This window comes from Osmia lignaria, unplaced genomic scaffold (assembly GCF_051020975.1).
Source record: "Osmia lignaria lignaria isolate PbOS001 unplaced genomic scaffold, iyOsmLign1 scaffold0002, whole genome shotgun sequence".
Lineage (NCBI taxonomy): Eukaryota > Metazoa > Arthropoda > Insecta > Hymenoptera > Megachilidae > Osmia > Osmia lignaria.
The window spans coordinates 19767743-19911921 of NW_027478159.1; positions in this window are offsets into that span (position 1 = coordinate 19767743).

Sequence of the window (144179 nt, forward strand, 5' to 3'; positions counted from 1 at the left end):
TTCTGCACAGCTAAGCTGGAAGTGGCATTTGCAGCTCGCAATAGTGCAGAGTTATCCCAAAGAAAGGGGCCACGGTGTTTCTGTATCTCTATTATGTTGGTGCGGCTTCGGAACTTTTAAATATCTTGATATATCTCGAGAACTACGCCTCTGATCGAAAAATATCATAGAACATAAAAAGTTGGAAACTTAATTCTCTACAAAAAAGGTCTCTTAACATTTTGCCATAACTCGCTTCGTTTCCGAGATATTTGCAGATTTATCTCAAGGGAAGGGGCCTGACGGACATACTTCGAGATATTTCTTCTTTTTGTTGTTCTTCTTCTGCACAGCTAAGCTGGAAGTGGCATTTGCAGCGCGCAATAGTGCAGAGTTATCTCAAAGAAAGGGGCCACGGTGTTTCTGTATCTCTATTATGTTGGTGCGGCTTCGGAACTTTTAAATATCTTGATATATCTCGAGAACTACGCATCTGATCAAAAAATATCATACTACATAAAAAGTAGGAAACTTAATTCTCTACAAGAAAGGTCTCTAAACATTTTGCCATAGCTCGCTTCGTTTCCGAGATATTTGCAGATTTATCTCAAGGGAAGGGGCGTGACGGACATATTTCGAGATATTTCTTCTTCTTGTTGTTCTTCTTCTGCACAGCTAAGCTGGAAGTGGCATTTGCAGCTCGCAATAGTGCAGAGTTATCTCAAAGAGAGGGGCCGCGGTGTTTCTGTATCTCTATTATGTTGGTGCGGCTTCGGAACTTTTAAATATCTTGATATATTTCGAGAACTACGCATCTGATCAAAAAATATCATAGAAGATAAAAAGTAGGAAACTTAATTCTCTACAAAAAAGGTCTCTTAACATTTTGCCATAGCTCGCTTCGTTTCCGAGATATTTGCAGATATATCTCAAGGGCAGGGGCCTGACGGACATATTTCGAGATATTTCTTCTTCTTGTTGTTCTTCTTCTGCACAGCTAAGCTGGAGGTGGCATTTACAGCTCGCAATAGTGCAGAGTTATCTCAAAGAAAGGGGCCACGGTGTTTCTGTATCTCTATTATGTTGGTGCGGCTTCGGAACTTTTAAATATCTTGATATATCTCGAGAACTACGCCTCTGATCGAAAAATATCATAGAACATAAATTGTAGGAAACATAATTCTCTACAAAAAAGGTCTCTTAACATTTTGCCATAGCTCGCTTCGTTTCCGAGATATTTGCAGATATATCTCAAGGGAAGGGGCCTGACGGACATATTTCGAGATATTTCTTCTTCTTGTTGTTCTTCTTCTGCACAGCTAAGCTGGAAGTGGCATTTACAGCTCGCAATAGTGCAGAGTTATCTCAAAGAAAGGGGCCACGGTGTTTCTGTATCTCTATTATGTTGGTGCGGCTTCGGAACTTTTAAATATCTTGATATATCTCGAGAACTACGCATCTGATCAGAAAATATCATAGAACATAAAAAGTAGGAAACCTAATTTTCTACAAAAAAGGTCTCTTAACATTTTGCCATAGCTCGCTTCGTTTCCGAGATATTTGCAGATTTATCTCAAAGGAACTGGCCTGACGGACATATTTCGAGATATTTCTTCTTCTTGTTGTTCTTCTTCTGCACAGCTAAGCTGGAAGTGGCATTTGCGGCTCGCACTAGTGCAGAGTTATCTCAAAGAAAGGGCCCACGGTGTTTCTGTATCTCTATTATGTTGGTGCGGCTTTGGAACTTTTAAATATCTCGATATATCTCGAAAACTACGCTTCTGATCAAAAAATATCATAGAACATAAATTGTAGGAAACATAATTCTCTACAAAAAAGGTCTCTTAACATTTTGCCATAGCTCGCTTCGTTTCCGAGCTATTTGCAGATATATCTCAAGGGAAGGGGCCTGACGGACATATTTCGAGATATTTCTTCTTCTTGTTGTTCTTCTTCTGCACAGCTAAGCTGGAAGTGGCATTTGCGGCTCGCACTAGTGCAGAGTTATCTCAAAGAAAGGGGCCACGGTGTTTCTGTATCTCTATTATGTTGGTGCGGCTTCGGAACTTTTAAATATCTTGATATATCTCGAGAACTACGCATCTGATCAAAAAATATCATAGAACATAAAAAGTAGGAAACTTAATTCTCTACAAAAAAGGTCTCTTAACATTTTGCCATAGCTCGCTTCGTTTCCGAGATATTTGCAGATTTATCTCAAGGGAAGGGGCCTAACGGACATATTTCGAGATATTTCTTCTTCTTGTTGTTCTTCTTCTGCACAGCTAAACTGGAAGTGGCATTTCCAGCTCGCAATAGTGCAGAGTTATCTCAAAGAGAGGGGCCACGGTGTTTCTGTATCTCTATTATGTTGGTGCGGCTTCGGAACTTTTAAATATCTTGATATATCTCGAGAACTACGCATCTGATCAAAAAATATCATAGAACATAAAAAGTAGGAAACTTAATTCTCTACAAAAAAGGTCTCTTAACATTTTGCCATAGCTCGCTTCGTTCCCGAGATATTTGCAGATTTATCTCAAGGGAAGGGGCCTGACGGACATATTTCGAGATATTTCTTCTTCTTGTTGTACTTCTTCTGCACAGCTAAGCTGGAAGGGGCATTTGCGGCTCGCACTAGTGCAGAGTTATCTCAAAGAAAGGGGCCACGGTGTTTCTGTATCCCTATTATGTTGGTGCGGCTTCGGAACTTTTAAATATCTCGATATATCTCGAAAACTACGCTTCTGATCAAAAAATATCATAGAACATAAATTGTAGGAAACATAATTCTCTACAAAAAACGTCTCTTAACATTTTGCCATAGCTCGCTTCGTTTCCGAGATATTTGCAGATTTATCTCAAGGGAAGTGGCCTGACGGACATATTTCGAGATATTTCTTCTTCTTGTTGTTCTTCTTCTGCACAGCTAAGCTGGAAGTGGCATTTGCAGCTCGCAATAGTGCAGAGTTATCCCAAAGAAAGGGGCCACGGTGTTTCTGTATCTCTATTATGTTGGTGCGGCTTCGGAACTTTTAAATATCTTGATATATCTCGAGAACTACGCCTCTGATCGAAAAATATCATAGAACATAAAAAGTAGGAAACTTAATTCTCTACAAAAAAGGTCTCTTAACATTTTGCCATAACTCGCTTCGTTTCCGAGATATTTGCAGATTTATCTCAAGGGAAGGGGCCTGACGGACATACTTCGAGATATTTCTTCTTTTTGTTGTTCTTCTTCTGCACAGCTAAGCTGGAAGTGGCATTTGCAGCGCGCAATAGTGCAGAGTTATCTCAAAGAAAGGGGCCACGGTGTTTCTGTATCTCTATTATGTTGGTGCGGCTTCGGAACTTTTAAATATCTTGATATATCTCGAGAACTACGCATCTGATCAAAAAATATCATACTACATAAAAAGTAGGAAACTTAATTCTCTACAAGAAAGGTCTCTAAACATTTTGCCATAGCTCGCTTCGTTTCCGAGATATTTGCAGATTTATCTCAAGGGAAGGGGCGTGACGGACATATTTCGAGATATTTCTTCTTCTTGTTGTTCTTCTTCTGCACAGCTAAGCTGGAAGTGGCATTTGCAGCTCGCAATAGTGCAGAGTTATCTCAAAGAGAGGGGCCGCGGTGTTTCTGTATCTCTATTATGTTGGTGCGGCTTCGGAACTTTTAAATATCTTGATATATTTCGAGAACTACGCATCTGATCAAAAAATATCATAGAAGATAAAAAGTAGGAAACTTAATTCTCTACAAAAAAGGTCTCTTAACATTTTGCCATAGCTCGCTTCGTTTCCGAGATATTTGCAGATATATCTCAAGGGCAGGGGCCTGACGGACATATTTCGAGAAATTTCTTCTTCTTGTTGTTCTTCTTCTGCACAGCTAAGCTGGAGGTGGCATTTACAGCTCGCAATAGTGCAGAGTTATCTCAAAGAAAGGGGCCACGGTGTTTCTGTATCTCTATTATGTTGGTGCGGCTTCGGAACTTTTAAATATCTTGATATATCTCGAGAACTACGCCTCTGATCGAAAAATATCATAGAACATAAATTGTAGGAAACATAATTCTCTACAAAAAAGGTCTCTTAACATTTTGCCATAGCTCGCTTCGTTTCCGAGATATTTGCAGATATATCTCAAGGGAAGGGGCCTGACGGACATATTTCGAGATATTTCTTCTTCTTGTTGTTCTTCTTCTGCACAGCTAAGCTGGAAGTGGCATTTACAGCTCGCAATAGTGCAGAGTTATCTCAAAGAAAGGGGCCACGGTGTTTCTGTATCTCTATTATGTTGGTGCGGCTTCGGAACTTTTAAATATCTTGATATATCTCGAGAACTACGCATCTGATCAGAAAATATCATAGAACATAAAAAGTAGGAAACCTAATTTTCTACAAAAAAGGTCTCTTAACATTTTGCCATAGCTCGCTTCGTTTCCGAGATATTTGCAGATTTATCTCAAGGGAAGGCGCCTGACGGACATATTTCGAGATATTTCTTCTTCTTGTTGTTCTTCTTCTGCACAGCTAAGCTGGAAGTGGCATTTGCGGCTCGCACTAGTGCAGAGTTATCTCAAAGAAAGGGGCCACGGTGTTTCTGTATCGCTATTATGTTGGTGCGGCTTCGGAACTTTTAATTATCTCGATATATCTCGAAAACTACGCTTCTGATCAAAAAATATCATAGAACATAAATTGTAGGAAACATAATTGTCTACAAAAAACGTCTCTTAACATTTTGCCATAGCTCGCTTCGTTTCCGAGACATTTGCAGATTCAGCTCAAAGGAACTGGCCTGACGGACATATTTCGAGATATTTCTTCTTCTTGTTGTTCTTCTTCTGCACAGCTAAGCTGGAAGTGGCATTTGCGGCTCGCACTAGTGCAGAGTTATCTCAAAGAAAGGGGCCACGGTGTTTCTGTATCTCTATTATGTTGGTGCGGCTTTGGAACTTTTAAATATCTCGATATATCTCGAAAACTACGCTTCTGATCAAAAAATATCATAGAACATAAATTGTAGGAAACATAACTCTCTACAAAAAAGGTCTCTTAACATTTTGCCATAGCTCGCTTCGTTTCCGAGATATTTGCAGATATATCTCAAGGGAAGGGGCCTGACGGACATATTTCGAGATATTTCTTCTTCTTGTTGTTCTTCTTCTGCACAGCTAAGCTGGAAGTGGCATTTGCGGCTCGCACTAGTGCAGAGTTATCTCAAAGAAAGGGGCCACGGTGTTTCTGTATCTCTATTATGTTGGTGCGGCTTCGGAACTTTTAAATATCTTGATATATCTCGAGAACTACGCATCTGATCAAAAAATATCATAGAACATAAAAAGTAGGAAACTTAATTCTCTACAAAAAAGGTCTCTTAACATTTTGCCATAGCTCGCTTCGTTTCCGAGATATTTGCAGATTTATCTCAAGGGAAGGGGCCTAACGGACATATTTCGAGATATTTCTTCTTCTTGTTGTTCTTCTTCTGCACAGCTAAACTGGAAGTGGCATTTCCAGCTCGCAATAGTGCAGAGTTATCTCAAAGAGAGGGGCCACGGTGTTTCTGTATCTCTATTATGTTGGTGCGGCTTCGGAACTTTTAAATATCTTGATATATCTCGAGAACTACGCATCTGATCAAAAAATATCATAGAACATAAAAAGTAGGAAACTTAATTCTCTACAAAAAAGGTCTCTTAACATTTTGCCATAGCTCGCTTCGTTCCCGAGATATTTGCAGATTTATCTCAAGGGAAGGGGCCTGACGGACATATTTCGAGATATTTCTTCTTCTTGTTGTACTTCTTCTGCACAGCTAAGCTGGAAGGGGCATTTGCGGCTCGCACTAGTGCAGAGTTATCTCAAAGAAAGGGGCCACGGTGTTTCTGTATCCCTATTATGTTGGTGCGGCTTCGGAACTTTTAAATATCTCGATATATCTCGAAAACTACGCTTCTGATCAAAAAATATCATAGAACATAAATTGTAGGAAACATAATTCTCTACAAAAAACGTCTCTTAACATTTTGCCATAGCTCGCTTCGTTTCCGAGATATTTGCAGATTCAGCTCAAAGGAACTGGCCTGACGGACATATTTCGAGATATTTCTTCTTCTTGTTGTTCTTCCTCTGCACAGCTAAGCTGGAAGTGGCATTTGCAGCTCGCAATAGTGCAGACTTATCTCAAAGAAAGGGGCCACGGGGTTTCTGTATCTCTATTATGTTGGTGCGGCTTCGGAACTTTTAAATATCTCGATATATCTCGAAAACTACGCTTCTGATCAAAAAATATCATAGAACATAAATTGTAGGAAACATAATTCTCTACAAAAAAGGTCTCTTAACATTTTGCCATAGCTCGCTTCGTTTCCGAGATATTTGCAGATTTATCTCAAGGGAAGGGGCCTAACGGACATATTTCGAGATATTTCTTCTTCTTGTTGTTCTTCTTCTGCACAGCTAAACTGGAAGTGGCATTTCCAGCTCGCAATAGTACAGAGTTATCTCAAAGAAAGGGGCCACGGTGTTTCTGTATCTCTATTATGTTGGTGCGGCTTCGGAACTTTTAAATATCTTGATATATCTCGAGAACTACGCATCTGATCAAAAAATATCATAGAACATAAAAAGTAGGAAACTTAATTCTCTACAAAAAAGGTCTCTTAACATTTTGCCATAGCTCGCTTCGTTTCCGAGATATTTGCAGATTCATCTCAAGGGAAGGGGCCTAACGGACATATTTCGAGATATTTCTTCTTGTTGTTGTTCTTCTTCTGCACAGCTAAACTGGAAGTGGCATTTGCAGCTCGCAATAGTGCAGAGTTATCTCAAAGAAAGGGGCCACGGTGTTTCTGTATCTCTACTATGTTGGTGCTGCTTCGGAACTTTTAAATATCTCGATATATCTCGAAAACTACGCTTCTGATCAAAAAATATCATAGAACATAAATTGTAGGAAACATAATTCTCTACAAAAAACGTCTCTTAACATTTTGCCATAGCTCGCTTCGTTTCCGAGATATTTGCAGATTCATCTCAAGGGAAGGGGCCTAACGGACATATTTCGAGATATTTCTTCTTCTTGTTGTTCTTCTTCTGCACAGCTAAACTGGACGTGGCATTTCCAGCTCGCAATAGTGCAGAGTTATCTCAAAGAGAGGGGCCACGGTGTTTCTGTATCGCTATTATGTTGGTGCGGCTTCGGAACTTTTAAATATCTTGATATATCTCGAGAGCTACGCGTCTGATCAAAAAATATCATAGAACATAAAAAGTAGGAAACATAATTCTCTACAAAAAAGGTCTCTTAACATTTTGCCATAGCCCGCTTCGTTTCCGAGATATTTGCAGATTTATCTCAACTGAAGTGGCCTGACGGACATATTTCGAGATATTTGTTCTTCTTGTTGTTCTTCTTCTGCACAGCTAAGCTGGAAGTGGCATTTGCGGCTCGCACTAGTGCAGAGTTATCTCAAACAAAGGGGCCACGGTGTTTCTGTATCTCTATTATGTTGGTGCGGCTTCGGAACTTTTAAATATCTTGATATATTTCGAGAACTACGCATCTGATCAAAAAATATCATAGAACATAAATTGTAGGAAACATAATTCTCTACAAAAAACGTCTCTCAACATTTTGCCATAGCTCGCTTCGTTTCCGAGATATTTGCAGATTCAGCTCAAAGGAACTGGCCTGACGGACATATTTCGAGATATTTCTTCTTCTTGTTGTTCTTCTTCTGCACAGCTAAGCTGGAAGTGGCATTTGCGGCTCGCACTAGTGCAGAGTTATCTCAAAGAAAGGGGCCACGGTGTTTCTGTATCTCTATTATGTTGGTGCGGCTTCGGAACTTTTAAATATCTTGATATATCTCGAGAACTACGCATCTGATCAAAAAATATCATAGAACATAAAAAGTAGGAAACTTAATTCTCTACAAAAAAGGTCTCTTAACATTTTGCCATAGCTCGCTTCGTTTCCGGGATATTTGCAGATTTATCTCAAGGGAAGGGGCCTAACGGACATATTTCGAGATATTTCTTCTTCTTGTTGTTCTTCTTCTGCACAGCTAAACTGGAAGTGGCATTTCCAGCTCGCAATAGTGCAGAGTTATCTCAAAGAGAGGGGCCACGGTGTTTCTGTATCTCTATTATGTTGGTGCGGCTTCGGAACTTTTAAATATCTTGATATATCTCGAGAACTACGCATCTGATCAAAAAATATCATAGAACATAAAAAGTAGGAAACTTAATTCTCTACAAAAAAGGTCTCTTAACATTTTGCCATAGCTCGCTTCGTTTCCGAGATATTTGCAGATTTATCTCAAGGGAAGGGGCCTGACGGACATATTTCGAGATATTTCTTCTTCTTGTTGTACTTCTTCTGCACAGCTAAGCTGGAAGGGGCATTTGCGGCTCGCACTAGTGCAGAGTTATCTCAAAGAAAGGGGCCACGGTGTTTCTGTATCCCTATTATGTTGGTGCGGCTTCGGAACTTTTAAATATCTCGATATATCTCGAAAACTACGCTTCTGATCAAAAAATATCATAGAACATAAATTGTAGGAAACATAATTCTCTACAAAAAACGTCTCTTAACATTTTGCCATAGCTCGCTTCGTTTCCGAGATATTTGCAGATTCAGCTCAAAGGAACTGGCCTGACGGACATATTTCGAGATATTTCTTCTTCTTGTTGTTCTTCCTCTGCACAGCTAAGCTGGAAGTGGCATTTGCAGCTCGCAATAGTGCAGACTTATCTCAAAGAAAGGGGCCACGGGGTTTCTGTATCTCTATTATGTTGGTGCGGCTTCGGAACTTTTAAATATCTCGATATATCTCGAAAACTACGCTTCTGATCAAAAAATATCATAGAACATAAATTGTAGGAAACATAATTCTCTACAAAAAAGGTCTCTTAACATTTTGCCATAGCTCGCTTCGTTTCCGAGATATTTGCAGATTTATCTCAAGGGAAGGGGCCTAACGGACATATTTCGAGATATTTCTTCTTCTTGTTGTTCTTCTTCTGCACAGCTAAACTGGAAGTGGCATTTCCAGCTCGCAATAGTACAGAGTTATCTCAAAGAAAGGGGCCACGGTGTTTCTGTATCTCTATTATGTTGGTGCGGCTTCGGAACTTTTAAATATCTTGATATATCTCGAGAACTACGCATCTGATCAAAAAATATCATAGAACATAAAAAGTAGGAAACTTAATTCTCTACAAAAAAGGTCTCTTAACATTTTGCCATAGCTCTCTTCGTTTCCGAGATATTTGCAGATTTATCTCAAGGGAAGGGGCCTGACGGACACATTTCGAGATATTTCTTCTTCTTGTTGTTCTTCTTCTGCACAGCTAAGCTGGAAGTGGCATTTGCAGCTCGCAATAGTGCAGAGTTATCTCAAAGAAAGGGGCCACGGTGTTTCTGTATCTCTACTATGTTGGTGCTGCTTCGGAACTTTTAAATATCTCGATATATCTCGAAAACTACGCTTCTGATCAAAAAATATCATAGAACATAAATTGTAGGAAACATAATTCTCTACAAAAAACGTCTCTTAACATTTTGCCATAGCTCGCTTCGTTTCCGAGATATTTGCAGATTCATCTCAAGGGAAGGGGCCTAACGGACATATTTCGAGATATTTCTTCTTCTTGTTGTTCTTCTTCTGCACAGCTAAACTGGACGTGGCATTTCCAGCTCGCAATAGTGCAGAGTTATCTCAAAGAGAGGGGCCACGGTGTTTCTGTATCGCTATTATGTTGGTGCGGCTTCGGAACTTTTAAATATCTTGATATATCTCGAGAACTACGCATCTGATCAAAAAATATCATAAAACATAAAAAGTAGGAAACTTAATTCTCTACAAAAAAGGACTCTTAACATTTTGCCATAGCTCGCTTCGTTTCCGAGATATTTGCACATCTATCTCAAGGGAAGGGGCCTGACGGACATATTTCGAGATATTTCTTGTTCTTGTTGTTCTTCTTCTGCACAGCTAAGCTGGAAGTGGCATTTGCGGCTCGCACTAGTGCAGAGTTATCTCAAAGAAAGGGGCCACGGTGTTTCTGTATCTCTATTATGTTGGTGCGGCTTCGGAACTTTTAAATATCTCGATATATCTCGAAAACTACGCTTCTGATCAAAAAATATCATAGAACATAAATTGTAGGAAACATAATTCTCTACAAAAAAGGTCTCTTAACATTTTGCCATAGCTCGCTTCGTTTCCGAGATATTTGCAGATTTATCTCAAGGGAAGGGGCCTGACGGACATATTTCGAGATATTTCTTCTTCTTGTTGTTCTTCTTCTGCACAGCTAAGCTGGAAGTGGCATTTGCGGCTCGCACTAGTGCAGAGTTATCTCAAAGAAAGGGGCCACGGTGTTTCTGTATCTCTATTATGTTGGTGCGGCTTTGGAACTTTTAAATATCTCGATATATCTCGAAAACTACGCGTCTGATCAAAAAATATCATAGAACATAAATTGTAGGACACATAATTCTCTACAAAAAAGGTCTCTCAACATTTTGCCATAGCTCGCTTCGTTTCCGAGATATTTGCAGATATATCTCAAGGGAAGGGGCCTGACGGACATATTTCGAGATATTTCTTCTTCTTGTTGTTCTTCTTCTGCACAGCTAAACTGGAAGTGGCATTTCCAGCTCGCAATAGTGCAGAGTTATCTCAAAGAGAGGGGCCACGGTGTTTCTGTATCTCTATTATGTTGGTGCGGCTTCGGAACTTTTAAATATCTTGATATATCTCGAGAGCTACGCGTCTGATCAAAAAATATCATAGAACATAAAAAGTAGGAAACATAATTCTCTACAAAAAAGGTCTCTTAACATTTTGCCATAGCACGCTTCGTTTCCGAGATATTTGCAGATTTATCTCAAGGGAAGTGGCCTGACGGACATATTTCGAGATATTTCTTCTTCTTGTTGTTCTTCTGCTGCACAGCTAAGCTGGAAGTGGCATTTGCGGCTCGCACTAGTGCAGAGTTATCTCAAAGAAAGGGGCCACGGTGTTTCTGTATCTCTATTATGTTGGTGCGGCTTCGGAACTTTTAAATATCTTGATATATCTCGAGAACTACGCATCTGATCAGAAAATGTCATAGAAGATAAAAAGTAGGAAACTTAATTCTCTACAAAAAAGGTCTCTTAACATTTTGCAATAGCTCGCTTCGTTTCCGAGATATTTGCAGATTCAGCTCAAAGGAACTGGCTTGACGGATATATTTCGAGATATTTCTTCTTCTTGTTGTTCTTCCTCTGCACAGCTAAGCTGGAAGTGGCATTTGCAGCTCGCAATAGTGCAGAGTTATCTCAAAGAAAGGGGCCACCGTGTCTCTGTATCTCTATTATGTTGGTGCGGCTTCGGAACTTTTAAATATCTCGATATATCTCGAAAACTACGCTTCTGATCAAAAAATATCATAGAACATAAATTGTAGGAAACATAATTCTCTACAAAAAAGGTCTCTTAACATTTTGCCATAGCTCGCTTCGTTTCCGAGATATTTGCAGATTTATCTCAAGGGAAGGGGCCTAACGGACATATTTCGAGATATTTCTTCTTCTTGTTGTTCTTCTTCTGCACAGCTAAACTGGAAGTGGCATTTCCAGCTCGCAATAGTGCAGAGTTATCTCAAAGAGAGGGGCCACGGTGTTTCTGTATCTCTATTATGTTGGTGCGGCTTCGGAACTTTTAAATATCTTGATATATCTCGAGAACTACGCATCTGATCAAAAAATATCATAGAACATAAAAAGTAGGAAACTCAATTTTCTACAAAAAAGGTCTCTTAACATTTTGCAATAGCTCGCTTCGTTTCCGAGATATTTGCAGATTTATCTCAAGGGAAGTGGCCTGACGGACATATTTCGAGATATTTGTTCTTCTTGTTGTTCTTCTTCTGCACAGCTAAGCTGGAAGTGGCATTTGCGGCTCGCACTAGTGCAGAGTTATCTCAAACAAAGGGGCCACGGTGTTTCTGTATCTCTATTATGTTGGTGCGGCTTCGGAACTTTTAAATATCTTGATATATCTCGAGAACTACGCATCTGATCAAAAATTATCATAGCACATAAAAAGTAGGAAACTTAATTCTCTACAAAAAAGGTCTCTTAACATTTTACCATAGCTCGCTTCGTTTCCGAGATATTTGCAGATTTATCTCAAGGGAAGGGGCCTGACGGACATATTTCGAGATATTTCTTCTTCTTGTTGTTCTTCTTCTGCACAGCTAAGCTGGAAGTGGCATTTGCGGCTCGCACTAGTGCAGAGTTATCTCAAAGAAAGATGCCACGGTGTTTCTGTATCTCTATTATGTTGGTGCGGCTTCGGAACTTTTAAATATCTCGATATATCTCGAAAACTACGCTTCTGATCAAAAAATATCATAGAACATAAAAAGTAGGAAACATAATTCTCTACAAAAAAGGTCTCTTAACATTTTGCCATAGCCCGCTTCGTTTCCGAGATATTTGCAGATTTATCTCAAGGGAAGTGGCCTGACGGACATATTTCGAGATATTTGTTCTTCTTGTTGTTCTTCTTCTGCACAGCTAAGCTGGAAGTGGCATTTGCGGCTCGCACTAGTGCAGAGTTATCTCAAAGAAAGATGCCACGGTGTTTCTGTATCTCTATTATGTTGGTGCGGCTTCGGAACTTTTAAATATCTCGATATATCTCGAAAACTACGCTTCTGATCAAAAGATATCATAGAACATAAATTGTAGGAAACATAATTCTCTACAAAAAAGGTCTCTTAACATTTTGCCATAGCTCGCTTCGTTTCCGAGATATTTGCAGATTTATCTCAAGGGAAGGGGCCTGACGGACATATTTCGAGATATTTCTTCTTCTTGTTGTTCTTCTTCTGCACAGCTAAACTGGAAGTGGCATTTCCAGCTCGCACTAGTGCAGAGTTATCTCAAAGAGAGGGGCCACGGTGTTTCTGTATCTCTATTATGTTGGTGCGGCTTCGGAACTTTTAAATATCTTGATATATCTCGAGAACTACGCATCTGATCAAAAAATATCATAAAACATAAAAAGTAGGAAACTTAATTCTCTACAAAAAAGGTCTCTTAACATTTTGCCATAGCTCGCTTCGTTTCCGAGATATTTGCACATCTATCTCAAGGGAAGGGGCCTGACGGACATATTTCGAGATATTTCTTCTTCTTGTTGTTCTTCTTCTGCACAGCTAAGCTGGAAGTGGCATTTGCGGCTCGCACTAGTGCAGAGTTATCTCAAAGAAAGGGGCCACGGTGTTTCTGTATCTCTATTATGTTGGTGCGGCTTCGGAACTTTTAAATATCTCGATATATCTCGAAAACTACGCCTCTGATCAAAAAATATCATAGAACATAAATTGTAGGAAACATAATTCTCTACAAAAAAGGTCTCTTAACATTTTGCCATAGCTCGCTTCGTTTCCGAGATATTTGCAGATTTATCTCAAGGAAAGGGGCCTGACGGACATATTTCGAGATATTTCTTCTTCTTGTTGTTCTTCTTCTGCACAGCTAAGCTGGAAGTGGCATTTGCGGCTCGCACTAGTGCAGAGTTATCTCAAAGAAAGGGGCCACGGTGTTTCTGTATCTCTATTATGTTGGTGCGGCTTTGGAACTTTTAAATATCTCGATATATCTCGAAAACTACGCGTCTGATCAAAAAATATCATAGAACATAAATTGTAGGACACATAATTCTCTACAAAAAAGGTCTCTTAACATTTTGCCATAGCTCGCTTCGTTTCCGAGATATTTGCAGATATATCTCAAGGGAAGGGGCCTGACGGACATATTTCGAGATATTTCTTCTTCTTGTTGTTCTTCTTTTGCACAGCTAAACTGGAAGTGGCATTTCCAGCTCGCAATAGTGCAGAGTTATCTCAAAGAGAGGGGCCACGGTGTTTCTGTATCTCTATTATGTTGGTGCTGCTTCGGAACTTTTAAATATCTCGATATATCTCGAAAACTACGCTTCTGATCAAAAAATATCATAGAACATAAATTGTAGGAAACATAATTCTCTACAAAAAACGTCTCTTAACATTTTGCCATAGCTCGCTTCGTTTCCGAGATATTTGCAGATTTATCTCAAGGGAAGGGGCCTAACGGACATATTTCGAGATATTTCTTCTTCTTGTTGTTCTTCTTCTGCACAGCTAAACTGGAAGTGGCATTTCCAGCTCGCAATAGTACAGAGTTATCTCAAAGAAAGGGGCCACGGTGTTTCTGTATCTCTATTATGTTGGTGCGGCTTCGGAACTTTTAAATATCTTGATATATCTCGAGAACTACGCATCTGATCAAAAAATATCATAGAACATAAAAAGTAGGAAACTTAATTCTCTACAAAAAAGGTCTCTTAACATTTTGCCATAGCTCTCTTCGTTTCCGAGATATTTGCAGATTTATCTCAAGGGAAGGGGCCTGACGGACACATTTCGAGATATTTCTTCTTCTTGTTGTTCTTCTTCTGCACAGCTAAGCTGGAAGTGGCATTTGCAGCTCGCAATAGTGCAGAGTCATCTCAAAGAAAGGGGCCACGGTGTTTCTGTATCTCTATTATGTTGGTGCGGCTTCGGAACTTTTAAATATCTTGATATATCTCGAGAACTACGCATCTGATCAAAAAATATCATACAACATAAAACGTAGGAAACTTAATTCTCTACAAAAAAGGTCTCTTAACATTTTGCCATAGCTCGCTTCGTTTCCGAGATATTTGCAGATTTATCTCAAGGGAAGGGGCCTAACGGACATATTTCGAGATATTTCTTCTTCTTGTTGTTCTTCTTCTGCACAGCTAAACTGGAAGTGGCATTTCCAGTTCGCAATAGTGCAGAGTTATCTCAAAGAAAGGGGCCACGGTGTTTCTGTATCTCTATTATGTTGGTGCGGCTTCTTAACTTTTAAATATCTTGATATATCTCGAGAACTACGCATCTGATCAAAAAATATCATAGAACATAAAAAGTAGGAAACTCAATTCTCTACAAAAAAGGTCTCTTAAGATTTTGCAATAGCTCGCTTCGTTTCCGAGATATTTGCAGATTTATCTCAAGGGAAGGGGCCTGACGGACATATTTCGAGATATTTCTTCTTCTTGTTGTTCTTCTTCTGCACAGCTAAACTGGAAGTGGCATTTCCAGCTCGCAATAGTGCAGAGTTATCTCAAAGAGAGGGGCCACGGTGTTTCTGTATCTCTATTATGTTGGTGCTGCTTCGGAACTTTTAAATATCTCGATATATCTCGAAAACTACGCTTCTGATCAAAAAATATCATAGAACATAAATTGTAGGAAACATAATTCTCTACAAAAAACGTCTCTTAACATTTTGCCATAGCTCGCTTCGTTTCCGAGATATTTGCAGATTTATCTCAAGGGAAGGGGCCTAACGGACATATTTCGAGATATTTCTTCTTCTTGTTGTTCTTCTTCTGCACAGCTAAACTGGAAGTGGCATTTCCAGCTCGCAATAGTACAGAGTTATCTCAAAGAAACGGGCCACGGTGTTTCTGTATCTCTATTATGTTGGTGCGGCTTCGGAACTTTTAAATATCTTGATATATCTCCAGAACTACGCATCTGATCAAAAAATATCATAGAACATGAAAAGTAGGAAACTTAATTCTCTACAAAAAAGGTCTCTTAACATTTTGCCATAGCTCTCTTCGTTTCCGAGATATTTGCAGATTTATCTCAAGGGAAGGGGACTGACGGACACATTTCGAGATATTTCTTCTTCTTGTTGTTCTTCTTCTGCACAGCTAAACTGGAAGTGGCATTTCCAGCTCGCAATAGTACAGAGTTATCTCAAAGAAAGGGGCCACGGTGTTTCTGTATCTCTATTATGTTGGTGCGGCTTCGGAACTTTTAAATATCTTGATATATCTCGAGAACTACGCATCTGATCAAAAAATATCATAGAACATAAAAAGTAGGAAACTTAATTCTCTACAAATAAGGTCTCTTAACATTTTGCCATAGCTCGCTTCGTTTCCGAGATATTTGCAGATTTATCTCAAGGGAAGGGGCCTGACGGACATATTTCGAGATATTTCTTCTTCTTGTTGTTCTTCTTCTGCACAGCTAAGCTGGAAGTGGCATTTGCAGCTCGCAATAGTGCAGAGTTATCTCAAAGAAAGGGGCCACGGTGTTTCTGTATCTCTATTATGTTGGTGCGGCTTCGGAACTTTTAAATATCTTGATATATCTCGAGAACTACGCATCTGATCAAATAATATCATAGAACATAAAAAGTAGGAAACTTAATTCTCCACAAATAAGGTCTCTTAACATTTTGCCATAGCTCGCTTCGTTTCCGAGATATTTGCAGATTTATCTCAAGGGAAGGGGCCTGACGGACATATTTCGAGATATTTCTTCTTCTTGTTGGTCTTCTTCTGCACAGCTAAGCTGGAAGCGACATTTGCGGCTCGCACTAGTGCAGAGTTATCTCAAAGAAAGGGGCCACGGTGTTTCTGTATCTCTATTATGTTGGTGCAGCTTCGGATCTTTTAAATATCTCGATATATCTCGAAAACTACGCTTCTGATCAAAAAATATCATAGAACATAAATTGTAGGAAACATAATTCTCTACAAAAAAGGTCTCTTAACATTTTGCCATAGCTCGTTTCGTTTCCGAGATATTTGCAGATATATCTCAAGGGAAGGGGCCTGACGGACATATTTCGAGATATTTCCTCTTCTTGTTGTTCTTCTTCTGCACAGCTAAACTGGAAGTGGCATTTCCAGCTCGCAATAGCGCAGAGTTATCTCAAAGAAAGGGGCCACGGTGTTTCTGTATCTCTATTATGTTGGTGCGGCTTCGGAACTTTTAAATATCTTGATATATCTCGAGAACTACGCATCTGATCAAAAAATATCATAGAACATAAAAAGTAGGAAACTTAATTCTCTACAAATAAGGTCTCTTAACATTTTGCCATAGCTCGCTTCGTTTCCGAGATATTTGCAGATTTATCTCATGGGAAGGGGCCTGACGGACATATTTCGAGATATTTCTTCTTCTTGTTGTTCTTCTTCTGCACAGCTAAGCTGGAAGTGGCATTTGCAGCTCGCAATAGTGCAGAGTTATCTCAAAGAAAGGGGCCACGGTGTTTCTGTATCTCTATTATGTTGGTGCGGCTTCGGAACTTTTAAATATCTTGATATATCTCGAGAACTACGCATCTGATCAAATAATATCATAGAACATAAAAAGTAGGAAACTTAATTCTCCACAAATAAGGTCTCTTAACATTTTGCCATAGCTCGCTTCGTTTCCGAGATATTTGCAGATTTATCTCAAGGGAAGGGGCCTGACGGACATATTTCGAGATATTTCTTCTTCTTGTTGGTCTTCTTCTGCACAGCTAAGTTGGAAGTGGCATTTGCAGCTCGCAATAGTGCAGAGTTATCTCGAAGAAAGGGGCCACGGTGTTTCTGTATCTCTATTATGTTGGTGCGGCTTCGGATCTTTTAAATATCTCGATATATCTCGAAAACTACGCTTCTGATCAAAAAATATCATAGAACGTAAATTGTGGGAAACATAATTCTCTACAAAAAAGGTCTCTTAACATTTTGCCATAGCTCGCTTCGTTTCCGAGATATTTGCAGATTTATCTCAAGGGAAGGGGTCTGACGGACATATTTCGAGATATTTCTGCTTCTTGTTGTTCTTCTTCTGCACAGCTAAGCTGGAAGTGGCATTTGCAGCTCGCAATAGTGCAGAGTTATCTCAAAGAAAGGGGCCACGGTTTTTCTGTATCTCTATTATGTTGGTGCGGCTTCGGAACTTTTAAATATCTTGATATATCTCGAGAGCTACGCATCCGATCAAAAAATATCATAGAACATAAAAAGTAGGAAACGTAATTCTCTACAAAAAAGGTCTCTTAACATTTTGCCATAGCTCGCTTCGTTTCCGAGATATTTGCAGATATATCTCAAGGGAAGGGGCCTGACGGACATATTTCGAGATATTTCTTCTTCTTGTTGTTCTTCTTTTGCACAGCTAAACTGGAAGTGGCATTTCCAGCTCGCAATAGTGCAGAGTTATCTCAAAGAGAGGGGCCACGGTGTTTCTGTATCTCTATTATGTTGGTGCTGCTTCGGAACTTTTAAATATCTCGATATATCTCGAAAACTACGCTTCTGATCAAAAAATATCATAGAACATAAATTGTAGGAAACATAATTCTCTACAAAAAACGTCTCTTAACATTTTGCCATAGCTCGCTTCGTTTCCGAGATATTTGCAGATTTATCTCAAGGGAAGGGGCCTAACGGACATATTTCGAGATATTTCTTCTTCTTGTTGTTCTTCTTCTGCACAGCTAAACTGGAAGTGGCATTTCCAGCTCGCAATAGTACAGAGTTATCTCAAAGAAAGGGGCCACGGTGTTTCTGTATCTCTATTATGTTGGTGCGGCTTCGGAACTTTTAAATATCTTGATATATCTCGAGAACTACGCATCTGATCAAAAAATATCATAGAACATAAAAAGTAGGAAACTTAATTCTCTACAAAAAAGGTCTCTTAACATTTTGCCATAGCTCTCTTCGTTTCCGAGATATTTGCAGATTTATCTCAAGGGAAGGGGCCTGACGGACACATTTCGAGATATTTCTTCTTCTTGTTGTTCTTCTTCTGCACAGCTAAGCTGGAAGTGGCATTTGCAGCTCGCAATAGTGCAGAGTTATCTCAAAGAAAGGGGCCACGGTGTTTCTGTATCTCTATTATGTTGGTGCGGCTTCGGAACTTTTAAATATCTTGATATATCTCGAGAACTACGCATCTGATCAAAAAATATCATACAACATAAAACGTAGGAAACTTAATTCTCTACAAAAAAGGTCTCTTAACATTTTGCCATAGCTCGCTTCGTTTCCGAGATATTTGCAGATTTATCTCAAGGGAAGGGGCCTAACGGACATATTTCGAGATATTTCTTCTTCTTGTTGTTCTTCTTCTGCACAGCTAAACTGGAAGTGGCATTTCCAGTTCGCAATAGTGCAGAGTTATCTCAAAGAAAGGGGCCACGGTGTTTCTGTATCTCTATTATGTTGGTGCGGCTTCTTAACTTTTAAATATCTTGATATATCTCGAGAACTACGCATCTGATCAAAAAATATCATAGAACATAAAAAGTAGGAAACTCAATTCTCTACAAAAAAGGTCTCTTAAGATTTTGCAATAGCTCGCTTCGTTTCCGAGATATTTGCAGATTTATCTCAAGGGAAGGGGCCTGACGGACATATTTCGAGATATTTCTTCTTCTTGTTGTTCTTCTTCTGCACAGCTAAACTGGAAGTGGCATTTCCAGCTCGCAATAGTGCAGAGTTATCTCAAAGAGAGGGGCCACGGTGTTTCTGTATCTCTATTATGTTGGTGCTGCTTCGGAACTTTTAAATATCTCGATATATCTCGAAAACTACGCTTCTGATCAAAAAATATCATAGAACATAAATTGTAGGAAACATAATTCTCTACAAAAAACGTCTCTTAACATTTTGCCATAGCTCGCTTCGTTTCCGAGATATTTGCAGATTTATCTCAAGGGAAGGGGCCTAACGGACATATTTCGAGATATTTCTTCTTCTTGTTGTTCTTCTTCTGCACAGCTAAACTGGAAGTGGCATTTCCAGCTCGCAATAGTACAGAGTTATCTCAAAGAAAGGGGCCACGGTGTTTCTGTATCTCTATTATGTTGGTGCGGCTTCGGAACTTTTAAATATCTTGATATATCTCGAGAACTACGCATCTGATCAAAAAATATCATAGAACATAAAAAGTAGGAAACTTAATTCTCTACAAAAAAGGTCTCTTAACATTTTGCCATAGCTCTCTTCGTTTCCGAGATATTTGCAGATTTATCTCAAGGGAAGGGGCCTGACGGACACATTTCGAGATATTTCTTCTTCTTGTTGTTCTTCTTCTGCACAGCTAAGCTGGAAGTGGCATTTGCAGCTCGCAATAGTGCAGAGTTATCTCAAAGAAAGGGGCCACGGTGTTTCTGTATCTCTATTATGTTGGTGCGGCTTCGGAACTTTTAAATATCTTGATATATCTCGAGAACTACGCATCTGATCAAAAAATATCATACAACATAAAACGTAGGAAACTTAATTCTCTACAAAAAAGGTCTCTTAACATTTTGCCATAGCTCGCTTCGTTTCCGAGATATTTGCAGATTTATCTCAAGGGAAGGGGCCTAACGGACATATTTCGAGATATTTCTTCTTCTTGTTGTTCTTCTTCTGCACAGCTAAACTGGAAGTGGCATTTCCAGTTCGCAATAGTGCAGAGTTATCTCAAAGAAAGGGGCCACGGTGTTTCTGTATCTCTATTATGTTGGTGCGGCTTCTTAACTTTTAAATATCTTGATATATCTCGAGAACTACGCATCTGATCAAAAAATATCATAGAACATAAAAAGTAGGAAACTCAATTCTCTACAAAAAAGGTCTCTTAAGATTTTGCAATAGCTCGCTTCGTTTCCGAGATATTTGCAGATTTATCTCAAGGGAAGGGGCCTGACGGACATATTTCGAGATATTTCTTCTTCTTGTTGTTCTTCTTCTGCACAGCTAAACTGGAAGTGGCATTTCCAGCTCGCAATAGTGCAGAGTTATCTCAAAGAGAGGGGCCACGGTGTTTCTGTATCTCTATTATGTTGGTGCTGCTTCGGAACTTTTAAATATCTCGATATATCTCGAAAACTACGCTTCTGATCAAAAAATATCATAGAACATAAATTGTAGGAAACATAATTCTCTACAAAAAACGTCTCTTAACATTTTGCCATAGCTCGCTTCGTTTCCGAGATATTTGCAGATTTATCTCAAGGGAAGGGGCCTAACGGACATATTTCGAGATATTTCTTCTTCTTGTTGTTCTTCTTCTGCACAGCTAAACTGGAAGTGGCATTTCCAGCTCGCAATAGTACAGAGTTATCTCAAAGAAACGGGCCACGGTGTTTCTGTATCTCTATTATGTTGGTGCGGCTTCGGAACTTTTAAATATCTTGATATATCTCCAGAACTACGCATCTGATCAAAAAATATCATAGAACATGAAAAGTAGGAAACTTAATTCTCTACAAAAAAGGTCTCTTAACATTTTGCCATAGCTCTCTTCGTTTCCGAGATATTTGCAGATTTATCTCAAGGGAAGGGGCCTGACGGACACATTTCGAGATATTTCTTCTTCTTGTTGTTCTTCTTCTGCACAGCTAAACTGGAAGTGGCATTTCCAGCTCGCAATAGTACAGAGTTATCTCAAAGAAAGGGGCCACGGTGTTTCTGTATCTCTATTATGTTGGTGCGGCTTCGGAACTTTTAAATATCTTGATATATCTCGAGAACTACGCATCTGATCAAAAAATATCATAGAACATAAAAAGTAGGAAACTTAATTCTCTACAAATAAGGTCTCTTAACATTTTGCCATAGCTCGCTTCGTTTCCGAGATATTTGCAGATTTATCTCAAGGGAAGGGGCCTGACGGACATATTTCGAGATATTTCTTCTTCTTGTTGTTCTTCTTCTGCACAGCTAAGCTGGAAGTGGCATTTGCAGCTCGCAATAGTGCAGAGTTATCTCAAAGAAAGGGGCCACGGTGTTTCTGTATCTCTATTATGTTGGTGCGGCTTCGGAACTTTTAAATATCTTGATATATCTCGAGAACTACGCATCTGATCAAATAATATCATAGAACATAAAAAGTAGGAAACTTAATTCTCCACAAATAAGGTCTCTTAACATTTTGCCATAGCTCGCTTCGTTTCCGAGATATTTGCAGATTTATCTCAAGGGAAGGGGCCTGACGGACATATTTCGAGATATTTCTTCTTCTTGTTGGTCTTCTTCTGCACAGCTAAGCTGGAAGCGGCATTTGCGGCTCGCACTAGTGCAGAGTTATCTCAAAGAAAGGGGCCACGGTGTTTCTGTATCTCTATTATGTTGGTGCAGCTTCGGATCTTTTAAATATCTCGATATATCTCGAAAACTACGCTTCTGATCAAAAAATATCATAGAACATAAATTGTAGGAAACATAATTCTCTACAAAAAAGGTCTCTTAACATTTTGCCATAGCTCGTTTCGTTTCCGAGATATTTGCAGATATATCTCAAGGGAAGGGGCCTGACGGACATATTTCGAGATATTTCCTCTTCTTGTTGTTCTTCTTCTGCACAGCTAAACTGGAAGTGGCATTTCCAGCTCGCAATAGCGCAGAGTTATCTCAAAGAAAGGGGCCACGGTGTTTCTGTATCTCTATTATGTTGGTGCGGCTTCGGAACTTTTAAATATCTTGATATATCTCGAGAACTACGCATCTGATCAAAAAATATCATAGAACATAAAAAGTAGGAAACTTAATTCTCTACAAATAAGGTCTCTTAACATTTTGCCATAGCTCGCTTCGTTTCCGAGATATTTGCAGATTTATCTCATGGGAAGGGGCCTGACGGACATATTTCGAGATATTTCTTCTTCTTGTTGTTCTTCTTCTGCACAGCTAAGCTGGAAGTGGCATTTGCAGCTCGCAATAGTGCAGAGTTATCTCAAAGAAAGGGGCCACGGTGTTTCTGTATCTCTATTATGTTGGTGCGGCTTCGGAACTTTTAAATATCTTGATATATCTCGAGAACTACGCATCTGATCAAATAATATCATAGAACATAAAAAGTAGGAAACTTAATTCTCCACAAATAAGGTCTCTTAACATTTTGCCATAGCTCGCTTCGTTTCCGAGATATTTGCAGATTTATCTCAAGGGAAGGGGCCTGACGGACATATTTCGAGATATTTCTTCTTCTTGTTGGTCTTCTTCTGCACAGCTAAGTTGGAAGTGGCATTTGCAGCTCGCAATAGTGCAGAGTTATCTCGAAGAAAGGGGCCACGGTGTTTCTGTATCTCTATTATGTTGGTGCGGCTTCGGATCTTTTAAATATCTCGATATATCTCGAAAACTACGCTTCTGATCAAAAAATATCATAGAACGTAAATTGTGGGAAACATAATTCTCTACAAAAAAGGTCTCTTAACATTTTGCCATAGCTCGCTTCGTTTCCGAGATATTTGCAGATTTATCTCAAGGGAACGGGTCTGACGGACATATTTCGAGATATTTCTGCTTCTTGTTGTTCTTCTTCTGCACAGCTAAGCTGGAAGTGGCATTTGCAGCTCGCAATAGTGCAGAGTTATCTCAAAGAAAGGGGCCACGGTTTTTCTGTATCTCTATTATGTTGGTGCGGCTTCGGAACTTTTAAATATCTTGATATATCTCGAGAGCTACGCATCCGATCAAAAAATATCATAGAACATAAAAAGTAGGAAACGTAATTCTCTACAAAAAAGGTCTCTTAACATTTTGCCATAGCTCGCTTCGTTTCCGAGATATTTGCAGATTTATCTCGAGGGAAGGGGCCTGACGGACATATTTCGAGATATTTCTTCTTCTTGTTGTTCTTCTTCTGCACAGCTAAGCTGGACGTGGCATTTACAGCTCGCAATAGTGCAGAGTTATCTCAAAGAAAGGGGCCACGGTGTTTCTGTATCTCTATTATGTTGGTGCGGCTTCGGAACTTTTAAATATCTTGATATATCTCGAGAACTACGCATCTGATCAAAAAATATCATAGAACATAAAAAGTAGGAAACTTAATTCTCTACAAATAAGGTCTCTTAACATTTTGCCATAGCTCGCTTCGTTTCCGAGATATTTGCAGATTTATCTCAAGGGAAGGGGCCTGACGGACATTTTTCGAGATATTTCTTCTTCTTGATGTTCTTCTTCTGCACAGCTAAGCTGGAAGTGGCATTTGCAGCTCGCAATAGTGCAGAGTTATCTCGAAGAAAGGGGCCACGGTGTTTCTGTATCTCTATTATGTTGGTGCGGCTTCGGAACTTTAAAATATCTTTATATATCTCGAGAACTACGCATCTGATTAAAAAATATCATAGAACGTAAAAAGTAGGAAACTTAATTCTCTACAAATAAAGTCGCTTAACATTTTGCCATAGCTCGCTTCGTTTCCGAGATATTTGCAGATTTATCTCAAGGGAAGGGGCCTGACGGACATATTTCGAGATATTTCTTCTTCTTGTTGTTCTTCTTCTGCACAGCTAAGCTGGAAGTGGCATTTGCAGCTCGCAATAGTGCAGAGTTATCTCAAAGAAAGGGGCCACGGTGTTTCTGTATCTCTATTATGTTGGTGCGGCTTCGGAACTTTTAAATATCTTGATATATCTCGAGAACTACGCATCTGATCAAAAAATATCATAGAACATAAAAAGTAGGAAACTTAATTCTCTACAAAAAAGGTGTTTCAACATTTTGCCATAGCTCGCTTCGTTTCCAAGATACTTGCAGATTTATCTCAAGGGAAGGGGCCTGACGGACATATTTCGAGATATTTCTTCTTCTTGTTGTTCTTCTTCTGCACAGCTAAGCTGGAAGTGGCATTTGCAGCTCGCAATAGTGCAGAGTTATCTCAAAGAAAGGTGCCACGGTGTTTCTGTATCTCTATTATGTTGGTGCGGCTTCGGAACTTTTAAATATCTTGATATATCTCGAGAACTACGCATCTGATCAAAAAATATCATAGAACATAAAAAGTAGGAAACTTAATTCTCTACAAAAAAGGTCTCTCAACATTTTGCCATAGCTCGCTTCGTTTCCAAGATACTTGCAGATTTATCTGGAGGGAAGGGGCCTGACGGACGTATTTCGAGATATTTCTTCTTCTTGTTGTTCTTCTTCTGCACGGCTAAGCTGGAAGTGGCATTTGCAGCTCGCAATAGTGCAGAGTTATCTCAAAGAAAGGGGCCACGGTGTTTCTGTATCTCTATTATGTTGGTGCGGCTTCGGAACTTTTAAATATCTTGATATATCTCGAGAACTACGCATCCGATCAAAAAATATCATAGAACATAAAAAGTAGGAAACTTAATTCTCAACAAAAAAGGTCTCTTAACATTTTGCCATAGCTCGCTTCGTTTCCGAGATATTTGCAGATTTATCTCAAGGGAAGGGGCCTGACGGACATATTTCGAGATATTTCTTGTTCTTGTTGTTCTTCTTCTGCACAGCTAAGCTGGAAGTGGCATTTGCGGCTCGCACTAGTGCAGAGTTATCTCAAAGAAAGGGGCCACGGTGTTTCTGTATCTCTATTATGTTGGTGCGGCTTCGGAACTTTTAAATATCTCGATATATCTCGAAAACTACGCTTCTGATCAAAAAATATCATAGAACATAAATTGTAGGAAACATAATTCTCTACAAAAAAGGTCTCTTAACATTTTGCCATAGCTCGCTTCGTTTCCGAGATATTTGCAGATTTATCTCAAGGGAAGGGGCCTGACGGACATATTTCGAGATATTTCTTCTTCTTGTTGTTCTTCTTCTGCACAGCTAAGCTGGAAGTGGCATTTGCGGCTCGCACTAGTGCAGAGTTATCTCAAAGAAAGGGGCCACGGTGTTTCTGTATCTCTATTATGTTGGTGCGGCTTTGGAACTTTTAAATATCTCGATATATCTCGAAAACTACGCGTCTGATCAAAAAATATCATAGAACATAAATTGTAGGACACATAATTCTCTACAAAAAAGGTCTCTCAACATTTTGCCATAGCTCGCTTCGTTTCCGAGATATTTGCAGATATATCTCAAGGGAAGGGGCCTGACGGACATATTTCGAGATATTTCTTCTTCTTGTTGTTCTTCTTCTGCACAGCTAAACTGGAAGTGGCATTTCCAGCTCGCAATAGTGCAGAGTTATCTCAAAGAGAGGGGCCACGGTGTTTCTGTATCTCTATTATGTTGGTGCGGCTTCGGAACTTTTAAATATCTTGATATATCTCGAGAGCTACGCGTCTGATCAAAAAATATCATAGAACATAAAAAGTAGGAAACATAATTCTCTACAAAAAAGGTCTCTTAACATTTTGCCATAGCACGCTTCGTTTCCGAGATATTTGCAGATTTATCTCAAGGGAAGTGGCCTGACGGACATATTTCGAGATATTTCTTCTTCTTGTTGTTCTTCTGCTGCACAGCTAAGCTGGAAGTGGCATTTGCGGCTCGCACTAGTGCAGAGTTATCTCAAAGAAAGGGGCCACGGTGTTTCTGTATCTCTATTATGTTGGTGCGGCTTCGGAATTTTTAAATATCTTGATATATCTCGAGAACTACGCATCTGATCAGAAAATGTCATAGAAGATAAAAAGTAGGAAACTTAATTCTCTACAAAAAAGGTCTCTTAACATTTTGCCATAGCTCGCTTCGTTTCCGAGATATTTGCAGATTTATCTCAAGGGAAGGGGCCTAACGGACATATTTCGAGATATTTCTTCTTCTTGTTGTTCTTCTTCTGCACAGCTAAACTGGAAGTGGCATTTCCAGCTCGCAATAGTGCAGAGTTATCTCAAAGAGAGGGGCCACGGTGTTTCTGTATCTCTATTATGTTGGTGCGGCTTCGGAACTTTTAAATATCTTGATATATCTCGAGAACTACGCATCTGATCAAAAAATATCATAGAACATAAAAAGTAGGAAACTCAATTTTCTACAAAAAAGGTCTCTTAACATTTTGCAATAGCTCGCTTCGTTTCCGAGATATTTGCAGATTTATCTCAAGGGAAGTGGCCTGACGGACATATTTCGAGATATTTGTTCTTCTTGTTGTTCTTCTTCTGCACAGCTAAGCTGGAAGTGGCATTTGCGGCTCGCACTAGTGCAGAGTTATCTCAAACAAAGGGGCCACGGTGTTTCTGTATCTCTATTATGTTGGTGCGGCTTCGGAACTTTTAAATATCTTGATATATCTCGAGAACTACGCATCTGATCAAAAATTATCATAGCACATAAAAAGTAGGAAACTTAATTCTCTACAAAAAAGGTCTCTTAACATTTTACCATAGCTCGCTTCGTTTCCGAGATATTTGCAGATTTATCTCAAGGGAAGGGGCCTGACGGACATATTTCGAGATATTTCTTCTTCTTGTTGTTCTTCTTCTGCACAGCTAAGCTGGAAGTGGCATTTGCGGCTCGCACTAGTGCAGAGTTATCTCAAAGAAAGATGCCACGGTGTTTCTGTATCTCTATTATGTTGGTGCGGCTTCGGAACTTTTAAATATCTCGATATATCTCGAAAACTACGCGTCTGATCAAAAAATATCATAGAACATAAAAAGTAGGAAACATAATTCTCTACAAAAAAGGTCTCTTAACATTTTGCCATAGCCCGCTTCGTTTCCGAGATATTTGCAGATTTATCTCAAGGGAAGTGGCCTGACGGACATATTTCGAGATATTTGTTCTTCTTGTTGTTCTTCTTCTGCACAGCTAAGCTGGAAGTGGCATTTGCGGCTCGCACTAGTGCAGAGTTATCTCAAAGAAAGATGCCACGGTGTTTCTGTATCTCTATTATGTTGGTGCGGCTTCGGAACTTTTAAATATCTCGATATATCTCGAAAACTACGCTTCTGATCAAAAGATATCATAGAACATAAATTGTAGGAAACATAATTCTCTACAAAAAAGGTCTCTTAACATTTTGCCATAGCTCGCTTCGTTTCCGAGATATTTGCAGATTTATCTCAAGGGAAGGGGCCTGACGGACATATTTCGAGATATTTCTTCTTCTTGTTGTTCTTCTTCTGCACAGCTAAACTGGAAGTGGCATTTCCAGCTCGCACTAGTGCAGAGTTATCTCAAAGAGAGGGGCCACGGTGTTTCTGTATCTCTATTATGTTGGTGCGGCTTCGGAACTTTTAAATATCTTGATATATCTCGAGAACTACGCATCTGATCAAAAAATATCATAAAACATAAAAAGTAGGAAACTTAATTCTCTACAAAAAAGGTCTCTTAACATTTTGCCATAGCTCGCTTCGTTTCCGAGATATTTGCACATCTATCTCAAGGGAAGGGGCCTGACGGACATATTTCGAGATATTTCTTCTTCTTGTTGTTCTTCTTCTGCACAGCTAAGCTGGAAGTGGCATTTGCGGCTCGCACTAGTGCAGAGTTATCTCAAAGAAAGGGGCCACGGTGTTTCTGTATCTCTATTATGTTGGTGCGGCTTCGGAACTTTTAAATATCTCGATATATCTCGAAAACTACGCTTCTGATCAAAAAATATCATAGAACATAAATTGTAGGAAACATAATTCTCTACAAAAAAGGTCTCTTAACATTTTGCCATAGCTCGCTTCGTTTCCGAGATATTTGCAGATTTATCTCAAGGAAAGGGGCCTGACGGACATATTTCGAGATATTTCTTCTTCTTGTTGTTCTTCTTCTGCACAGCTAAGCTGGAAGTGGCATTTGCGGCTCGCACTAGTGCAGAGTTATCTCAAAGAAAGGGGCCACGGTGTTTCTGTATCTCTATTATGTTGGTGCGGCTTTGGAACTTTTAAATATCTCGATATATCTCGAAAACTACGCGTCTGATCAAAAAATATCATAGAACATAAATTGTAGGACACATAATTCTCTACAAAAAAGGTCTCTTAACATTTTGCCATAGCTCGCTTCGTTTCCGAGATATTTGCAGATATATCTCAAGGGAAGGGGCCTGACGGACATATTTCGAGATATTTCTTGTTCTTGTTGTTCTTCTTTTGCACAGCTAAACTGGAAGTGGCATTTCCAGCTCGCAATAGTGCAGAGTTATCTCAAAGAGAGGGGCCACGGTGTTTCTGTATCTCTATTATGTTGGTGCTGCTTCGGAACTTTTAAATATCTCGATATATCTCGAAAACTACGCTTCTGATCAAAAAATATCATAGAACATAAATTGTAGGAAACATAATTCTCTACAAAAAACGTCTCTTAACATTTTGCCATAGCTCGCTTCGTTTCCGAGATATTTGCAGATTTATCTCAAGGGAAGGGGCCTAACGGACATATTTCGAGATATTTCTTCTTCTTGTTGTTCTTCTTCTGCACAGCTAAACTGGAAGTGGCATTTCCAGCTCGCAACAGTACAGAGTTATCTCAAAGAAAGGGGCCACGGTGTTTCTGTATCTCTATTATGTTGGTGCGGCTTCGGAACTTTTAAATATCTTGATATATCTCGAGAACTACGCATCTGATCAAAAAATATCATAGAACATAAAAAGTAGGAAACTTAATTCTCTACAAAAAAGGTCTCTTAACATTTTGCCATAGCTCTCTTCGTTTCCGAGATATTTGCAGATTTATCTCAAGGGAAGGGGCCTGACGGACACATTTCGAGATATTTCTTCTTCTTGTTGTTCTTCTTCTGCACAGCTAAGCTGGAAGTGGCATTTGCAGCTCGCAATAGTGCAGAGTTATCTCAAAGAAAGGGGCCACGGTGTTTCTGTATCTCTATTATGTTGGTGCGGCTTCGGAACTTTTAAATATCTTGATATATCTCGAGAACTACGCATCTGATCAAAAAATATCATACAACATAAAACGTAGGAAACTTAATTCTCTACAAAAAAGGTCTCTTAACATTTTGCCATAGCTCGCTTCGTTTCCGAGATATTTGCAGATTTATCTCAAGGGAAGGGGCCTAACGGACATATTTCGAGATATTTCTTCTTCTTGTTGTTCTTCTTCTGCACAGCTAAACTGGAAGTGGCATTTCCAGTTCGCAATAGTGCAGAGTTATCTCAAAGAAAGGGGCCACGGTGTTTCTGTATCTCTATTATGTTGGTGCGGCTTCTTAACTTTTAAATATCTTGATATATCTCGAGAACTACGCATCTGATCAAAAAATATCATAGAACATAAAAAGTAGGAAACTCAATTCTCTACAAAAAAGGTCTCTTAACATTTTGCAATAGCTCGCTTCGTTTCCGAGATATTTGCAGATTTATCTCAAGGGAAGGGGCCTGACGGACATATTTCGAGATATTTCTTCTTCTTGTTGTTCTTCTTCTGCACAGCTAAACTGGAAGTGGCATTTCCAGCTCGCAATAGTGCAGAGTTATCTCAAAGAGAGGGGCCACGGTGTTTCTGTATCTCTATTATGTTGGTGCTGCTTCGGAACTTTTAAATATCTCGATATATCTCGAAAACTACGCTTCTGATCAAAAAATATCATAGACCATAAATTGTAGGAAACATAATTCTCTACAAAAAACGTCTCTTAACATTTTGCCATAGCTCGCTTCGTTTCCGAGATATTTGCAGATTTATCTCAAGGGAAGGGGCCTAACGGACATATTTCGAGATATTTCTTCTTCTTGTTGTTCTTCTTCTGCACAGCTAAACTGGAAGTGGCATTTCCAGCTCGCAATAGTACAGAGTTATCTCAAAGAAACGGGCCACGGTGTTTCTGTATCTCTATTATGTTGGTGCGGCTTCGGAACTTTTAAATATCTTGATATATCTCCAGAACTACGCATCTGATCAAAAAATATCATAGAACATGAAAAGTAGGAAACTTAATTCTCTACAAAAAAGGTCTCTTAACATTTTGCCATAGCTCTCTTCGTTTCCGAGATATTTGCAGATTTATCTCAAGGGAAGGGGCCTGACGGACACATTTCGAGATATTTCTTCTTCTTGTTGTTCTTCTTCTGCACAGCTAAACTGGAAGTGGCATTTCCAGCTCGCAATAGTACAGAGTTATCTCAAAGAAAGGGGCCACGGTGTTTCTGTATCTCTATTATGTTGGTGCGGCTTCGGAACTTTTAAATATCTTGATATATCTCGAGAACTACGCATCTGATCAAAAAATATCATAGAACATAAAAAGTAGGAAACTTAATTCTCTACAAATAAGGTCTCTTAACATTTTGCCATAGCTCGCTTCGTTTCCGAGATATTTGCAGATTTATCTCAAGGGAAGGGGCCTGACGGACATATTTCGAGATATTTCTTCTTCTTGTTGTTCTTCTTCTGCACAGCTAAGCTGGAAGTGGCATTTGCAGCTCGCAATAGTGCAGAGTTATCTCAAAGAAAGGGGCCACGGTGTTTCTGTATCTCTATTATGTTGGTGCGGCTTCGGAACTTTTAAATATCTTGATATATCTCGAGAACTACGCATCTGATCAAATAATATCATAGAACATAAAAAGTAGGAAACTTAATTCTCCACAAATAAGGTCTCTTAACATTTTGCCATAGCTCGCTTCGTTTCCGAGATATTTGCAGATTTATCTCAAGGGAAGGGGCCTGACGGACATATTTCGAGATATTTCTTCTTCTTGTTGGTCTTCTTCTGCACAGCTAAGCTGGAAGCGGCATTTGCGGCTCGCACTAGTGCAGAGTTATCTCAAAGAAAGGGGCCACGGTGTTTCTGTATCTCTATTATGTTGGTGCAGCTTCGGATCTTTTAAATATCTCGATATATCTCGAAAACTACGCTTCTGATCAAAAAATATCATAGAACATAAATTGTAGGAAACATAATTCTCTACAAAAAAGGTCTCTTAACATTTTGCCATAGCTCGTTTCGTTTCCGAGATATTTGCAGATATATCTCAAGGGAAGGGGCCTGACGGACATATTTCGAGATATTTCCTCTTCTTGTTGTTCTTCTTCTGCACAGCTAAACTGGAAGTGGCATTTCCAGCTCGCAATAGCGCAGAGTTATCTCAAAGAAAGGGGCCACGGTGTTTCTGTATCTCTATTATGTTGGTGCGGCTTCGGAACTTTTAAATATCTTGATATATCTCGAGAACTACGCATCTGATCAAAAAATATCATAGAACATAAAAAGTAGGAAACTTAATTCTCTACAAATAAGGTCTCTTAACATTTTGCCATAGCTCGCTTCGTTTCCGAGATATTTGCAGATTTATCTCATGGGAAGGGGCCTGACGGACATATTTCGAGATATTTCTTCTTCTTGTTGTTCTTCTTCTGCACAGCTAAGCTGGAAGTGGCATTTGCAGCTCGCAATAGTGCAGAGTTATCTCAAAGAAAGGGGCCACGGTGTTTCTGTATCTCTATTATGTTGGTGCGGCTTCGGAACTTTTAAATATCTTGATATATCTCGAGAACTACGCATCTGATCAAATAATATCATAGAACATAAAAAGTAGGAAACTTAATTCTCCACAAATAAGGTCTCTTAACATTTTGCCATAGCTCGCTTCGTTTCCGAGATATTTGCAGATTTATCTCAAGGGAAGGGGCCTGACGGACATATTTCGAGATATTTCTTCTTCTTGTTGGTCTTCTTCTGCACAGCTAAGTTGGAAGTGGCATTTGCAGCTCGCAATAGTGCAGAGTTATCTCGAAGAAAGGGGCCACGGTGTTTCTGTATCTCTATTATGTTGGTGCGGCTTCGGATCTTTTAAATATCTCGATATATCTCGAAAACTACGCTTCTGATCAAAAAATATCATAGAACGTAAATTGTGGGAAACATAATTCTCTACAAAAAAGGTCTCTTAACATTTTGCCATAGCTCGCTTCGTTTCCGAGATATTTGCAGATTTATCTCAAGGGAAGGGGTCTGACGGACATATTTCGAGATATTTCTGCTTCTTGTTGTTCTTCTTCTGCACAGCTAAGCTGGAAGTGGCATTTGCAGCTCGCAATAGTGCAGAGTTATCTCAAAGAAAGGGGCCACGGTTTTTCTGTATCTCTATTATGTTGGTGCGGCTTCGGAACTTTTAAATATCTTGATATATCTCGAGAGCTACGCATCCGATCAAAAAATATCATAGAACATAAAAAGTAGGAAACGTAATTCTCTACAAAAAAGGTCTCTTAACATTTTGCCATAGCTCGCTTCGTTTCCGAGATATTTGCAGATTTATCTCGAGGGAAGGGGCCTGACGGACATATTTCGAGATATTTCTTCTTCTTGTTGTTCTTCTTCTGCACAGCTAAGCTGGACGTGGCATTTACAGCTCGCAATAGTGCAGAGTTATCTCAAAGAAAGGGGCCACGGTGTTTCTGTATCTCTATTATGTTGGTGCGGCTTCGGAACTTTTAAATATCTTGATATATCTCGAGAACTACGCATCTGATCAAAAAATATCATAGAACATAAAAAGTAGGAAACTTAATTCTCTACAAAAAAGGTGTTTCAACATTTTGCCATAGCTCGCTTCGTTTCCAAGATACTTGCAGATTTATCTCAAGGGAAGGGGCCTGACGGACATATTTCGAGATATTTCTTCTTCTTGTTGTTCTTCTTCTGCACAGCTAAGCTGGAAGTGGCATTTGCAGCTCGCAATAGTGCAGAGTTATCTCAAAGAAAGGTGCCACGGTGTTTCTGTATCTCTATTATGTTGGTGCGGCTTCGGAACTTTTAAATATCTTGATATATCTCGAGAACTACGCATCTGATCAAAAAATATCATAGAACATAAAAAGTAGGAAACTTAATTCTCTACAAAAAAGGTCTCTCAACATTTTGCCATAGCTCGCTTCGTTTCCAAGATACTTGCAGATTTATCTGGAGGGAAGGGGCCTGACGGACGTATTTCGAGATATTTCTTCTTCTTGTTGTTCTTCTTCTGCACGGCTAAGCTGGAAGTGGCATTTGCAGCTCGCAATAGTGCAGAGTTATCTCAAAGAAAGGGGCCACGGTGTTTCTGTATCTCTATTATGTTGGTGCGGCTTCGGAACTTTTAAATATCTTGATATATCTCGAGAACTACGCATCCGATCAAAAAATATCATAGAACATAAAAAGTAGGAAACTTAATTCTCAACAAAAAAGGTCTCTTAACATTTTGCCATAGCTCGCTTCGTTTCCGAGATATTTGCAGATTTATCTCAAGGGAAGGGGCCTGACGGACATATTTCGAGATATTTCTTCTTCTTGTTGTTCTTCTTCTGCACAGCTAAGCTGGAAGTGGCATTTGCGGCTCGCACTAGTGCAGAGTTATCTCAAAGAAAGGGGCCACGGTGTTTCTGTATCTCTATTATATTGGTGCGGCTTCGGAACTTTTAAATATCTTGATATATCTCGAGAACTACGCATCTGATCAAAAAATATCATAGAACATAAATAGTAGGAAACTTAATTCTCTACAAAAAAGGTCTCTCAGCATTTTGCCATAGCTCTCTTCGTTTCCGAGATATTTGCAGATTTATCTCAAGGGAAGGGGCCTGACGGACATATTTCGAGATATTTCTTATTCTTGTTGTTCTTCTTCTGCACAGCTAAGCTGGAAGTGGCATTTGCAGCTCGCAATAGTGCAGAATTATCTCAAAGAAAGGGGCCACGGTGTTTCTGTATCTCTATTATGTTGGTGCGGCTTCGGAACTTTTAAATATCTTGATATATCTCGAGAACTACGCATCTGATCAAAAAATATCATAGAACATAAAAAGTAGGAAACTTAATTCTCTACAAAAACGGTCTCTTAACATTTTGCCATAGCTCGCTTCGTTTCCGAGATATTTGCAGATATATCTCAAGGGAAGGGGCCTGACGGACATATTTCGAGATATTTCTTCTTCTTGTTGTTCTTCTTCTGCACAGCTAAGCTGGAAGTGGCATTTGCGGCTCGCACTAGTGCAGAGTTATCTCAAAGAAAGGGGCCACGGTGTTTCTGTATCTCTATTATGTTGGTGCGGCTTCGGAACTTTTAAATATCTTGATATATCTCGAGAACTACGCATCTGATCAAAAAATATCATAGAACATAAATAGTAGGAAACTTAATTCTCTACAAAAAAGGTCTCTCAACATTTTGCCATAGCTCTCTTCGTTTCCGAGATATTTGCAGATTTATCTCAAGGGAAGGGGCCTGACGGACATATTTCGAGATATTTCTTATTCTTGTTGTTCTTCTTCTGCACAGCTAAGCTGGAAGTGGCATTTGCAGCTCGCAATAGTGCAGAGTTATCTCAAAGAAAGGGGCCACGGTGTTTCTGTATCTCTATTATGTTGGTGCGGCTTCGGAACTTTTAAACATCTTGATATATCTCGAAAACTACGCTTCTGATCAAAAAATATCATAGAACGTAAATTGTAGGAAACATTATTCTCTACAAAAAAGGTCTCTTAACATTTTGCCATAGCTCGCTTCGTTTCCGAGATATTTGCAGATTTATCTCAAGGGAAGGGGCCTGACGGACATATTTCGAGATATTTCTTCTTCATGTTGTTCTTCTTCTGCACAGGTAAGCTGGAAGTGGCATTTGCAGCGCGCAATAGTGCAGAGTTATCTCAAAGAAAGGGGCCACGGTGTTTCTGTATCTATGTTATGTTGGTGCGGCTTCGGAACTTTTAAATATCTTGATATATCTCGAGAACTACGCATCTGATCAAAAAATATCATACTACATAAAAAGTAGGAAACTTAATTCTCTACAAGAAAGGTCTCTTAACATTTTGCCATAGCTCGCTTCGTTTCCGAGATATTTGCAGATTTATCTCAAGGGAAGGGGCCTGACGGACATATTTCGAGATATTTCTTCTTCTTGTTGTTCTTCTTCTGCACAGCTAAGCTGGAAGTGGCATTTGCGGCTCGCACTAGTACACAGTTATCTCAAGGAAAGGGGCCACGGTGTTTCTGTATCTCTATTATGTTGGTGCGGCTTCGGAACTTTTAAATATCTTGATATATCTCGAGAACTACGCTTCTGATCAAAAAATATCATAGAACATAAAAAGTAGGAAACTTAATTCTCTACAAAAAAGGTCTCTTAACATTTTGCCATAGCTCGCTTCGTTTCCGAGATATTTGCAGATTTATCTCAAGGGAAGGGGCATGACGGACATATTTCGAGATATTTCTTCTTCTTGTTGTTCTTCTTCTGCACAGCTAAGCTGGAAGTGGCATTTGCGGCTCGCACTAGTGCAGAGTTATCTCAAAGAAAGGGGCCACGGTGTTTCTGTATCTCTATTATGTTGGTGCGGCTTCAGAACTTTTAAATATCTCGATATATCTCGAAAACTACGCTTCTGATCAAAAAATATCATAGAACATAAATTGTAGGAAACATAATTCTCTACAAAAAAGGTCTCTTAACATTTTGCCATAGCTCGCTTCGTTTCCGAGATATTTGCAGATATATCTCAAGGGAAGGGGCCTGACGGACATATTTCGAGATATTTCTTATTCTTGTTGTTCATCTTCTGCACAGCTAAGCTGGAAGTGGCATTTGCAGCTCGCAATAGTGCAGAGTTATCTCAAAGAAAGGGGCCACGGTGTTTCTGTATCTCTATTATGTTGGTGCGGCTTCGGAACTTTTAAATATCTTGATATATCTCGAGAACTACGCATCTGATCAAAAAATATCATAGAACATAAAAAGTAGGAAACTTAATTGTCTACAAAAACGGTCTCTTAACATTTTGCCATAGCTCGCTTCGTTTCCGAGATATTTGCAGATTTATCTCAAGGGAAGGGGCCTGACGGACATATTTCGAGATATTTCTTCTTCTTGTTGTTCTTCTTCTGCACAGCTAAGCTGGAAGTGGCATTTGCGGCTCGCACTAGTGCAGAGTTATCTCAAAGAAAGGGGCCATGGTGTTTCTGTATCTCTATTATATTGGTGCGGCTTCGGAACTTTTAAATATCTTGATATATCTCGAGAACTACGCATCTGATCAAAAAATATCATAGAACATAAATAGTAGGAAACTCAATTCTCTACAAAAAAGGTCTCTCAGCATTTTGCCATAGCTCTCTTCGTTTCCGAGATATTTGCAGATTTATCTCAAGGGAAGGGGCCTGACGGACATATTTCGAGATATTTCTTATTCTTGTTGTTCTTCTTCTGCACCGCTAAGCTGGAAGTGGCATTTGCAGCTCGCAATAGTGCAGAATTATCTCAAAGAAAGGGGCCACGGTGTTTCTGTATCTCTATTATGTTGGTGCGGCATCGGAACTTTTAAATATCTTGATATATCTCGAGAACTACGCATCTGATCAAAAAATATCATAGAACATAAAAAGTAGGAAACTTAATTCTCTACAAAAACGGTCTCTTAACATTTTGCCATAGCTCGCTTCGTTTCCGAGATATTTGCAGATTTATCTCAAGGGAAGGGGCCTGACGGACATATTTCGAGATATTTCTTCTTCTTGTTGTTCTTCTTCTGCACAGCTAAGCTGGAAGTGGCATTTGCGGCTCGCACTAGTGCAGAGTTATCTCAAAGAAAGGGGCCACGGTGTTTCTGTATCTCTATTATATTGGTGCGGCTTCGGAACTTTTAAATATCTTGATATATCTCGAGAACTACGCATCTGATCAAAAAATATCATAGAACATAAATAGTAGGAAACTTAATTCTCTACAAAACAGGTCTCTCAACATTTTGCCATAGCTCTCTTCGTTTCCGAGATATTTGCAGATTTATCTCAAGCGAAGGGGCCTGACGGACATATTTCGAGATATTTCTTATTCTTGTTGTTCTTCTTCTGCACAGCTAAGCTGGAAGTGGCATTTGCAGCTCGCAATAGTGCAGAATTATCTCAAAGAAAGGGGCCACGGTGTTTCTGTATCTCTATTATGTTGGGGCGGCTTCGGAACTTTTAAATATCTCGATATATCTCGAAAACTACCCTTCTGATCAAAAAATATCATAGAACATAAATTGTAGGAAACATAATTCTCTACAAAAAACGTCTCTTAACATTTTGCCATAGCTCGCTTCGTTTCCGAGATATTTGCAGATATATCCCAAGGGAAGGGGCCTGACGGACATATTTCGAGATATTTCTTATTCTTGTTGTTCTTCTTCTGCACAGCTAAGCTGGAAGTGGCATTTGCAGCTCGCAATAGTGCAGAATTATCTCAAAGAAAGGGGCCACGGTGTTTCTGTATCTCTATTATGTTGGTGCGGCTTCGGAACTTTTAAATACCTTGATATATCTCGAGAACTACGCATCTGATCAAAAAATATCATAGAACATAAAAAGTAGGAAACTTAATTCTCTACAAAAACGGTCTCTTAACATTTTGCCATAGCTCGCTTCGTTTCCGAGATATTTGCAGATTTATCTCAAGGCAAGGGGCCTGACGGACATATTTCGAGATATTTCTTCTTCTTGTTGTTCTTCTTCTGCACAGCTAAGCTGGAAGTGGCATTTGCGGCTCGCACTAGTGCAGAGTTATCTCAAAGAAAGGGGCCACGGTGTTTCTGTATCTCTATTATGTTGGTGCGGCTTCGGAACTTTTAAATATCTTGATATATCTCGAGAACTACGCATCTGATCATAAAATATCATAGAACATAAAAAGTAGGAAACTTAATTGTCTACAAAAACGGTCTCTTAACATTTCGCCATAGCTCGCTTCGTTTCCGAGATATTTGCAGATTTATCTCAAGGGAAGGGGCCTGACGGACATATTTCGAGATATTTCTTCTTCTTGTTGTTCTTCTTCTGCACAGCTAAGCTGGAAGTGGCATTTGCGGCTCGCACTAGTGCACAGTTATCTCAAAGAAAGGGGCCACGGTGTTTCTGTATCTCTATTATGTTGGTGCGGCTTCGGAACTTTTAAATATCTCGATATATCTCGAAAACTACGCTTCTGATCAAAAAATATCATAGAACATAAATTGTAGGAAACATAATTCTCTACAAATAAGGTCTCTTAACATTTTGCCATATCTCGCTTCGTTTCCGAGATATTTGCAGATTTATCTCAAGGGAAGGGGCCTGACGGACATATTTCGAGATATTTCTTCTTCTTGTTGTTCTTCTTCTGCACAGCTAAGCTGGAAGTGGCATTTGCGGCTCGCACTAGTGCAGAGTTATCTCAAAGAAAGGGGCCACGGTGTTTCTGTATCTCTATTATGTTCGTGCGGCTTCGGAACTTTTAAATATCTTGATATATCTCGAGAACTACGCATCTGATCAAAAAATATCATAGAACATAAATAGTAGGAAACTTAATTCTCTACAAAAAAGGTCTCTCAACATTTTGCCATAGCTCTCTTCGTTTCCGAGATATTTGCAGATTTATCTCAAGGGAAGGGGCCTGACGGACATATTTCGAGATATTTCTTCTTCTTGTTGTTCTTCTTCTGCACAGCTAAGCTGGAAGTGGCATTTGCGGCTCGCAATAGTGCAGAGTTATCTCAAAGAAAGGGGCCACGGTGTTTCTGTATCTCTATTATGTTGGTGCGGCTTCGGAACTTTTAAATATCTCGATATATCTCGAAAACTACGCTTCTGATCAAAAAATATCATAGAACATAAATTGTGGGAAACATAATTCTCTACAAATAAGGTCTCTTAACATTTTGCCATAGCTCGCTTCGTTTCCGAGATATTTGCAGATATATCTCAAGGGAAGGGGCCTGACGGACATATTTCGAGATATTTCTTCTTCTTGTTGTTCTTCATCTGCACAGCTAAGCTGAAAGTGGCATTTACAGCTCGCAATAGTGCAAAGTTATCTCAAAGAAAGGGGCCACGGTGTTTCTGTATCTCTATTATGTTGGTGCGGCTTCGGAACTTTTAAATATCTCGATATATCTCGAAAACTACGCTTCTGATCAAAAAATATCATAGAACATAAATTGTAGGAAACTTAATTCTCTACAAAAAAGGTCTCTTAACATTTTGCCATAGCTCGCTTCGTTTCCGAGATATTTGCAGGTTTATCTCAAGGGAAGGGGCCTAACGGACATATTTCGAGATATTTCTTCTTCTTGTTGTCCTTCTTCTGCACAGCTAAGCTGGAAGTGGCATTTGCTCCTCGCACTAGTACACAGTTATCTCAAAGAAAGGGGCCACGGTGTTTCTGTATCTCTATTATGTTGGTGCGGCTTCGGAACTTTTAAATATCTCGATATATCTCGAAAACTACGCTTCTGATCAAAAAATATCATAGAACATAGATTGTAGGAAACATAATTCTCTACAAAAAACGTCTCTTAACATTTTGCCATAGCTCGCTTCGTTTCCGAGATATTTGCAGATATATCCCAAGGGAAGGGGCCTGACGGACATATTTCGAGATATTTCTTCTTCTTGTTGTTCTTCTTCTGCACAGCTAAGCTGGAAGTGGCATTTGTAGGTCGCAATAGTGCAGAGTTATCTCAAAGAAAGGGGCCACGGTGTTTCTGTATCTCTATTATGTTGGTGCGCCTTCGGAACTTTTAAATATCTCGATATATCTCGAAAACTACGCTTCTGATCAAAAAATATCATAGAACGTAAATTGTAGGAAACATTATTCTCTACAAAAAAGGTCTCTTAACATTTTGCCATAGCTCGCTTCGTTTCCGAGATATTTGCAGATTTATCTCAAGGGAAGGGGCCTGACGGACATATTTCGAGATATTTCTTCTTCATGTTGTTCTTCTTCTGCACAGCTAAGCTGGAAGTGGCATTTGCAGCGCGCAATAGTGCAGAGTTATCTCAAAGAAAGGGGCCACGGTGTTTCTGTATCTCTGTTATGTTGGTGCGGCTTCGGAACTTTTAAATATCTTGATATATCTCGAGAACTACGCATCTTATCAAAAAATATCATACTACATAAAAAGTAGGAAACTTAATTCTCTACAAGAAAGGTCTCTCAACATTTTGCCATAGCTCGCTTCGTTTCCGAGATATTTGCAGATTTATCTCAAGGGAAGGGGCCTGACGGACATATTTCGAGATATTTCTTCTTCTTGTTGTTCTTCTTCTGCACAGCTAAGCTGGAAGTGGCATTTGCGGCTCGCACTAGTGCAGAGTTATCTCAAAGAAAGGGGCCACGGTGTTTCTGTATCTCTATTATGTTGGTGCGGCTTCGGAACTTTTAAATATCTTGATATATCTCGAGAACTACGCATCTGATCAAAAAATATCATAGAACATAAAAAGTAGGAAACTTAATTCTCTACAAAAAAGGTCTCTTAACATTTTGCCATAGCTCGCTTCGTTTCCGAGATATTTGCAGATTTATCTCAAGGGAAGGGGCCTGACGGACATATTTCGAGATATTTCTTCTTCTTGTTGTTCTTCTTCTGCACAGCTAAGCTGGAAGTGGCATTTGCGGCTCGCACTAGTGCAGCGTTATCTCAAAGAAAGGGGCCACGGTGTTTCTGTATCTCTATTATGTTGGTGCGGCTTCGGAACTTTTAAATATCTCGATATATCTCGAAAACTACGCTTCTGATCAAAAAATATCATAGAACATAAATTGTAGGAAACATAATTCTCTACAAAAAAGGTCTCTTAACATTTTGCCATAGCTCGCTTCGTTTCCGAGATATTTGCAGATATATCTCAAGGGAAGGGGCCTGACGGACATATTTCGAGATATTTCTTCTTCTTGTTGTTCTTCTTCTGCACAGCTAAGCTGAAAGTGGCATTTACAGCTCGCAATAGTGCAAAGTTATCTCAAAGAAAGGGGCCACGGTGTTTCTGTATCTCTATTATGTTGGTGCGGCTTCGGAACTTTTAAATATCTCGATATATCTCGAAAACTACGCTTCTGATCAAAAAATATCATAGAACATAAATTGTAGGAAACTTAATTCTCTACAAAAAAGGTCTCTTAACATTTTGCCATAGCTCTCTTCGTTTCCGAGATATTTGCAGATTTATCTCAAGGGAAGGGGCCTGACGGACATATTTCGAGATATTTCTTCTTCTTGTTGTTCTTCTTCTGCACAGCTAAGCTGGAAGTGGCATTTGCAGCTCGCAATAGTGCAGAGTTATCTCAAAGAAAGGGGCCACGGTGTTTCTGTATCTCTATTATGCTGGTGCGGCTTCGGAACTTTTAAATATCTCGATATATCTCGAAAACTACGCTTCTGATCAAAAAATATCATAGAACATAAATTGTAGGAAACATAATTCTCTACAAATAAGGTCTCTTAACATTTTGCCATATCTCGCTTCGTTTCCGAGATATTTGCAGATTTATCTCAAGGGAAGGGGCCTGACGGACATATTTCGAGATATTTCTTCTTCTTGTTGTTCTTCTTCTGCACAGCTAAGCTGGAAGTGGCATTTGCGGCTCGCACTAGTGCAGAGTTATCTCAAAGAAAGGGGCCACGGTGTTTCTGTATCTCTATTATGTTCGTGCGGCTTCGGAACTTTTAAATATCTTGATATATCTCGAGAACTACGCATCTGATCAAAAAATATCATAGAACATAAATAGTAGGAAACTTAATTCTCTACAAAAAAGGTCTCTCAACATTTTGCCATAGCTCTCTTCGTTTCCGAGATATTTGCAGATTTATCTCAAGGGAAGGGGCCTGACGGACATATTTCGAGATATTTCTTATTCTTGTTGTTCTTCTTCTGCACAGCTAAGCTGGAAGTGGCATTTGCAGGTCGCAATAGTGCAGAGTTATCTCAAAGAAAGGGGCCACGGTGTTTCTGTATCTCTATTATGTTGGTGCGGCTTCGGAACTTTTAAATATCTTGATATATCTCGAGAACTACGCATCTGATCAAAAAATATCATAGAACATAAAAAGTAGGAAACTTAATTCTCTACAAAAAAGGTCTCTTAATATTTTGCCATAGCTCGCTTCGTTTCCGAGATATTTGCAGGTTTATCTCAAGGGAAGGGGCCTAACGGACATATTTCGAGATATTTCTTCTTCTTGTTGTTCTTCTTCTGCACAGCTAAGCTGGAAGTGGCATTTGCGGCTCGCACTAGTACACAGTTATCTCAAAGAAAGGGGCCACGGTGTTTCTGTATCTCTATTATGTTGGTGCGGCTTCGGAACTTTTAAATATCTCGATATATCTCGAAAACTACGCTTCTGATCAAAAAATATCATAGAACATAAATTGTAGGAAACACAATTCTCTACAAAAAACGTCTCTTAACATTTTGCCATAGCTCGCTTCGTTTCCGATATATTTGCAGATATATCCCAAGGGAAGGGGCCTGACGGACATATTTCGAGATATTTCTTCTTCTTGTTGTTCTTCTTCTGCACAGCTAAGCTGGAAGTGGCATTTGCAGCTCCCAATAGTGCAGAGTTATCTCAAAGAAAGGGGCCACGGTGTTTCTGTATCTCTATTATGTTGGTGCGGCTTCGGAACTTTTAAATATCTTGATATATCTCGAGAACTACGCATCTGATCAAAAAATATCATAGAACATAAAAAGTAGGAAACTTAATTCTCTACAAAAAAGGTCTCTTAACATTTTGCCATAGCTCGCTTCGTTTCCGAGATATTTGCAGGTTTATCTCAAGGGAAGGGGCCTAACGGACATATTTCGAGATATTTCTTCTTCTTGTTGTTCTTCTTCTGCACAGCTAAGCTGGAAGTGGCATTTGTAGGTCGCAATAGTGCAGAGTTATCTCAAAGAAAGGGGCCACGGTGTTTCTGTATCTCTATTATGTTGGTGCGCCTTCGGAACTTTTAAATATCTCGATATATCTCGAAAACTACGCTTCTGATCAAAAAATATCATAGAACGTAAATTGTAGGAAACATTATTCTCTACAAAAAAGGTCTCTTAATATTTTGCCATAGCTCTCTTCGTTTCCGAGATATTTGCAGGTTTATCTCAAGGGAAGGGGCCTAACGGACATATTTCGAGATATTTCTTCTTCTTGTTGTTCTTCTTCTGCACAGCTAAGCTGGAAGTGGCATTTGCGGCTCGCACTAGTACACAGTTATCTCAAAGAAAGGGGCCACGGTGTTTCTGTATCTCTATTATGTTGGTGCGGCTTCGGAACTTTTAAATATCTCGATATATCTCGAAAACTACGCTTCTGATCAAAAAATATCATAGAACATAAATTGTAGGAAACTTAATTCTCTACAAAAAAGGTCTCTTAACATTTTGCCATAGCTCTCTTCGTTTCCGAGATATTTGCAGATTTATCTCAAGGGAAGGGGCCTGACGGACATATTTCGAGATATTTCTTCTTCTTGTTGTTCTTCTTCTGCACAGCTAAGCTGGAAGTGGCATTTGCAGCTCGCAATAGTGCAGAGTTATCTCAAAGAAAGGGGCCACGGTGTTTCTGTATCTCTATTATGTTGGTGCGGCTTCGGAACTTTTAAATATCTTGATACATCTCGAGAACTACGCATCTGATCAAAAAATATCATAGAACATAAAAAGTAGGAAACTTAATTCTCTACAAACAAGGTCTCTTAACATTTTGCCATAGCTCGCTTCGTTTCCGAGATATTTGCAGGTTTATCTCAAGGGAAGGGGCCTAACGGACATATTTCGAGATATTTCTTCTTCTTGTTGTTCTTCTTCTGCACAGCTAAGCTGGAAGTGGCATTTGCTGCTCGCACTAGTACACAGTTATCTCAAAGAAAGGGGCCACGGTGTTTCTGTATCTCTATTATGTTGGTGCGGCTTCGGAACTTTTAAATATCTCGATATATCTCGAAAACTACGCTTCTGATCAAAAAATATCATAGAACATAAATTGTAGGAAACATAATTCTCTACAAAAAACGTCTCTTAACATTTTGCCATAGCTCGCTTCGTTTCCGAGATATTTGCAGATATATCCCAAGGGAAGGGGCCTGACGGACATATTTCGAGATATTTCTTCTTCTTGTTGTTCTTCTTCTGCACAGCTAAGCTGGAAGTGGCATTTGTAGGTCGCAATAGTGCAGAGTTATCTCAAAGAAAGGGGCCACGGTGTTTCTGTATCTCTATTATGTTGGTGCGCCTTCGGAACTTTTAAATATCTCGATATATCTCGAAAACTACGCATCTGATCAAAAAATATCATAGAACGTAAATTGTAGGAAACATTATTCTCTACAAAAAAGGTCTCTTAACATTTTGCCATAGCTCGCTTCGTTTCCGAGATATTTGCAGATTTATCTCAAGGGAAGGGGCCTGACGGACATATTTCGAGATATTTCTTCTTCATGTTGTTCTTCTTCTGCACAGCTAAGCTGGAAGTGGCATTTGCAGCGCGCAATAGTGCAGAGTTATCTCAAAGAAAGGGGCCACGGTGTTTCTGTATCTCTGTTATGTTGGTGCGGCTTCGGAACTTTTAAATATCTTGATATATCTCGAGAACTACGCATCTTATCAAAAAATATCATACTACATAAAAAGTAGGAAACTTAATTCTCTACAAGAAAGGTCTCTCAACATTTTGCCATAGCTCGCTTCGTTTCCGAGATATTTGCAGATTTATCTCAAGGGAAGGAGCCTGACGGACATATTTCGAGATATTTCTTCTTCTTGTTGTTCTTCTTCTGCACAGCTAAGCTGGAAGTGGCATTTGCGGCTCGCACTAGTGCAGAGTTATCTCAAAGAAAGGGGCCACGGTGTTTCTGTATCTCTATTATGTTGGTGCGGCTTCGGAACTTTTAAATATCTTGATATATCTCGAGAACTACGCATCTGATCAAAAAATATCATAGAACATAAATAGTAGGAAACTTAATTCTCTACAAAAAAGGTCTCTCAACATTTTGCCATAGCTCTCTTCGTTTCCGAGATATTTGCAGATTTATCTCAAGGGAAGCGGCCTGACGGACATATTTCGAGATATTTCTTATTCTTGTTGTTCTTCTTCTGCACAGCTAAGCTGGAAGTGGCATTTGCAGGTCGCAATAGTGCAGAGTTATCTCAAAGAAAGGGGCCGCGGTGTTTCTGTATCTCTATTATGTTGGTGCGGCTTCGGAACTCTTAACTATCTTGATATATCTCGAGAACTACGCATCTGATCAAAAAATATCATAGAACATAAAAAGTAGGAAACATAATTGTCTACAAAAACGGTCTCTTAACATTTTGCCATAGCTCGCTTCGTTTCCGAGATATTTGCAGATATATCTCAAGGGAAGGGGCCTGACGGACATATTTCGAGATATTTCTTCTTCTTGTTGTTCTTCATCTGCACAGCTAAGCTGAAAGTGGCATTTACAGCTCGCAATAGTGCAAAGTTATCTCAAAGAAAGGGGCCACGGTGTTTCTGTATCTCTATTATGTTGGTGCGGCTTCGGAACTTTTAAATATCTCGATATATCTCGAAAACTACGCTTCTGATCAAAAAATATCATAGAAGATAAATTGTAGGAAACTTAATTCTCTACAAAAAAGGTCTCTTAACATTTTGCCATAGCTCTCTTCGTTTCCGAGATATTTGCAGATTTATCTCAAGGGAAGGGGCCTGACGGACAAATTTCGAGATATTTCTTCTTCTTGTTGTTCTTCTTCTGCACAGCTAAGCTGGAAGTGGCATTTGCAGCTCCCAATAGTGCAGAGTTATCTCAAAGAAAGGGGCCACGGTGTTTCTGTATCTCTATTATGTTGGTGCGGCTTCGGAACTTTTAAATATCTTGATATATCTCGAGAACTACGCATCTGATCAAAAAATATCATAGAACATAAAAAGTAGGAAACTTAATTCTCTACAAAAAAGGTCTCTTAATATTTTGCCATAGCTCGCTTCGTTTCCGAGATATTTGCAGGTTTATCTCAAGGGAAGGGGCCTAACGGACATATTTCGAGATATTTCTTCTTCTTGTTGTTCTTCTTCTGCACAGCTAAGCTGGAAGTGGCATTTGCGGCTCGCACTAGTACACAGTTATCTCAAAGAAAGGGGCCACGGTGTTTCTGTATCTCTATTATGTTGGTGCGGCTTCGGAACTTTTAAATATCTCGATATATCTCGAAAACTACGCTTCTGATCAAAAAATATCATAGAACATAAATTGTAGGAAACATAATTCTCTACAAAAAACGTCTCTTAACATTTTGCCATAGCTCGCTTCGTTTCCGATATATTTGCAGATATATCCCAAGGGAAGGGGCCTGACGGACATATTTCGAGATATTTCTTCTTCTTGTTGTTCTTCTTCTGCACAGCTAAGCTGGAAGTGGCATTTGCAGCTCCCAATAGTGCAGAGTTATCTCAAAGAAAGGGGCCACGGTGTTTCTGTATCTCTATTATGTTGGTGCGGCTTCGGAACTTTTAAATATCTTGATATATCTCGAGAACTACGCATCTGATCAAAAAATATCATAGAACATAAAAAGTAGGAAACTTAATTCTCTACAAAAAAGGTCTCTTAACATTTTGCCATAGCTCGCTTCGTTTCCGAGATATTTGCAGGTTTATCTCAAGGGAAGGGGCCTAACGGACATATTTCGAGATATTTCTTCTTCTTGTTGTTCTTCTTCTGCACAGCTAAGCTGGAAGTGGCATTTGCTGCTCGTACTAGTACACAGTTATCTCAAAGAAAGGGGCCACGGTGTTTCTGTATCTCTATTATGTTGGTGCGGCTTCGGAACTTTTAAATATCTCGATATATCTCGAAAACTACGCTTCTGATCAAAAAATATCATAGAACATAAATTGTAGGAAACATAATTCTCTACAAAAAACGTCTCTTAACATTTTGCCATAGCTCGCTTCGTTTCCGAGATATTTGCAGATATATCCCAAGGGAAGGGGCCTGACGGACATATTTCGAGATATTTCTTCTTCTTGTTGTTCTTCTTCTGCACAGCTAAGCTGGAAGTGGCATTTGTAGGTCGCAATAGTGCAGAGTTATCTCAAAGAAAGGGGCCACGGTGTTTCTGTATCTCTATTATGTTGGTGCGCCTTCGGAACTTTTAAATATCTCGATATATCTCGAAAACTACGCTTCTGATCAAAAAATATCATAGAACGTAAATTGTAGGAAACATTATTCTCTACAAAAAAGGTCTCTTAACATTTTGCCATAGCTCGCTTCGTTTCCGAGATATTTGCAGATTTATCTCAAGGGAAGGGGCCTGACGGACATATTTCGAGATATTTCTTCTTCATGTTGTTCTTCCTCTGCACAGCTAAGCTGGAAGTGGCATTTGCAGCGCGCAATAGTGCAGAGTTATCTCAAAGAAAGGGGCCACGGTGTTTCTGTATCTCTGTTATGTTGGTGCGGCTTCGGAACTTTTAAATATCTTGATATATCTCGAGAACTACGCATCTTATCAAAAAATATCATACTACATAAAAAGTAGGAAACTTAATTCTCTACAAAAAAGGTCTCTTAATATTTTGCCATAGCTCGCTTCGTTTCCGAGATATTTGCAGGTTTATCTCAAGGGAAGGGGCCTAACGGACATATTTCGAGATATTTCTTCTTCTTGTTGTTCTTCTTCTGCACAGCTAAGCTGGAAGTGGCATTTGCGGCTCGCACTAGTACACAGTTATCTCAAAGAAAGGGGCCACGGTGTTTCTGTATCTCTATTATGTTGGTGCGGCTTCGGAACTTTTAAATATCTCGATATATCTCGAAAACTACGCTTCTGATCAAAAAATATCATAGAACATAAATTGTAGGAAACTTAATTCTCTACAAAAAAGGTCTCTTAACATTTTGCCATAGCTCTCTTCGTTTCCGAGATATTTGCAGATTTATCTCAAGGGAAGGGGCCTGACGGACATATTTCGAGATATTTCTTCTTCTTGTTGTTCTTCTTCTGCACAGCTAAGCTGGAAGTGGCATTTGCAGCTCGCAATAGTGCAGAGTTATCTCAAAGAAAGGGGCCACGGTGTTTCTGTATCTCTATTATGTTGGTGCGGCTTCGGAACTTTTAAATATCTTGATACATCTCGAGAACTACGCATCTGATCAAAAAATATCATAGAACATAAAAAGTAGGAAACTTAATTCTCTACAAACAAGGTCTCTTAACATTTTGCCATAGCTCGCTTCGTTTCCGAGATATTTGCAGGTTTATCTCAAGGGAAGGGGCCTAACGGACATATTTCGAGATATTTCTTCTTCTTGTTGTTCTTCTTCTGCACAGCTAAGCTGGAAGTGGCATTTGCTGCTCGCACTAGTACACAGTTATCTCAAAGAAAGGGGCCACGGTGTTTCTGTATCTCTATTATGTTGGTGCGGCTTCGGAACTTTTAAATATCTCGATATATCTCGAAAACTACGCTTCTGATCAAAAAATATCATAGAACATAAATTGTAGGAAACATAATTCTCTACAAAAAACGTCTCTTAACATTTTGCCATAGCTCGCTTCGTTTCCGAGATATTTGCAGATATATCCCAAGGGAAGGGGCCTGACGGACATATCTCGAGATATTTCTTCTTCTTGTTGTTCTTCTTCTGCACAGCTAAGCTGGAAGTGGCATTTGTAGGTCGCAATAGTGCAGAGTTATCTCAAAGAAAGGGGCCACGGTGTTTCTGTATCTCTATTATGTTGGTGCGCCTTCGGAACTTTTAAATATCTCGATATATCTCGAAAACTACGCTTCTGATCAAAAAATATCATAGAACATAAAAAGTAGGAAACTTAATTCTCTACAAACAAGGTCTCTTAACATTTTGCCATAGCTCGCTTCGTTTCCGAGATATTTGCAGGTTTATCTCAAGGGAAGGGGCCTAACGGACATATTTCGAGATATTTCTTCTTCTTGTTGTTCTTCTTCTGCACAGCTAAGCTGGAAGTGGCATTTGCTGCTCGCACTAGTACACAGTTATCTCAAAGAAAGGGGCCACGGTGTTTCTGTATCTCTATTATGTTGGTGCGGCTTCGGAACTTTTAAATATCTCGATATATCTCGAAAACTACGCTTCTGATCAAAAAATATCATAGAACATAAATTGTAGGAAACATAATTCTCTACAAAAAACGTCTCTTAACATTTTGCCATAGCTCGCTTCGTTTCCGAGATATTTGCAGATATATCCCAAGGGAAGGGGCCTGACGGACATATTTCGAGATATTTCTTCTTCTTGTTGTTCTTCTTCTGCACAGCTAAGCTGGAAGTGGCATTTGTAGGTCGCAATAGTGCAGAGTTATCTCAAAGAAAGGGGCCACGGTGTTTCTGTATCTCTATTATGTTGGTGCGCCTTCGGAACTTTTAAATATCTCGATATATCTCGAAAACTACGCTTCTGATCAAAAAATATCATAGAACGTAAATTGTAGGAAACATTATTCTCTACAAAAAAGGTCTCTTAACATTTTGCCATAGCTCGCTTCGTTTCCGAGATATTTGCAGATTTATCTCAAGGGAAGGGGCCTGACGGACATATTTCGAGATATTTCTTCTTCATGTTGTTCTTCTTCTGCACAGCTAAGCTGGAAGTGGCATTTGCAGCGCGCAATAGTGCAGAGTTATCTCAAAGAAAGGGGCCACGGTGTTTCTGTATCTCTGTTATGTTGGTGCGGCTTCGGAACTTTTAAATATCTTGATATATCTCGAGAACTACGCATCTTATCAAAAAATATCATACTACATAAAAAGTAGGAAACTTAATTCTCTACAAGAAAGGTCTCTCAACATTTTGCCATAGCTCGCTTCGTTTCCGACATATTTGCAGATTTATCTCAAGGGAAGGGGCCTGACGGACATATTTCGAGATATTTCTTCTTCTTGTTGTTCTTCTTCTGCACAGCTAAGCTGGAAGTGGCATTTGCGGCTCGCACTAGTGCAGAGTTATCTCAAAGAAAGGGGCCACGGTGTTTCTGTATCTCTATTATGTTGGTGCGGCTTCGGAACTTTTAAATATCTTGATATATCTCGAGAACTACGCATCTGATCAAAAAATATCATAGAACATAAAAAGTAGGAAACTTAATTCTCTACAAAAAAGGTCTCTTAACATTTTGCCATAGCTCGCTTCGTTTCCGAGATATTTGCAGATTTATCTCAAGGGAAGGGGCCTGACGGACATATTTCGAGATATTTCTTCTTCTTGTTGTTCTTCTTCTGCACAGCTAAGCTGGAAGTGGCATTTGCGGCTCGCACTAGTGCAGCGTTATCTCAAAGAAAGGGGCCACGGTGTTTCTGTATCTCTATTATGTTGGTGCGGCTTCGGAACTTTTAAATATCTTGATATATCTCGAGAACTACGCATCTGATCAAAAAATATCATAGAACATAAAAAGTAGGAAACTTAATTCTCTACAAAAAAGGTCTCTTAACATTTTGCCATAGCTCGCTTCGTTTCCGAGATATTTGCAGATTTATCTCAAGGGAAGGGGCATGACGGACATATTTCGAGATATTTCTTCTTCTTGTTGTTCTTCTTCTGCACAGCTAAGCTGGAAGTGGCATTTGCGGCTCGCACTAGTGCAGAGTTATCTCAAAGAAAGGGGCCACGGTGTTTCTGTATCTCTATTATGTTGGTGCGGCTTCGGAACTTTTAAATATCTCGATATATCTCGAAAACTACGCTTCTGATCAAAAAATATCATAGAACATAAATTGTAGGAAACATAATTCTCTACAAAAAAGGTCTCTTAACATTTTGCCATAGCTCGCTTCGTTTCCGAGATATTTGCAGATATATCTCAAGGGAAGGGGCCTGACGGACATATTTCGAGATATTTCTTCTTCTTGTTGTTCTTCTTCTGCACAGCTAAGCTGAAAGTGGCATTTACAGCTCGCAATAGTGCAAAGTTATCTCAAAGAAAGGGGCCACGGTGTTTCTGTATCTCTATTATGTTGGTGCGGCTTCGGAACTTTTAAATATCTCGATATATCTCGAAAACTACGCTTCTGATCAAAAAATATCATAGAACATAAATTGTAGGAAACTTAATTCTCTACAAAAAAGGTCTCTTAACATTTTGCCATAGCTCTCTTCGTTTCCGAGATATTTGCAGATTTATCTCAAGGGAAGGGGCCTGACGGACATATTTCGAGATATTTCTTCTTCTTGTTGTTCTTCTTCTGCACAGCTAAGCTGGAAGTGGCATTTGCAGCTCGCAATAGTGCAGAGTTATCTCAAAGAAAGGGGCCACGGTGTTTCTGTATCTCTATTATGTTTGTGCGGCTTCGGAACTTTTAAATATCTTGATATATCTCGAGAACTACGCATCTGATCAAAAAATATCATAGAACATAAAAAGTAGGAAACTTAATTCTCTACAAACAAGGTCTCTTAACATTTTGCCATAGCTCGCTTCGTTTCCGAGATATTTGCAGGTTTATCTCAAGGGAAGGGGCCTAACGGACATATTTCGAGATATTTCTTCTTCTTGTTGTTCTTCTTCTGCACAGCTAAGCTGGAAGTGGCATTTGCGGCTCGCACTAGTGCAGAGTTATCTCAAAGAAAGGGGCCACGGTGTTTCTGTATCTCTATTATGTTGGTGCGGCTTCGGAACTTTTAAATATCTTGATATATCTCGAGAACTACGCATCTGATCAAAAAATATCATAGAACATAAAAAGTAGGAAACTTAATTCTCTACAAAAAAGGTCTCTCAACATTTTGCCATAGCTCGCTTCGTTTCCGAGATATTTGCAGATTTATCTCAAGGGAAGGGGCCTGACGGACATATTTCGAGATATTTCTTCTTCTTGTTGTTCTTCTTCTGCACAGCTAAGCTGGAAGTGGCATTTGCGGCTCGCCCTAGTGCAGCGTTATCTCAAAGAAAGTGGCCACGGTGTTTCTGTATCTCTATTATGTTGGTGCGGCTTCGGAACTTTTAAATATCTTGATATATCTCGAGAACTACGCATCTGATCAAAAAATATCATAGAACATAAAAAGTAGGAAACTTAATTCTCTACAAAAAAGGTCTCTTAACATTTTGCCATAGCTCGCTTCGTTTCCGAGATATTTGCAGATTAATCTCAAGGGAAGGGGCATGACGGACATATTTCGAGATATTTCTTCTTCTTGTTGTTCTTCTTCTGCACAGCTAAGCTGGAAGTGGCATTTGCGGCTCGCACTAGTGCAGAGTTATCTCAAAGAAAGGGGCCACGGTGTTTCTGTATCTCTATTATGTTGGTGCGGCTTCGGAACTTTTAAATATCTCGATATATCTCGAAAACTACGCTTCTGATCAAAAAATATCATAGAACATAGATTGTAGGAAACATAATTCTCTACAAAAAACGTCTCTTAACATTTTGCCATAGCTCGCTTCGTTTCCGAGATATTTGCAGATATATCCGAAGGGAAGGGGCCTGACGGACATATTTCGAGATATTTCTTCTTCTTGTTGTTCTTCTTCTGCACAGCTAAGCTGGAAGTGGCATTTGTAGGTCGCAATAGTGCAGAGTTATCTCAAAGAAAGGGGCCACGGTGTTTCTGTATCTCTATTATGTTGGTGCGCCTTCGGAACTTTTAAATATCTCGATATATCTCGAGAACTACGCTTCGGATCAAAAAATATCATAGAACGTAAATTGTAGGAAACATTATTTTCTACAGAAAACGTCTCTTAACATTTTGCCATAGCTCGCTTCGTTTCCGAGATATTTGCAGATTTATCTCAAGGGAAGGGGCCTGACGGACATATTTCGAGATATTTCTTCTTCATGTTGTTCTTCTTCTGCACAGCTAAGCTGGAAGTGGCATTTGCAGCGCGCAATAGTGCAGAGTTATCTCAAAGAAAGGGGCCACGGTGTTTCTGTATCTCTGTTATGTTGGTGCGGCTTCGGAACTTTTAAATATCTTGATATATCTCGAGAACTACGCATCTTATCAAAAAATATCATACTACATAAAAAGTAGGAAACTTAATTCTCTACAAGAAAGGTCTCTTAACATTTTGCCATAGCTCGCTTCGTTTCCGAGATATTTGCAGATTTATCTCAAGGGAAGGGGCCTGACGGACATATTTCGAGATATTTCTTCTTCTTGTTGTTCTTCTTCTGCACAGCTAAGCTGGAAGTGGCATTTGCGGCTCGCAATAGTGCCGAGTTATCTCAAAGAAAGGGGCCACGGTGTTTCTGTATCTCTGTTATGTTGGTGCGGCTTCGGAACTTTTAAATATCTTGATATATCTCGAGAACTACGCATCTTATCAAAAAATATCATACTACATAAAAAGTAGGAAACTTAATTCTCTACAAGAAAGGTCTCTTAACATTTTGCCATAGCTCGCTTCGTTTCCGAGATATTTGCAGATTTATCTCAAGGGAAGGGGCCTGACGGACATATTTCGAGATATTTCTTCTTCTTGTTGTTCTTCTTCTGCACAGCTAAGCTGGAAGTAGCATTTGCGGCTCGCACTAGTGCAGAGTTATCTCAAAGAAAGGGGCCACGGTGTTTCTGTATCTCTATTATGTTGGTGCGGCTTCGGAACTTTTAAATATCTCGATATATCTCGAAAACTACGCTTCTGATCAAAAAATATCATAGAACATAAAAAGTAGGAAACTTAATTCTCTACAAAAAAGGTCTCTTAACATTTTGCCATAGCTCGCTTCGTTTCCGAGATATTTGCAGATTTATCTCAAGGGAAGGGGCCTGACGGACATATTTCGAGATATTTCTTCTTCTTGTTGTTCTTCTTCTGCACAGCTAAGCTGGAAGTGGCATTTGCGGCTCGCACTAGTGCAGCGTTATCTCAAAGAAAGGGGCCACGGTGTTTCTGTATCTCTATTATGTTGGTGCGGCTTCGGAACTTTTAAATATCTTGATATATCTCGAGAACTACGCATCTGATCAAAAAATATCATAGAACATAAAAAGTAGGAAACTTAATTCTCTACAAAAAAGGTCTCTTAACATTTTGCCATAGCTCGCTTCGTTTCCGAGATATTTGCAGATTTATCTCAAGGGAAGGGGCATGACGGACATATTTCGAGATATTTCTTCTTCTTGTTGTTCTTCTTCTGCACAGCTAAGCTGGAAGTGGCATTTGCGGCTCGCACTAGTGCAGAGTTATCTCAAAGAAAGGGGCCACGGTGTTTCTGTATCTCTATTATGTTGGTGCGGCTTCGGAACTTTTAAATATCTCGATATATCTCGAAAACTACGCTTCTGATCAAAAAATATCATAGAACATAAATTGTAGGAAACATAATTCTCTACAAAAAAGGTCTCTTAACATTTTGCCATAGCTCGCTTCGTTTCCGAGATATTTGCAGATATATCTCAAGGGAAGGGGCCTGACGGACATATTTCGAGATATTTCTTCTTCTTGTTGTTCTTCTTCTGCACAGCTAAGCTGAAAGTGGCATTTACAGCTCGCAATAGTGCAAAGTTATCTCAAAGAAAGGGGCCACGGTGTTTCTGTATCTCTATTATGTTGGTGCGGCTTCGGAACTTTTAAATATCTCGATATATCTCGAAAACTACGCTTCTGATCAAAAAATATCATAGAACATAAATTGTAGGAAACTTAATTCTCTACAAAAAAGGTCTCTTAACATTTTGCCATAGCTCTCTTCGTTTCCGAGATATTTGCAGATTTATCTCAAGGGAAGGGGCCTGACGGACATATTTCGAGATATTTCTTCTTCTTGTTGTTCTTCTTCTGCACAGCTAAGCTGGAAGTGGCATTTGCGGCTCGCACTAGTGCAGAGTTATCTCAAAGAAAGGGGCCACGGTGTTTCTGTATCTCTATTATGTTGGTGCGGCTTCGGAACTTTTAAATATCTTGATATATCTCGAGAACTACGCATCTGATCAAAAAATATCATAGAACATAAAAAGTAGGAAACTTAATTCTCTACAAAAAAGGTCTCTTAACATTTTGCCATAGCTCGCTTCGTTTCCGAGATATTTGCAGATTTATCTCAAGGGAAGGGGCCTGACGGACATATTTCGAGATATTTCTTCTTCTTGTTGTTCTTCTTCTGCACAGCTAAGCTGGAAGTGGCATTTGCGGCTCGCCCTAGTGCAGCGTTATCTCAAAGAAAGTGGCCACGGTGTTTCTGTATCTCTATTATGTTGGTGCGGCTTCGGAACTTTTAAATATCTTGATATATCTCGAGAACTACGCATCTGATCAAAAAATATCATAGAACATAAAAAGTAGGAAACTTAATTCTCTACAAGAAAGGTCTCTTAACATTTTGCCATAGCTCGCTTCGTTTCCGAGATATTTGCAGATTTATCTCAAGGGAAGGGGCATGACGGACATATTTCGAGATATTTCTTCTTCTTGTTGTTCTTCTTCTGCACAGCTAAGCTGGAAGTGGCATTTGCGGCTCGCACTAGTGCAGAGTTATCTCAAAGAAAGGGGCCACGGTGTTTCTGTATCTCTATTATGTTGGTGCGGCTTCGGAACTTTTAAATATCTCGATATATCTCGAAAACTACGCTTCTGATCAAAAAATATCATAGAACATAAATTGTAGGAAACATAATTCTCTACAAAAAACGTCTCTTAACATTTTGCCATAGCTCGCTTCGTTTCCGAGATATTTGCAGATATATCCCAAGGGAAGGGGCCTGACGGACATATTTCGAGATATTTCTTCTTCTTGTTGTTCTTCTTCTGCACAGCTAAGCTGGAAGTGGCATTTGCGGCTCGCACTAGTGCAGAGTTATCTCAAAGAAAGGGGCCACGGTGTTTCTGTATCTCTATTATGTTGGTGCGGCTTCGGAACTTTTAAATATCTCGATATATCTCGAAAACTACGCTTCTGATCAAAAAATATCATAGAACGTAAATTGTAGGAAACATTATTCTCTACAGAAAACGTCTCTTAACATTTTGCCATAGCTCGCTTCGTTTCCGAGATATTTGCAGATTTATCTCAAGGGAAGGGGCCTGACGGACATATTTCGAGATATTTCTTCTTCTTGTTGTTCTTCTTCTGCACAGCTAAGCTGGAAGTGGCATTTGCGGCTCGCACTAGTGCAGAGTTATCTCAAAGAAAGGGGCCACGGTGTTTCTGTATCTCTATTATGTTGGTGCGGCTTCGGAACTTTTAAATATCTTGATATATCTCGAGAACTACGCATCTGATCAAAAAATATCATAGAACATAAAAAGTAGGAAACTTAATTCTCTACAAAAAAGGTCTCTTAACATTTTGCCATAGCTCGCTTCGTTTCCGAGATATTTGCAGATTTATCTCAAGGGAAGGGGCCTGACGGACATATTTCGAGATATTTCTTCTTCTTGTTGTTCTTCTTCTGCACAGCTAAGCTGGAAGTGGCATTTGCGGCTCGCACTAGTGCAGAGTTATCTCAAAGAAAGGGGCCACGGTGTTTCTGTATCTCTATTATGTTGGTGCGGCTTCGGAACTTTTAAATATCTTGATATATCTCGAGAACTACGCATCTGATCAAAAAATATCATAGAACATAAAAAGTAGGAAACTTAATTCTCTACAAAAAAGGTCTCTTAACATTTTGCCATAGCTCGCTTCGTTTCCGAGATATTTGCAGATTTATCTCAAGGGAAGGGGCATGACGGACATATTTCGAGATATTTCTTCTTCTTGTTGTTCTTCTTCTGCACAGCTAAGCTGGAAGTGGCATTTGCGGCTCGCACTAGTGCAGAGTTATCTCAAAGAAAGGGGCCACGGTGTTTCTGTATCTCTATTATGTTGGTGCGGCTTCGGAACTTTTAAATATCTCGATATATCTCGAAAACTACGCTTCTGATCAAAAAATATCATAGAACATAAATTGTAGGAAACTTAATTCTCTACAAAAAAGGTCTCTTAACATTTTGCCATAGCTCTCTTCGTTTCCGAGATATTTGCAGATTTATCTCAAGGGAAGGGGCCTGACGGACATATTTCGAGATATTTCTTCTTCTTGTTGTTCTTCTTCTGCACAGCTAAGCTGGAAGTGGCATTTGCGGCTCGCACTAGTGCAGAGTTATCTCAAAGAAAGGGGCCACGGTGTTTCTGTATCTCTATTATGTTGGTGCGGCTTCGGAACTTTTAAATATCTTGATATATCTCGAGAACTACGCATCTGATCAAAAAATATCATAGAACATAAAAAGTAGGAAACTTAATTCTCTACAAAAAAGGTCTCTTAACATTTTGCCATAGCTCGCTTCGTTTCCGAGATATTTGCAGATTTATCTCAAGGGAAGGGGCCTGACGGACATATTTCGAGATATTTCTTCTTCTTGTTGTTCTTCTTCTGCACAGCTAAGCTGGAAGTGGCATTTGCAGCTCGCAATAGTGCAGAGTTATCTCAAAGAAAGGGGCCACGGTGTTTCTGTATCTCTATTATGTTTGTGCGGCTTCGGAACTTTTAAATATCTTGATATATCTCGAGAACTACGCATCTGATCAAAAAATATCATAGAACATAAAAAGTAGGAAACTTAATTCTCTACAAACAAGGTCTCTTAACATTTTGCCATAGCTCGCTTCGTTTCCGAGATATTTGCAGGTTTATCTCAAGGGAAGGGGCCTAACGGACATATTTCGAGATATTTCTTCTTCTTGTTGTTCTTCTTCTGCACAGCTAAGCTGGAAGTGGCATTTGCGGCTCGCACTAGTGCAGAGTTATCTCAAAGAAAGGGGCCACGGTGTTTCTGTATCTCTATTATGTTGGTGCGGCTTCGGAACTTTTAAATATCTTGATATATCTCGAGAACTACGCATCTGATCAAAAAATATCATAGAACATAAAAAGTAGGAAACTTAATTCTCTACAAAAAAGGTCTCTTAACATTTTGCCATAGCTCGCTTCGTTTCCGAGATATTTGCAGATTTATCTCAAGGGAAGGGGCCTGACGGACATATTTCGAGATATTTCTTCTTCTTGTTGTTCTTCTTCTGCACAGCTAAGCTGGAAGTGGCATTTGCGGCTCGCCCTAGTGCAGCGTTATCTCAAAGAAAGTGGCCACGGTGTTTCTGTATCTCTATTATGTTGGTGCGGCTTCGGAACTTTTAAATATCTTGATATATCTCGAGAACTACGCATCTGATCAAAAAATATCATAGAACATAAAAAGTAGGAAACTTAATTCTCTACAAAAAAGGTCTCTTAACATTTTGCCATAGCTCGCTTCGTTTCCGAGATATTTGCAGATTTATCTCAAGGGAAGGGGCATGACGGACATATTTCGAGATATTTCTTCTTCTTGTTGTTCTTCTTCTGCACAGCTAAGCTGAAAGTGGCATTTACAGCTCGCAATAGTGCAAAGTTATCTCAAAGAAAGGGGCCACGGTGTTTCTGTATCTCTATTATGTTGGTGCGGCTTCGGAACTTTTAAATATCTCGATATATCTCGAAAACTACGCTTCTGATCAAAAAATATCATAGAACATAAATTGTAGGAAACTTAATTCTCTACAAAAAAGGTCTCTTAACATTTTGCCATAGCTCTCTTCGTTTCCGAGATATTTGCAGATTTATCTCAAGGGAAGGGGCCTGACGGACATATTTCGAGATATTTCTGCTTCTTGTTGTTCTTCTTCTGCACAGCTAAGCTGGAAGTGGCATTTGCGGCTCGCACTAGTGCAGAGTTATCTCAAAGAAAGGGGCCACGGTGTTTCTGTATCTCTATTATGTTGGTGCGGCTTCGGAACTTTTAAATATCTTGATATATCTCGAGAACTACGCATCTGATCAAAAAATATCATAGAACATAAAAAGTAGGAAACTTAATTCTCTACAAAAAAGGTCTCTTAACATTTTGCCATAGCTCGCTTCGTTTCCGAGATATTTGCAGATTTATCTCAAGGGAAGGGGCCTGACGGACATATTTCGGGATATTTCTTCTTCTTGTTGTTCTTCTTCTGCACAGCTAAGCTGGAAGTGGCATTTGCGGCTCGCCCTAGTGCAGCGTTATCTCAAAGAAAGTGGCCACGGTGTTTCTGTATCTCTATTATGTTGGTGCGGCTTCGGAACTTTTAAATATCTTGATATATCTCGAGAACTACGCATCTGATCAAAAAATATCATAGAACATAAAAAGTAGGAAACTTAATTCTCTACAAAAAAGGTCTCTTAACATTTTGCCATAGCTCGCTTCGTTTCCGAGATATTTGCAGATTTATCTCAAGGGAAGGGGCATGACGGACATATTTCGAGATATTTCTTCTTCTTGTTGTTCTTCTTCTGCACAGCTAAGCTGGAAGTGGCATTTGCGGCTCGCACTAGTGCAGAGTTATCTCAAAGAAAGGGGCCACGGTGTTTCTGTATCTCTATTATGTTGGTGCGGCTTCGGAACTTTTAAATATCTCGATATATCTCGAAAACTACGCTTCTGATCAAAAAATATCATAGAACATAAATTGTAGGAAACATAATTCTCTACAAAAAACGTCTCTTAACATTTTGCCATAGCTCGCTTCGTTTCCGAGATATTTGCAGATATATCCCAAGGGAAGGGGCCTGACGGACATATTTCGAGATATTTCTTCTTCTTGTTGTTCTTCTTCTGCACAGCTAAGCTGGAAGTGGCATTTGTAGGTCGCAATAGTGCAGAGTTATCTCAAAGAAAGGGGCCACGGTGTTTCTGTATCTCTATTATGTTGGTGCGCCTTCGGAACTTTTAAATATCTCGATATATCTCGAAAACTACGCTTCTGATCAAAAAATATCATAGAACGTAAATTGTAGGAAACATTATTCTCTACAGAAAACGTCTCTTAACATTTTGCCATAGCTCGCTTCGTTTCCGAGATATTTGCAGATTTATCTCAAGGGAAGGGGCCTGACGGACATATTTCGAGATATTTCTTCTTCTTGTTGTTCTTCTTCTGCACAGCTAAGCTGGAAGTGGCATTTGCGGCTCGCACTAGTGCAGAGTTATCTCAAAGAAAGGGGCCACGGTGTTTCTGTATCTCTATTATGTTGGTGCGGCTTCGGAACTTTTAAATATCTTGATATATCTCGAGAACTACGCATCTGATCAAAAAATATCATAGAACATAAAAAGTAGGAAACTTAATTCTCTACAAAAAAGGTCTCTTAACATTTTGCCATAGCTCGCTTCGTTTCCGAGATATTTGCAGATTTATCTCAAGGGAAGGGGCCTGACGGACATATTTCGAGATATTTCTTCTTCTTGTTGTTCTTCTTCTGCACAGCTAAGCTGGAAGTGGCATTTGCAGCTCGCAATAGTGCAGAGTTATCTCAAAGAAAGGGGCCACGGTGTTTCTGTATCTCTATTATGTTTGTGCGGCTTCGGAACTTTTAAATATCTTGATATATCTCGAGAACTACGCATCTGATCAAAAAATATCATAGAACATAAAAAGTAGGAAACTTAATTCTCTACAAACAAGGTCTCTTAACATTTTGCCATAGCTCGCTTCGTTTCCGAGATATTTGCAGGTTTATCTCAAGGGAAGGGGCCTAACGGACATATTTCGAGATATTTCTTCTTCTTGTTGTTCTTCTTCTGCACAGCTAAGCTGGAAGTGGCATTTGCGGCTCGCACTAGTGCAGAGTTATCTCAAAGAAAGGGGCCACGGTGTTTCTGTATCTCTATTATGTTGGTGCGGCTTCGGAACTTTTAAATATCTTGATATATCTCGAGAACTACGCATCTGATCAAAAAATATCATAGAACATAAAAAGTAGGAAACTTAATTCTCTACAAAAAAGGTCTCTTAACATTTTGCCATAGCTCGCTTCGTTTCCGAGATATTTGCAGATTTATCTCAAGGGAAGGGGCCTGACGGACATATTTCGAGATATTTCTTCTTCTTGTTGTTCTTCTTCTGCACAGCTAAGCTGGAAGTGGCATTTGCGGCTCGCCCTAGTGCAGCGTTATCTCAAAGAAAGTGGCCACGGTGTTTCTGTATCTCTATTATGTTGGTGCGGCTTCGGAACTTTTAAATATCTTGATATATCTCGAGAACTACGCATCTGATCAAAAAATATCATAGAACATAAAAAGTAGGAAACTTAATTCTCTACAAAAAAGGTCTCTTAACATTTTGCCATAGCTCGCTTCGTTTCCGAGATATTTGCAGATTTATCTCAAGGGAAGGGGCATGACGGACATATTTCGAGATATTTCTTCTTCTTGTTGTTCTTCTTCTGCACAGCTAAGCTGGAAGTGGCATTTGCGGCTCGCACTAGTGCAGAGTTATCTCAAAGAAAGGGGCCACGGTGTTTCTGTATCTCTATTATGTTGGTGCGGCTTCGGAACTTTTAAATATCTCGATATATCTCGAAAACTACGCTTCTGATCAAAAAGTATCATAGAACATAAATTGTAGGAAACATAATTCTCTACAAAAAAGGTCTCTTAACATTTTGCCATAGCTCGCTTCGTTTCCGAGATATTTGCAGATTTATCTCAAGGGAAGGGGCCTGACGGACATATTTCGAGATATTTCTTCTTCATGTTGTTCTTCTTCTGCACAGCTAAGCTGGAAGTGGCATTTGCAGCGCGCAATAGTGCAGAGTTATCTCAAAGAAAGGGGCCACGGTGTTTCTGTATCTCTGTTATGTTGGTGCGGCTTCGGAACTTTTAAATATCTTGATATATCTCGAGAACTACGCATCTTGTCACAAAATATCATACTACATAAAAAGTAGGAAACTTAATTCTCTACAAGAAAGGTCTCTTAACATTTTGCCATAGCTCGCTTCGTTTCCGAGATATTTGCAGATTTATCTCAAGGGAAGGGGCCTGACGGACATATTTCGAGATATTTCTTCTTCTTGTTGTTCTTCTTCTGCACAGCTAAGCTGGAAGTGGCATTTGCGGCTCGCAATAGTGCAGAGTTATCTCAAAGAAAGGGGCCACGGTGTTTCTGTATCTCTGTTATGTTGGTGCGGCTTCGGAACTTTTAAATATCTTGATATATCTCGAGAACTACGCATCTTATCAAAAAATATCATACTACATAAAAAGTAGGAAACTTAATTCTCTACAAGAAAGGTCTCTTAACATTTTGCCATAGCTCGCTTCGTTTCCGAGATATTTGCAGATTTATCTCAAGGGAAGGGGCCTGACGGACATATTTCGAGATATTTCTTCTTCTTGTTGTTCTTCTTCTGCACAGCTAAGCTGGAAGTGGCATTTGCGGCTCGCACTAGTGCAGAGTTATCTCAAAGAAAGGGGCCACGGTGTTTCTGTATCTCTATTATGTTGGTGCGGCTTCGGAACTTTTAAATATCTCGATATATCTCGAAAACTACGCTTCTGATCAAAAAATATCATAGAACATAAATTGTAGGAAACATAATTCTCTACAAAAAAGGTCTCTTAACATTTTGCCATAGCTCGCTTCGTTTCCGAAATATTTGCAGATATATCTCAAGGGAAGGGGCCTGACGGACATATTTCGAGATATTTCTTCTTCTTGTTGTTCTTCTTCTGCACAGCTAAGCTGAAAGTGGCATTTACAGCTCGCAATAGTGCAAAGTTATCTCAAAGAAAGGGGCCACGGTGTTTCTGTATCTCTATTATGTTGGTGCGGCTTCGGAACTTTTAAATATCTTGATATATCTCGAGAACTACGCATCTGATCAAAAAATAACATACAACATAAAAAGTAGGAAACTTAATTCTCTACAAAAAAGGTCTCTTAACATTTTGCCATAGCTCCCTTCGTTTCCGAGATATTTGCAGATTTATCTCAAGGGAAGGGGCCTGACGGACATATTTCGAGATATTTCTTCTTCTTGTTGTTCTTCTTCTGCACAGCTAAGCTGGAAGTGGCATTTGTAGGTCGCAATAGTGCAGAGTTATCTCAAAGAAAGGGGCCACGGTGTTTCTGTATCTCTATTATGTTGGTGCGCCTTCGGAACTTTTAAATATCTCGATATATCTCGAAAACAACGCTTCTGATCAAAAAATATCATAGAACGTAAATTGTAGGAAACATTATTCTCTACAAAAAAGGTCTCTTAACATTTTGCCATAGCTCGCTTCGTTTCCGAGATATTTGCAGATTTATCTCAAGGGAAGGGGCCTGACGGACATATTTCGAGATATTTCTTCTTCTTGTTGTTCTTCTTCTGCACAGCTAAGCTGGAAGTGGCATTTGCAGCTCCCAATAGTGCAGAGTTATCTCAAAGAAAGGGGCCACGGTGTTTCTGTATCTCTATTATGTTGGTGCGGCTTCGGAACTTTTAAATATCTTGATATATCTCGAGAACTACGCATCTGATCAAAAAATATCATAGAACATAAAAAGTAGGAAACTTAATTCTCTACAAAAAAGGTCTCTTAACATTTTGCCATAGCTCGCTTCGTTTCCGAGATATTTGCAGGTTTATCTCAAGGGAAGGGGCCTAACGGACATATTTCGAGATATTTCTTCTTCTTGTTGTTCTTCTTCTGCACAGCTAAGCTGGAAGTGGCATTTGCGGCTCGCACTAGTGCAGCGTTATCTCAAAGAAAGGGGCCACGGTGTTTCTGTATCTCTATTATGTTGGTGCGGCTTCGGAACTTTTAAATATCTTGATATATCTCGAGAACTACGCATCTGATCAAAAAATATCATAGAACATAAAAAGTAGGAAACTCAATTCTCTACAAAAAAGGTCTCTTAACATTTTGCCATAGCTCGCTTCGTTTCCGAGATATTTGCAGATTTATCTCAAGGGAAGGGGCATGACGGACATATTTCGAGATATTTCTTCTTCTTGTTGTTCTTCTTCTGCACAGCTAAGCTGGAAGTGGCATTTGCGGCTCGCACTAGTGCAGAGTTATCTCAAAGAAAGGGGCCACGGTGTTTCTGTATCTCTATTATGTTGGTGCGGCTTCGGAACTTTTAAATATCTCGATATATCTCGAAAACTACGCTTCTGATCAAAAAATATCATAGAACATAAATTGTAGGAAACTTAATTCTCTACAAAAAAGGTCTCTTAACATTTTGCCATAGCTCTCTTCGTTTCCGAGATATTTGCAGATTTATCTCAAGGGAAGGGGCCTGACGGACATATTTCGAGATATTTCTTCTTCTTGTTGTTCTTCTTCTGCACAGCTAAGCTGGAAGTGGCATTTGCAGCTCGCAATAGTGCAGAGTTATCTCAAAGAAAGGGGCCACGGTGTTTCTGTATCTCTATTATGTTTGTGCGGCTTCGGAACTTTTAAATATCTTGATATATCTCGAGAACTACGCATCTGATCAAAAAATATCATAGAACATAAAAAGTAGGAAACTTAATTCTCTACAAACAAGGTCTCTTAACATTTTGCCATAGCTCGCTTCGTTTCCGAGATATTTGCAGGTTTATCTCAAGGGAAGGGGCCTAACGGACATATTTCGAGATATTTCTTCTTCTTGTTGTTCTTCTTCTGCACAGCTAAGCTGGAAGTGGCATTTGCGGCTCGCACTAGTGCAGAGTTATCTCAAAGAAAGGGGCCACGGTGTTTCTGTATCTCTATTATGTTGGTGCGGCTTCGGAACTTTTAAATATCTTGATATATCTCGAGAACTACGCATCTGATCAAAAAATATCATAGAACATAAAAAGTAGGAAACTTAATTCTCTACAAAAAAGGTCTCTTAACATTTTGCCATAGCTCGCTTCGTTTCCGAGATATTTGCAGATTTATTTCAAGGGAAGGGGCCTGACGGACATATTTCGAGATATTTCTTCTTCTTGTTGTTCTTCTTCTGCACAGCTAAGCTGGAAGTGGCATTTGTAGGTCGCAATAGTGCAGAGTTATCTCAAAGAAAGGGGCCACGGTGTTTCTGTATCTCTATTATGTTGGTGCGCCTTCGGAACTTTTAAATATCTCGATATATCTCGAAAACTACGCTTCTGATCAAAAAATATCATAGAACGTAAATTGTAGGAAACATTATTCTCTACAGAAAACGTCTCTTAACATTTTGCCATAGCTCGCTTCGTTTCCGAGATATTTGCAGATTTATCTCAAGGGAAGGGGCCTGACGGACATATTTCGAGATATTTCTTCTTCATGTTGTTCTTCTTCTGCACAGCTAAGCTGGAAGTGGCATTTGCAGCGCGCAATAGTGCAGAGTTATCTCAAAGAAAGGGGCCACGGTGTTTCTGTATCTCTGTTATGTTGGTGCGGCTTCGGAACTTTTAAATATCTTGATATATCTCGAGAACTACGCATCTTATCAAAAAATATCATACTACATAAAAAGTAGGAAACTTAATTCTCTACAAGAAAGGTCTCTTAACATTTTGCCATAGCTCGCTTCGTTTCCGAGATATTTGCAGATTTATCTCAAGGGAAGGGGCCTGACGGACATATTTCGAGATATTTCTTCTTCTTGTTGTTCTTCTTCTGCACAGCTAAGCTGGAAGTGGCATTTGCGGCTCGCAATAGTGCAGAGTTATCTCAAAGAAAGGGGCCACGGTGTTTCTGTATCTCTATTATGTTGGTGCGGCTTCGGAGCTTTTAAATATCTCGATATATCTCGAAAACTACGCTTCTGATCAAAAAATATCATAGAACATAAATTGTAGGAAACATAATTCTCTACAAAAAAGGTCTCTTAACATTTTGCCATAGCTCGCTTCGTTTCCGAGATATTTGCAGATATATCTCAAGGGAAGGGGCCTGACGGACATATTTCGAGATATTTCTTCTTCTTGTTGTTCTTCTTCTGCACAGCTAAGCTGAAAGTGGCATTTACAGCTCGCAATAGTGCAAAGTTATCTCAAAGAAAGGGGCCACGGTGTTTCTGTATCTCTATTATGTTGGTGCGGCTTCGGAACTTTTAAATATCTTGATATATCTCGAGAACTACGCATCTGATCAAAAAATATCATAGAACATAAAAAGTAGGAAACTTAATTCTCTACAAAAAAGGTCTCTTAACATTTTGCCATAGCTCCCTTCGTTTCCGAGATATTTGCAGATTTATCTCAAGGGAAGGGGCCTGACGGACATATTTCGAGATATTTCTTCTTCTTGTTGTTCTTCTTCTGCACAGCTAAGCTGGCAGTGGCATTTGCGGCTGGCACTAGTGCAGCGTTATCTCAAAGAAAGGGGCCACGGTGTTTCTGTATCTCTATTATGTTGGTGCGGCTTCGGAACTTTTAAATATCTTGATATATCTCGAGAACTACGCATCTGATCAAAAAATATCATAGAACATAAAAAGTAGGAAACTTAATTCTCTACAAAAAAGGTCTCTTAACATTTTGCCATAGCTCGCTTCGTTTCCGAGATATTTGCAGGTTTATCTCAAGGGAAGGGGCCTAACGGACATATTTCGAGATATTTCTTCTTCTTGTTGTTCTTCTTCTGCACAGCTAAGCTGGAAGTGGCATTTGCGGCTCGCACTAGTGCAGAGTTATCTCAAAGAAAGGGGCCACGGTGTTTCTGTATCTCTATTATGTTGGTGCGGCTTCGGAACTTTTAAATATCTTGATATATCTCGAGAACTACGCATCTGATCAAAAAATATCATAGAACATAAAAAGTAGGAAACTTAATTCTCTACAAAAAAGGTCTCTTAACATTTTGCCATAGCTCGCTTCGTTTCCGAGATATTTGCAGATTTATCTCAAGGGAAGGGGCCTGACGGACATATTTCGAGATATTTCTTCTTCTTGTTGTTCTTCTTCTGCACAGCTAAGCTGGAAGTGGCATTTGCGGCTCGCCCTAGTGCAGCGTTATCTCAAAGAAAGTGGCCACGGTGTTTCTGTATCTCTATTATGTTGGTGCGGCTTCGGAACTTTTAAATATCTTGATATATCTCGAGAACTACGCATCTGATCAAAAAATATCATAGAACATAAAAAGTAGGAAACTTAATTCTCTACAAAAAAGGTCTCTTAACATTTTGCCATAGCTCGCTTCGTTTCCGAGATATTTGCAGATTTATCTCAAGGGAAGGGGCATGACGGACATATTTCGAGATATTTCTTCTTCTTGTTGTTCTTCTTCTGCACAGCTAAGCTGGAAGTGGCATTTGCGGCTCGCACTAGTGCAGAGTTATCTCAAAGAAAGGGGCCACGGTGTTTCTGTATCTCTATTATGTTGGTGCGGCTTCGGAACTTTTAAATATCTCGATATATCTCGAAAACTACGCTTCTGATCAAAAAATATCATAGAACATAAATTGTAGGAAACATAATTCTCTACAAAAAACGTCTCTTAACATTTTGCCATAGCTCGCTTCGTTTCCGAGATATTTGCAGATATATCCCAAGGGAAGGGGCCTGACGGACGTATTTCGAGATATTTCTTCTTCTTGTTGTTCTTCTTCTGCACAGCTAAGCTGGAAGTGGCATTTGTAGGTCGCAGTAGTGCAGAGTTATCTCAAAGAATGGGGCCACGGTGTTTCTGTATCTCTATTATGTTGGTGCGCCTTCGGAACTTTTAAATATCTCGATATATCTCGAAAACTACGCTTCTGATCAAAAAATATCATAGAGCGTAAATTGTAGGAAACATTATTCTCTACAAAAAAGGTCTCTTAACATTTTGCCATAGCTCGCTTCGTTTCCGAGATATTTGCAGATTTATCTCAAGGGAAGGGGCCTGACGGACATATTTCGAGATATTTCTTCTTCATGTTGTTCTTCTTCTGCACAGCTAAGCTGGTAGTGGCATTTGCAGCGCGCAATAGTGCAGAGTTATCTCAAAGAAAGGGGCCACGGTGTTTCTGTATCTCTGTTATGTTGGTGCGGCTTCGGAACTTTTAAATATCTTGATATATCTCGAGAACTACGCATCTTATCAAAAAATATCATACTACATAAAAAGTAGGAAACTTAATTCTCTACAAGAAAGGTCTCTTAACATTTTGCCATAGCTCGCTTCGTTTCCGAGATATTTGCAGATTTATCTCAAGGGAAGGGGCCTGACGGACATATTTCGAGATATTTCTTCTTCTTGTTGTTCTTCTTCTGCACAGCTAAGCTGGAAGTGGCATTTGCGGCTCGCACTAGTGCAGAGTTATCTCAAAGAAAGGGGCCACGGTGTTTCTGTATCTCTATTATGTTGGTGCGGCTTCGGAACTTTTAAATATCTTGATATATCTCGAGAACTACGCATCTGATCAAAAAATATCATAGAACATAAAAAGTAGGAAACTTAATTCTCTACAAAAAAGGTCTCTTAACATTTTGCCATAGCTCGCTTCGTTTCCGAGATATTTGCAGATTTATCTCAAGGGAAGGGGCCTGACGGACATATTTCGAGATATTTCTTCTTCTTGTTGTTCTTCTTCTGCACAGCTAAGCTGGAAGTGGCATTTGCGGCTCGCACTAGTGCAGCGTTATCTCAAAGAAAGGGGCCACGGTGTTTCTGTATCTCTATTATGTTGGTGCGGCTTCGGAACTTTTAAATATCTTGATATATCTCGAGAACTACGCATCTGATCAAAAAATATCATAGAACATAAAAAGTAGGAAACTTAATTCTCTACAAAAAAGGTCTCTTAACATTTTGCCATAGCTCGCTTCGTTTCCGAGATATTTGCAGATATATCCCAAGGGAAGGGGCCTGACGGACATATTTCGAGATATTTCTTCTTCTTGTTGTTCTTCTTCTGCACAGCTAAGCTGGAAGTGGCATTTGTAGGTCGCAATAGTGCAGAGTTATCTCAAAGAAAGGGGCCACGGTGTTTCTGTATCTCTATTATGTTGGTGCGCCTTCGGAACTTTTAAATATCTCGATATATCTCGAAAACTACGCTTCTGATCAAAAAATATCATAGAACGTAAATTGTAGGAAACATTATTCTCTACAAAAAAGGTCTCTTAACATTTTGCCATAGCTCGCTTCGTTTCCGAGATATTTGCAGATTTATCTCAAGGGAAGGGGCCTGACGGACATATTTCGAGATATTTCTTCTTCATGTTGTTCTTCTTCTGCACAGCTAAGCTGGAAGTGGCATTTGCAGCGCGCAATAGTGCAGAGTTATCTTAAAGAAAGGGGCCACGGTGTTTCTGTATCTCTGTTATGTTGGTGCGGCTTCGGAACTTTTAAATATCTTGATATATCTCGAGAACTACGCATCTTATCAAAAAATATCATACTACATAAAAAGTAGGAAACTTAATTCTCTACAAGAAAGGTCTCTTAACATTTTGCCATAGCTCGCTTCGTTTCCGAGATATTTGCAGATTTATCTCAAGGGAAGGGGCCTGACGGACATATTTCGAGATATTTCTTCTTCTCGTTGTTCTTCTTCTGCACAGCTAAGCTGGAAGTGGCATTTGCGGCTCGCACTAGTGCAGAGTTATCTCAAAGAAAGGGGCCACGGTGTTTCTGTATCTCTATTATGTTGGTGCGGCTTCGGAACTTTTAAACATCTTGATATATCTCGAGAACTACGCATCTGATCAAAAAATATCATAGAACATAAAAAGTAGGAAACTTAATTCTCTACAAAAAAGGTCTCTTAACATTTTGCCATAGCTCCCTTCGTTTCCGAGATATTTGCAGATTTATCTCAAGGGAAGGGGCCTGACGGACATATTTCGAGATATTTCTTCTTCTTGTTGTTCTTCTTCTGCACAGCTAAGCTGGAAGTGGCATTTGTAGGTCGCAATAGTGCAGAGTTATCTCAAAGAAAGGGGCCACGGTGTTTCTGTATTTCTATTATGTTGGTGCGCCTTCGGAACTTTTAAATATCTCGATATATCTCGAAAACAACGCTTCTGATCAAAAAATATCATAGAACGTAAATTGTAGGAAACATTATTCTCTACAAAAAAGGTCTCTTAACATTTTGCCATAGCTCGCTTCGTTTCCGAGATATTTGCAGATTTATCTCAAGGGAAGGGGCCTGACGGACATATTTCGAGATATTTCTTCTTCTTGTTGTTCTTCTTCTGCACAGCTAAGCTGGAAGTGGCATTTGCAGCTCCCAATAGTGCAGAGTTATCTCAAAGAAAGGGGCCACGGTGTTTCTGTATCTCTATTATGTTGGTGCGGCTTCGGAACTTTTAAATATCTTGATATATCTCGAGAACTACGCATCTGATCAAAAAATATCATAGAACATAAAAAGTAGGAAACTTAATTCTCTACAAAAAAGGTCTCTTAACATTTTGCCATAGCTCGCTTCGTTTCCGAGATATTTGCAGGTTTATCTCAAGGGAAGGGGCCTAACGGACATATTTCGAGATATTTCTTCTTCTTGTTGTTCTTCTTCTGCACAGCTAAGCTGGAAGTGGCATTTGCGGCTCGCACTAGTGCAGCGTTATCTCAAAGAAAGGGGCCACGGTGTTTCTGTATCTCTATTATGTTGGTGCGGCTTCGGAACTTTTAAATATCTTGATATATCTCCAGAACTACGCATCTGATCAAAAAATATCATAGAACATAAAAAGTAGGAAACTCAATTCTCTACAAAAAAGGTCTCTTAACATTTTGCCATAGCTCGCTTCGTTTCCGAGATATTTGCAGATTTATCTCAAGGGAAGGGGCATGGCGGACATATTTCGAGATATTTCTTCTTCATGTTGTTCTTCTTCTGCACAGCTAAGCTGGAAGTGGCATTTGCAGCGCGCAATAGTGCAGAGTTATCTCAAAGAAAGGGGCCACGGTGTTTCTGTATCTCTGTTATGTTGGTGCGGCTTCGGAACTTTTAAATATCTTGATATATCTCGAGAACTACGCATCTTATCAAAAAATATCATACTACATAAAAAGTAGGAAACTTAATTCTCTACAAGAAAGGTCTCTTAACATTTTGCCATAGCTCGCTTCGTTTCCGAGATATTTGCAGATTTATCTCAAGGGAAGGGGCCTGACGGACATATTTCGAGATATTTCTTCTTCTCGTTGTTCTTCTTCTGCACAGCTAAGCTGGAAGTGGCATTTGCGGCTCGCACTAGTGCAGAGTTATCTCAAAGAAAGGGGCCACGGTGTTTCTGTATCTCTATTATGTTGGTGCGGCTTCGGAACTTTTAAATATCTTGATATATCTCGAGAACTACGCATCTGATCAAAAAATATCATAGAACATAAAAAGTAGGAAACTTAATTCTCTACAAAAAAGGTCTCTTAACATTTTGCCATAGCTCCCTTCGTTTCCGAGATATTTGCAGATTTATCTCAAGGGAAGGGGCCTGACGGACATATTTCGAGATATTTCTTCTTCTTGTTGTTCTTCTTCTGCACAGCTAAGCTGGAAGTGGCATTTGTAGGTCGCAATAGTGCAGAGTTATCTCAAAGAAAGGGGCCACGGTGTTTCTGTATCTCTATTATGTTGGTGCGGCTTCGGAACTTTTAAATATCTTGATATATCTCGAGAACTACGCATCTGATCAAAAAATATCATAGAACATAAAAAGTAGGAAACTCAATTCTCTACAAAAAAGGTCTCTCAACATTTTGCCATAGCTCGCTTCGTTTCCGAGATATTTGCAGATTTATCTCAAGGGAAGGGGCATGACGGACATATTTCGAGATATTTCTTCTTCTTGTTGTTCTTCTTCTGCACAGCTAAGCTGGAAGTGGCATTTGCGGCTCGCACTAGTGCAGAGTTATCTCAAAGAAAGGGGCCACGGTGTTTCTGTATCTCTATTATGTTGGTGCGGCTTCGGAACTTTTAAATATCTCGATATATCTCGAAAACTACGCTTCTAATCAAAAAATATCATAGAACATAAATTGTAGGAAACTTAATTCTCTACAAAAAAGGTCTCTTAACATTTTGCCATAGCTCTCTTCGTTTCCGAGATATTTGCAGATTTATCTCAAGGGAAGGGGCCTGACGGACATATTTCGAGATATTTCTTCTTCTTGTTGTTCTTCTTCTGCACAGCTAAGCTGGAAGTGGCATTTGCAGCTCGCAATAGTGCAGAGTTATCTCAAAGAAAGGGGCCACGGTGTTTCTGTATCTCTATTATGTTTGTGCGGCTTCGGAACTTTTAAATATCTTGATATATCTCGAGAACTACGCATCTGATCAAAAAATATCATAGAACATAAAAAGTAGGAAACTTAATTCTCTACAAACAAGGTCTCTTAACATTTTGCCATAGCTCGCTTCGTTTCCGAGATATTTGCAGGTTTATCTCAAGGGAAGGGGCCTAACGGACATATTTCGAGATATTTCTTCTTCTTGTTGTTCTTCTTCTGCACAGCTAAGCTGGAAGTGGCATTTGCGGCTCGCACTAGTGCAGAGTTATCTCAAAGAAAGGGGCCACGGTGTTTCTGTATCTCTATTATGTTGGTGCGGCTTCGGAACTTTTAAATATCTTGATATATCTCGAGAACTACGCATCTGATCAAAAAATATCATAGAACATAAAAAGTAGGAAACTTAATTCTCTACAAAAAAGGTCTCTTAACATTTTGCCATAGCTCGCTTCGTTTCCGAGATATTTGCAGATTTATCTCAAGGGAAGGGGCCTGACGGACATATTTCGAGATATTTCTTCTTCTTGTTGTTCTTCTTCTGCACAGCTAAGCTGGAAGTGGCATTTGCGGCTCGCCCTAGTGCAGCGTTATCTCAAAGAAAGTGGCCACGGTGTTTCTGTATCTCTATTATGTTGGTGCGGCTTCGGAACTTTTAAATATCTTGATATATCTCGAGAACTACGCATCTGATCAAAAAATATCATAGAACATAAAAAGTAGGAAACTTAATTCTCTACAAAAAAGGTCTCTTAACATTTTGCCATAGCTCGCTTCGTTTCCGAGATATTTGCAGATTTATCTCAAGGGAAGGGGCATGACGGACATATTTCGAGATATTTCTTCTTCTTGTTGTTCTTCTTTTGCACAGCTAAGCTGGAAGTGGCATTTGCGGCTCGCACTAGTGCAGAGTTATCTCAAAGAAAGGGGCCACGGTGTTTCTGTATCTCTATTATGTTGGTGCGGCTTCGGAACTTTTAAATATCTCGATATATCTCGAAAACTACGCTTCTGATCAAAAAATATCATAGAACATAAATTGTAGGAAACATAATTCTCTACAAAAAACGTCTCTTAACATTTTGCCATAGCTCGCTTCGTTTCCGAGATATTTGCAGATATATCCCAAGGGAAGGGGCCTGACGGACATATTTCGAGATATTTCTTCTTCTTGTTGTTCTTCTTCTGCACAGCTAAGCTGGAAGTGGCATTTGTAGGTCGCAATAGTGCAGAGTTATCTCAAAGAAAGGGGCCACGGTGTTTCTGTATCTCTATTATGTTGGTGCGCCTTCGGAACTTTTAAATATCTCGATATATCTCGAAAACTACGCTTCTGATCAAAAAATATCATAGAACGTAAATTGTAGAAAACATTATTCTCTACAGAAAACGTCTCTTAACATTTTGCCATAGCTCGCTTCGTTTCCGAGATATTTGCAGATTTATCTCAAGGGAAGGGGCCTGACGGACATATTTCGAGATATTTCTTCTTCATGTTGTTCTTCTTCTGCACAGCTAAGCTGGAAGTGGCATTTGCAGCGCGCAATAGTGCAGAGTTATCTCAAAGAAAGGGGCCACGGTGTTTCTGTATCTCTGTTATGTTGGTGCGGCTTCGGAACTTTTAAATATCTCGATATATCTCGAAAACTACGCTTCTGATCAAAAAATATCATAGAACATAAATTGTAGGAAACATAATTCTCTACAAAAAACGTCTCTTAACATTTTGCCATAGCTCGCTTCGTTTCCGAGATATTTGCAGATATATCCCAAGGGAAGGGGCCTGACGGACGTATTTCGAGATATTTCTTCTTCTTGTTGTTCTTCTTCTGCACAGCTAAGCTGGAAGTGGCATTTGTAGGTCGCAATAGTGCAGAGTTATCTCAAAGAAAGGGGCCACGGTGTTTCTGTATCTCTATTATGTTGGTGCGCCTTCGGAACTTTTAAATATCTCGATATATCTCGAAAACTACGCTTCTGATCAAAAAATATCATAGAGCGTAAATCGTAGGAAACATTATTCTCTACAAAAAAGGTCTCTTAACATTTTGCCATAGCTCGCTTCGTTTCCGAGATATTTGCAGATTTATCTCAAGGGAAGGGGCCTGACGGACATATTTCGAGATATTTCTTCTTCATGTTGTTCTTCTTCTGCACAGCTAAGCTGGTAGTGGCATTTGCAGCGCGCAATAGTGCAGAGTTATCTCAAAGAAAGGGGCCACGGTGTTTCTGTATCTCTGTTATGTTGGTGCGGCTTCGGAACTTTTAAATATCTTGATATATCTCGAGAACTACGCATCTTATCAAAAAATATCATACTACATAAAAAGTAGGAAACTTAATTCTCTACAAGAAAGGTCTCTTAACATTTTGCCATAGCTCGTTTCGTTTCCGAGATATTTGCAGATTTATCTCAAGGGAAGGGGCCTGACGGACATATTTCGAGATATTTCTTCTTCTTGTTGTTCTTCTTCTGCACAGCTAAGCTGGAAGTGGCATTTGCGGCTCGCACTAGTGCAGAGTTATCTCAAAGAAAGGGGCCACGGTGTTTCTGTATCTCTATTATGTTGGTGCGGCTTCGGAACTTTTAAATATCTTGATATATCTCGAGAACTACGCATCTGATCAAAAAATATCATAGAACATAAAAAGTAGGAAACTTAATTCTCTACAAAAAAGGTCTCTTAACATTTTGCCATAGCTCGCTTTGTTTCCGAGATATTTGCAGATTTATCTCAAGGGAAGGGGCCTGACGGACATATTTCGAGATATTTCTTCTTCTTGTTGTTCTTCTTCTGCACAGCTAAGCTGGAAGTGGCATTTGCGGCTCGCACTAGTGCAGCGTTATCTCAAAGAAAGGGGCCACGGTGTTTCTGTATCTCTATTATGTTGGTGCGGCTTCGGAACTTTTAAATATCTTGATATATCTCGAGAACTACGCATCTGATCAAAAAATATCATAGAACATAAAAAGTAGGAAACTTAATTCTCTACAAAAAAGGTCTCTTAACATTTTGCCATAGCTCGCTTCGTTTCCGAGATATTTGCAGATATATCCCAAGGGAAGGGGCCTGACGGACATATTTCGAGATATTTCTTCTTCTTGTTGTTCTCTTCTGCACAGCTAAGCTGGAAGTGGCATTTGCAGCTCGCAATAGTGCAGAGTTATCTCAAAGAAAGGGGCCACGGTGTTTCTGTATCTCTATTATGTTGGTGCGGCTTCGGAACTTTTAAATATCTTGATATATCTCGAGAACTACGCATCTGATCAAAAAATATCATACAACATAAAAAGTAGGAAACTTAATTCTCTACAAAAAAGGTCTCTTAACATTTTGCCATAGCTCGCTTCGTTTCCGAGATATTTGCAGATATATCCCAAGGGAAGGGGCCTGACGGACATATTTCGAGATATTTCTTCTTCTTGTTGTTCTTCTTCTGCACAGCTAAGCTGGAAGTGGCATTTGTAGGTCGCAATAGTGCAGAGTTATCTCAAAGAAAGGGGCCACGGTGTTTCTGTATCTCTATTATGTTGGTGCGGCTTCGGAACTTTTAAATATCTCGATATATCTCGAAAACTACGCTTCTGATCAAAAAATATCATAGAACATAAATTGTAGGAAACATAATTCTCTACAAAAAAGGTCTCTTAACATTTTGCCATAGCTCGCTTCGTTTCCGAGATATTTGCAGATATATCTCAAGGGAAGGGGCCTGACGGACATATTTCGAGATATTTCTTCTTCTTGTTGTTCTTCTTCTGCACAGCTAAGCTGAAAGTGGCATTTACAGCTCGCAATAGTGCAAAGTTATCTCAAAGAAAGGGGCCACGGTGTTTCTGTATCTCTAATATGTTGGTGCGGCTTCGGAACTTTTAAATATCTCGATATATCTCGAAAACTACGCTTCTGATCAAAAAATATCATAGAACATAAATTGTAGGAAACTTAATTCTCTACAAAAAAGGTCTCTTAACATTTTGCCATAGCTCTCTTCGTTTCCGAGATATTTGCAGATTTATCTCAAGGGAAGGGGCCTGACGGACATATTTCGAGATATTTCTTCTTCTTGTTGTTCTCTTCTGCACAAATAAGCTGGAAGTGGCATTTGCAGCTCGCAATAGTGCAGAGTTATCTCAAAGAAAGGGGCCACGGTGTTTCTGTATCTCTATTATGTTTGTGCGGCTTCGGAACTTTTAAATATCTTGATATATCTCGAGAACTACGCATCTGATCAAAAAATATCATAGAACATAAAAAGTAGGAAACTTAATTCTCTACAAAAAAGGTCTCTTAACATTTTGCCATAGCTCGCTTCGTTTCCGAGATATTTGCAGATATATCCCAAGGGAAGGGGCCTGACGGACATATTTCGAGATATTTCTTCTTCTTGTTGTTCTTCTTCTGCACAGCTAAGCTGGAAGTGGCATTTGTAGGTCGCAATAGTGCAGAGTTATCTCAAAGAAAGGGGCCACGGTGTTTCTGTATCTCTATTATGTTGGTGCGCCTTCGGAACTTTTAAATATCTCGATATATCTCGAAAACTACGCTTCTGATCAAAAAATATCATAGAACGTAAATTGTAGGAAACATTATTCTCTACAAAAAAGGTCTCTTAACATTTTGCCATAGCTCGCTTCGTTTCCGAGATATTTGCAGATTTATCTCAAGGGAAGGGGCCTGACGGACATATTTCGAGATATTTCTTCTTCATGTTGTTCTTCTTCTGCACAGCTAAGCTGGAAGTGGCATTTGCAGCGCGCAATAGTGCAGAGTTATCTCAAAGAAAGGGGCCACGGTGTTTCTGTATCTCTGTTATGTTGGTGCGGCTTCGGAACTTTTAAATATCTTGATATATCTCGAGAACTACGCATCTTATCAAAAAATATCATACTACATAAAAAGTAGGAAACTTAATTCTCTACAAGAAAGGTCTCTTAACATTTTGCCATAGCTCGCTTCGTTTCCGAGATATTTGCAGATTTATCTCAAGGGAAGGGGCCTGACGGACATATTTCGAGATATTTCTTCTTCTCGTTGTTCTTCTTCTGCACAGCTAGAGCTGGAAGTGGCATTTGCGGCTCGCACTAGTGCAGAGTTATCTCAAAGAAAGGGGCCACGGTGTTTCTGTATCTCTATTATGTTGGTGCGGCTTCGGAACTTTTAAATATCTCGATATATCTCGAAAACTACGCTTCTGATCAAAAAATATCATAGAACATAAATTGTAGGAAACATAATTCTCTACAAAAAAGGTCTCTTAACATTTTCCCATAGCTCGCTTCGTTTCCGAGATATTTGCAGATATATCTCAAGGGAAGGGGCCTGACGGACATATTTCGAGATATTTCTTCTTCTTGTTGTTCTTCTTCTGCACAGCTAAGCTGAAAGTGGCATTTACAGCTCGCAATAGTGCAAAGTTATCTCAAAGAAAGGGGCCACGGTGTTTCTGTATCTCTAATATGTTGGTGCGGCTTCGGAACTTTTAAATATCTCGATATATCTCGAAAACTACGCTTCTGATCAAAAAATATCATAGAACATAAATTGTAGGAAACATAATTCTCTACAAGAAAGGTCTCTTAACATTTTGCCATAGCTCGCTTCGTTTCCGAGATATTTGCAGATATATCTCAAGGGAAGGGGCCTGACGGACATATTTCGAGATATTTCTTCTTCTTGTTGTTCTTCTTCTGCACAGCTAAGCTGAAAGTGGCATTTACAGCTCGCAATAGTGCAAAGTTATCTCAAAGAAAGGGGCCACGGTGTTTCTGTATCTCTATTATGTTGGTGCGGCTTCGGAACTTTTAAATATCTTGATATATCTCGAGAACTACGCATCTGATCAAAAAATATCATAGAACATAAAAAGTAGGAAACTTAATTCTCTACAAAAAAGGTCTCTTAACATTTTGCCATAGCTCGCTTCGTTTCCGAGATATTTGCAGATTTATCTCAAGGGAACGGGGCCTGACGGACATATTTCGAGATATTTCTTCTTCTTGTTGTTCTTCTTCTGCACAGCTAAGCTGGAAGTGGCATTTGCGGCTCGCACTAGTGCAGCGTTATCTCAAAGAAAGGGGCCACGGTGTTTCTGTATCTCTATTATGTTGGTGCGGCTTCGGAACTTTTAAATATCTTGATATATCTCGAGAACTACGCATCTGATCAAAAAATATCATAGAACATAAAAAGTAGGAAACTTAATTCTCTACAAAAAAGGTCTCTTAACATTTTGCCATAGCTCGCTTCGTTTCCGAGATATTTGCAGATATATCCCAAGGGAAGGGGCCTGACGGACATATTTCGAGATATTTCTTCTTCTTGTTGTTCTTCTTCTGCACAGCTAAGCTGGAAGTGGCATTTGTAGGTCGCAATAGTGCAGAGTTATCTCAAAGAAAGGGGCCACGGTGTTTCTGTATCTCTATTATGTTGGTGCGCCTTCGGAACTTTTAAATATCTCGATATATCTCGAAAACTACGCTTCTGATCAAAAAATATCATAGAACGTAAATTGTAGGAAACATTATTCTCTACAAAAAAGGTCTCTTAACATTTTGCCATAGCTCGCTTCGTTTCCGAGATATTTGCAGATTTATCTCAAGGGAAGGGGCCTGACGGACATATTTCGAGATATTTCTTCTTCATGTTGTTCTTCTTCTGCACAGCTAAGCTGGAAGTGGCATTTGCAGCGCGCAATAGTGCAGAGTTATCTCAAAGAAAGGGGCCACGGTGTTTCTGTATCTCTGTTATGTTGGTGCGGCTTCGGAACTTTTAAATATCTTGATATATCTCGAGAACTACGCATCTTATCAAAAAATATCATACTACATAAAAAGTAGGAAACTTAATTCTCTACAAGAAAGGTCTCTTAACATTTTGCCATAGCTCGCTTCGTTTCCGAGATATTTGCAGATTTATCTCAAGGGAAGGGGCCTGACGGACATATTTCGAGATATTTCTTCTTCTCGTTGTTCTTCTTCTGCACAGCTAGAGCTGGAAGTGGCATTTGCGGCTCGCACTAGTGCAGAGTTATCTCAAAGAAAGGGGCCACGGTGTTTCTGTATCTCTATTATGTTGGTGCGGCTTCGGAACTTTTAAATATCTCGATATATCTCGAAAACTACGCTTCTGATCAAAAAATATCATAGAACATAAATTGTAGGAAACATAATTCTCTACAAAAAAGGTCTCTTAACATTTTGCCATAGCTCGCTTCGTTTCCGAGATATTTGCAGATATATCTCAAGGGAAGGGGCCTGACGGACATATTTCGAGATATTTCTTCTTCTTGTTGTTCTTCTTCTGCACAGCTAAGCTGAAAGTGGCATTTACAGCTCGCAATAGTGCAAAGTTATCTCAAAGAAAGGGGCCACGGTGTTTCTGTATCTCTAATATGTTGGTGCGGCTTCGGAACTTTTAAATATCTCGATATATCTCGAAAACTACGCTTCTGATCAAAAAATATCATAGAACATAAATTGTAGGAAACATAATTCTCTACAAGAAAGGTCTCTTAACATTTTGCCATAGCTCGCTTCGTTTCCGAGATATTTGCAGATATATCTCAAGGGAAGGGGCCTGACGGACATATTTCGAGATATTTCTTCTTCTTGTTGTTCTTCTTCTGCACAGCTAAGCTGAAAGTGGCATTTACAGCTCGCAATAGTGCAAAGTTATCTCAAAGAAAGGGGCCACGGTGTTTCTGTATCTCTATTATGTTGGTGCGGCTTCGGAACTTTTAAATATCTTGATATATCTCGAGAACTACGCATCTGATCAAAAAATATCATAGAACATAAAAAGTAGGAAACTTAATTCTCTACAAAAAAGGTCTCTTAACATTTTGCCATAGCTCGCTTCGTTTCCGAGATATTTGCAGATTTATCTCAAGGGAACGGGGCCTGACGGACATATTTCGAGATATTTCTTCTTCTTGTTGTTCTTCTTCTGCACAGCTAAGCTGGAAGTGGCATTTGCGGCTCGCACTAGTGCAGCGTTATCTCAAAGAAAGGGGCCACGGTGTTTCTGTATCTCTATTATGTTGGTGCGGCTTCGGAACTTTTAAATATCTTGATATATCTCGAGAACTACGCATCTGATCAAAAAATATCATAGAACATAAAAAGTAGGAAACTTAATTCTCTACAAAAAAGGTCTCTTAACATTTTGCCATAGCTCGCTTCGTTTCCGAGATATTTGCAGATTTATCTCAAGGGAAGGGGCCTGACGGACATATTTCGAGATATTTCTTCTTCTTGTTGTTCTTCTTCTGCACAGCTAACCTGGAAGTGGCATTTGCAGCTCGCAATAGTGCAGAGTTATCTCAAAGAAAGGGGCCACGGTGTTTCTGTATCTCTATTATGTTGGTGCGGCTTCGGAACTTTTAAATATCTTGATATATCTCGAGAACTACGCATCTGATCAAAAAATATCATAGAACATAAAAAGTAGGAAACTTAATTCTCTACAAAAAAGGTCTCTTAACATTTTGCCATAGCTCGCTTCGTTTCCGAGATATTTGCAGATATATCCCAAGGGAAGGGGCCTGACGGACATATTTCGAGATATTTCTTCTTCTTGTTGTTCTTCTTCTGCACAGCTAAGCTGGAAGTGGCATTTGCGGCTCGCACTAGTGCAGCGTTATCTCAAAGAAAGGGGCCACGGTGTTTCTGTATCTCTATTATGTTGGTGCGGCTTCGGAACTTTTAAATATCTTGATATATCTCGAGAACTACGCATCTGATCACAAAATATCATAGAACATAAAAAGTAGGAAACTTAATTCTCTACAAAAAAGGTCTCTTAACATTTTGCCATAGCTTGCTTCGTTTCCGAGATATTTGCAGATATATCCCAAGGGAAGGGGCCTGACGGACATATTTCGAGATATTTCTTCTTCTTGTTGTTCTTCTTCTGCACAGCTAAGCTGGAAGTGGCATTTGTAGGTCGCAATAGTGCAGAGTTATCTCAAAGAAAGGGGCCACGGTGTTTCTGTATCTCTATTATGTTGGTGCGCCTTCGGAACTTTTAAATATCTCGATATATCTCGAAAACTACGCTTCTGATCAAAAAATATCATAGAACGTAAATTGTAGGAAACATTATTCTCTACAAAAAAGGTCTCTTAACATTTTGCCATAGCTCGCTTCGTTTCCGAGATATTTGCAGATTTATCTCAAGGGAAGGGGCCTGACGGACATATTTCGAGATATTTCTTCTTCATGTTGTTCTTCTTCTGCACAGCTAAGCTGGAAGTGGCATTTGCAGCGCGCAATAGTGCAGAGTTATCTCAAAGAAAGGGGCCACGGTGTTTCTGTATCTCTGTTATGTTGGTGCGGCTTCGGAACTTTTAAATATCTTGATATATCTCGAGAACTACGCATCTTATCAAAAAATATCATACTACATAAAAAGTAGGAAACTTAATTCTCTACAAGAAAGGTCTCTTAACATTTTGCCATAGCTCGCTTCGTTTCCGAGATATTTGCAGATTTATCTCAAGGGAAGGGGCCTGACGGACATATTTCGAGATATTTCTTCTTCTTGTTGTTCTTCTTCTGCACAGCTAAGCTGGAAGTGGCATTTGCGGCTCGCACTAGTGCAGAGTTATCTCAAAGAAAGGGGCCACGGTGTTTCTGTATCTCTATTATGTTGGTGCGGCTTCGGAACTTTTAAATATCTTGATATATCTCGAGAACTACGCATCTGATCAAAAAATATCATAGAACATAAAAAGTAGGAAACTTAATTCTCTACAAAAAAGGTCTCTTAACATTTTGCCATAGCTCGCTTCGTTTCCGAGATATTTGCAGATTTATCTCAAGGGAACGGGGCCTGACGGACATATTTCGAGATATTTCTTCTTCTTGTTGTTCTTCTTCTGCACAGCTAAGCTGGAAGTGGCATTTGCGGCTCGCACTAGTGCAGCGTTATCTCAAAGAAAGGGGCCACGGTGTTTCTGTATCTCTATTATGTTGGTGCGGCTTCGGAACTTTTAAATATCTTGATATATCTCGAGAACTACGCATCTGATCAAAAAATATCATAGAACATAAAAAGTAGGAAACTTAATTCTCTACAAAAAAGGTCTCTTAACATTTTGCCATAGCTCGCTTCGTTTCCGAGATATTTGCAGATTTATCTCAAGGGAAGGGGCCTGACGGACATATTTCGAGATATTTCTTCTTCTTGTTGTTCTTCTTCTGCACAGCTAACCTGGAAGTGGCATTTGCAGCTCGCAATAGTGCAGAGTTATCTCAAAGAAAGGGGCCACGGTGTTTCTGTATCTCTATTATGTTGGTGCGGCTTCGGAACTTTTAAATATCTTGATATATCTCGAGAACTACGCATCTGATCAAAAAATATCATAGAACATAAAAAGTAGGAAACTTAATTCTCTACAAAAAAGGTCTCTTAACATTTTGCCATAGCTCGCTTCGTTTCCGAGATATTTGCAGATATATCCCAAGGGAAGGGGCCTGACGGACATATTTCGAGATATTTCTTCTTCATGTTGTTCTTCTTCTGCACAGCTAAGCTGGAAGTGGCATTTGCAGCGCGCAATAGTGCAGAGTTATCTCAAAGAAAGGGGCCACGGTGTTTCTGTATCTCTGTTATGTTGGTGCGGCTTCGGAACTTTTAAATATCTTGATATATCTCGAGAACTACGCATCTTATCAAAAAATATCATACTACATAAAAAGTAGGAAACTTAATTCTCTACAAGAAAGGTCTCTTAACATTTTGCCATAGCTCGCTTCGTTTCCGAGATATTTGCAGATTTATCTCAAGGGAAGGGGCCTGACGGACATATTTCGAGATATTTCTTCTTCTTGTTGTTCTTCTTCTGCACAGCTAAGCTGGAAGTGGCATTTGCGGCTCGCACTAGTGCAGAGTTATCTCAAAGAAAGGGGCCACGGTGTTTCTGTATCTCTATTATGTTGGTGCGGCTTCGGAACTTTTAAATATCTTGATATATCTCGAGAACTACGCATCTGATCAAAAAATATCATAGAACATAAAAAGTAGGAAACTTAATTCTCTACAAAAAAGGTCTCTTAACATTTTGCTATAGCTCGCTTCGTTTCCGAGATATTTGCAGATATATCTCAAGGGAAGGGGCCTGACGGACATATTTCGAGATATTTCATCTTCTTGTTATTCTTCTTCTGCACAGCTAAGCTGGAAGTGGCATTTGCGGCTCGCACTAGTGCAGAGTTATCTCAAAGAAAGGGGCCACGGTGTTTCTGTATCTCTATTATGTTGGTGCGGCTTCGGAACTTTTAAATATCTCGATATATCTCGAAAACTACGCTTCTGATCAAAAAATATCATAGAACATAAATTGTAGGAAACATAATTCTCTACAAAAAAGGTCTCTTAACATTTTGCCATAGCTCTCTTCGTTTCCGAGATATTTGCAGATTTATCTCAAGGGAAGGGGCCTGACGGACATATTTCGAGATATTTCTTCTTCTTGTTGTTCTCTTCTGCACAGCTAAGCTGGAAGTGGCATTTGCAGCTCGCAATAGTGCAGAGTTATCTCAAAGAAAGGGGCCACGGTGTTTCTGTATCTCTATTATGTTTGTGCGGCTTCGGAACTTTTAAATATCTTGATATATCTCGAGAACTACGCATCTGATCAAAAAATATCATAGAACATAAAAAGTAGGAAACTTAATTCTCTACAAAAAAGGTCTCTTAACATTTTGCCATAGCTCGCTTCGTTTCCGAGATATTTGCAGGTTTATCTCAAGGGAAGGGGCCTAACGGACATATTTCGAGATATTTCTTCTTCTTGTTGTTCTTCTTCTGCACAGCTAAGCTGGAAGTGGCATTTGCGGCTCGCACTAGTGCAGAGTTATCTCAAAGAAAGGGGCCACGGTGTTTCTGTATCTCTATTATGTTGGTGCGGCTTCGGAACTTTTAAATATCTTGATATATCTCGAGAACTACGCATCTGATCAAAAAATATCATAGAACATAAAAAGTAGGAAACTTAATTCTCTACAAAAAAGGTCTCTTAACATTTTGCCATAGCTCGCTTCGTTTCCGAGATATTTGCAGATTTATCTCAAGGGAAGGGGCCTGACGGACATATTTCGAGATATTTCTTCTTCTTGTTGTTCTTCTTCTGCACAGCTAAGCTGGAAGTGGCATTTGCGGCTCGCACTAGTGCAGAGTTATCTCAAAGAAAGGGGCCACGGTGTTTCTGTATCTCTATTATGTTGGTGCGGCTTCGGAACTTTTAAATATCTTGATATATCTCGAGAACTACGCATCTGATCAAAAAATATCATAGAACATAAAAAGTAGGAAACTTAATTCTCTACAAAAAAGGTCTCTTAACATTTTGCCATAGCTCGCTTCGTTTCCGAGATATTTGCAGATATATCTCAAGGGAAGGGGCCTGACGGACATATTTCGAGATATTTCATCTTCTTGTTATTCTTCTTCTGCACAGCTAAGCTGGAAGTGGCATTTGCGGCTCGCACTAGTGCAGAGTTATCTCAAAGAAAGGGGCCACGGTGTTTCTGTATCTCTATTATGTTGGTGCGGCTTCGGAACTTTTAAATATCTCGATATATCTCGAAAACTACGCTTCTGATCAAAAAATATCATAGAACATAAATTGTAGGAAACATAATTCTCTACAAAAAAGGTCTCTTAACATTTTGCCATAGCTCTCTTCGTTTCCGAGATATTTGCAGATTTATCTCAAGGGAAGGGGCCTGACGGACATATTTCGAGATATTTCTTCTTCTTGTTGTTCTCTTCTGCACAGCTAAGCTGGAAGTGGCATTTGCAGCTCGCAATAGTGCAGAGTTATCTCAAAGAAAGGGGCCACGGTGTTTCTGTATCTCTATTATGTTTGTGCGGCTTCGGAACTTTTAAATATCTTGATATATCTCGAGAACTACGCATCTGATCAAAAAATATCATAGAACATAAAAAGTAGGAAACTTAATTCTCTACAAAAAAGGTCTCTTAACATTTTGCCATAGCTCGCTTCGTTTCCGAGATATTTGCAGGTTTATCTCAAGGGAAGGGGCCTAACGGACATATTTCGAGATATTTCTTCTTCTTGTTGTTCTTCTTCTGCACAGCTAAGCTGGAAGTGGCATTTGCGGCTCGCACTAGTGCAGAGTTATCTCAAAGAAAGGGGCCACGGTGTTTCTGTATCTCTATTATGTTGGTGCGGCTTCGGAACTTTTAAATATCTTGATATATCTCGAGAACTACGCATCTGATCAAAAAATATCATAGAACATAAAAAGTAGGAAACTTAATTCTCTACAAAAAAGGTCTCTTAACATTTTGCCATAGCTCGCTTCGTTTCCGAGATATTTGCAGATTTATCTCAAGGGAAGGGGCCTGACGGACATATTTCGAGATATTTCTTCTTCTTGTTGTTCTTCTTCTGCACAGCTAAGCTGGAAGTGGCATTTGCGGCTGGCACTAGTGCAGCGTTATCTCAAAGAAAGGGGCCACGGTGTTTCTGTATCTCTATTATGTTGGTGCAGCTTCGGAACTTTTAAATATCTTGATATATCCCGAGAACTACGCATCTGATCAAAAAATATCGTAGAACATAAAAAGTAGGAAACTTAATTCTCTACAAAAAAGATCTCTTAACATTTTGCCATAGCTCGCTTCGTTTCCGAGATATTTGCAGGTTTATCTCAAGGGAAGGGGCCTAACGGACATATTTCGAGATATTTCTTCTTCTTGTTGTTCTTCTTCTGCGCAGCTAAGCTGGAAGTGGCATTTGCGGCTCGCACTAGTGCAGAGTTATCTCAAAGAAAGGGGCCACGGTGTTTCTGTATCTCTATTATGTTGGTGCGGCTTCGGAACTTTTAAATATCTTGATATATCTCGAGAACTACGCATCTGATCAAAAAATATCATAGAACATAAAAAGTAGGAAACTTAATTCTCTACAAAAAAGGTCTCTTAACATTTTGCCATAGCTCGCTTCGTTTCCGAGATATTTGCAGATTTATCTCAAGGGAAGGGGCCTGACGGACATATTTCGAGATATTTCTTCTTCTTGTTGTACTTCTTCTGCACAGCTAAGCTGGAAGTGGCATTTGCGGCTGGCACTAGTGCAGCGTTATCTCAAAGAAAGGGGCCACGGTGTTTCTGTATCTCTATTATGTTGGTGCGGCTTCGGAACTTTTAAATATCTTGATATATCCCGAGAACTACGCATCTGATCAAAAAATATCATAGAACATAAAAAGTAGGAAACTTAATTCTCTACAAAAAAGATCTCTTAACATTTTGCCATAGCTCGCTTCGTTTCCGAGATATTTGCAGGTTTATCTCAAGGGAAGGGGCCTAACGGACATATTTCGAGATATTTCTTCTTCTTGTTGTTCTTCTTCTGCACAGCTAAGCTGGAAGTGGCATTTGCGGCTCGCACTAGTGCAGAGTTATCTCAAAGAAAGGGGCCACGGTGTTTCTGTATCTCTATTATGTTGGTGCGGCTTCGGAACTTTTAAATATCTTGATATATCTCGAGAACTACGCATCTGATCAAAAAATATCATAGAACATAAAAAGTAGGAAACTTAATTCTCTACAAAAAAGGTCTCTTAACATTTTGCCATAGCTCGCTTCGTTTCCGAGATATTTGCAGATTTATCTCAAGGGAAGGGGCCTGACGGACATATTTCGAGATATTTCTTCTTCTTGTTGTTCTTCTTCTGCACAGCTAAGCTGGAAGTTGCATTTGCGGCTCGCCCTAGTGCAGCGTTATCTCAAAGAAAGTGGCCACGGTGTTTCTGTATCTCTATTATGTTGGTGCGGCTTCGGAACTTTTAAATATCTTGATATATCTCGAGAACTACGCATCTGATCAAAAAATATCATAGAACATAAAAAGTAGGAAACTTAATTCTCTACAAAAAAGGTCTCTTAACATTTTGCCATAGCTCGCTTCGTTTCCGAGATATTTGCAGATTTATCTCAAGGGAAGGGGCATGACGGACATATTTCGAGATATTTCTTCTTCTTGTTGTTCTTCTTCTGCACAGCTAAGCTGGAAGTGGCATTTGCGGCTCGCACTAGTGCAGAGTTATCTCAAAGAAAGGGGCCACGGTGTTTCTGTATCTCTATTATGTTGGTGCGGCTTCGGAACTTTTAAATATCTCGATATATCTCGAAAACTACGCTTCTGATCAAAAAATATCATAGAACATAAATTGTAGGAAACATAATTCTCTACAAAAAACGTCTCTTAACATTTTGCCATAGCTCGCTTCGTTTCCGAGATATTTGCAGATATATCCCAAGGGAAGGGGCCTGACGGACGTATTTCGAGATATTTCTTCTTCTTGTTGTTCTTCTTCTGCACAGCTAAGCTGGAAGTGGCATTTGTAGGTCGCAATAGTGCAGAGTTATCTCAAAGAAAGGGGCCACGGTGTTTCTGTATCTCTATTATGTTGGTGCGCCTTCGGAACTTTTAAATATCTCGATATATCTCGAAAACTACGCTTCTGATCAAAAAATATCATAGAACGTAAATTGTATGAAACATTATTCTCTACAAAAAACGTCTCTTAACATTTTGCCATAGCTCGCTTCGTTTCCGAGATATTTGCAGATTTATCTCAAGGGAAGGGGCCTGACGGACATATTTCGAGATATTTCTTCTTCATGTTGTTCTTCTTCTGCACAGCTAAGCTGGAAGTGGCATTTGCAGCGCGCAATAGTGCAGAGTTATCTCAAAGAAAGGGGCCACGGTGTTTCTGTATCTCTGTTATGTTGGTGCGGCTTCGGAACTTTTAAATATCTTGATATATCTCGAGAACTACGCATCTTATCAAAAAATATCATACTACATAAAAAGTAGGAAACTTAATTCTCTACAAGAAAGGTCTCTTAACATTTTGCCATAGCTCGCTTCGTTTCCGAGATATTTGCAGGTTTATCTCAAGGGAAGGGGCCTAACGGACATATTTCGAGATATTTCTTCTTCTTGTTGTTCTTCTTCTGCACAGCTAAGCTGGAAGTGGCATTTGCAGCTCGCAATAGTGCAGAGTTATCTCAAAGAAAGGGGCCACGGTGTTTCTGTATCTCTATTATGTTTGTGCGGCTTCGGAACTTTTAAATATCTTGATATATCTCGAGAACTACGCATCTGATCAAAAAATATCATAGAACATAAAAAGTAGGAAACTTAATTCTCTACAAAAAAGGTCTCTTAACATTTTGCCATAGCTCGCTTCGTTTCCGAGATATTTGCAGGTTTATCTCAAGGGAAGGGGCCTAACGGACATATTTCGAGATATTTCTTCTTCTTGTTGTTCTTCTTCTGCACAGCTAAGCTGGAAGTGGCATTTGCGGCTCGCACTAGTGCAGAGTTATCTCAAAGAAAGGGGCCACGGTGTTTCTGTATCTCTATTATGTTGGTGCGGCTTCGGAACTTTTAAATATCTTGATATATCTCGAGAACTACGCATCTGATCAAAAAATATCATAGAACATAAAAAGTAGGAAACTTAATTCTCTACAAAAAAGGTCTCTTAACATTTTGCCATAGCTCGCTTCGTTTCCGAGATATTTGCAGATTTATCTCAAGGGAAGGGGCCTGACGGACATATTTCGAGATATTTCTTCTTCTTGTTGTTCTTCTTCTGCACAGCTAAGCTGGAAGTGGCATTTGCGGCTCGCACTAGTGCAGAGTTATCTCAAAGAAAGGGGCCACGGTGTTTCTGTATCTCTATTATGTTGGTGCGGCTTCGGAACTTTTAAATATCTTGATATATCTCGAGAACTACGCATCTGATCAAAAAATATCATAGAACATAAAAAGTAGGAAACTTAATTCTCTACAAAAAAGGTCTCTTAACATTTTGCCATAGCTCGCTTCGTTTCCGAGATATTTGCAGATATATCTCAAGGGAAGGGGCCTGACGGACATATTTCGAGATATTTCATCTTCTTGTTATTCTTCTTCTGCACAGCTAAGCTGGAAGTGGCATTTGCGGCTCGCACTAGTGCAGAGTTATCTCAAAGAAAGGGGCCACGGTGTTTCTGTATCTCTATTATGTTGGTGCGGCTTCGGAACTTTTAAATATCTCGATATATCTCGAAAACTACGCTTCTGATCAAAAAATATCATAGAACATAAATTGTAGGAAACATAATTCTCTACAAAAAAGGTCTCTTAACATTTTGCCATAGCTCTCTTCGTTTCCGAGATATTTGCAGATTTATCTCAAGGGAAGGGGCCTGACGGACATATTTCGAGATATTTCTTCTTCTTGTTGTTCTCTTCTGCACAGCTAAGCTGGAAGTGGCATTTGCAGCTCGCAATAGTGCAGAGTTATCTCAAAGAAAGGGGCCACGGTGTTTCTGTATCTCTATTATGTTTGTGCGGCTTCGGAACTTTTAAATATCTTGATATATCTCGAGAACTACGCATCTGATCAAAAAATATCATAGAACATAAAAAGTAGGAAACTTAATTCTCTACAAAAAAGGTCTCTTAACATTTTGCCATAGCTCGCTTCGTTTCCGAGATATTTGCAGGTTTATCTCAAGGGAAGGGGCCTAACGGACATATTTCGAGATATTTCTTCTTCTTGTTGTTCTTCTTCTGCACAGCTAAGCTGGAAGTGGCATTTGCGGCTCGCACTAGTGCAGAGTTATCTCAAAGAAAGGGGCCACGGTGTTTCTGTATCTCTATTATGTTGGTGCGGCTTCGGAACTTTTAAATATCTTGATATATCTCGAGAACTACGCATCTGATCAAAAAATATCATAGAACATAAAAAGTAGGAAACTTAATTCTCTACAAAAAAGGTCTCTTAACATTTTGCCATAGCTCGCTTCGTTTCCGAGATATTTGCAGATTTATCTCAAGGGAAGGGGCCTGACGGACATATTTCGAGATATTTCTTCTTCTTGTTGTTCTTCTTCTGCACAGCTAAGCTGGAAGTGGCATTTGCGGCTGGCACTAGTGCAGCGTTATCTCAAAGAAAGGGGCCACGGTGTTTCTGTATCTCTATTATGTTGGTGCGGCTTCGGAACTTTTAAATATCTTGATATATCCCGAGAACTACGCATCTGATCAAAAAATATCATAGAACATAAAAAGTAGGAAACTTAATTCTCTACAAAAAAGATCTCTTAACATTTTGCCATAGCTCGCTTCGTTTCCGAGATATTTGCAGGTTTATCTCAAGGGAAGGGGCCTAACGGACATATTTCGAGATATTTCTTCTTCTTGTTGTTCTTCTTCTGCGCAGCTAAGCTGGAAGTGGCATTTGCGGCTCGCACTAGTGCAGAGTTATCTCAAAGAAAGGGGCCACGGTGTTTCTGTATCTCTATTATGTTGGTGCGGCTTCGGAACTTTTAAACATCTTGATATATCTCGAGAACTACGCATCTGATCAAAAAATATCATAGAACATAAAAAGTAGGAAACTTAATTCTCTACAAAAAAGGTCTCTTAACATTTTGCCATAGCTCGCTTCGTTTCCGAGATATTTGCAGATTTATCTCAAGGGAAGGGGCCTGACGGACATATTTCGAGATATTTCTTCTTCTTGTTGTACTTCTTCTGCACAGCTAAGCTGGAAGTGGCATTTGCGGCTGGCACTAGTGCAGCGTTATCTCAAAGAAAGGGGCCACGGTGTTTCTGTATCTCTATTATGTTGGTGCGGCTTCGGAACTTTTAAATATCTTGATATATCCCGAGAACTACGCATCTGATCAAAAAATATCATAGAACATAAAAAGTAGGAAACTTAATTCTCTACAAAAAAGATCTCTTAACATTTTGCCATAGCTCGCTTCGTTTCCGAGATATTTGCAGGTTTATCTCAAGGGAAGGGGCCTAACGGACATATTTCGAGATATTTCTTCTTCTTGTTGTTCTTCTTCTGCACAGCTAAGCTGGAAGTGGCATTTGCGGCTCGCACTAGTGCAGAGTTATCTCAAAGAAAGGGGCCACGGTGTTTCTGTATCTCTATTATGTTGGTGCGGCTTCGGAACTTTTAAATATCTTGATATATCTCGAGAACTACGCATCTGATCAAAAAATATCATAGAACATAAAAAGTAGGAAACTTAATTCTCTACAAAAAAGGTCTCTTAACATTTTGCCATAGCTCGCTTCGTTTCCGAGATATTTGCAGATTTATCTCAAGGGAAGGGGCCTGACGGACATATTTCGAGATATTTCTTCTTCTTGTTGTTCTTCTTCTGCACAGCTAAGCTGGAAGTTGCATTTGCGGCTCGCCCTAGTGCAGCGTTATCTCAAAGAAAGTGGCCACGGTGTTTCTGTATCTCTATTATGTTGGTGCGGCTTCGGAACTTTTAAATATCTTGATATATCTCGAGAACTACGCATCTGATCAAAAAATATCATAGAACATAAAAAGTAGGAAACTTAATTCTCTACAAAAAAGGTCTCTTAACATTTTGCCATAGCTCGCTTCGTTTCCGAGATATTTGCAGATTTATCTCAAGGGAAGGGGCATGACGGACATATTTCGAGATATTTCTTCTTCTTGTTGTTCTTCTTCTGCACAGCTAAGCTGGAAGTGGCATTTGCGGCTCGCACTAGTGCAGAGTTATCTCAAAGAAAGGGGCCACGGTGTTTCTGTATCTCTATTATGTTGGTGCGGCTTCGGAACTTTTAAATATCTCGATATATCTCGAAAACTACGCTTCTGATCAAAAAATATCATAGAACATAAATTGTAGGAAACATAATTCTCTACAAAAAACGTCTCTTAACATTTTGCCATAGCTCGCTTCGTTTCCGAGATATTTGCAGATATATCCCAAGGGAAGGGGCCTGACGGACGTATTTCGAGATATTTCTTCTTCTTGTTGTTCTTCTTCTGCACAGCTAAGCTGGAAGTGGCATTTGTAGGTCGCAATAGTGCAGAGTTATCTCAAAGAAAGGGGCCACGGTGTTTCTGTATCTCTATTATGTTGGTGCGCCTTCGGAACTTTTAAATATCTCGATATATCTCGAAAACTACGCTTCTGATCAAAAAATATCATAGAACGTAAATTGTATGAAACATTATTCTCTACAAAAAACGTCTCTTAACATTTTGCCATAGCTCGCTTCGTTTCCGAGATATTTGCAGATTTATCTCAAGGGAAGGGGCCTGACGGACATATTTCGAGATATTTCTTCTTCATGTTGTTCTTCTTCTGCACAGCTAAGCTGGAAGTGGCATTTGCAGCGCGCAATAGTGCAGAGTTATCTCAAAGAAAGGGGCCACGGTGTTTCTGTATCTCTGTTATGTTGGTGCGGCTTCGGAACTTTTAAATATCTTGATATATCTCGAGAACTACGCATCTTATCAAAAAATATCATACTACATAAAAAGTAGGAAACTTAATTCTCTACAAGAAAGGTCTCTTAACATTTTGCCATAGCTCGCTTCGTTTCCGAGATATTTGCAGGTTTATCTCAAGGGAAGGGGCCTAACGGACATATTTCGAGATATTTCTTCTTCTTGTTGTTCTTCTTCTGCACAGCTAAGCTGGAAGTGGCATTTGCAGCTCGCAATAGTGCAGAGTTATCTCAAAGAAAGGGGCCACGGTGTTTCTGTATCTCTATTATGTTTGTGCGGCTTCGGAACTTTTAAATATCTTGATATATCTCGAGAACTACGAATCTGATCAAAAAATATCATAGAACATAAAAAGTAGGAAACTTAATTCTCTACAAAAAAGGTCTCTTAACATTTTGCCATAGCTCGCTTCGTTTCCGAGATATTTGCAGGTTTATCTCAAGGGAAGGGGCCTAACGGACATATTTCGAGATATTTCTTCTTCTTGTTGTTCTTCTTCTGCACAGCTAAGCTGGAAGTGGCATTTGCGGCTCGCACTAGTGCAGAGTTATCTCAAAGAAAGGGGCCACGGTGTTTCTGTATCTCTATTATGTTGGTGCGGCTTCGGAACTTTTAAATATCTTGATATATCTCGAGAACTACGCATCTGATCAAAAAATATCATAGAACATAAAAAGTAGGAAACTTAATTCTCTACAAAAAAGGTCTCTTAACATTTTGCCATAGCTCGCTTCGTTTCCGAGATATTTGCAGATTTATCTCAAGGGAAGGGGCCTGACGGACATATTTCGAGATATTTCTTCTTCTTGTTGTTCTTCTTCTGCACAGCTAAGCTGGAAGTGGCATTTGCGGCTGGCACTAGTGCAGCGTTATCTCAAAGAAAGGGGCCACGGTGTTTCTGTATCTCTATTATGTTGGTGCGGCTTCGGAACTTTTAAATATCTTGATATATCCCGAGAACTACGCATCTGATCAAAAAATATCATAGAACATAAAAAGTAGGAAACTTAATTCTCTACAAAAAAGATCTCTTAACATTTTGCCATAGCTCGCTTCGTTTCCGAGATATTTGCAGGTTTATCTCAAGGGAAGGGGCCTAACGGACATATTTCGAGATATTTCTTCTTCTTGTTGTTCTTCTTCTGCACAGCTAAGCTGGAAGTGGCATTTGCGGCTCGCACTAGTGCAGAGTTATCTCAAAGAAAGGGGCCACGGTGTTTCTGTATCTCTATTATGTTGGTGCGGCTTCGGAACTTTTAAATATCTTGATATATCTCGAGAACTACGCATCTGATCAAAAAATATCATAGAACATAAAAAGTAGGAAACTTAATTCTCTACAAAAAAGGTCTCTTAACATTTTGCCATAGCTCGCTTCGTTTCCGAGATATTTGCAGATTTATCTCAAGGGAAGGGGCCTGACGGACATATTTCGAGATATTTCTTCTTCTTGTTGTTCTTCTTCTGCACAGCTAAGCTGGAAGTTGCATTTGCGGCTCGCCCTAGTGCAGCGTTATCTCAAAGAAAGTGGCCACGGTGTTTCTGTATCTCTATTATGTTGGTGCGGCTTCGGAACTTTTAAATATCTTGATATATCTCGAGAACTACGCATCTGATCAAAAAATATCATAGAACATAAAAAGTAGGAAACTTAATTCTCTACAAAAAAGGTCTCTTAACATTTTGCCATAGCTCGCTTCGTTTCCGAGATATTTGCAGATTTATCTCAAGGGAAGGGGCATGACGGACATATTTCGAGATATTTCTTCTTCTTGTTGTTCTTCTTCTGCACAGCTAAGCTGGAAGTGGCATTTGCGGCTCGCACTAGTGCAGAGTTATCTCAAAGAAAGGGGCCACGGTGTTTCTGTATCTCTATTATGTTGGTGCGGCTTCGGAACTTTTAAATATCTCGATATATCTCGAAAACTACGCTTCTGATCAAAAAATATCATAGAACATAAATTGTAGGAAACATAATTCTCTACAAAAAACGTCTCTTAACATTTTGCCATAGCTCGCTTCGTTTCCGAGATATTTGCAGATATATCCCAAGGGAAGGGGCCTGACGGACGTATTTCGAGATATTTCTTCTTCTTGTTGTTCTTCTTCTGCACAGCTAAGCTGGAAGTGGCATTTGTAGGTCGCAATAGTGCAGAGTTATCTCAAAGAAAGGGGCCACGGTGTTTCTGTATCTCTATTATGTTGGTGCGCCTTCGGAACTTTTAAATATCTCGATATATCTCGAAAACTACGCTTCTGATCAAAAAATATCATAGAACGTAAATTGTAGGAAACATTATTCTCTACAAAAAACGTCTCTTAACATTTTGCCATAGCTCGCTTCGTTTCCGAGATATTTGCAGATTTATCTCAAGGGAAGGGGCCTGACGGACATATTCCGAGATATTTCTTCTTCATGTTGTTCTTCTTCTGCACAGCTAAGCTGGAAGTGGCATTTGCAGCGCGCAATAGTGCAGAGTTATCTCAAAGAAAGGGGCCACGGTGTTTCTGTATCTCTGTTATGTTGGTGCGGCTTCGGAACTTTTAAATATCTTGATATATCTCGAGAACTACGCATCTTATCAAAAAATATCATACTACATAAAAAGTAGGAAACTTAATTCTCTACAAGAAAGGTCTCTTAACATTTTGCCATAGCTCGCTTCGTTTCCGAGATATTTGCAGGTTTATCTCAAGGGAAGGGGCCTAACGGACATATTTCGAGATATTTCTTCTTCTTGTTGTTCTTCTTCTGCACAGCTAAGCTGGAAGTGGCATTTGCAGCTCGCAATAGTGCAGAGTTATCTCAAAGAAAGGGGCCACGGTGTTTCTGTATCTCTATTATGTTTGTGCGGCTTCGGAACTTTTAAACATCTTGATATATCTCGAGAACTACGCATCTGATCAAAAAATATCATAGAACATAAAAAGTAGGAAACTTAATTCTCTACAAAAAAGGTCTCTTAACATTTTGCCATAGCTCGCTTCGTTTCCGAGATATTTGCAGGTTTATCTCAAGGGAAGGGGCCTAACGGACATATTTCGAGATATTTCTTCTTCTTGTTGTTCTTCTTCTGCACAGCTAAGCTGGAAGTGGCATTTGCGGCTCGCACTAGTGCAGAGTTATCTCAAAGAAAGGGGCCACGGTGTTTCTGTATCTCTATTATGTTGGTGCGGCTTCGGAACTTTTAAATATCTTGATATATCTCGAGAACTACGCATCTGATCATAAAATATCATAGAACATAAAAAGTAGGAAACTTAATTCTCTACAAAAAAGGTCTCTTAACATTTTGCCATAGCTCGCTTCGTTTCCGAGATATTTGCAGATTTATCTCAAGGGAAGGGGCCTGACGGACATATTTCGAGATATTTCTTCTTCTTGTTGTTCTTCTTCTGCACAGCTAAGCTGGAAGTGGCATTTGCGGCTGGCACTAGTGCAGCGTTATCTCAAAGAAAGGGGCCACGGTGTTTCTGTATCTCTATTATGTTGGTGCGGCTTCGGAACTTTTAAATATCTTGATATATCCCGAGAACTACGCATCTGATCAAAAAATATCATAGAACATAAAAAGTAGGAAACTTAATTCTCTACAAAAAAGATCTCTTAACATTTTGCCATAGCTCGCTTCGTTTCCGAGATATTTGCAGGTTTATCTCAAGGGAAGGGGCCTAACGGACATATTTCGAGATATTTCTTCTTCTTGTTGTTCTTCTTCTGCACAGCTAAGCTGGAAGTGGCATTTGCGGCTCGCACTAGTGCAGAGTTATCTCAAAGAAAGGGGCCACGGTGTTTCTGTATCTCTATTATGTTGGTGCGGCTTCGGAACTTTTAAATATCTTGATATATCTCGAGAACTACGCATCTGATCAAAAAATATCATAGAACATAAAAAGTAGGAAACTTAATTCTCTACAAAAAAGGTCTCTTAACATTTTGCCATAGCTCGCTTCGTTTCCGAGATATTTGCAGATTTATCTCAAGGGAAGGGGCCTGACGGACATATTTCGAGATATTTCTTCTTCTTGTTGTTCTTCTTCTGCACAGCTAAGCTGGAAGTGGCATTTGCGGCTGGCACTAGTGCAGCGTTATCTCAAAGAAAGGGGCCACGGTGTTTCTGTATCTCTATTATGTTGGTGCGGCTTCGGAACTTTTAAATATCTTGATATATCCCGAGAACTACGCATCTGATCAAAAAATATCATAGAACATAAAAAGTAGGAAACTTAATTCTCTACAAAAAAGATCTCTTAACATTTTGCCATAGCTCGCTTCGTTTCCGAGATATTTGCAGGTTTATCTCAAGGGAAGGGGCCTAACGGACATATTTCGAGATATTTCTTCTTCTTGTTGTTCTTCTTCTGCACAGCTAAGCTGGAAGTGGCATTTGCGGCTCGCACTAGTGCAGAGTTATCTCAAAGAAAGGGGCCACGGTGTTTCTGTATCTCTATTATGTTGGTGCGGCTTCGGAACTTTTAAATATCTTGATATATCTCGAGAACTACGCATCTGATCAAAAAATATCATAGAACATAAAAAGTAGGAAACTTAATTCTCTACAAAAAAGGTCTCTTAACATTTTGCCATAGCTCGCTTCGTTTCCGAGATATTTGCAGATTTATCTCAAGGGAAGGGGCCTGACGGACATATTTCGAGATATTTCTTCTTCTTGTTGTTCTTCTTCTGCACAGCTAAGCTGGAAGTGGCATTTGCGGCTGGCACTAGTGCAGCGTTATCTCAAAGAAAGGGGCCACGGTGTTTCTGTATCTCTATTATGTTGGTGCGGCTTCGGAACTTTTAAATATCTTGATATATCCCGAGAACTACGCATCTGATCAAAAAATATCATAGAACATAAAAAGTAGGAAACTTAATTCTCTACAAAAAAGATCTCTTAACATTTTGCCATAGCTCGCTTCGTTTCCGAGATATTTGCAGGTTTATCTCAAGGGAAGGGGCCTAACGGACATATTTCGAGATATTTCTTCTTCTTGTTGTTCTTCTTCTGCACAGCTAAGCTGGAAGTGGCATTTGCGGCTCGCACTAGTGCAGAGTTATCTCAAAGAAAGGGGCCACGGTGTTTCTGTATCTCTATTATGTTGGTGCGGCTTCGGAACTTTTAAATATCTTGATATATCTCGAGAACTACGCATCTGATCAAAAAATATCATAGAACATAAAAAGTAGGAAACTTAATTCTCTACAAAAAAGGTCTCTTAACATTTTGCCATAGCTCGCTTCGTTTCCGAGATATTTGCAGATTTATCTCAAGGGAAGGGGCCTGACGGACATATTTCGAGATATTTCTTCTTCTTGTTGTTCTTCTTCTGCACAGCTAAGCTGGAAGTGGCATTTGCGGCTGGCACTAGTGCAGCGTTATCTCAAAGAAAGGGGCCACGGTGTTTCTGTATCTCTATTATGTTGGTGCGGCTTCGGAACTTTTAAATATCTTGATATATCCCGAGAACTACGCATCTGATCAAAAAATATCATAGAACATAAAAAGTAGGAAACTTAATTCTCTACAAAAAAGATCTCTTAACATTTTGCCATAGCTCGCTTCGTTTCCGAGATATTTGCAGGTTTATCTCAAGGGAAGGGGCCTAACGGACATATTTCGAGATATTTCTTCTTCTTGTTGTTCTTCTTCTGCACAGCTAAGCTGGAAGTGGCATTTGCGGCTCGCACTAGTGCAGAGTTATCTCAAAGAAAGGGGCCACGGTGTTTCTGTATCTCTATTATGTTGGTGCGGCTTCGGAACTTTTAAATATCTTGATATATCTCGAGAACTACGCATCTGATCAAAAAATATCATAGAACATAAAAAGTAGGAAACTTAATTCTCTACAAAAAAGGTCTCTTAACATTTTGCCATAGCTCGCTTCGTTTCCGAGATATTTGCAGATTTATCTCAAGGGAAGGGGCCTGACGGACATATTTCGAGATATTTCTTCTTCTTGTTGTTCTTCTTCTGCACAGCTAAGCTGGAAGTTGCATTTGCGGCTCGCCCTAGTGCAGCGTTATCTCAAAGAAAGTGGCCACGGTGTTTCTGTATCTCTATTATGTTGGTGCGGCTTCGGAACTTTTAAATATCTTGATATATCTCGAGAACTACGCATCTGATCAAAAAATATCATAGAACATAAAAAGTAGGAAACTTAATTCTCTACAAAAAAGGTCTCTTAACATTTTGCCATAGCTCGCTTCGTTTCCGAGATATTTGCAGATTTATCTCAAGGGAAGGGGCATGACGGACATATTTCGAGATATTTCTTCTTCTTGTTGTTCTTCTTCTGCACAGCTAAGCTGGAAGTGGCATTTGCGGCTCGCACTAGTGCAGAGTTATCTCAAAGAAAGGGGCCACGGTGTTTCTGTATCTCTATTATGTTGGTGCGGCTTCGGAACTTTTAAATATCTCGATATATCTCGAAAACTACGCTTCTGATCAAAAAATATCATAGAACATAAATTGTAGGAAACATAATTCTCTACAAAAAACGTCTCTTAACATTTTGCCATAGCTCGCTTCGTTTCCGAGATATTTGCAGATATATCCCAAGGGAAGGGGCCTGACGGACGTATTTCGAGATATTTCTTCTTCTTGTTGTTCTTCTTCTGCACAGCTAAGCTGGAAGTGGCATTTGTAGGTCGCAATAGTGCAGAGTTATCTCAAAGAAAGGGGCCACGGTGTTTCTGTATCTCTACTATGTTGGTGCGCCTTCGGAACTTTTAAATATCTCGATATATCTCGAAAACTACGCTTCTGATCAAAAAATATCATAGAACGTAAATTGTAGGAAACATTATTCTCTACAAAAAACGTCTCTTAACATTTTGCCATAGCTCGCTTCGTTTCCGAGATATTTGCAGATTTATCTCAAGGGAAGGGGCCTGACGGACATATTTCGAGATATTTCTTCTTCATGTTGTTCTTCTTCTGCACAGCTAAGCTGGAAGTGGCATTTGCAGCGCGCAATAGTGCAGAGTTATCTCAAAGAAAGGGGCCACGGTGTTTCTGTATCTCTGTTATGTTGGTGCGGCTTCGGAACTTTTAAATATCTTGATATATCTCGAGAACTACGCATCTTATCAAAAAATATCATACTACATAAAAAGTAGGAAACTTAATTCTCTACAAGAAAGGTCTCTTAACATTTTGCCATAGCTCGCTTCGTTTCCGAGATATTTGCAGGTTTATCTCAAGGGAAGGGGCCTAACGGACATATTTCGAGATATTTCTTCTTCTTGTTGTTCTTCTTCTGCACAGCTAAGCTGGAAGTGGCATTTGCAGCTCGCAATAGTGCAGAGTTATCTCAAAGAAAGGGGCCACGGTGTTTCTGTATCTCTATTATGTTTGTGCGGCTTCGGAACTTTTAAATATCTTGATATATCTCGAGAACTACGCATCTGATCAAAAAATATCATAGAACATAAAAAGTAGGAAACTTAATTCTCTACAAAAAAGGTCTCTTAACATTTTGCCATAGCTCGCTTCGTTTCCGAGATATTTGCAGGTTTATCTCAAGGGAAGGGGCCTAACGGACATATTTCGAGATATTTCTTCTTCTTGTTGTTCTTCTTCTGCACAGCTAAGCTGGAAGTGGCATTTGCGGCTCGCACTAGTGCAGAGTTATCTCAAAGAAAGGGGCCACGGTGTTTCTGTATCTCTATTATGTTGGTGCGGCTTCGGAACTTTTAAATATCTTGATATATCTCGAGAACTACGCATCTGATCAAAAAATATCATAGAACATAAAAAGTAGGAAACTTAATTCTCTACAAAAAAGGTCTCTTAACATTTTGCCATAGCTCGCTTCGTTTCCGAGATATTTGCAGATTTATCTCAAGGGAAGGGGCATGACGGACATATTTCGAGATATTTCTTCTTCTTGTTGTTCTTCTTCTGCACAGCTAAGCTGGAAGTGGCATTTGCGGCTCGCACTAGTGCAGAGTTATCTCAAAGAAAGGGGCCACGGTGTTTCTGTATCTCTATTATGTTGGTGCGGCTTCGGAACTTTTAAATATCTCGATATATCTCGAAAACTACGCTTCTGATCAAAAAATATCATAGAACATAAATTGTAGGAAACATAATTCTCTACAAAAAACGTCTCTTAACATTTTGCCATAGCTCGCTTCGTTTCCGAGATATTTGCAGATATATCCCAAGGGAAGGGGCCTGACGGACGTATTTCGAGATATTTCTTCTTCTTGTTGTTCTTCTTCTGCACAGCTAAGCTGGAAGTGGCATTTGTAGGTCGCAATAGTGCAGAGTTATCTCAAAGAAAGGGGCCACGGTGTTTCTGTATCTCTATTATGTTGGTGCGCCTTCGGAACTTTTAAATATCTCGATATATCTCGAAAACTACGCTTCTGATCAAAAAATATCATAGAACGTAAATTGTATGAAACATTATTCTCTACAAAAAACGTCTCTTAACATTTTGCCATAGCTCGCTTCGTTTCCGAGATATTTGCAGATTTATCTCAAGGGAAGGGGCCTGACGGACATATTTCGAGATATTTCTTCTTCATGTTGTTCTTCTTCTGCACAGCTAAGCTGGAAGTGGCATTTGCAGCGCGCAATAGTGCAGAGTTATCTCAAAGAAAGGGGCCACGGTGTTTCTGTATCTCTGTTATGTTGGTGCGGCTTCGGAACTTTTAAATATCTTGATATATCTCGAGAACTACGCATCTTATCAAAAAATATCATACTACATAAAAAGTAGGAAACTTAATTCTCTACAAGAAAGGTCTCTTAACATTTTGCCATAGCTCGCTTCGTTTCCGAGATATTTGCAGGTTTATCTCAAGGGAAGGGGCCTAACGGACATATTTCGAGATATTTCTTCTTCTTGTTGTTCTTCTTCTGCACAGCTAAGCTGGAAGTGGCATTTGCAGCTCGCAATAGTGCAGAGTTATCTCAAAGAAAGGGGCCACGGTGTTTCTGTATCTCTATTATGTTTGTGCGGCTTCGGAACTTTTAAATATCTTGATATATCTCGAGAACTACGCATCTGATCAAAAAATATCATAGAACATAAAAAGTAGGAAACTTAATTCTCTACAAAAAAGGTCTCTTAACATTTTGCCATAGCTCGCTTCGTTTCCGAGATATTTGCAGATTTATCTCAAGGGAAGGGGCCTAACGGACATATTTCGAGATATTTCTTCTTCTTGTTGTTCTTCTTCTGCACAGCTAAGCTGGAAGTGGCATTTGCGGCTCGCACTAGTGCAGAGTTATCTCAAAGAAAGGGGCCACGGTGTTTCTGTATCTCTATTATGTTGGTGCGGCTTCGGAACTTTTAAATATCTTGATATATCTCGAGAACTACGCATCTGATCAAAAAATATCATAGAACATAAAAAGTAGGAAACTTAATTCTCTACAAAAAAGGTCTCTTAACATTTTGCCATAGCTCGCTTGGTTTCCGAGATATTTGCAGATTTATCTCAAGGGAAGGGGCCTGACGGACATATTTCGAGATATTTCTTCTTCTTGTTGTTCTTCTTCTGCACAGCTAAGCTGGAAGTTGCATTTGCGGCTCGCCCTAGTGCAGCGTTATCTCAAAGAAAGTGGCCACGGTGTTTCTGTATCTCTATTATGTTGGTGCGGCTTCGGAACTTTTAAATATCTTGATATATCTCGAGAACTACGCATCTGATCAAAAAATATCATAGAACATAAAAAGTAGGAAACTTAATTCTCTACAAAAAAGGTCTCTTAACATTTTGCCATAGCTCGCTTCGTTTCCGAGATATTTGCAGATTTATCTCAAGGGAAGGGGCATGACGGACATATTTCGAGATATTTCTTCTTCTTGTTGTTCTTCTTCTGCACAGCTAAGCTGGAAGTGGCATTTGCGGCTGGCACTAGTGCAGCGTTATCTCAAAGAAAGGGGCCACGGTGTTTCTGTATCTCTATTATGTTGGTGCGGCTTCGGAACTTTTAAATATCTTGATATATCCCGAGAACTACGCATCTGATCAAAAAATATCATAGAACATAAAAAGTAGGAAACTTAATTCTCTACAAAAAAGATCTCTTAACATTTTGCCATAGCTCGCTTCGTTTCCGAGATATTTGCAGGTTTATCTCAAGGGAAGGGGCCTAACGGACATATTTCGAGATATTTCTTCTTCTTGTTGTTCTTCTTCTGCACAGCTAAGCTGGAAGTGGCATTTGCGGCTCGCACTAGTGCAGAGTTATCTCAAAGAAAGGGGCCACGGTGTTTCTGTATCTCTATTATGTTGGTGCGGCTTCGGAACTTTTAAATATCTTGATATATCTCGAGAACTACGCATCTGATCAAAAAATATCATAGAACATAAAAAGTAGGAAACTTAATTCTCTACAAAAAAGGTCTCTTAACATTTTGCCATAGCTCGCTTCGTTTCCGAGATATTTGCAGATTTATCTCAAGGGAAGGGGCCTGACGGACATATTTCGAGATATTTCTTCTTCTTGTTGTTCTTCTTCTGCACAGCTAAGCTGGAAGTTGCATTTGCGGCTCGCCCTAGTGCAGCGTTATCTCAAAGAAAGGGGCCACGGTGTTTCTGTATCTCTATTATGTTGGTGCGGCTTCGGAACTTTTAAATATCTCGATATATCTCGAAAACTACGCTTCTGATCAAAAAATATCATAGAACATAAATTGTAGGAAACATAATTCTCTACAAAAAACGTCTCTTAACATTTTGCCATAGCTCGCTTCGTTTCCGAGATATTTGCAGATATATCCCAAGGGAAGGGGCCTGACGGACGTATTTCGAGATATTTCTTCTTCTTGTTGTTCTTCTTCTGCACAGCTAAGCTGGAAGTGGCATTTGTAGGTCGCAATAGTGCAGAGTTATCTCAAAGAAAGGGGCCACGGTGTTTCTGTATCTCTATTATGTTGGTGCGCCTTCGGAACTTTTAAATATCTCGATATATCTCGAAAACTACGCTTCTGATCAAAAAATATCATAGAACGTAAATTGTAGGAAACATTATTCTCTACAAAAAACGTCTCTTAACATTTTGCCATAGCTCGCTTCGTTTCCGAGATATTTGCAGATTTATCTCAAGGGAAGGGGCCTGACGGACATATTTCGAGATATTTCTTCTTCATGTTGTTCTTCTTCTGCACAGCTAAGCTGGAAGTGGCATTTGCAGCGCGCAATAGTGCAGAGTTATCTCAAAGAAAGGGGCCACGGTGTTTCTGTATCTCTATTATGTTTGTGCGGCTTCGGAACTTTTAAATATCTTGATATATCTCGAGAACTACGCATCTGATCAAAAAATATCATAGAACATAAAAAGTAGGAAACTTAATTCTCTACAAAAAAGGTCTCTTAACATTTTGCCATAGCTCGCTTCGTTTCCGAGATATTTGCAGGTTTATCTCAAGGGAAGGGGCCTAACGGACATATTTCGAGATATTTCTTCTTCTTGTTGTTCTTCTTCTGCACAGCTAAGCTGGAAGTGGCATTTGCGGCTCGCACTAGTGCAGAGTTATCTCAAAGAAAGGGGCCACGGTGTTTCTGTATCTCTATTATGTTGGTGCGGCTTCGGAACTTTTAAATATCTTGATATATCTCGAGAACTACGCATCTGATCAAAAAATATCATAGAACATAAAAAGTAGGAAACTTAATTCTCTACAAAAAAGGTCTCTTAACATTTTGCCATAGCTCGCTTCGTTTCCGAGATATTTGCAGATTTATCTCAAGGGAAGGGGCCTGACGGACATATTTCGAGATATTTCTTCTTCTTGTTGTTCTTCTTCTGCACAGCTAAGCTGGAAGTGGCATTTGCGGCTGGCACTAGTGCAGCGTTATCTCAAAGAAAGGGGCCACGGTGTTTCTGTATCTCTATTATGTTGGTGCGGCTTCGGAACTTTTAAATATCTTGATATATCCCGAGAACTACGCATCTGATCAAAAAATATCATAGAACATAAAAAGTAGGAAACTTAATTCTCTACAAAAAAGATCTCTTAACATTTTGCCATAGCTCGCTTCGTTTCCGAGATATTTGCAGGTTTATCTCAAGGGAAGGGGCCTAACGGACATATTTCGAGATATTTCTTCTTCTTGTTGTTCTTCTTCTGCACAGCTAAGCTGGAAGTGGCATTTGCGGCTCGCACTAGTGCAGAGTTATCTCAAAGAAAGGGGCCACGGTGTTTCTGTATCTCTATTATGTTGGTGCGGCTTCGGAACTTTTAAATATCTTGATATATCTCGAGAACTACGCATCTGATCAAAAAATATCATAGAACATAAAAAGTAGGAAACTTAATTCTCTACAAAAAAGGTCTCTTAACATTTTGCCATAGCTCGCTTCGTTTCCGAGATATTTGCAGATTTATCTCAAGGGAAGGGGCCTGACGGACATATTTCGAGATATTTCTTCTTCTTGTTGTTCTTCTTCTGCACAGCTAAGCTGGAAGTGGCATTTGCGGCTGGCACTAGTGCAGCGTTATCTCAAAGAAAGGGGCCACGGTGTTTCTGTATCTCTATTATGTTGGTGCGGCTTCGGAACTTTTAAATATCTTGATATATCTCGAGAACTACGCATCTTATCAAAAAATATCATACTACATAAAAAGTAGGAAACTTAATTCTCTACAAGAAAGGTCTCTTAACATTTTGCCATAGCTCGCTTCGTTTCCGAGATATTTGCAGGCTTATCTCAAGGGAAGGGGCCTAACGGACATATTTCGAGATATTTCTTCTTCTTGTTGTTCTTCTTCTGCACAGCTAAGCTGGAAGTGGCATTTGCAGCTCGCAATAGTGCAGAGTTATCTCAAAGAAAGGGGCCACGGTGTTTCTGTATCTCTATTATGTTTGTGCGGCTTCGGAACTTTTAAATATCTTGATATATCTCGAGAACTACGCATCTGATCAAAAAATATCATAGAACATAAAAAGTAGGAAACTTAATTCTCTACAAAAAAGGTCTCTTAACATTTTGCCATAGCTCGCTTCGTTTCCGAGATATTTGCAGGTTTATCTCAAGGGAAGGGGCCTAACGGACATATTTCGAGATATTTCTTCTTCTTGTTGTTCTTCTTCTGCACAGCTAAGCTGGAAGTGGCATTTGCGGCTCGCACTAGTGCAGAGTTATCTCAAAGAAAGGGGCCACGGTGTTTCTGTATCTCTATTATGTTGGTGCGGCTTCGGAACTTTTAAATATCTTGATATATCTCGAGAACTACGCATCTGATCAAAAAATATCATAGAACATAAAAAGTAGGAAACTTAATTCTGTACAAAAAAGGTCTCTTAACATTTTGCCATAGCTCGCTTCGTTTCCGAGATATTTGCAGATTTATCTCAAGGGAAGGGGCCTGACGGACATATTTCGAGATATTTCTTCTTCTTGTTGTTCTTCTTCTGCACAGCTAAGCTGGAAGTGGCATTTGCGGCTGGCACTAGTGCAGCGTTATCTCAAAGAAAGGGGCCACGGTGTTTCTGTATCTCTATTATGTTGGTGCGGCTTCGGAACTTTTAAATATCTTGATATATCCCGAGAACTACGCATCTGATCAAAAAATATCATAGAACATAAAAAGTAGGAAACTTAATTCTCTACAAAAAAGATCTCTTAACATTTTGCCATAGCTCGCTTCGTTTCCGAGATATTTGCAGGTTTATCTCAAGGGAAGGGGCCTAACGGACATATTTCGAGATATTTCTTCTTCTTGTTGTTCTTCTTCTGCACAGCTAAGCTGGAAGTGGCATTTGCGGCTCGCACTAGTGCAGAGTTATCTCAAAGAAAGGGGCCACGGTGTTTCTGTATCTATTATGTTGGTGCGGCTTCGGAACTTTTAAATATCTTGATATATCTCGAGAACTACGCATCTGATCAAAAAATATCATAGAACATAAAAAGTAGGAAACTTAATTCTCTACAAAAAAGGTCTCTTAACATTTTGCCATAGCTCGCTTCGTTTCCGAGATATTTGCAGATTTATCTCAAGGGAAGGGGCCTAACGGACATATTTCGAGATATTTCTTCTTCTTGTTGTTCTTCTTCTGCACAGCTAAGCTGGAAGTGGCATTTGCGGCTGGCACTAGTGCAGCGTTATCTCAAAGAAAGGGGCCACGGTGTTTCTGTATCTCTATTATGTTGGTGCGGCTTCGGAACTTTTAAATATCTTGATATATCCCGAGAACTACGCATCTGATCAAAAAATATCATAGAACATAAAAAGTAGGAAACTTAATTCTCTACAAAAAAGATCTCTTAACATTTTGCCATAGCTCGCTTCGTTTCCGAGATATTTGCAGGTTTATCTCAAGGGAAGGGGCCTAACGGACATATTTCGAGATATTTCTTCTTCTTGTTGTTCTTCTTCTGCACAGCTAAGCTGGAAGTGGCATTTGCGGCTCGCACTAGTGCAGAGTTATCTCAAAGAAAGGGGCCACGGTGTTTCTGTATCTCTATTATGTTGGTGCGGCTTCGGAACTTTTAAATATCTTGATATATCTCGAGAACTACGCATCTGATCAAAAAATATCATAGAACATAAAAAGTAGGAAACTTAATTCTCTACAAAAAAGGTCTCTTAACATTTTGCCATAGCTCGCTTCGTTTCCGAGATATTTGCAGATTTATCTCAAGGGAAGGGGCCTGACGGACATATTTCGAGATATTTCTTCTTCTTGTTGTTCTTCTTCTGCACAGCTAAGCTGGAAGTGGCATTTGCGGCTGGCACTAGTGCAGCGTTATCTCAAAGGAAGGGGCCACGGTGTTTCTGTATCTCTATTATGTTGGTGCGGCTTCGGAACTTTTAAATATCTTGATATATCCCGAGAACTACGCATCTGATCAAAAAATATCATAGAACATAAAAAGTAGGAAACTTAATTCTCTACAAAAAAGATCTCTTAACATTTTGCCATAGCTCGCTTCGTTTCCGAGATATTTGCAGGTTTATCTCAAGGGAAGGGGCCTAACGGACATATTTCGAGATATTTCTTCTTCTTGTTGTTCTTCTTCTGCACAGCTAAGCTGGAAGTGGCATTTGCGGCTCGCACTAGTGCAGAGTTATCTCAAAGAAAGGGGCCACGGTGTTTCTGTATCTCTATTATGTTGGTGCGGCTTCGGAACTTTTAAATATCTTGATATATCTCGAGAACTACGCATCTGATCAAAAAATATCATAGAACATAAAAAGTAGGAAACTTAATTCTCTACAAAAAAGGTCTCTTAACATTTTGCCATAGCTCGCTTCGTTTCCGAGATATTTGCAGATTTATCTCAAGGGAAGGGGCCTGACGGACATATTTCGAGATATTTCTTCTTCTTGTTGTTCTTCTTCTGCACAGCTAAGCTGGAAGTGGCATTTGCGGCTCGCCCTAGTGCAGCGTTATCTCAAAGAAAGTGGCCACGGTGTTTCTGTATCTCTATTATGTTGGTGCGGCTTCGGAACTTTTAAATATCTTGATATATCTCGAGAACTACGCATCTGATCAAAAAATATCATAGAACATAAAAAGTAGGAAACTTAATTCTCTACAAAAAAGGTCTCTAAACATTTTGCCATAGCTCGCTTCGTTTCCGAGATATTTGCAGATTTATCTCAAGGGAAGGGGCATGACGGACATATTTCGAGATATTTCTTCTTCTTGTTGTTCTTCTTCTGCACAGCTAAGCTGGAAGTGGCATTTGCGGCTCGCACTAGTGCAGAGTTATCTCAAAGAAAGGGGCCACGGTGTTTCTGTATCTCTATTATGTTGGTGCGGCTTCGGAACTTTTAAATATCTCGATATATCTCGAAAACTACGCTTCTGATCAAAAAATATCATAGAACATAAATTGTAGGAAACATAATTCTCTACAAAAAACGTCTCTTAACATTTTGCCATAGCTCGCTTCGTTTCCGAGATATTTGCAGATATATCCCAAGGGAAGGGGCCTGACGGACGTATTTCGAGATATTTCTTCTTCTTGTTGTTCTTCTTCTGCACAGCTAAGCTGGAAGTGGCATTTGTAGGTCGCAATAGTGCAGAGTTATCTCAAAGAAAGGGGCCACGGTGTTTCTGTATCTCTATTATGTTGGTGCGCCTTCGGAACTTTTAAATATCTCGATATATCTCGAAAACTACGCTTCTGATCAAAAAATATCATAGAACGTAAATTGTAGGAAACATTATTCTCTACAAAAAAGGTCTCTTAACATTTTGCCATAGCTCGCTTCGTTTCCGAGATATTTGCAGATATATCTCAAGGGAAGGGGCCTGACGGACATATTTCGAGATATTTCTTCTTCTTGTTGTTCTTCTTCTGCACAGCTAAGCTGGAAGTGGCATTTACAGCTCGCAATAGTGCAGAGTTATCTCAAAGAAAGGGGCCACGGTGTTTCTGTATCTCTATTATGTTGGTGCGGCTTCGGAACTTTTAAATATCTTGATATATCTCGAGAACTACGCATCTGATCAAAAAATATCATAGAACATAAAAAGTAGGAAACTTAATTCTCTACAAAAAAGGTCTCTTAACATTTTGCCATAGCTCGCTTCGTTTCCGAGATATTTGCAGATATATCCCAAGGGAAGGGGCCTGACGGACATATTTCGAGATATTTCTTCTTCTTGTTGTTCTTCTTCTGCACAGCTAAGCTGGAAGTGGCATTTGTAGGTCGCAATAGTGCAGAGTTATCTCAAAGAAAGGGGCCACGGTGTTTCTGTATCTCTATTATGTTGGTGCGCCTTCGGAACTTTTAAATATCTCGATATATCTCGAAAACTACGCTTCTGATCAAAAAATATCATAGAACATAAATTGTAGGAAACTTAATTCTCTACAAAAAAGGTCTCTTAACATTTTGCCATAGCTCTCTTCGTTTCCGAGATATTTGCAGATTTATCTCAAGGGAAGGGGCCTGACGGACATATTTCGAGATATTTCTTCTTCTTGTTGTTCTCTTCTGCACAGATAAGCTGGAAGTGGCATTTGCAGCTCGCAATAGTGCAGAGTTATCTCAAAGAAAGGGGCCACGGTGTTTCTGTATCTCTATTATGTTTGTGCGGCTTCGGAACTTTTAAATATCTTGATATATCTCGAGAACTACGCATCTGATCAAAAAATATCATAGAACATAAAAAGTAGGAAACTTAATTCTCTACAAAAAAGGTCTCTTAACATTTTGCCATAGCTCGCTTCGTTTCCGAGATATTTGCAGGTTTATCTCAAGGGAAGGGGCCTAACGGACATATTTCGAGATATTTCTTCTTCTTGTTGTTCTTCTTCTGCACAGCTAAGCTGGAAGTGGCATTTGCGGCTCGCACTAGTGCAGCGTTATCTCAAAGAAAGGGGCCACGGTGTTTCTGTATCTCTATAATGTTGGTGCGGCTTCGGAACTTTTAAATATCTTGATATATCTCGAGAACTACGCATCTGATCAAAAAATATCATAGAACATAAAAAGTAGGAAACTTAATTCTCTACAAAAAAGGTCTCTTAACATTTTGCCATAGCTCGCTTCGTTTCCGAGATATTTGCAGATATATCCCAAGGGAAGGGGCCTGACGGACATATTTCGAGATATTTCTTCTTCTTGTTGTTCTTTTTCTGCACAGCTAAGCTGGAAGTGGCATTTGTAGGTCGCAATAGTGCAGAGTTATCTCAAAGAAAGGGGCCACGGTGTTTCTGTATCTCTATTATGTTGGTGCGCCTTCGGAACTTTTAAATATCTCGATATATCTCGAAAACTACGCTTCTGATCAAAAAATGTCATAGAACGTAAATTGTAGGAAACATTATTCTCTACAAAAAAGGTCTCTTAACATTTTGCGATAGCTCGCTTCGTTTCCGAGATATTTGCAGATTTATCTCAAGGGAAGGGGCCTGACGGACATATTTCGAGATATTTCTTCTTCTTGTTGTTCTCTTTTGCACAGATAAGCTGGAAGTGGCATTTGCAGCTCGCAATAGTGCAGAGTTATCTCAAAGAAAGGGGCCACGGTGTTTCTGTATCTCTATTATGTTTGTGCGGCTTCGGAACTTTTAAATATCTTGATATATCTCGAGAACTACGCATCTGATCAAAAAATATCATAGAACATAAAAAGTAGGAAACTTAATTCTCTACAAAAAAGGTCTCTTAACATTTTGCCATAGCTCGCTTCGTTTCCGAGATATTTGCAGGTTTATCTCAAGGGAAGTGGCCTAACGGACATATTTCGAGATATTTCTTCTTCTTGTTGTTCTTCTTCTGCACAGCTAAGCTGGAAGTGGCATTTGCGGCTCGCACTAGTGCAGAGTTATCTCAAAGAAAGGGGCCACGGTGTTTCTGTATCTCTATTATGTTGGTGCGGCTTCGGAACTTTTAAATATCTTGACATATCTCGAGAACTACGCATCTGATCAAAAAATATCATAGAACATAAAAAGTAGGAAACTTAATTCTCTACAAAAAAGGTCTCTTAACATTTTGCCATAGCTCGCTTCGTTTCCGAGATATTTGCAGATTTATCTCAAGGGAAGGGGCCTGACGGACATATTTCGAGATATTTCTTCTTCTTGTTGTTCTTCTTCTGCACAGCTAAGCTGGAAGTGGCATTTGCGGCTGGCACTAGTGCAGCGTTATCTCAAAGAAAGGGGCCACGGTGTTTCTGTATCTCTATTATGTTGGTGCGGCTTCGGAACTTTTAAATATCTTGATATATCTCGAGAACTACGCATCTGATCAAAAAATATCATAGAACATAAAAAGTAGGAAACTTAATTCTCTACAAAAAAGGTCTCTTAACATTTTGCCATAGCTCGCTTCGTTTCCGAGATATTTGCAGATTTATCTCAAGGGAAGGGGCATGACGGACATATTTCGAGATATTTCTTCTTCTTGTTGTTCTTCTTCTGCACAGCTAAGCTGGAAGTGGCATTTGCTGCTCGCACTAGTGCAGAGTTATCTCAAAGAAAGGGGCCACGGTGTTTCTGTATCTCTATTATGTTGGTGCGGCTTCGGAACTTTTAAATATCTCGATATATCTCGAAAACTACGCTTCTGATCAAAAAATATCATAGAACATAAATTGTAGGAAACATAATTCTCTACAAAAAAGGTCTCTTAACATTTTGCCATAGCTCGCTTCGTTTCCGAGATATTTGCAGATATATCCCAAGGGAAGGGGCCTGACGGACATATTTCGAGATATTTCTTCTTCTTGTTGTTCTTCTTCTGCACAGCTAAGCTGGAAGTGGCATTTGTAGGTCGCAATAGTGCAGAGTTATCTCAAAGAAAGGGGCCACGGTGTTTCTGTATCTCTATTATGTTGGTGCGCCTTCGGAACTTTTAAATATCTCGATATATCTCGAAAACTACGCTTCTGATCAAAAAATGTCATAGAACATAAATTGTAGGAAACATAATTCTCTACAAAAAAGGTCTCTTAACAGTTTGCCATAGCTCGCTTCGTTTCCGAGATATTTGCAGATATATCTCAAGGGAAGGGGCCTGACGGACATATTTCGAGATATTTCTTCTTCTTGTTGTTCTTCTTCTGCACAGCTAAGCTGAAAGTGGCATTTACAGCTCGCAATAGTGCAAAGTTATCTCAAAGAAAGGGGCCACGGTGTTTCTGTATCTCTAATATGTTGGTGCGGCTTCGGAACTTTTAAATATCTCGATATATCTCGAAAACTACGCTTCTGATCAAAAAATATCATAGAACATAAATTGTAGGAAACTTAATTCTCTACAAAAAAGGTCTCTTAACATTTTGCCATAGCTCTCTTCGTTTCCGAGATATTTGCAGATTTATCTCAAGGGAAGGGGCCTGACGGACATATTTCGAGATATTTCTTCTTCTTGTTGTTCTCTTCTGCACAGATAAGCTGGAAGTGGCATTTGCAGCTCGCAATAGTGCAGAGTTATCTCAAAGAAAGGGGCCACGGTGTTTCTGTATCTCTATTATGTTTGTGCGGCTTCGGAACTTTTAAATATCTTGATATATCTCGAGAACTACGCATCTGATCAAAAAATATCATAGAACATAAAAAGTAGGAAACTTAATTCTCTACAAAAAAGGTCTCTTAACATTTTGCCATAGCTCGCTTCGTTTCCGAGATATTTGCAGGTTTATCTCAAGGGAAGGGGCCTAACGGACATATTTCGAGATATTTCTTCTTCTTGTTGTTCTTCTTCTGCACAGCTAAGCTGGAAGTGGCATTTGCGGCTCGCACTAGTGCAGCGTTATCTCAAAGAAAGGGGCCACGGTGTTTCTGTATCTCTATAATGTTGGTGCGGCTTCGGAACTTTTAAATATCTTGATATATCTCGAGAACTACGCATCTGATCAAAAAATATCATAGAACATAAAAAGTAGGAAACTTAATTCTCTACAAAAAAGGTCTCTTAACATTTTGCCATAGCTCGCTTCGTTTCCGAGATATTTGCAGATATATCCCAAGGGAAGGGGCCTGACGGACATATTTCGAGATATTTCTTCTTCTTGTTGTTCTTTTTCTGCACAGCTAAGCTGGAAGTGGCATTTGTAGGTCGCAATAGTGCAGAGTTATCTCAAAGAAAGGGGCCACGGTGTTTCTGTATCTCTATTATGTTGGTGCGCCTTCGGAACTTTTAAATATCTCGATATATCTCGAAAACTACGCTTCTGATCAAAAAATGTCATAGAACGTAAATTGTAGGAAACATTATTCTCTACAAAAAAGGTCTCTTAACATTTTGCGATAGCTCGCTTCGTTTCCGAGATATTTGCAGATTTATCTCAAGGGAAGGGGCCTGACGGACATATTTCGAGATATTTCTTCTTCTTGTTGTTCTCTTTTGCACAGATAAGCTGGAAGTGGCATTTGCAGCTCGCAATAGTGCAGAGTTATCTCAAAGAAAGGGGCCACGGTGTTTCTGTATCTCTATTATGTTTGTGCGGCTTCGGAACTTTTAAATATCTTGATATATCTCGAGAACTACGCATCTGATCAAAAAATATCATAGAACATAAAAAGTAGGAAACTTAATTCTCTACAAAAAAGGTCTCTTAACATTTTGCCATAGCTCGCTTCGTTTCCGAGATATTTGCAGGTTTATCTCAAGGGAAGTGGCCTAACGGACATATTTCGAGATATTTCTTCTTCTTGTTGTTCTTCTTCTGCACAGCTAAGCTGGAAGTGGCATTTGCGGCTCGCACTAGTGCAGAGTTATCTCAAAGAAAGGGGCCACGGTGTTTCTGTATCTCTATTATGTTGGTGCGGCTTCGGAACTTTTAAATATCTTGACATATCTCGAGAACTACGCATCTGATCAAAAAATATCATAGAACATAAAAAGTAGGAAACTTAATTCTCTACAAAAAAGGTCTCTTAACATTTTGCCATAGCTCGCTTCGTTTCCGAGATATTTGCAGATTTATCTCAAGGGAAGGGGCCTGACGGACATATTTCGAGATATTTCTTCTTCTTGTTGTTCTTCTTCTGCACAGCTAAGCTGGAAGTGGCATTTGCGGCTGGCACTAGTGCAGCGTTATCTCAAAGAAAGGGGCCACGGTGTTTCTGTATCTCTATTATGTTGGTGCGGCTTCGGAACTTTTAAATATCTTGATATATCTCGAGAACTACGCATCTGATCAAAAAATATCATAGAACATAAAAAGTAGGAAACTTAATTCTCTACAAAAAAGGTCTCTTAACATTTTGCCATAGCTCGCTTCGTTTCCGAGATATTTGCAGATTTATCTCAAGGGAAGGGGCATGACGGACATATTTCGAGATATTTCTTCTTCTTGTTGTTCTTCTTCTGCACAGCTAAGCTGGAAGTGGCATTTGCTGCTCGCACTAGTGCAGAGTTATCTCAAAGAAAGGGGCCACGGTGTTTCTGTATCTCTATTATGTTGGTGCGGCTTCGGAACTTTTAAATATCTCGATATATCTCGAAAACTACGCTTCTGATCAAAAAATATCATAGAACATAAATTGTAGGAAACATAATTCTCTACAAAAAAGGTCTCTTAACATTTTGCCATAGCTCGCTTCGTTTCCGAGATATTTGCAGATATATCTCAAGGGAAGGGGCCTGACGGACATATTTCGAGATATTTCTTCTTCTTGTTGTTCTCTTCTGCACAGATAAGCTGGAAGTGGCATTTGCAGCTCGCAATAGTGCAGAGTTATCTCAAAGAAAGGGGCCACGGTGTTTCTGTATCTCTATTATGTTTGTGCGGCTTCGGAACTTTTAAATATCTTGATATATCTCGAGAACTACGCATCTGATCAAAAAATATCATAGAACATAAAAAGTACGAAACTTAATTCTCTACAAAAAAGGTCTCTTAACATTTTGCCATAGCTCGCTTCGTTTCCGAGATATTTGCAGGTTTATCTCAAGGGAAGGGGCCTAACGGACATATTTCGAGATATTTCTTCTTCTTGTTGTTCTTCTTCTGCACAGCTAAGCTGGAAGTGGCATTTGCGGCTCGCACTAGTGCAGAGTTATCCCAAAGAAAGGGGCCACGGTGTTTCTGTATCTCTATTATGTTGGTGCGGCTTCGGAACTTTTAAATATCTTGATATATCTCGAGAACTACGCATCTGATCAAAAAATATCATAGAACATAAAAAGTAGGAAACTTAATTCTCTACAAAAAAGGTCTGTTAACATTTTGCCATAGCTCGCTTCGTTTCCGAGATATTTGCAGATTTATCTCAAGGGAAGGGGCCTGACGGACATATTTCGAGATATTTCTTCTTCTTGTTGTTCTTCTTCTGCACAGCTAAGCTGGAAGTGGCATTTGCGGCTGGCACTAGTGCAGCGTTATCTCAAAGAAAGGGGCCACGGTGTTTCTGTATCTCTGTTATGTTGGTGCGGCTTCGGAACTTTTAAATATCTTGATATATCTCGAGAACTACGCATCTTATCAAAAAATATCATACTACATAAAAAGTAGGAAACTTAATTCTCTACAAGAAAGGTCTCTTAACATTTTGCCATAGCTCGCTTCGTTTCCGAGATATTTGCAGATTTATCTCAAGGGAAGGGGCCTGACGGACATATTTCGAGATATTTCTTCTTCTTGTTGTTCTTCTTCTGCACAGCTAAGCTGGAAGTGGCATTTGCGGCTCGCACTAGTGCAGAGTTATCTCAAAGAAAGGGGCCACGGTGTTTCTGTATCTCTAATATGTTGGTGCGGCTTCGGAACTTTTAAATATCTCGATATATCTCGAAAACTACGCTTCTGATAAAAAAATATCATAGAACATAAATTGTAGGAAACTTAATTCTCTACAAAAAAGGTCTCTTAACATTTTGCCATAGCTCTCTTCGTTTCCGAGATATTTGCAGATTTATCTCAAGGGAAGGGGCCTGACGGACATATTTCGAGATATTTCTTCTTCTTGTTGTTCTCTTCTGCACAGATAAGCTGGAAGTGGCATTTGCAGCTCGCAATAGTGCAGAGTTATCTCAAAGAAAGGGGCCACGGTGTTTCTGTATCTCTATTATGTTTGTGCGGCTTCGGAACTTTTAAATATCTTGATATATCTCGAGAACTACGCATCTGATCAAAAAATATCATAGAACATAAAAAGTAGGAAACTTAATTCTCTACAAAAAAGGTCTCTTAACATTTTGCCATAGCTCGCTTCGTTTCCGAGATATTTGCAGGTTTATCTCAAGGGAAGGGGCCTAACGGACATATTTCGAGATATTTCTTCTTCTTGTTGTTCTTCTTCTGCACAGCTAAGCTGGAAGTGGCATTTGCGGCTCGCACTAGTGCAGAGTTATCTCAAAGAAAGGGGCCACGGTGTTTCTGTATCTCTATTATGTTGGTGCGGCTTCGGAACTTTTAAATATCTTGATATATCTCGAGAACTACGCATCTGATCAAAAAATATCATAGAACATAAAAAGTAGGAAACTTAATTCTCTACAAAAAAGGTCTCTTAACATTTTGCCATAGCTCGCTTCGTTTCCGAGATATTTGCAGATTTATCTCAAGGGAAGGGGCCTGACGGACATATTTCGAGATATTTCTTCTTCTTGTTGTTCTTCTTCTGCACAGCTAAGCTGGAAGTGGCATTTGCGGCTGGCACTAGTGCAGCGTTATCTCAAAGAAAGGGGCCACGGTGTTTCTGTATCTCTATTATGTTGGTGCGGCTTCGGAACTTTTAAATATCTTGATATATCTCGAGAACTACGCATCTGATCAAAAAATATCATAGAACATAAAAAGTAGGAAACTTAATTCTCTACAAAAAAGGTCTCTTAACATTTTGCCATAGCTCGCTTCGTTTCCGAGATATTTGCAGATTTATCTCAAGGGAAGGGGCATGACGGACATATTTCGAGATATTTCTTCTTCTTGTTGTTCTTCTTCTGCACAGCTAAGCTGGAAGTGGCATTTGCTGCTCGCACTAGTGCAGAGTTATCTCAAAGAAAGGGGCCACGGTGTTTCTGTATCTTTATTATGTTGGTGCGGCTTCGGAACTTTTAAATATCTCGATATATCTCGAAAACTACGCTTCTGATCAAAAAATATCATAGAACATAAATTGTAGGAAACATAATTCTCTACAAAAAAGGTCTCTTAACATTTTGCCATAGCTCGCTTCGTTTCCGAGATATTTGCAGATATATCTCAAGGGAAGGGGCCTGACGGACATATTTCGAGATATTTCTTCTTCTTGTTGTTCTTCTTCTGCACAGCTAAGCTGGAAGTGGCATTTGCAGCGCGCAATAGTGCAGAGTTATCTCAAAGAAAGGGGCCACGGTGTTTCTGTATCTCTGTTATGTTGGTGCGGCTTCGGAACTTTTAAATATCTTGATATATCTCGAGAACTACGCATCTTATCAAAAAATATCATACTACAGAAAAAGTAGGAAACTTAATTCTCTACAAGAAAGGTCTCTTAACATTTTGCCATAGCTCGCTTCGTTTCCGAGATATTTGCAGATTTATCTCAAGGGAAGGGGCCTGACGGACATATTTCGAGATATTTCTTCTTCTTGTTGTTCTTCTTCTGCACAGCTAAGCTGGAAGTGGCATTTGCGGCTCGCACTAGTGCAGAGTTATCTCAAAGAAAGGGGCCACGGTGTTTCTGTATCTCTATTATGTTGGTGCGGCTTCGGAACTTTTAAATATCTTGATATATCTCGAGAACTACGCATCTGATCAAAAAATATCATAGAACATAAAAAGTAGTAAACTTAATTCTCTACAAAAAAGGTCTCTTAACATTTTGCCATAGCTCGCTTCGTTTCCGAGATATTTGCAGATTAATCTCAAGGGAAGGGGCATGACGGACATATTTCGAGATATTTCTTCTTCTTGTTGTTCTTCTTCTGCACAGCTAAGCTGGAAGTGGCATTTGCGGCTCGCACTAGTGCAGAGTTATCTCAAAGAAAGGGGCCACGGTGTTTCTGTATCTCTATTATGTTGGTGCGGCTTCGGAACTTTTAAATATCTCGATATATCTCGAAAACTACGCTTCTGATCAAAAAATATCATAGAACATAAATTGTAGGAAACATAATTCTCTACAAAAAAGGTCTCTTAACATTTTGCCATAGCTCGCTTCGTTTCCGAGATATTTGCAGATATATCTCAAGGGAAGGGGCATGACGGACATATTTCGAGATATTTCTTCTTCTTGTTGTTCTTCTTCTGCACAGCTAAGCTGGAAGTGGCATTTGCGGCTCGCACTAGTGCAGAGTTATCTCAAAGAAAGGGGCCACGGTGTTTCTGTATCTCTATTATGTTGGTGCGGCTTCGGAACTTTTAAATATCTCGATATATCTCGAAAACTACGCTTCTGATCAAAAAATATCATAGAACATAAATTGTAGGAAACATGATTCTCTACAAAAAACGTCTCTTAACATTTTGCCATAGCTCGCTTCGTTTCCGAGATATTTGCAGATATATCCCAAGGGAAGGGGCCTGACGGACATATTTCGAGATATTTCTTCTTCTTGTTGTTCTTCTTCTGCACAGCTAAGCTGGAAGTGGCATTTGTAGGTCGCAATAGTGCAGAGTTATCTCAAAGAAAGGGGCCACGGTGTTTCTGTATGTCTATTATGTTGGTGCGCCTTCGGAACTTTTAAATATCTCGATATATCTCGAAAACTACGCTTCTGATCAAAAAATATCATAGAATATAAATTGTAGGAAACATAATTCTCTACAAAAAGGGTCTCTTAACATTTTGCCATAGCTCGCTTGGTTTCCGAGATATTTGCAGATTTATCTCAAGGGAAGGGGCCTGACGGACATATTTCGAGATATTTCTTCTTCTTGTTGTTCTTCTTCTGCACAGCTAAGCTGGTAGTGGCATTTGCGGCTCGCACTAGTGCAGAGTTATCTCAAAGAAAGGGGCCACGGTGTTTCTGTATCTCTATGTTGGTGCGGCTTCGGAACTTTTAAATATCTTGATATATCTCGAGAACTACGCATCTGATCAAAAAATATCATAGAACGTAAATTGTAGGAAACATTATTCTCTACAAAAAAGGTCTCTTAACATTTTGCCATAGCTCGCTTCGTTTCCGAGATATTTGCAGATTTATCTCAAGGGAAGGGGCCTGACGGACATATTTCGAGATATTTCTTCTTCTTGTTGTTCTTCTTCTGCACAGCTAAGCTGGAAGTGGCATTTGCTGCTCGCACTAGTGCAGAGTTATCTCAAAGAAAGGGGCCACGGTGTTTCTGTATCTTTATTATGTTGGTGCGGCTTCGGAACTTTTAAATATCTCGATATATCTCGAAAACTACGCTTCTGATCAAAAAATATCATAGAACATAAATTGTAGGAAACATAATTCTCTACAAAAAAGGTCTCTTAACATTTTGCCATAGCTCGCTTCGTTTCCGAGATATTTGCAGATATATCTCAAGGGAAGGGGCCTGACGGACATATTTCGAGATATTTCTTCTTCTTGTTGTTCTTCTTCTGCACAGCTAAGCTGGAAGTGGCATTTGCAGCGCGCAATAGTGCAGAGTTATCTCAAAGAAAGGGGCCACGGTGTTTCTGTATCTCTGTTATGTTGGTGCGGCTTCGGAACTTTTAAATATCTTGATATATCTCGAGAACTACGCATCTTATCAAAAAATATCATACTACAGAAAAAGTAGGAAACTTAATTCTCTACAAGAAAGGTCTCTTAACATTTTGCCATAGCTCGCTTCGTTTCCGAGATATTTGCAGATTTATCTCAAGGGAAGGGGCCTGACGGACATATTTCGAGATATTTCTTCTTCTTGTTGTTCTTCTTCTGCACAGCTAAGCTGGAAGTGGCATTTGCGGCTCGCACTAGTGCAGAGTTATCTCAAAGAAAGGGGCCACGGTGTTTCTGTATCTCTATTATGTTGGTGCGGCTTCGGAACTTTTAAATATCTTGATATATCTCGAGAACTACGCATCTGATCAAAAAATATCATAGAACATAAAAAGTAGTAAACTTAATTCTCTACAAAAAAGGTCTCTTAACATTTTGCCATAGCTCGCTTCGTTTCCGAGATATTTGCAGATTAATCTCAAGGGAAGGGGCATGACGGACATATTTCGAGATATTTCTTCTTCTTGTTGTTCTTCTTCTGCACAGCTAAGCTGGAAGTGGCATTTGCGGCTCGCACTAGTGCAGAGTTATCTCAAAGAAAGGGGCCACGGTGTTTCTGTATCTCTATTATGTTGGTGCGGCTTCGGAACTTTTAAATATCTCGATATATCTCGAAAACTACGCTTCTGATCAAAAAATATCATAGAACATAAATTGTAGGAAACATAATTCTCTACAAAAAAGGTCTCTTAACATTTTGCCATAGCTCGCTTCGTTTCCGAGATATTTGCAGATATATCTCAAGGGAAGGGGCATGACGGACATATTTCGAGATATTTCTTCTTCTTGTTGTTCTTCTTCTGCACAGCTAAGCTGGAAGTGGCATTTGCGGCTCGCACTAGTGCAGAGTTATCTCAAAGAAAGGGGCCACGGTGTTTCTGTATCTCTATTATGTTGGTGCGGCTTCGGAACTTTTAAATATCTCGATATATCTCGAAAACTACGCTTCTGATCAAAAAATATCATAGAACATAAATTGTAGGAAACATGATTCTCTACAAAAAACGTCTCTTAACATTTTGCCATAGCTCGCTTCGTTTCCGAGATATTTGCAGATATATCCCAAGGGAAGGGGCCTGACGGACATATTTCGAGATATTTCTTCTTCTTGTTGTTCTTCTTCTGCACAGCTAAGCTGGAAGTGGCATTTGTAGGTCGCAATAGTGCAGAGTTATCTCAAAGAAAGGGGCCACGGTGTTTCTGTATGTCTATTATGTTGGTGCGCCTTCGGAACTTTTAAATATCTCGATATATCTCGAAAACTACGCTTCTGATCAAAAAATATCATAGAATATAAATTGTAGGAAACATAATTCTCTACAAAAAGGGTCTCTTAACATTTTGCCATAGCTCGCTTGGTTTCCGAGATATTTGCAGATTTATCTCAAGGGAAGGGGCCTGACGGACATATTTCGAGATATTTCTTCTTCTTGTTGTTCTTCTTCTGCACAGCTAAGCTGGTAGTGGCATTTGCGGCTCGCACTAGTGCAGAGTTATCTCAAAGAAAGGGGCCACGGTGTTTCTGTATCTCTATGTTGGTGCGGCTTCGGAACTTTTAAATATCTTGATATATCTCGAGAACTACGCATCTGATCAAAAAATATCATAGAACGTAAATTGTAGGAAACATTATTCTCTACAAAAAAGGTCTCTTAACATTTTGCCATAGCTCGCTTCGTTTCCGAGATATTTGCAGATTTATCTCAAGGGAAGGGGCCTGACGGACATATTTCGAGATATTTCTTCTTCTTGTTGTTCTTCTTCTGCACAGCTAAGCTGGAAGTGGCATTTGCGGCTCGCACTAGTGCAGCGTTATCTCAAAGAAAGGGGCCACGGTGTTTCTGTATCTCTATTATGTTGGTGCGGCTTCGGAACTTTTAAATATCTTGATATATCTCGAGAACTACGCATCTGATCAAAAAATATCATAGAACATAAAAAGTAGGAAACTTAATTCTCTACAAAAAAGGTCTCTTAACATTTTGCCATAGCTCGCTTCGTTTCCGAGATATTTGCAGATTTATCTCAAGGGAAGGGGCATGACGGACATATTTCGAGATATTTCTTCTTCTTGTTGTTCTTCTTCTGCACAGCTAAGCTGGAAGTGGCATTTGCGACTCGCACTAGTGCAGAGTTATCTCAAAGAAAGGGGCCACGGTGTTTCTGTATCTCTATTATGTTGGTGCGGCTTCGGAACTTTTAAATATCTCGATATATCTCGAAAACTACGCTTCTGATCAAAAAATATCATAGAACATAAATTGTAGGAAACATAATTCTCTACAAAAAACGTCTCTTAACATTTTGCCATAGCTCGCTTCGTTTCCGAGATATTTGCAGATATATCCCAAGGGAAGGGGCCTGACGGACATATTTCGAGATATTTCTTCTTCTTGTTGTTCTTCTTCTGCACAGCTAAGCTGGAAGTGGCATTTGTAGGTCGCAATAGTGCAGAGTTATCTCAAAGAAAGGGGCCACGGTGTTTCTGTATGTCTATTATGTTGGTGCGCCTTCGGAACTTTGAAATATCTCGATATATCTCGAAAACTACGCTTCTGATCAAAAAATATCATAGAACATAAATTGTAGGAAACATAATTCTCTACAAAAAAGGTCTCTTAACATTTTGCCATAGCTCGCTTCGTTTCCGAGATATTTGCAGATATATCTCAAGGGAAGGGGCCTGACGGACATATTTCGAGATATTTCTTCTTCTTGTTGTTCTTCTTCTGCACAGCTAAGCTGGAAGTGGCATTTGCAGCGCGCAATAGTGCAGAGTTATCTCAAAGAAAGGGGCCACGGTGTTTCTGTATCTCTGTTATGTTGGTGCGGCTTCGGAACTTTTAAATATCTTGATATATCTCGAGAACTACGCATCTTATCAAAAAATATCATACTACAGAAAAAGTAGGAAACTTAATTCTCTACAAGAAAGGTCTCTTAACATTTTGCCATAGCTCGCTTCGTTTCCGAGATATTTGCAGATTTATCTCAAGGGAAGGGGCCTGACGGACATATTTCGAGATATTTCTTCTTCTTGTTGTTCTTCTTCTGCACAGCTAAGCTGGAAGTGGCATTTGCGGCTCGCACTAGTGCAGAGTTATCTCAAAGAAAGGGGCCACGGTGTTTCTGTATCTCTATTATGTTGGTGCGGCTTCGGAACTTTTAAATATCTTGATATATCTCGAGAACTACGCATCTGATCAAAAAATATCATAGAACATAAAAAGTAGTAAACTTAATTCTCTACAAAAAAGGTCTCTTAACATTTTGCCATAGCTCGCTTCGTTTCCGAGATATTTGCAGATTAATCTCAAGGGAAGGGGCATGACGGACATATTTCGAGATATTTCTTCTTCTTGTTGTTCTTCTTCTGCACAGCTAAGCTGGAAGTGGCATTTGCGGCTCGCACTAGTGCAGAGTTATCTCAAAGAAAGGGGCCACGGTGTTTCTGTATCTCTATTATGTTGGTGCGGCTTCGGAACTTTTAAATATCTCGATATATCTCGAAAACTACGCTTCTGATCAAAAAATATCATAGAACATAAATTGTAGGAAACATAATTCTCTACAAAAAAGGTCTCTTAACATTTTGCCATAGCTCGCTTCGTTTCCGAGATATTTGCAGATATATCTCAAGGGAAGGGGCATGACGGACATATTTCGAGATATTTCTTCTTCTTGTTGTTCTTCTTCTGCACAGCTAAGCTGGAAGTGGCATTTGCGGCTCGCACTAGTGCAGAGTTATCTCAAAGAAAGGGGCCACGGTGTTTCTGTATCTCTATTATGTTGGTGCGGCTTCGGAACTTTTAAATATCTCGATATATCTCGAAAACTACGCTTCTGATCAAAAAATATCATAGAACATAAATTGTAGGAAACATGATTCTCTACAAAAAACGTCTCTTAACATTTTGCCATAGCTCGCTTCGTTTCCGAGATATTTGCAGATATATCCCAAGGGAAGGGGCCTGACGGACATATTTCGAGATATTTCTTCTTCTTGTTGTTCTTCTTCTGCACAGCTAAGCTGGAAGTGGCATTTGTAGGTCGCAATAGTGCAGAGTTATCTCAAAGAAAGGGGCCACGGTGTTTCTGTATGTCTATTATGTTGGTGCGCCTTCGGAACTTTTAAATATCTCGATATATCTCGAAAACTACGCTTCTGATCAAAAAATATCATAGAATATAAATTGTAGGAAACATAATTCTCTACAAAAAGGGTCTCTTAACATTTTGCCATAGCTCGCTTGGTTTCCGAGATATTTGCAGATTTATCTCAAGGGAAGGGGCCTGACGGACATATTTCGAGATATTTCTTCTTCTTGTTGTTCTTCTTCTGCACAGCTAAGCTGGTAGTGGCATTTGCGGCTCGCACTAGTGCAGAGTTATCTCAAAGAAAGGGGCCACGGTGTTTCTGTATCTCTATGTTGGTGCGGCTTCGGAACTTTTAAATATCTTGATATATCTCGAGAACTACGCATCTGATCAAAAAATATCATAGAACGTAAATTGTAGGAAACATTATTCTCTACAAAAAAGGTCTCTTAACATTTTGCCATAGCTCGCTTCGTTTCCGAGATATTTGCAGATTTATCTCAAGGGAAGGGGCCTGACGGACATATTTCGAGATATTTCTTCTTCTTGTTGTTCTTCTTCTGCACAGCTAAGCTGGAAGTGGCATTTGCGGCTCGCACTAGTGCAGCGTTATCTCAAAGAAAGGGGCCACGGTGTTTCTGTATCTCTATTATGTTGGTGCGGCTTCGGAACTTTTAAATATCTTGATATATCTCGAGAACTACGCATCTGATCAAAAAATATCATAGAACATAAAAAGTAGGAAACTTAATTCTCTACAAAAAAGGTCTCTTAACATTTTGCCATAGCTCGCTTCGTTTCCGAGATATTTGCAGATTTATCTCAAGGGAAGGGGCATGACGGACATATTTCGAGATATTTCTTCTTCTTGTTGTTCTTCTTCTGCACAGCTAAGCTGGAAGTGGCATTTGCGGCTCGCACTAGTGCAGAGTTATCTCAAAGAAAGGGGCCACGGTGTTTCTGTATCTCTATTATGTTGGTGCGGCTTCGGAACTTTTAAATATCTCGATATATCTCGAAAACTACGCTTCTGATCAAAAAATATCATAGAACATAAATTGTAGGAAACATAATTCTCTACAAAAAACGTCTCTTAACATTTTGCCATAGCTCGCTTCGTTTCCGAGATATTTGCAGATATATCCCAAGGGAAGGGGCCTGACGGACATATTTCGAGATATTTCTTCTTCTTGTTGTTCTTCTTCTGCACAGCTAAGCTGGAAGTGGCATTTGTAGGTCGCAATAGTGCAGAGTTATCTCAAAGAAAGGGGCCACGGTGTTTCTGTATGTCTATTATGTTGGTGCGCCTTCGGAACTTTGAAATATCTCGATATATCTCGAAAACTACGCTTCTGATCAAAAAATATCATAGAATATAAATTGTAGGAAACATAATTCTCTACAAAAAAGGTCTCTTAACATTTTGCCATAGCTCGCTTGGTTTCCGAGATATTTGCAGATTTATCTCAAGGGAAGGGGCCTGACGGACATATTTCGAGATATTTCTTCTTCTTGTTGTTCTTCTTCTGCACAGCTAAGCTGGAAGTGGCATTTGCGGCTCGCACTAGTGCAGAGTTATCTCAAAGAAAGGGGCCACGGTGTTTCTGTATCTCTATGTTGGTGCGGCTTCGGAACTTTTAAATATCTTGATATATCTCGAGAACTACGCATCTGATCAAAAAATATCATAGAACGTAAATTGTAGGAAACATTATTCTCTACAAAAAAGGTCTCTTAACATTTTGCCATAGCTCGCTTCGTTTCCGAGATATTTGCAGATTTATCTCAAGGGAAGGGGCCTGACGGACATATTTCGAGATATTTCTTCTTCTTGTTGTTCTTCTTCTGCACAGCTAAGCTGGAAGTGGCATTTGCGGCTCGCACTAGTGCATAGTTATCTCAAAGAAAGGGGCCACGGTGTTTCTGTATCTCTATTATGTTGGTGCGGCTTCGGAACTTTTAAATATCTTGATATATCTCGAGAACTACGCATCTGATCAAAAAATATCATAGAACATAAAAAGTAGGAAACTTAATTCTCTACAAAAAAGGTCTCTTAACATTTTGCCATAGCTCGCTTCGTTTCCGAGATATTTGCAGATTTATCTCAAGGGAACGGGGCCTGACGGACATATTTCGAGATATTTCTTCTTCTTGTTGTTCTTCTTCTGCACAGCTAAGCTGGAAGTGGCATTTGCGGCTCGCACTAGTGCAGAGTTATCTCAAAGAAAGGGGCCACGGTGTTTCTGTATCTCTATTATGTTGGTGCGGCTTCGGAACTTTTAAATATCTCGATATATCTCGAAAACTACGCTTCTGATCAAAAAATATCATAGAACATAAATTGTAGGAAACATAATTCTCTACAAAAAAGGTCTCTTAACATTTTGCCATAGCTCGCTTCGTTTCCGAGATATTTGCAGATATATCTCAAGGGAAGGGGCCTGACGGACATATTTCGAGATATTTCTTCTTCTTGTTGTTCTTCTTCTGCACAGCTAAGCTGAAAGTGGCATTTACAGCTCGCAATAGTGCAAAGTTATCTCAAAGAAAGGGGCCACGGTGTTTCTGTATCTCTATTATGTTGGTGCGGCTTCGGAACTTTTAAATATCTCGATATATCTCGAAAACTACGCTTCTGATCAAAAAATATCATACAACATAAATTGTAGGAAACATAATTCTCTACAAAAAAGGTCTCTTAACATTTTGCCATAGCTCGCTTCGTTTCCGAGATATTTGCAGATATATCTCAAGGGAAGGGCCCTGACGGACATATTTCGAGATATTTCTTCTTCTTGTTGTTCTTCTTCTGCACAGCTAAGCTGAAAGTGGCATTTACAGCTCGCAATAGTGCAAAGTTATCGCAAAGAAAGGGGCCACGGTGTTTCTGTATCTCTATTATGTTGGTGCGGCTTCGGAACTTTTAAATATCTCGATATATCTCGAAAACTACGCTTCTGATCAAAAAATATCATAGAACATAAATTGTAGGAAACTTAATTCTCTACAAAAAAGGTCTCTTAACATTTTGCCATAGCTCGCTTCGTTTCCGAGATATTTGCAGATTTATCTCAAGGGAAGGGGCCTGACCGACATATTTCGAGATATTTCTTCTTCTTGTTGTCCTTCTTCTGCACAGCTAAGCTGGAAGTGGCATTTGCAGCTCCCAATAGTGCAGAGTTATCTCAAAGAAAGGGGCCACGGTGTTTCTGTATCTCTATTATGTTGGTGCGGCTTCGGAACTTTTAAATATCTTGATATATCTCGAGAACTACGCATCTGATCAAAAAATATCATAGAACATAAAAAGTAGGAAACTTAATTCTCTACAAAAAAGGTCTCTTAACATTTTGCCATAGCTCGCTTCGTTTCCGAGATATTTGCAGATTTATCTCAAGGGAAGGGTCCTGATGGACATATTTCGAGATATTTCTTCTTCTTGTTGTTCTTCTTCTGCACAGCTAAACTGGAAGTGGCATTTCCAGCTCGCAATCGTGCAGAGTTATCTCAAAGAAAGGGGCCACGGTGTTTCTGTATCTCTATTATGTTGGTGCGGCTTCGGAACTTTTAAATATCTTGATATATCTCGAGAACTACGCCTCTGATCGAAAAATATCATAGAGCATAAAAAGTAGGAAACTTAATTCTCTACAAAAAAGGTCTCTTAACATTTTGCCATAGCTCGCTTCGTTTCCGAGATATTTGCAGATTTATCTCAAGGGAAGGGGCCTGACGGACATATTTCGAGATATTTCTTCTTCATGTTGTTCTTCTTTTGCACAGCTAAGCTGGAAGTGGCATTTGCAGCGCGCAATAGTGCAGAGTTATCTCAAAGAAAGGGGCCACGGTGTTTCGGTATCTCTGTTATGTTGGTGCGGCTTCGGAACTTTTAAATATCTTGATATATCTCGAGAACTACGCATCTGATCAAAAAATATCATACTACATAAAAAGTAGGAAACTTAATTCTCTACAAGAAAGGTCTCTTAACATTTTGCCATAGCTCGCTTCGTTTCCGAGATATTTGCAGATTTATCTCAAGGGAAGGGGCCTGACGGACATATTTCGAGATATTTCTTCTTCTGCACAGCTAAGCTGGAAGTGGCATTTGCAGCGCGCAATAGTGCAGAGTTATCTCAAAGAAAGGGGCCACGGTGTTTCTGTATCTCTGTTATGTTGGTGCGGCTTCGGAACTTTTAAATATCTTGATATATCTCGAGAACTACGCATCTGATCAAAAAATATCATAGAACATAAAAAGTAGGAAACTTAATTCTCTACAAAAAAGGTCTCTTAAAATTTTGCCATAGCTCGCTTCGTTTCCGAGATATTTGCAGGTTTATCTCAAGGGATGGGGCCTAACGGACATATTTCGAGATATCTCTTCTTCTTGTTGTTCTTCTTCTGCACAGCTAAGCTGGAAGTGGCATTTGCGGCTCGCACTAGTACACAGTTATCTCAAAGAAAGGGGCCACGGTGTTTCTGTATCTCTATTATGTTGGTGCGGCTTCGGAACTTTTAAATATCTTGATATATCTCGAGAACTACGCATCTGATCAAAAAATATCATAGAACATAAAAAGTAGGAAACTTAATTCTCTACAAAAAAGGTCTCTTAACATTTTGCCATAGCTCGCTTCGTTTCCGAGATATTTGCAGATTTATCTCAAGGGAACGGGGCCTGACGGACATATTTCGAGATATTTCTTCTTCTTGTTGTTCTTCTTCTGCACAGCTAAGCTGGAAGTGGCATTTGCGGCTCGCACTAGTGCAGCGTTATCTCAAAGAAAGGGGCCACGGTGTTTCTGTATCTCTATTATGTTGGTGCGGCTTCGGAACTTTTAAATATCTTGATATATCTCGAGAACTACGCATCTGATCAAAAAATATCATAGAACATAAAAAGTAGGAAACTTAATTCTCTACAAAAAAGGTCTCTTAACATTTTGCCATAGCTCGCTTCGTTTCCGAGATATTTGCAGATTTATCTCAAGGGAAGGGGCATGACGGACATATTTCGAGATATTTCTTCTTCTTGTTGTTCTTCTTCTGCACAGCTAAGCTGGAAGTGGCATTTGCGGCTCGCACTAGTGCAGAGTTATCTCAAAGAAAGGGGCCACGGTGTTTCTGTATCTCTATTATGTTGGTGCGGCTTCGGAACTTTTAAATATCTCGATATATCTCGAAAACTACGCTTCTGATCAAAAAATATCATAGAACATAAATTGTAGGAAACATAATTCTCTACAAAAAAGGTCTCTCAACATTTTGCCATAGCTCGCTTCGTTTCCGAGATATTTGCAGATATATCTCAAGGGAAGGGGCCTGACGGACATATTTCGAGATATTTCTTCTTCTTGTTGTTCTTCTTCTGCACAGCTAAGCTGAAAGTGGCATTTACAGCTCGCAATAGTGCAAAGTTATCTCAAAGAAAGGGGCCACGGTGTTTCTGTATCTCTATTATGTTGGTGCGGCTTCGGAACTTTTAAATATCTCGATATATCTCGAAAACTACGCTTCTGATCAAAAAATATCATACAACATAAATTGTAGGAAACATAATTCTCTACAAAAAAGGTCTCTTAACATTTTGCCATAGCTCGCTTCGTTTCCGAGATATTTGCAGATATATCTCAAGGGAAGGGCCCTGACGGACATATTTCGAGATATTTCTTCTTCTTGTTGTTCTTCTTCTGCACAGCTAAGCTGAAAGTGGCATTTACAGCTCGCAATAGTGCAAAGTTATCGCAAAGAAAGGGGCCACGGTGTTTCTGTATCTCTATTATGTTGGTGCGGCTTCGGAACTTTTAAATATCTCGATATATCTCGAAAACTACGCTTCTGATCAAAAAATATCATAGAACATAAATTGTAGGAAACTTAATTCTCTACAAAAAAGGTCTCTTAACATTTTGCCATAGCTCTCTTCGTTTCCGAGATATTTGCAGATTTATCTCAAGGGAAGGGGCCTGACCGACATATTTCGAGATATTTCTTCTTCTTGTTGTCCTTCTTCTGCACAGCTAAGCTGGAAGTGGCATTTGCAGCTCCCAATAGTGCAGAGTTATCTCAAAGAAAGGGGCCACGGTGTTTCTGTATCTCTATTATGTTGGTGCGGCTTCGGAACTTTTAAATATCTTGATATGTCTCGAGAACTACGCATCTGATCAAAAAATATCATAGAACATAAAAAGTAGGAAACTTAATTCTCTACAAAAAAGGTCTCTTAACATTTTGCCATAGCTCGCTTCGTTTCCGAGATATTTGCAGATTTATCTCAAGGGAAGGGTCCTGATGGACATATTTCGAGATATTTCTTCTTCTTGTTGTTCTTCTTCTGCACAGCTAAACTGGAAGTGGCATTTCCAGCTCGCAATCGTGCAGAGTTATCTCAAAGAAAGGGGCCACGGTGTTTCTGTATCTCTATTATGTTGGTGCGGCTTCGGAACTTTTAAATATCTTGATATATCTCGAGAACTACGCCTCTGATCGAAAAATATCATAGAGCATAAAAAGTAGGAAACTTAATTCTCTACAAAAAAGGTCTCTTAACATTTTGCCATAGCTCGCTTCGTTTCCGAGATATTTGCAGATTTATCTCAAGGGAAGGGGCCTGACGGACATATTTCGAGATATTTCTTCTTCATGTTGTTCTTCTTTTGCACAGCTAAGCTGGAAGTGGCATTTGCAGCGCGCAATAGTGCAGAGTTATCTCAAAGAAAGGGGCCACGGTGTTTCGGTATCTCTGTTATGTTGGTGCGGCTTCGGAACTTTTAAATATCTTGATATATCTCGAGAACTACGCATCTGATCAAAAAATATCATACTACATAAAAAGTAGGAAACTTAATTCTCTACAAGAAAGGTCTCTTAACATTTTGCCATAGCTCGCTTCGTTTCCGAGATATTTGCAGATTTATCTCAAGGGAAGGGGCCTGACGGACATATTTCGAGATATTTCTTCTTCTGCACAGCTAAGCTGGAAGTGGCATTTGCAGCGCGCAATAGTGCAGAGTTATCTCAAAGAAAGGGGCCACGGTGTTTCTGTATCTCTGTTATGTTGGTGCGGCTTCGGAACTTTTAAATATCTTGATATATCTCGAGAACTACGCATCTGATCAAAAAATATCATAGAACATAAAAAGTAGGAAACTTAATTCTCTACAAAAAAGGTCTCTTAAAATTTTGCCATAGCTCGCTTCGTTTCCGAGATATTTGCAGGTTTATCTCAAGGGATGGGGCCTAACGGACATATTTCGAGATATCTCTTCTTCTTGTTGTTCTTCTTCTGCACAGCTAAGCTGGAAGTGGCATTTGCGGCTCGCACTAGTACACAGTTATCTCAAAGAAAGGGGCCACGGTGTTTCTGTATCTCTATTATGTTGGTGCGGCTTCGGAACTTTTAAATATCTCGATATATCTCGAAAACTACGCTTCTGATCAAAAAATATCATAGAACATAAATTGCAGGAAACATAATTCTCTACAAAAAACGTCTCTTAACATTTTGCCAGAGCTCGCTTCGTTTCCGAGATATTTGCAGATATATCCCAAGGGAAGGGGCCTGACGGACATATTTCGAGATATTTCTTCTTCTTGTTGTTCTTCTTCTGCACAGCTAAGCTGGAAGTGGCATTTGTAGGTCGCAATAGTGCAGAGTTATCTCAAAGAAAGGGGCCACGGTGTTTATGTATCTCTATTATGTTGGTGCGCCTTTGGAACTTTTAAATATCTCGATATATCTCGAAAACTACGCTTCTGATCAAAAAATATCATAGAACGTAAATTGTAGGAAACATTATTCTCTACAAAAAAGGTCTCTTAACATTTTGCCATAGCTCGCTTCGTTTCCGAGATATTTGCAGATTTATCTCAAGGGAAGGGGCCTGACGGACATATTTCGAGATATTTCTTCTTCTTGTTGTTCTTCTTCTGCACAGCTAAGCTGGAAGTGGCATTTGCGGCTCGCACTAGTGCAGAGTTATCTCAAAGAAAGGGGCCACGGTGTTTCTGTATCTCTATTATGTTGGTGCGGCTTCGGAACTTTTAAATATCTTGATATATCTCGAGAACTACGCATCTGATCAAAAAATATCATAGAACATAAAAAGTAGGAAACTTAATTCTCTACAAAAAAGGTCTCTTAACATTTTGCCATAGCTCGCTTCGTTTCCGAGATATTTGCAGGTTTATCTCAAGGGATGGGGCCTAACGGACATATTTCGAGATATCTCTTCTTCTTGTTGTTCTTCTTCTGCACAGCTAAGCTGGAAGTGGCATTTGCGGCTCGCACTAGTACACAGTTATCTCAAAGAAAGGGGCCACGGTGTTTCTGTATCTCTATTATGTTGGTGCGGCTTCGGAACTTTTAAATATCTTGATATATCTCGAGAACTACGCATCTGATCAAAAAATATCATAGAACATAAAAAGTAGGAAACTTAATTCTCTACAAAAAAGGTCTCTTAACATTTTGCCATAGCTCGCTTCGTTTCCGAGATATTTGCAGATTTATCTCAAGGGAACGGGGCCTGACGGACATATTTCGAGATATTTCTTCTTCTTGTTGTTCTTCTTCTGCACAGCTAAGCTGGAAGTGGCATTTGCGGCTCGCACTAGTGCAGCGTTATCTCAAAGAAAGGGGCCACGGTGTTTCTGTATCTCTATTATGTTGGTGCGGCTTCGGAACTTTTAAATATCTTGATATATCTCGAGAACTACGCATCTGATCAAAAAATATCATAGAACATAAAAAGTAGGAAACTTAATTCTCTACAAAAAAGGTCTCTTAACATTTTGCCATAGCTCGCTTCGTTTCCGAGATATTTGCAGATTTATCTCAAGGGAAGGGGCATGACGGACATATTTCGAGATATTTCTTCTTCTTGTTGTTCTTCTTCTGCACAGCTAAGCTGGAAGTGGCATTTGCGGCTCGCACTAGTGCAGAGTTATCTCAAAGAAAGGGGCCACGGTGTTTCTGTATCTCTATTATGTTGGTGCGGCTTCGGAACTTTTAAATATCTCGATATATCTCGAAAACTACGCTTCTGATCAAAAAATATCATAGAACATAAATTGTAGGAAACATAATTCTCTACAAAAAAGGTCTCTTAACATTTTGCCATAGCTCGCTTCGTTTCCGAGATATTTGCAGATATATCTCAAGGGAAGGGGCCTGACGGACATATTTCGAGATATTTCTTCTTCTTGTTGTTCTTCTTCTGCACAGCTAAGCTGAAAGTGGCATTTACAGCTCGCAATAGTGCAAAGTTATCTCAAAGAAAGGGGCCACGGTGTTTCTGTATCTCTATTATGTTGGTGCGGCTTCGGAACTTTTAAATATCTCGATATATCTCGAAAACTACGCTTCTGATCAAAAAATATCATACAACATAAATTGTAGGAAACATAATTCTCTACAAAAAAGGTCTCTTAACATTTTGCCATAGCTCGCTTCGTTTCCGAGATATTTGCAGATATATCTCAAGGGAAGGGCCCTGACGGACATATTTCGAGATATTTCTTCTTCTTGTTGTTCTTCTTCTGCACAGCTAAGCTGAAAGTGGCATTTACAGCTCGCAATAGTGCAAAGTTATCGCAAAGAAAGGGGCCACGGTGTTTCTGTATCTCTATTATGTTGGTGCGGCTTCGGAACTTTTAAATATCTCGATATATCTCGAAAACTACGCTTCTGATCAAAAAATATCATAGAACGTAAATTGTAGGAAACTTAATTCTCTACAAAAAAGGTCTCTTAACATTTTGCCATAGCTCTCTTCGTTTCCGAGATATTTGCAGATTTATCTCAAGGGAAGGGGCCTGACCGACATATTTCGAGATATTTCTTCTTCTTGTTGTTCTTCTTCTGCACAGCTAAGCTGGAAGTGGCATTTGCGGCTCGCACTAGTGCAGAGTTATCTCAAAGAAAGGGGCCACGGTGTTTCTGTATCTCTATTATGTTGGTGCGGCTTCGGAACTTTTAAATATCTTGATATATCTCGAGAACTACGCATCTGATCAAAAAATATCATAGAACATAAAAAGTAGGAAACTTAATTCTCTACAAAAAAGGTCTCTTAACATTTTGCCATAGCTCGCTTCGTTTCCGAGATATTTGCAGATTTATCTCAAGGGAACGGGGCCTGACGGACATATTTCGAGATATTTCTTCTTCTTGTTGTTCTTCTTCTGCACAGCTAAGCTGGAAGTGGCATTTGCGGCTCGCACTAGTGCAGCGTTATCTCAAAGAAAGGGGCCACGGTGTTTCTGTATCTCTATTATGTTGGTGCGGCTTCGGAACTTTTAAATATCTTGATATATCTCGAGAACTACGCATCTGATCAAAAAATATCATAGAACATAAAAAGTAGGAAACTTAATTCTCTACAAAAAAGGTCTCTTAACATTTTGCCATAGCTCGCTTCGTTTCCGAGATATTTGCAGATTTATCTCAAGGGAAGGGGCATGACGGACATATTTCGAGATATTTCTTCTTCTTGTTGTTCTTCTTCTGCACAGCTAAGCTGGAAGTGGCATTTGCGGCTCGCACTAGTGCAGAGTTATCTCAAAGAAAGGGGCCACGGTGTTTCTGTATCTCTATTATGTTGGTGCGGCTTCGGAACTTTTAAATATCTCGATATATCTCGAAAACTACGCTTCTGATCAAAAAATATCATAGAACATAAATTGTAGGAAACATAATTCTCTACAAAAAAGGTCTCTTAACATTTTGCCATAGCTCGCTTCGTTTCCGAGATATTTGCAGATATATCTCAAGGGAAGGGGCCTGACGGACATATTTCGAGATATTTCTTCTTCTTGTTGTTCTTCTTCTGCACAGCTAAGCTGAAAGTGGCATTTACAGCTCGCAATAGTGCAAAGTTATCTCAAAGAAAGGGGCCACGGTGTTTCTGTATCTCTATTATGTTGGTGCGGCTTCGGAACTTTTAAATATCTCGATATATCTCGAAAACTACGCTTCTGATCAAAAAATATCATAGAACATAAATTGTAGGAAACATAATTCTCTACAAAAAAGGTCTCTTAACATTTTGCCATAGCTCGCTTCGTTTCCGAGATATTTGCAGATATATCTCAAGGGAAGGGGCCTGACGGACATATTTCGAGATATTTCTTCTTCTTGTTGTTCTTCTTCTGCACAGCTAAGCTGAAAGTGGCATTTACAGCTCGCAATAGTGCAAAGTTATCTCAAAGAAAGGGGCCACGGTGTTTCTGTATCTCTATTATGTTGGTGCGGCTTCGGAACTTTTAAATATCTCGATATATCTCGAAAACTACGCTTCTGATCAAAAAATATCATAGAACATAAATTGTAGGAAACATAATTCTCTACAAAAAAGGTCTCTTAACATTTTGCCATAGCTCGCTTCGTTTCCGAGATATTTGCAGATATATCTCAAGGGAAGGGGCCTGACGGACATATTTCGAGATATTTCTTCTTCTTGTTGTTCTTCTTCTGCACAGCTAAGCTGAAAGTGGCATTTACAGCTCGCAATAGTGCAAAGTTATCTCAAAGAAAGGGGCCACGGTGTTTCTGTATCTCTATTATGTTGGTGCGGCTTCGGAACTTTTAAATATCTTGATATATCTCGAGAACTACGCATCTGATCAAAAAATATCATAGAACATAAAAAGTAGGAAACTTAATTCTCTACAAAAAAGGTCTCTTAACATTTTGCCATAGCTCGCTTCGTTTCCGAGATATTTGCAGATTTATCTCAAGGGAAGGGGCATGACGGACATATTTCGAGATATTTCTTCTTCTTGTTGTTCTTCTTCTGCACAGCTAAGCTGGAAGTGGCATTTGCGGCTCGCACTAGTGCAGAGTTATCTCAAAGAAAGGGGCCACGGTGTTTCTGTATCTCTATTATGTTGGTGCGGCTTCGGAACTTTTAAATATCTCGATATATCTCGAAAACTACGCTTCTGATCAAAAAATATCATAGAACATAAATTGTAGGAAACATACTTCTCTACAAAAAAGGTCTCTTAACATTTTGCCATAGCTCGCTTCGTTTCCGAGATATTTGCAGATATATCTCAAGGGAAGGGGCCTGACGGACATATTTCGAGATATTTCTTCTTCTTGTTGTTCTTCTTCTGCACAGCTAAGCTGAAAGTGGCATTTACAGCTCGGAATAGTGCAAAGTTATCTCAAAGAAAGGGGCCACGGTGTTTCTGTATCTCTATTATGTTGGTGCGGCTTCGGAACTTTTAAATATCTCGATATATCACGAAAACTACGCTTCTGATCAAAAAATATCATAGAACATAAATTGTAGGAAACATAATTCTCTACAAAAAAGGTCTCTTAACATTTTGCCATAGCTCGCTTCGTTTCCGAGATATTTGCAGATATATCTCAAGGGAAGGGGCCTGACGGACATATTTCGAGATATTTCTTCTTCTTGTTGTTCTTCTTCTGCACAGCTAAGCTGAAAGTGGCATTTACAGCTCGCAATAGTGCAAAGTTATCTCAAAGAAAGGGGCCACGGTGTTTCTGTATCTCTATTATGTTGGTGCGGCTTCGGAACTTTTAAATATCTCGATATATCTCGAAAACTACGCTTCTGATCAAAAAATATCATAGAACATAAATTGTAGGAAACATAATTCTCTACAAAAAAGGTCTCTTAACATTTTGCCATAGCTCGCTTCGTTTCCGAGATATTTGCAGATATATCTCAAGGGAAGGGGCCTGACGGACATATTTCGAGATATTTCTTCTTCTTGTTGTTCTTCTTCTGCACAGCTAAGCTGAAAGTGGCATTTACAGCTCGCAATAGTGCAAAGTTATCTCAAAGAAAGGGGCCACGGTGTTTCTGTATCTCTATTATGTTGGTGCGGCTTCGGAACTTTTAAATATCTCGATATATCTCGAAAACTACGCTTCTGATCAAAAAATATCATAGAACATAAATTGTAGGAAACTTAATTCTCTACAAAAAAGGTCTCTTAACATTTTGCCATAGCTCTCTTCGTTTCCGAGATATTTGCAGATTTATCTCAAGGGAAGGGGCCTGACCGACATATTTCGAGATATTTCTTCTTCTTGTTGTTCTTCTTCTGCACAGCTAAGCTGGAAGTGGCATTTGCAGCTCCCAATAGTGCAGAGTTATCTCAAAGAAAGGGGCCACGGTGTTTCTGTATCTCTATTATGTTGGTGCGGCTTCGGAACTTTTAAATATCTTGATATATCTCGAGAACTACGCATCTGATCAAAAAATATCATAGAACATAAAAAGTAGGAAACTTAATTCTCTACAAAAAAGGTCTCTTAACATTTTGCCATAGCTCGCTTCGTTTCCGAGATATTTGCAGATTTATCTCAAGGGAAGGGTCCTGACGGACATATTTCGAGATATTTCTCCTTCTTGTTGTTCTTCTTCTGCACAGCTAAGCTGGAAGTGGCATTTGCGGCTCGCACTAGTACACAGTTATCTCAAAGAAAGGGGCCACGGTGTATCTGTATCTCTATTATGTTGGTGCGGCTTCGGAACTTTTAAATATCTCGATATATCTCGAAAACTACGCTTCTGATCAAAAAATATCATAGAACATAAATTGTAGGAAACTTAATTCTCTACAAAAAAGGTCTCTTAACATTTTGCCATAGCTCTCTTCGTTTCCGAGATATTTGCAGATTTATCTCAAGGGAAGGGGCCTGACCGACATATTTCGAGATATTTCTTCTTCTTGTTGTTCTTCTTCTGCACAGCTAAGCTGGAAGTGGCATTTACAGCTCGCAATAGTGCAGAGTTATCTCAAAGAAAGGGGCCACGGTGTTTCTGTATCTCTATTATGTTGGTGCGGCTTCGGAACTTTTAAATATCTTGATATATCTCGAGAACTACGCCTCTGATCGAAAAATATCATAGAACATAAAAAGTAGGAAACTTAATTCTCTACAAAAAAGGTCTCTTAACATTTCGCCATAGCTCGCTTCGTTTCCGAGATATTTGCAGATTTATCTCAAGGGAAGGGGCCTGACGGACATATTTCGAGATATTTCTTCTTCTGCACAGCTAAGCTGGAAGTGGCATTTGCAGCGCGCAATAGTGCAGAGTTATCTCAAAGAAAGGGGCCACGGTGTTTCTGTATCTCTGTTATGTTGGTGCGGCTTCGGAACTTTTAAATATCTTGATATATCTCGAGAACTACGCATCTGATCAAAGAATATCATACTACATAAAAAGTAGGAAACTTAATTCTCTACAAGAAAGGTCTCTTAACATTTTGCCATAGCTCGCTTCGTTTCCGAGATATTTGCAGATTTATCTCAAGGGAAGGGGCCTGACGGACATATTTCGAGATATTTCTTCTTCTTGTTGTTCTTCTTCTGCACAGCTAAGCTGGAAGTGGCATTTGCGGCTCGCACTAGTGCAGAGTTATCTCAAAGAAAGGGGCCACGGTGTTTCTGTATCCCTATTATGCTGGTGCGGCTTCGGAACTTTTAAATATCTCAATATATCTCGAAAACTACGCTTCTGAACAAAAAATATCATAGAACCTAAATTGTAGGAAACATAATTCTCTACAAAAAAGGTCTCTTAACATTTTGCCATAGGTCACTTCGTTTCCGAGATATTTGCAGATATATCTCAAGGGAAGGGGCCTGACGGACATATTTCGAGATATTTCTTCTTCTTGTTGTTCTTCTTCTGCACAGCTAAGCTGGAAGTGGCATTTACAGCTCGCAATAGTGCAGAGTTATATCAAAGAAAGGGGCCACGGTGTTTCTGTATCTCTATTATGTTGGTGCGGCTTCGGAACTTTTAAATATCTTGATATATCTCGAGAACTACGCATCTGATCAAAAAATATCATAGAACATGAAAAGTAGGAAACTTAATTCTCTACAAAAAAGGTCTCTTAACATTTTGCCATAGCTCTCTTCGTTTCCGAGATATTTGCAGATTTATCTCAAGGGAAGGGGCCTGACGGACATATTTCGCGATATTTCTTCTTCTTGTTGTTCTTCTTCTGCACAGCTAAGCTGGAAGTGGCATTTGCAGCTCGCAATAGTGCAGAGTTATCTCAAAGAAAGGGGCCACGGTGTTTCTGTATCTCTATTATGTTGGTGCGGCTTCGGAACTTTTAAATATCTTGATATATCTCGAGAACTACGCATCTGATCAAAAAATATCATAGAACATAAAAAGTAGGAAACTTAATTCTCTACAAAAAAGGTCTGTTAACATTTTGCCATAGCTCGCTTCGTTTCCGAGATATTTGCACATTTATCTCAAGGGAAGGGGCCTAACGGACATATTTCGAGATATTTCTTCTTCTTGTTGTTCTTCTTCTGCACAGCTAAACTGGAAGTGGCATTTCCAGCTCGCAATAGTGCAGAGTTATCTCAGAGAGAGGGGCCACGGTGTTTCTGTATCTCTATTATGTTGGTGCGGCTTCGGAACTTTTAAATATCTCGATATATCTCGAAAACTACGCTTCTGATCAAAAAATATCATAGAACATAAAAAGTAGGAAACTTAATTCTCTACAAAAAAGGTCTCTCAACATTTTGCCATTGCTCGCTTCGTTTCCGAGATATTTGCAGATTTATCTCAAGGGAAGGGGCCTAACGGACATATTTCGAGATATTTCTTCTTCTTGTTGTTCTTCTTCTGCACAGCTAAGCTGGAAGTGGCATTTCAGCTCGCAATAGTGCAGAGTTATCTCAAAGAGAGGGGCCACGGTGTTTCTGTATCTCTATTATGTTGGTGCGGCTTCGGAACTTTTAAATATCTCGATATATCTCGAAAACTACGCTTCTGATCAAAAAATATCATAGAACATAAATTGTAGGAAACATAATTCTCTACAAAAAACGTCTCTTAACATTTTGCCATAGCTCGCTTCGTTTCCGAGATATTTGCAGATTCAGCTCAAAGGAGCTGGCCTGACGGACATATTTCGAGATATTTCTTCTTCTTGTTGTTCTTCTTCTGCACAGCTAAGCTGGAAGTGGCATTTACAGCTCGCAATAGTGCAGAGTTATCTCAAAGAGAGGGGCCACGGTGTTTCTGTATCTCTATTATGTTGGTGCGGCTTCGGAACTTTTAAATATCTTGATATATCTCGAGAACTACGCATCTGATCAAAAAATATCATAGAACATAAAAAGTAGGAAACTTAATTCTCTACAAAAAAGGTCTCTTAACATTTTGCCATAGCTCGCTTCGTTTCCGAGATATTTGCAGATTTATCTCAAGGGAAGGGGCCTGACGGACATATTTCGAGATATTTCTTCTTCTTGTTGTTCTTCTTCTGCACAGCTAAGCTGGAAGTGGCATTTGCGGCTCGCACTAGTGCAGAGTTATCTCAAAGAAAGGGGCCACGGTGTTACTGTATCTCTATTATGTTGGTGCGGCTTCGGAACTTTTAAATATCTCGATATATCTCGAAAACTACGCTTCTGATCAAAAAATATCATAGAACATAAAAAGTAGGAAACTTAATTCTCTACAAAAAAGGTCTCTTAACATTTTGCCATAGCTCGCTTCGTTTCCGAGATATTTGCAGATTTATCTCAAGGGAAGGGGCCTAACGGACATATTTCGAGATATTTCTTCTTCTTGTTGGTCTTCTTCTGCACAGCTAAGCTGGAAGTGGCATTTACAGCTCGCAATAGTGCAGAGTTATATCAAAGAAAGGGGCCACGGTGTTTCTGTATCTCTATTATGTTGGTGCGGCATCGGAACTTTTAAATATCTTGATATATCTCGAGAACTACGCATCTGATCAAAAAATATCATAGAACATAAAAAGTAGAAAACTTAATTCTCTACAAAAAAGGTCTCTTAACATTTTGCCATAGCTCGCTTCGTTTCCGAGATATTTGCAGATCTATCTCAAGGGAAGGGGCCTAACGGACATATTTCGAGATATTTCTGCTTCTTGTTGTTCTTCTTCTGCACAGCTAAACTGGAAGTGGCATTTCCAGCTCGCACTAGTGCAGCGTTATCTCAAAGAAAGGGGCCACGGTGTTTCTGTATCTCCATTATGTTGGTGCGGCTTCGGAACTTTTAAATATCTCGATATATCTCGAAAACTACGCTTCTGATCAAAAAATATCATAGAACATAAATTGTAGGAAACATAATTCTCTACAAAAAACGTCTCTTAACATTTTGCCATAGCTCGCTTCGTTTCCGAGATATTTGCAGATTCAGCTCAAAGGAACTGGCCTGACGGACATATTTCGAGATATTTCTTCTTCTTGTTGTTCTTGCTCTGCACAGCTAAGCTGGAAGTGGCATTTGCAGCTCGCAATAGTGCAGAGTTATCTCAAAGAAAGGGGCCACGGTGTTTCTGTATCTCTATTATGTTGGTGCGGCTTCGGAACTTTTAAATATCTCGATATATCTCGAGAACTACGCATCTGATCAAAAAATATCATAGAACATAAATTGTAGGAAACATAATTCTCTACAAAAAAGGTCTCTTAACATTTTACCATAGCTCGCTTCGTTTCCGAGATATTTGCAGATTTATCTCAAGGGAAGGGGCCTAACGGACATATTTCGAGATATTTCTTCTTCTTGTTGTTCTTCTTCTGCACAGCTAAGCTGGAAGTGGCATTTGCGGCTCGCACTAGTGCAGAGTTATCTCAAAGAAAGGGGCCACGGTGTTTCTGTATCTCTATTATGTTGGTGCGGCTTCGGAACTTTGAAATATCTTGATATATCTCGAGAACTACGCATCTGATCAAAAAATATCATAGAACATAAAAAGTAGGAAACTTAATTCTCTACAAAAAAGGTCTCTTAACATTTTGCCATAGCTCGCTTCGTTTCCGAGATATTTGCAGATTTATCTCAAGGGAAGGGGCCTGACGGACATATTTCGAGATATTTCTTCTTCTTGTTGTTCTTCTTCTGCACAGCTAAGCTGGAAGTGGCATTTGCGGCTCGCACTATTGCAGAGTTATCTCAAAGAAAGGGGCCACGGTGTTTCTGTATCTCTATTATGTTGGTGCGGCTTCGTAACTTTTAAATATCTCGATATATCTCGAAAACTACGCTTCTGATCAAAAAATATCATAGAAGATAAAAAGTAGGAAACTTAATTCTCTACAAAAAAGGTCTCTTAACATTTTGCCATAGCTCGCTTCGTTTCCGAGATATTTGCAGATTTATCTCAAGGGAAGGGGCCTGACGGACATATTTCGAGATATTTCTTCTTCTTGTTGTTCTTCTTCTGCACAGCTAAGCTGGATGTGGCATTTGCGGCTCGCACTAGTGCAGAGTTATCTCAAAGAAAGGGGCCACGGTGTTTCTGTATCTCTATTATGTTGGTGCGGCTTCGGAACTTTTAAATATCTTGATATATCTCGAGAACTGCGCATCTGATCAAAAAATATCATAGAACATAAAAAGTAGGAAACTTAATTCTCTACAAAAAAGGTCTCTTAACATTTTGCCATAGCTCGCTTCGTTTCCGAGATATTTGCAGATTTATCTCAAGGGAAGGGGCCTAACGGACATATTTCGAGATATTTCTGCTTCTTGTTGTTCTTCTTCTGCACAGCTAAACTGGAAGTGGCATTTCCAGCTCGCACTAGTGCAGCGTTATCTCAAAGAAAGGGGCCACGGTGTTTCTGTATCTCCATTATGTTGGTGCGGCTTCGGAACTTTTAAATATCTCGATATATCTCGAAAACTACGCTTCTGATCAAAAAATATCATAGAACATAAATTGTAGGAAACATAATTCTCTACAAAAAACGTCTCTTAACATTTTGCCATAGCTCGCTTCGTTTCCGAGATATTTGCAGATTCAGCTCAAAGGAACTGGCCTGACGGACATATTTCGAGATATTTCTTCTTCTTGTTGTTCTTGCTCTGCACAGCTAAGCTGGAAGTGGCATTTGCAGCTCGCAATAGTGCAGAGTTATCTCAAAGAAAGGGGCCACGGTGTTTCTGTATCTCTATTATGTTGGTGCGGCTTCGGAACTTTTAAATATCTCGATATATCTCGAGAACTACGCATCTGATCAAAAAATATCATAGAACATAAATTGTAGGAAACATAATTCTCTACAAAAAAGGTCTCTTAACATTTTACCATAGCTCGCTTCGTTTCCGAGATATTTGCAGATTTATCTCAAGGGAAGGGGCCTAACGGACATATTTCGAGATATTTCTTCTTCTTGTTGTTCTTCTTCTGCACAGCTAAGCTGGAAGTGGCATTTGCGGCTCGCACTAGTGCAGAGTTATCTCAAAGAAAGGGGCCACGGTGTTTCTGTATCTCTATTATGTTGGTGCGGCTTCGGAACTTTTAAATATCTTGATATATCTCGAGAACTACGCATCTGATCAAAAAATATCATAGAACATAAAAAGTAGGAAACTTAATTCTCTACAAAAAAGGTCTCTTAATATTTTGCCATAGCTCGCTTCGTTTCCGAGATATTTGCAGATTTATCTCAAGGGAAGGGGCCTGACGGACATATTTCGAGATATTTCTTCTTCTTGTTGTTCTTCTTCTGCACAGCTAAGCTGGAAGTGGCATTTGCGGCTCGCACTATTGCAGAGTTATCTCAAAGAAAGGGGCCACGGTGTTTCTGTATCTCTATTATGTTGGTGCGGCTTCGTAACTTTTAAATATCTCGATATATCTCGAAAACTACGCTTCTGATCAAAAAATATCATAGAACATAAATTGTAGGAAACATAATTCTCTACAAAAAAGGTCTCTTAACATTTTGCCATAGCTCGCTTCGTTTCCGAGATATTTGCAGATATATCTCAAGGGCAGGGGCCTGACGGACATATTTCGAGATATTTCTTCTTCTTGTTGTTCTTCTTCTGCACAGCTAAGCTGGAAGTGGCATTTGCAGCTCGCAATAGTGCAGAGTTATCTCAAAGAAAGAGGCCACGGTGTTTCTGTATCTCTATTATGTTGGTGCGGCTTCGGAGCTTTTAAATATCTTGATATATCTCGAGAACTACGCTTCTGATCAAAAAATATCATAGAACATAAATTGTAGGAAACATAATTCTCTACAAAAAACGTCTCTTAACATTTTGCCATAGCTCGCTTCGTTTCCGAGATATTTGCAGATTCAGCTCAAAGGAACTGGCCTGACGGACATATTTCGAGATATTTCTTCTTCTTGTTGTTCTTCCTCTGCACAGCTAAGCTGGAAGTGGCATTTGCGGCTCGCACTAGTGCAGAGTTATCTCAAAGAAAGGGGCCACGGTGTTTCTGTATCTCTATTATGTTGGTGCGGCTTCGGAACTTTTAAATATCTCGATATATCTCGAAAACTACGCTTCTGATCAAAAAATATCATAGAACATAAATTGTAGGAAACATAATTCTCTACAAAAAAGGTCTCTTAACATTTTGCCATAGCTCGCTTCGTTTCCGAGATATTTGCAGATTTATCTCAAGGGAAGGGGCCTGACGGACATATTTCGAGATATTTCTTC